The sequence below is a fragment of the Pseudophryne corroboree genome, chromosome 1, assembly GCF_028390025.1.
Source record: "Pseudophryne corroboree isolate aPseCor3 chromosome 1, aPseCor3.hap2, whole genome shotgun sequence".
Taxonomy (NCBI): Eukaryota; Metazoa; Chordata; class Amphibia; order Anura; family Myobatrachidae; genus Pseudophryne; species Pseudophryne corroboree.
Genome location: NC_086444.1, coordinates 1,171,496,265 through 1,171,640,443, shown reverse-complemented (window position 1 = coordinate 1,171,640,443; position 144,179 = coordinate 1,171,496,265). Strand labels below are relative to the sequence as shown.

The 144,179-nt window shown below is 46.4% G+C and overlaps 1 protein-coding gene and 1 long non-coding RNA gene across 6 annotated transcripts; one reads left to right on the top strand and one right to left on the bottom strand.

Moving 5' to 3' along the window:
* Nucleotides 1-27,746: 27,746 nt before the first annotated feature.
* LOC134929616 (uncharacterized) lies at nt 27,747-45,751 on the top strand. 4 transcript variants are annotated; one of them, XR_010178620.1, is made up of 4 exons: nt 27,747-27,874; nt 38,922-39,621; nt 42,474-43,012; nt 44,900-45,751. It is a non-coding gene; the product is annotated as an uncharacterized LOC134929616 (long non-coding RNA). The 4 variants fall into 4 exon arrangements; XR_010178619.1 differs by lacking the exon at nt 27,747-27,874 and adding an exon at nt 28,498-28,709; XR_010178622.1 differs by lacking the exon at nt 27,747-27,874 and adding an exon at nt 28,499-28,709 and having other exon boundaries at nt 42,474-42,850.
* Nucleotides 45,752-53,653: 7,902 nt separating this feature from the next.
* On the bottom strand, nt 53,654-84,249 carry LOC135008199 (uncharacterized). 2 transcript variants are annotated; one of them, XM_063952194.1, is made up of 11 exons: nt 83,851-84,249; nt 77,258-77,555; nt 76,957-77,166; nt 73,134-73,296; nt 72,741-73,036; nt 71,678-71,779; nt 68,214-68,518; nt 59,701-59,882; nt 59,361-59,533; nt 55,406-55,620; nt 53,654-55,292 (listed from the first exon to the last, which is right to left on the bottom strand). In XM_063952194.1, the coding sequence occupies exons 2-11, from the start codon at nt 77,545-77,547 to the stop codon at nt 55,054-55,056; spliced, it is 2,175 nt and encodes a 724-aa protein (XP_063808264.1). In that variant the 5' UTR covers nt 77,548-77,555; nt 83,851-84,249; the 3' UTR covers nt 53,654-55,053. The 2 variants fall into 2 exon arrangements, with proteins under 2 accessions (XP_063808264.1, XP_063808255.1); XM_063952185.1 differs by lacking the exon at nt 83,851-84,249 and having other exon boundaries at nt 77,258-77,754.
* Between the last annotated feature and the right edge of the window lie 59,930 nt (nt 84,250-144,179).

Genomic DNA, 144,179 nt, shown 5'->3' with positions numbered 1-144,179 from the left:
ACAGCAAAGAACTGTGCGTTCTTCTAAATCACAAATACCTAAGGAGAGTCCAATTGTGTCGGTTGCGATGCCTGACCTTCCCAACACTGAACGGGAAGAGCTTGCGCCTTCCACCATTTGCACGCCCCCTGCAAGTGCTGGAAGGAGCACCTGCAGTCCAGTTCCTGATAGTCAAATTGAAGATGTCACTGTTGAAGTACACCAGGATGAGGATATGGGTGTTGCTGGCGCTGGGGAGGAAATTGACAAGGAGGATTCTGATGGTGAGGTGGTTTGATTAAGTCAAGCACCAGGGGAGACACCTGTTGTCCGTGGGACGAATATGGCCATTGACATGCCTTGTCAAAATACAAAAATAAATCAGCTCTTTGGTGTGAAATTATTTCAACACAAATACGGACAACAGGTGTCAAGCCGTGTGTTGCCTTTGTCAAGCTGTAATAAGTAGGGGTAAGGACGTTAACCACCTTGGAACATCCTCCCTTATACGTCACCTGCAGCGCATTCATCATAAGTCATTGACAAGTTCAAAAACTTTGGGTGACAGCAGAAGCAGTCCACTGACCACTAAATCCCTTCCTCTTGTAACCAAGCTCCTGCAAACCACACCACCAACTCCCTCAGTGTCAATTTCCTCTTTATCCAGGAAAGCCAATAGTCCTGCAGGCCATGTCACTGGCAAGTCTGACGAGTCCTCTCCTGCCTGGGATTCCTCCGATGCATCCTTGAGTGTAATGCCTACTGCTGCTGGCACTGCTGTTGTTGCTGCTGGGAGTCGATCGTCATCCCAGAGGGGAAGTCGGAAGACCACTTGTACTACTTCCAGTAAGCAATTGACTGTCCAACAGTACTTTGCGAGGAAGATGAAATATCACAGCAGTCATCCTGTTGCAAAGCAGATAACTCAGGCCTTGGCAGCCTGGGCGGTGAGAAACGTGGCTCCGATATCCATCATTAATTCAGAGGCAACTATAGACTTGATTGAGGTAGTGTGCCCCCATTACCAAATATCATCTAGGTGCCATTTCTCTAGGCAGGCGATACCGAAAATGTACACAGACCTCAGAAAAAGAGTCACCAGTGTCCTAAAAAATGCAGTTGTACCCAATGTCCACTTAACCAACGGACATGTGGACAAGTGGAGCAGGGCAGACTCAGGACTATATGACTGTGACAGCCCACTGGGTATATGTATTGCCTCACGCAGCAAGAACAGCAGCGGCGGCACCAGTAGCAGCATCTCGCAAACGCCAACTCGTTCCTAGGCAGGCTACGCTTTGTATCACCGCTTTCCATAAGAGGCACACAGCTGACAACCTCTTACGGGAACTGAGCAAGATCATCGCAGAATGGCTTACCCCAATTGGACTCTCCTGGGGATTTGTGACATCGGACAACGCCAGCAATATTGTGCATGCATTACATCTGGGCAAATTCCAGCACGTCCCATGTTTTGCACATGCACATACATTGAATTTGGTGGTGCTGAATTATTTTAAAAATGACAGGGGCGTGCAAGAGATGCTGTCGGTGGCCCGAAGAATTGCGGGCCACTTTCGGCATTCAGGCACCGCGTACAGAAGACTGGAGCAAAACCAAACATTCCTGAACCTGCCCTGCCATTATCTGAAGCAAGAGGTGGTAACGAGGTGGAATTCAACCCTCTATATGCTTCAGAGGATGGAGGAGCAGCAAAAGGCCATTCAAGCCTATACATCTGCCCACGATATAGGCAAAGGAGGGGGAATGCACCTGACTCAAGCGCAGTGGAGAATGATTTCAACGTTGTGCAAGGTTCTGCAACCCTTTGAACTTGCCACACGTGAAGTAAGTTCAGACACTGCCAGCCTGAGTCAGGTCATTCCCCTCATCAGGCTTTTGCAGAAGAAGCTGGAGACATTGAAGGAGGAGCTAAAACAGAGCGATTCCGCTAGGCATGTGGGACTTGTGGATGGAGCCCTTAATTCGCTTAACCAGGATTCACGTGTGGTCAATCTGTTGAAATCAGAGCACTACATTTTGGCCACCGTGCTCGATCCTAGATTTAAAACCTACGTTGTATCTCTCTTTCCGGCAGACACAAGTCTGCAGAGGTTCAAAGACCTGCTGGTGAAAAAATTGTCAAGTCAAGCGGAACGTGACCCGTCAACATCTCCTCCTTCACATTCTCCCGCAACTGGGGGTGCGAGGAAAAGGCTAAGAATTCCGAGCCCACCCACTGGCGGTGATGCAGGGCAGTCTGGAGCGAGTGCTGACATCTGGTCCGGACTGAAGGACCTGCCAACAATTACTGACATGTCGTCTACTGTCACTGCATATGATTCTCTCACCATTGAAAGAATGGTGGAGGATTATATGAGTGACCGCATCCAAGTAGGCACGTCAGACAGTCCATACATATACTGGCAGGAAAAAGAGGCAATTTGGAGGCCCTTGCACAAACTGGCTTTATTTTACCTAAGCTGCCCTCCCTCCAGTGTGTACTCCGAAAGAGTGTTTAGTGCAGCCGCTCACCTTGTCAGCAATCGGTGTACGAGGTTTCTTCCAGAAAATGTGGAGAAGATGATGTTCATCAAAATGAATTATAATCAATTCTTCCGTGGAGACATTCTCCAGCAGCAATTGGCTCCACAAAGTACACGGGGACCTGAGATGGTGGATTCCAGTGGGGACGAATTAATAATCTGTGAGGAGAGGGATGTACACAGTGAAAGGGGTGAGGAATCGGAGGATGATGATGAGGTGGACATCTTGGCTCTGTAGAGCCAGTTTGTGCAAGGAGAGATTGAGTGCTTCTTTTTTTGGTGGGGGCCCAAACCAACCAGTCATTTGAGTCACAGTCGTGTGGCAGACCCTGTCGCTGAAATGATGGGTTCGTTAAAGTGTGCATGTCCTGTTTATACAACATAAGGGTGGGTGGGAGGGCCCAAGGACAATTCCATCTTGCACCTCTTTTTTCTTTCATTTTTCTTTGCATCATGTGCTGTTTGGGGTAGTGATGAGCGGGTTCGGTTTTACTCGGTTTTACTCGGTTCTCAAAACAGAACCTTATAGGCCATCCAAAACACGTGACATCCATGAGCCAATAAGATGCCGTTTTGAGAACCGAGTAAAACCGAGTAAAACCGAACCCGCTCATCACTAGTTTGGGGACAATTTTTTTGATGTGCCATCCTGCCTGATACTGCAGTGCCACTCCTAGATGGGCCAGGTGTTTGTGTCGGCCACTTGTGTCGCTTAGCTAAGCCATCCAGCGATGTAGGACTAAAAATAATATTGTGAGGTGTGAGGTGTTCAGAATAGACTGGAAAGGAGTGGAAATTATGGTAATTGAGTTTAATAATACTATGGGATCAAAATGACCCCCAAATTCTATGATTTAAGCTGTTTTTTAGGGGTTTTTTTAAAAAAACACCCGAATCCAAAACACACCCGAATCCGACAAAAAATTTTCAGTGAGGTTTTGCCAAAACGCGTCCGAATCCAAAACACGGCAGCGAACCCGAATCCAAAACCAAAACACAAAACCCGAAAAATGTCCGGTGCACATCACTAACAGTAACCTACTGTACACCATGGGACCTGTGATCGGTGCACCAATGATTGGATTGGAGCTTCCGGTCCTTGGATCTCTGCGTTTCTGCTGTGATCCCAGAGCAGTAAAGTGATGCTGCAAAGCGACAGCTCGCTTTATAGAACCGGGGGCCACAATAGGAACACAGGATCAGATGACTGGCAGCCGTGCTGGATCACCAATCACAAGTCCCTGGGTTCTGGTAAGTATAATTGGAGGTGGGGAGTCACTGTGGCAATGTCACGGTAGTACTTGGTGGAGGCACATGCACGGACATACACTCAGGGTATCTTTCATGAAAAACACCCTGGGCGGGATGTACTAAGCTGAAAATGCGGTAAACCCCCTGTTTACCGCATTTTTTTGATGTACCATCCCGCGGCCGGCAGGTCAGCGCCGCGGCGCGGTTCGCCAGCTTTAGGTGGCGGTAGTCCATAGAAGCCTATCGGCTTCTCTCCGCGGCGCTGTGTGAGGGACCCGATCGGATCCCTCCCAGCATGCCTTGCGGCCCCCCCCGTCACCCTGCGAATGCGCAGACTGACTCCTGTGGGCAGGGCCGGATTAACAATGGGACGGATGGAGTTGCAGCTCCAGGCCCACACTTCAAATAGGCCCACAGCATCTCTGGTGCTTTATACTGCTGTAGACAGGGAAAAAAAATTCCTTCTACTGCAGCATTCTATCACGCTGCCCGCCCCCTCCCGTCCTACCTACCATCCGTCGCCAAGTTTATTTAAATACCCGCAAACTGGAACATACATTTTCAATACAATGGCGGCACGCAGTGAAAGGCTTTCCTAGCCCTCACTGCGCCGCGTTCTTACAGAGCCCCGGCGCCTCCTCCACGCCGCCGATGTCACGACGCGTGACGTCACAAAGGTACTGCCCCGCACCCAGTCTCCTGTCCAGCTGCGTAGCGCACAGGCAGAGCGCTCGCACTGTAACTGGACGGACTGCCGGACTGCCTGACTGAAAGTCCCGGGCCGTGAAGGAAGCCCTGGCTGGCTGCAGTTCTGTCTGTGCCGCATTTGTGTCTGTCTGATACCGTCGATCCTCAGTAGAGAGGACACGGTGAGATGACAGACGTTTCATGTGCAGCCTGTAGTTTTACATTTTCTGAAGTGAATTATACTGCACAAATACAATGTGTATTATACTGTATATACCATATATGTATATACATGTATGTATATATATATATATATATATATATATATATTATGTGTATATATATATATATATACACACATATATGTACAGTGTGTGTATATATATATATATATATATATATATATATATATACTTAAACACACACACATACACACACACACACACATACACACACACACACACACACACACACGCGCACACACACACACACACTGGTCGAAGTGGGCCGGTATGTAGTGTGCAGGCCATAGGTGTGCACACAGGCATCCCCGCCAATTAATGTCCCTTCCTGCTGCCAATTAATGTCATCCCCCCTAAAGGCGCCCTGTCAGGCCTCGTTCTTGAGGAGACGGAGGAGCAGGACACGGCAGGAGCTCTAGTCACACTTGCTATCGCTATCTGTCTTATCGCCGCGGCTCCTGTGTGAGGCTGCTGCCACCGTCCGCGGAGGGAGCGACAGCGGCTGGGAATTATGGGGAGCAGTGTCCATGAATGGAATGACAGCGGCCGAGACCCGGGAGCTACGGGGAGCAGGTGACATTCTTGTTTAACTTAGCGAGCAAGAGCGAGTACCTTTCACTACCATCCTGCCCCCCCCCCCCTGTTCCGCACCACTGCTCCTATCCTGTTTCGCACCACTGCTCCTATCCTGTTTCTCACCACTGCCCCGCACCACTCCTCTCATCCTGCCCCCCTGCTCCGCACCACTCCTCCCATCCTGCCCCCCTGCTCCGCACCACTGCTCCCATCCTGACCCCCTGCCCCGCACCACTGTTCCTATCCTGCCCCCTCTGCTCCACACCACTCCGCACCTCCTTGCCCCCCAGCTGCCCTCTGCCTCATCCTCTGCTACACCGCCACCACCCTCAGCCGCCCCGACACCACCCTCTGTCCTCTGCACCTCCGCCCATGCCAACCGCAGCCTCCTCATCCACCGCACAGCAGACCACAGCATCCTCAGCACCGGCGCTGTTAAATAGGTAATCTTACCCTGCTGCCGTTCTTTCTCCCTAGTCCCTACTGTATATCCTTGCTGTCCCTCTCTCTGTCATTCTTCCTATCCCTATGTCCCTGCTGTCACTTTCCCTGTCTCTCTGTCACTCTCCCTGTCCCTGCTGTCACTTTCCCTGTCACTCTCCCTGTCCCTATGTCCCTGCTGTCACGCTCCCTGTCCCTATGTCCCTGCTGTCACTCTCCCTGAATTGTGTCTCATTCCATGCGGCATAATGTGAATTTTGGCTCATATCGTGTACTATAATGTCAATTTTTGCTCATACGGTGTACTATAATGTAAATTTTGGCTCGTACCATGTGCTATAATGTGAATGTCAGCTCATTCAGTGTGCTATAATGTGAATGTCAGCTCATACCGTGTGCTATAATGTGAATTTTGGCTCTTTCTATGTCTATAATGTAAATTTCTGCTCATTCCGTGGGCTGTAATATGAATTTCGGCTCTTTCTATGTCTATAATGTCAATTTCGGCTCATACCGTGTGCTATAATGTGAATTTCGGCTCATTCTGTGTGCTATAATGTGAGTATCGGCTTATACCGTGTGGTATAATGTGAATTTCGGCTCATACTGTGTGGTATAATTGTGAAAGGGGCATTAGTACTAGATAGTATAAGGGGTCCTACTATTGTGGTGCATAATGTGTATAGGGGATATATGGTGTGGTACATTACACTTAAGAACACGCCCTCTTGAGGATCAAGTGTCTGAGTGTTTTGTCAAATATGCAGTGCCGATGTTTAAAGTCACAGCATGGGGCATTGAAATGGCACGGCAACTTAGGACTTCCAAACATGTGATTTTAAGATCTCGATGTTTCGGTGTACTAGAGCCCTGTCTTCAGTACATACTCTACATGGGTGTGTATATATACAGTATGTGTGTGTGTATGTATGTGTATGTATGTTTGTATATATATATATATATACAGATATTATACACACACACACACACACACATACACACACACACACACACACACACACACACACTCCATTCAGTGTCCCACGGCCGCCGCTGCAGCATCCTGGGACTGCAGGGAAGGGACCCGGCAGATGAAACTCAGTGCAGCAGGTAATGGCATCCCCAATTTGCCGCAGCTCATGCTGGCTTATCGGGGCTAATAGGACACCCCCAGGCAATATCATTACCCATGATAATGTGCCGCAGGTGATTGAATTTCCCCCATAGTGAGGGGCTTCCAATTGTTTCTTGCATGCCCATAAGTAATGGCAGCCCAACAGAGCTATTCAATTGTAATGCAAATGGAAATGAGTTCTGCGGTTGCCTATTGCTTATCACGCCCAAAAGCACTGGGTTTAACGGCGTAAAGTATCTAAACCTGTCTAAACTATTGGGCATGCTGCCGAAACAACAGTTTGGACGCTCCAACAATTGTTTGCAGATTTCTGCTCGCCACCTCAAAATGCTGCAGTCACCTCAGAAATCATGCAGTCATGGCAAGAAAATGTAATAATTCCATTGGGCGCCTATTACTTTTACTTTTCTCTCTCTCTCTCTCTCTCTCTCTCTCTCTCTCTCTCTCTCTCTCTCTCTCTCGCTATATAGATAGATAGATTTTTCTATTTTTCCAACACGCATACACACAAACACACACACACACATATATGTATGTATGTAAATACAGCACTGGTCACGCACCCATATCAGCAACCATCACAACCCCATACCCCCTGCTGAAGCACACAATAGGCCCTTCAAAAATTTCAGCTCCAGGCCCATGAGGACCTTAATCTGGCACTGCCTGGGGGCGAATCCCGGAAGTCAGGCTGCCGCTGTGCATCACGGAGGACAGCTCTTATCGGAAGAGCTGTCCTCCGCAATGCTGATCGCATATGTAAGTACATATGCGATCAGCATCGTGGCGCAGGGCGGCGATGGGCGGCGATGTACATTAGTACATCCCGCCCCCTGAGTTTTGTGGTAACCTAATTTGCATGGACAGAGTTTTCTCGCAAGCTCTGTCCCTTCATGTGATAATTGATAAACCCCTGTGATGTATTCAATTATCGCAGTGCGGATTGGGGCAAATTTATCCCATTCCATCAGCATCTGAGATGCGAATTGTGATAAATTCTACATGTAAGAGATTAATATAGAGGTACATCTAAGGGGGAATAAGAGATGTAATGAATTATGCATCTTGATACAAACCTGAAACACTGAGCATGTACAAAGGTTTGATACTCTATATTAGGTCGAATGTTTTTGAGCGTCTATTTTTCCCATCTAAATGGGATATTTAGTCGCCAGGCCGAAACAGGTCAGTGTTTTATTGTTTTTGGGCAACTATGCATATATTCTGTGCGTAACTGAGGCTGTATCTGCATACAAAATGCTACGTTGCAGTGTATTCCTGGAAATCACTGGAATGTAGCATTTCGTATACAGATACAGCCACAGTCGCACACAGAATATAGGCATGCTGCATATCATTTTAATCAGCAAAAGCTGTTTGTGCATCCTAGCCATATAGTAATGAAAATAGGACGCAGTTTCATAAACAAAAGGCGTCCCAACATTAACACAGCTGCCAGCTGACTCGTGCCAGGCATGTCCTGCAGAACTAGCGGTGGTGCAAGGGGGCACCAGCCAAAATCTTGCCTAGGGCATCATATTGGTTAGGGATAGCTCTGCCAGACAGGGTTTAGCCACGGAAAATGGCTAAACCCATCTCAAGTCCTTCATTGGGCATCCAAACTCCCGTTTTGACACCAACAATGCAGACCTAAGGGCTAATTCAGACCTGATCGCTGGTAAGCGATTTTTGCACTGCTGTGATCGGATAGTCCCCATAGATCGCATGTGTAGCAGAGCTGTACAAACAGATTTTGTGCACTCTCTGCGCAGCCCAGGACTTACTCAGCCGCTGCGATAACCTCAGCCTGTCCGGGACCGCAATTGACGTCAGGAACCCTCCCTGCAAACACATAGACACGCCTGCATTTTTTCAGACACTCCCAGAAAACAGTCAGTTGCCACCCAGAAACGCCCTCTTCCTGTCAATCTCCTTGCGATCACCCGTGCGAACGGATCCATCGCACAAATCCATCGCTGAGCGGCGATCCGCTTTGTACCCGTGCGACGCGCCTGCGCATTGCGGTGCATACACACGCACAGTTTAGACCTGATTGCACACTGTGCAAAAACGCACAGCAGCGATCAGATCTGAATTAGCCCCTTAGTACACATTTCTTCTCGCTCCTCGGGGGGCTGCGAGAAGAAATGTCAACCTCTCTGCAAACAGGCATCTAAATGGAGCAACAATTGAATTGCTCCATTTTCCACCATCCCAGAGGCCACTGAAGGGGAAAACAATTGAATAGTCCCCATAATGTTGACATGAGAATGTTGACATGGTTGTTATGTAAGCATTGAAAATGTCAACATATTCATATTGTCAACAATTACCCTGTCGACATTCAGCATGTCATCTCATCACTGTTGAAAAGTTCACATGAACAAAATGCTGACAGTGTTTTCCAAGCATGCCTATCGCTATCTCTAACAGCAACCCTACTGGCAACTCTAACCCTAATACTGACCCTAAACCTAACGCTAACCCCAAGTATAATACAGCTATTGATACAGTATTTCGGCATGTAGTCTACAGTATGTCAACATTTTACAGGTGTCGTCATTTCAATGATTTTGACATCATAGCCGTTGACTTGCTGGTGGTGACATGAATTTTGGCAATATTAATTTAGACAAAGCGACAATGTACCCATATACACTGTGTACATCAGCATATAGATTGAATGTAGAGCTCAGGGATGTTAATGTGTATGCTTAGTACAGGAAGGCTGAGCTAAGCATGTCCCAATGAGATGCATCTTATCCTGCGTTACACGGACATAGGAACAGATTCACTATGAGACATATTTACTGGGTGGTATTCAGTATGCCGCCTGTTGGGATCCCGACACCCGGCATACCGACAACTATTCTCCCTCTTGGGGGTCCACGACCCCCTTTAGGGAGAATAAATAATGTAGGGCACGAGCGCACCACTGTGCCCGCAAGGGGGTCATTTGCACTTGCCCCGCTGCCAGCATGCCTTCGGTCGAGATCCCGGCGCCGGTATGCTGGCCACCGGGATCCCGCACGCCGGCCACTCATACTATACCCATATTTAGCAACTGCATGGACTGGGTACAAATTATGTGCAAATGTCAATAAAAACAATAACAACCAATATATACACATACAGCAAGTATAGAGACTCAAAGTCTGATGAAACTCATATCTATTGATTATAGTATACTGTGACCACACACTGGGGGGTTATTCAGGGTTGTTGGCAAACCAAAAAAGTTAGCAATTGGGCAAAACCATGTTACACTGCAGGTGGGGCAGATGTAACATTGAGATTCTGTCTCTAGCACACACCAGTCACTGTCACACTGACACCACAGAGGACATCACACTGACATCCTGTCTCTAGCCACACCAGTCACTGTCACACTGACACCATAGAGGACATCACAATGCCATTCTGTCTCTAGTACACACCAGTCACTGTCACACTGACACCACAGAGGACATCACACTGACATCCTGTCTCTAGTACACATCAGTCACTGTCACACTGACACCACAGAGGACATCACACTGACACCCTGTCTCTAGTACACACCAGTTACTGTCACACTGACACCACAGAGGACATCACACTGACATCCTGTCTCTAGTACACACCAGTCACTGTCACACTGACACCACAGAGGACATCACACTGACATCCTGTCTCTAGTACACACCAGTCACTGTCACACTGACACCACAGAGGACATCACACTGACATCCTGTCTCTAGTACACACCAGTCACTGTCACACTGACACCACAGAGGACATCACACTGACATCCTGTCTCTAGTACACACCAGTCACTGTCACACTGACACCACAGAGGACATCACACTGACATCCTGTCTCTAGTACACACCAGTAACTGTCACACTGACACCACAGAGGACATCACACTGACATCCTGTCTCTAGCACACACCAGTCACTGTCACACTGACACCACAGAGGACATCACACTGACATCCTGTCTCTAGTACACACCAGTCACTGTCACACTGGCACCACAGAGGACATCACACTGACATCCTGTCTCTAGCACACACCAGTCACTGTCACACTGACACCACAGAGGACATCACACTGACATCCTGTCTCTAGTACACATCAGTCACTTTCACACTGACACCACAGAGGACATCACACTGACATCCTGTCTCTAGTACACACCAGTCACTGTCACACTGACACCACAGAGGACATCACACTGACATCCTGTCTCTAGTACACACCAGTCACTGTCACACTGACACCACAGAGGACATCACACTGACATCCTGTCTCTAACACACACCAGTCACTGTCACACTGACACCACAGAGGACATCACACTGACATCCTGTCTCTAGCACACACCAGTCACTGTCACACTGACACCACAGAGGACATCACACTGACATCCTGTCTCTAGTACACACCAGTCACTGTCACACTGACACCACAGAGGACATCACACTGACATCCTGTCTCTAGCACACACCAGTCACTGTCACACTGACACCACAGAGGACATCACACTGACATCCTGTCTCTAGCACACACCAGTCACTGTCACACTGACACCACAGAGGACATCACACTGACATCCTGTCTCCAGCACACACCAGTCACTGTCACACTGACACCACAGACGACATCACACTGACATCCTGTCTCTAGCACACACCAGTCACAGTCCCACTGACACCACAGAGGACATCACACTGACATCCTGTCTCTAGCACACACCAGTCACTGTCACACTGACACCACAGAGGACATCACACTGACATCCTGTCTCTAGTACACACTAGTCACTGTCACACTGACACCACAGAGGACATCACACTGACATCCTGTCTCTAGTACACACCAGTCACTGTCACACTGACACCACAGAGGACATCACACTGACATCCTGTCTCTAGTACACACCAGTCACTGTCACACTGACACCACAGAGGACATCACACTGACATCCTGTCTCTAGTACACACCAGTCACTGTCACACTGACACCACAGAGGACATCACACTGACATCCTGTCTCTAGTACACACCAGTCACTGTCACACTGACACCACAGAGGACATCACACTGACATCCTGTCTCTAGCACACACCAGTCACTGTCACACTGACACCACAGAGGACATCACACTGACATCCTGTCTCTAGTACACACCAGTCACTGTCACACTGACACCACAGAGGACATCACACTGACATCCTGTCTCTAGCACACACCAGTCACTGTCACACTGACACCACAGAGGGAATCACACTGACATCCTGTCTCTAGCACACACCAGTCACTGTCACACTGACACCACAGAGGACATCAGACTGACATCCTGTCTCTAACACACACCAGTCACTGTCACACTGACACCACAGAGGACATCACACTGACATCCTGTCTCTAGCACACACCAGTCACTGTCACACTGACACCACAGAGGACATCACACTGACATCCTGTCTCTAGCACACAACAGTCACTGTCACACTGACACCACAGAGGACATCACACTGACATCCTGTCTCTAGCACACACCAGTCACTGTCACACTGATACCACAGAGAACATCACACTGACATCCTGTCTCTAGTACACACCAGTCACTGTCACACTGACACCACAGAGGACATCACACTGACATCCTGTCTCTAGTACACACTAGTCACTGTCACACTGACACCACAGAGGACATCACACTGACATCCTGTCTCTAGTACACACCAGTCACTGTCACACTGACACCACAGAGGACATCACACTGACATCCTGTCTCTAGTACACACCAGTCACTGTCACACTGACACCACAGAGGACATCACACTGACATCCTGTCTCTAGTACACACTAGTCACTGTCACACTGACACCACAGAGGACATCACACTGACATCCTGTCTCTAGCCACACCAGTCACTGTCACACTGACACCACAGAGGACATCACACTGACATCCTGTCTCTAGCACACACCAGTCACTGTCACACTGACACCACAGAGGGCATCACACTGACATCCTGTCTCTAGCACACACCAGTCACTGTCACACTGACACCACAGAGGACATCACACTGACATCCTGTCTCTAGCACACACCAGTCACTGTCACACTGACACCACAGAGGACATCACACTGATATCCTGTCTCTAGCACACACCAGTCACTGTCACACTGACACCACAGAGGACATCACACTGACATCCTGTCTCTAGTACACTCCAGTCACTGTCACACTGACACCATAGAGGACATCACAATGCCATTCTGTCTCTAGTACACACCAGTCACTGTCACACTGACACCACAGAGGACATCACACTGACATCCTGTCTCTAGTACACATCAGTCACTTTCACACTGACACCACAGAGGACATCACACTGACATCCTGTCTCTAGTACACACCAGTCACTGTCACACTGACACCACAGAGGACATCACACTGACATCCTGTCTCTAGTACACACCAGTCACTGTCACACTGACACCACAGAGAACATCACACTGACATCCTGTCTCTAACACACACCAGTCACTGTCACACTGACACCACAGAGGACATCACACTGACATCCTGTCTCTAGCACACACCAGTCACTGTCACACTGACACCACAGAGGACATCACACTGACATCCTGTCTCTAGTACACACCAGTCACTGTCACACTGACACCACAGAGGACATCACACTGACATCCTGTCTCTAGCACACACCAGTCACTGTCACACTGACACCACAGAGGACATCACACTGACATCCTGTCTCTAGCACACACCAGTCACTGTCACACTGACACCACAGAGGACATCACACTGACATCCTGTCTCCAGCACACACCAGTCACTGTCACACTGACACCACAGACGACATCACACTGACATCCTGTCTCTAGCACACACCAGTCACAGTCCCACTGACACCACAGAGGACATCACACTGACATCCTGTCTCTAGCACACACCAGTCACTGTCACACTGACACCACAGAGGACATCACACTGACATCCTGTCTCTAGTACACACCAGTCACTGTCACACTGACACCACAGAGGACATCACACTGACATCCTGTCTCTAGTACACACCAGTCACTGTCACACTGACACCACAGAGGACATCACACTGACATCCTGTCTCTAGTACACACCAGTCACTGTCACACTGACACCACAGAGGACATCACACTGACATCCTGTCTCTAGCACACACCAGTCACTGTCACACTGACACCACAGAGGACATCACACTGACATCCTGTCTCTAGTACACACCAGTCACTGTCACACTGACACCACAGAGGACATCACACTGACATCCTGTCTCTAGCACACACCAGTCACTGTCACACTGACACCACAGAGGGAATCACACTGACATCCTGTCTCTAGCACACACCAGTCACTGTCACACTGACACCACAGAGGACATCAGACTGACATCCTGTCTCTAGCACACACCAGTCACTGTCACACTGACACCACAGAGGACATCACACTGACATCCTGTCTCTAGCACACACCAGTCACTGTCACACTGACACCACAGAGGACATCACACTGACATCCTGTCTCTAGCACACAACAGTCACTGTCACACTGACACCACAGAGGACATCACACTGACATCCTGTCTCTAGCACACACCAGTCACTGTCACACTGATACCACAGAGGACATCACACTGACATCCTGTCTCTAGCACACACCAGTCACTGTCACACTGACACCACAGAGGACATCACACTGACATCCTGTCTCTAGTACACACTAGTCACTGTCACACTGACACCACAGAGGACATCACACTGACATCCTGTCTCTAGTACACACCAGTCACTGTCACACTGACACCACAGAGGACATCACACTGACATCCTGTCTCTAGTACACACCAGTCACTGTCACACTGACACCACAGAGGACATCACACTGACATCCTGTCTCTAGTACACACTAGTCACTGTCACACTGACACCACAGAGGACATCACACTGACATCCTGTCTCTAGCCACACCAGTCACTGTCACACTGACACCACAGAGGACATCACACTGACATCCTGTCTCTAGCACACACCAGTCACTGTCACACTGACACCACAGAGGGCATCACACTGACATCCTGTCTCTAGCACACACCAGTCACTGTCACACTGACACCACAGAGGACATCACACTGACATCCTGTCTCTAGCACACACCAGTCACTGTCACACTGACACCACAGAGGACATCACACTGATATCCTGTCTCTAGCACACACCAGTCACTGTCACACTGACACCATAGAGGACATCACAATGCCATTCTGTCTCTAGTACACACCAGTCACTGTCACACTGACACCACAGAGGACATCACACTGACATCATGTCTCTAGTACACACTAGTCACTGTCACACTGACACCACAAAGGACATCACACTGACATCCTGTCTCTAGCCACACCAGTCACTGTCACACTGACACCACAGAGGACATCACACTGACATCCTGTCTCTAGCACACACCAGTCACTGTCACACTGACACCACAGAGGGCATCACACTGACATCCTGTCTCTAGCACACACCAGTCACTGTCACACTGACACCACAGAGGACATCACACTGACATCCTGTCTCTAGCACACACCAGTCACTGTCACACTGACACCACAGAGGACATCACACTGATATCCTGTCTCTAGCACACACCAGTCACTGTCACACTGACACCACAGAGGACATCACACTGACATCCTGTCTCTAGTACACACCAGTCACTGTCACACTGACACCATAGAGGACATCACAATGCCATTCTGTCTCTAGTACACACCAGTCACTGTCACACTGACACCACAGAGGACATCACACTGACATCCTGTCTCTAGTACACACTAGTCACTGTCACACTGACACCACAGAGGACATCACACTGACATCCTGTCTCTAGTACACACCAGTCACTGTCACACTGACACCACAGAGGACATCACACTGACATCCTGTCTCTAGTACACACCAGTCACTGTCACACTGACACCATAGAGGACATCACAATGCCATTCTGTCTCTAGTACACACCAGTCACTGTCACACTGACACCACAGAGGACATCACACTGACATCCTGTCTCTAGCACACACCAGTCACTATCACACTGACACCACAGAGGACATCACACTGACATCCTGTCTCTAGTACACACCAGTCACTGTCACACTGACACCACAGAGGACATCACACTGACATCCTGTCTCTAGTACACACTAGTCACTGTCACACTGACACCACAGAGGACATCACACTGACATCCTGTCTCTAGTACACACCAGTCACTGTCACACTGACACCACAGAGGACATCACACTGACATCCTGTCTCTAGTACACACTAGTCACTGTCACACTGACACCACAGAGGACATCACACTGACATCCTGTCTCTAGCACACACCAGTCACTGTCACACTGACACCACAGAGGACATCACACTGACATCCTGTCTCTAGTACACACCAGTCACTGTCACACTGACACCACAGAGGACATCACACTGACATCCTGTCTCTAGCACACACCAGTCACTGTCACACTGACACCACAGAGGACATCACACTGACATCCTGTCTCTAGCACACACCAGTCACTGTCACACTGACACCACAGAGGACATCACACTGATATCCTGTCTCTAGTAAACACCAGTCACTGTCACACTGACACCACAGAGGACATCACACTGACACCCTGTCTCTAGCACACACCAGTCACTGTCACACTGACACTACAGAGGACATCACACTGACATCCTGTCTCTAGTACACACTAGTCACTGTCACACTGACACCACAGAGGACATCACACTGACATCCTGTCTCTAGTACACACCAGTCACTGTCACACTGACACCACAGAGGACATCACACTGACATCCTGTCTCTAGTACACACTAGTCACTGTCACACTGACACCACAGAGGATATCACACTGACATCCTGTCTCTAGTACACACCAGTCACTGTCACACTGACACCACAGAGGACATCACACTGACATCTGTCTCTAGTACACACCAGTCACTGTCACACTGACACCACAGAGGACATCACACTGACATCCTGTCTCTAGTACACACCAGTCACTGTCACACTGACACCACCGAGGACATCACACTGACATCCTGTCTCTAGCACACACCAGTCACTGTCACACTGACACCACAGAGGACATCACACTGACATCCAGTCTCTAGCACACACCAGCAGGGGCAGATTGGGAACAAAAGCGGCCCTGGAAAAAATTTGTACTAGTGGCCCCACATGGGCAGCACCAGAGGTGTAAGGTGTAGCCATGGGCCATGGCAGCAGCACCCTCCCCCCAAGACTTTCCATATAGTGGGCATGTCCAGCATCAATGGGGAAGTTAAAAAGAAAATTAAATATTATGAGCACATTATATGATACACCTTCAGAATTTAGGAAACTATATAATTCTTTAGAAAGATATATTTTCTTGCTTATTACGCCAACCGTATCCCAATCACTATTCACTCAATCTTATATGTCAGCCAAGCAGGCAGACAGAGCATACACTAGATCATCTACAATCACAGGCTAAGTGGCAGTAATTTTCATATATGCAAATTATTTTGCATCTTATTCATTATGTCTATGAAAAGGACCACATGCTCAAACAAAACAGGCCCCACGGGTTCGTCGGCCCACCGGGAATCTTCCCTGTAAACCATACTTACCAACTTTTTTGCTGCTCTCTCCGGGAGAGAGCAGCCAGGTCGGTTCGGCAGGGGGGCGGGCTGTGATGTGTGTGCAGAGGGGGCGGGCCGTAGGTGGACCGGGGGCGTGGCGGAGGCGGGCCAGGGGCGTGACTACGGGGATCATGTCATGTAAGCCCCGCCCCCCGCTGTGTAATGCCGCTATTATGGCATTATACAGCAGGGGGCGTGGCTATGATGACGCGATTCAACAAGAATCGCATCATCGCCTGCCCGGACCGCCCACTTTACTCGCTAAGTGGGCGGTCGGGCTTGGGGGGACCCCTGTAATCTGGAGACTTGCCTGCTCTTCCAGGGGTCCGGGAGGGTCACCCGATTTTCGGGGGAGCCTCCCGGCCATTCCGGGAGAGTAGTCAAGTCTGCTGTAAACCCTATGGCCAATCCGCCTCTGTACACCAGTCAATGTCACACTGAACCCAAAGAGGCATCACACAGAAATCCTGTCTCTAGTACACACCAAACTACAAGAGAGAAAGGCGCCTCCTTGAGCCTATGTTGAAATGCTGCCTGTCGCTCTCAAAGGAATAGGGTATTAGCGATCCCTAAACAAATGGAAACACAAAAACTGGACGAGAGAGCGCAGGCAGACTCCACTGAAGTTTCACAATTTTAATATATACAGTGATCACATAATACGGTATACATATTACATATACCTATTTAATACTAATAAAACCAATAAAATTCCGCACTACAACTCCATATATTCCACACAGTTTAGTGCACTGATAGACTGGTATAAAGATGATATATAAATTGATAGTCCTAAGAGTTGACAGCTGATGTTTAGATTAGAGATGAGCGCCAGAAATTTTTCGGGTTTTGTGTTTTGGTTTTGGGTTCGGTTCCGCGGCCGTGTTTTGGGTTCGACCGCGTTTTGGCAAAACCTAACCGAATTTTTTTTGTCGGATTCGGGTGTGTTTTGGATTCGGGTGTTTTTTTCCAAAAAACCTAAAAAACAGCTTAAATCATAGAATTTGGGGGTCATTTTGATCCCAAAGTATTATTAACCTCAAAAACCATCATTTCCACTCATTTTCAGTCTATTCTGAATACCTCACACCTCACAATATTATTTTTAGTCCTAAAATTTGCACCGAGGTCGCTGGATGACTAAGCTAAGCGACCCTAGTGGCCGACACAAACACCTGGCCCATCTAGGAGTTTCACTGCAGTGTCACGCAGGATGTCCCTTCCAAAAAACCCTCCCCAAACAGCACATGACGCAAAGAAAAAAAGAGGCGCAATGAGGTAGCTGTGTGAGTAAGATAAGCGACCCTAGTGGCCGACACAAACACCGGGCCCATCTAGGAGTGGCACTGCAGTGTCACGCAGGATGTCCCTTCCAAAAAACCCTCCCCAAACAGCACATGACGCAAAGAAAAAAAGAGGCGCAATGAGGTAGCTGTGTGAGTAAGATAAGCGACCCTAGTGGCCGACACAAACACCGGGCCCATCTAGGAGTGTCACTGCAGTGTCACGCAGGATGTCCCTTCCAAAAAACCCTCCCCAAACAGCACATGACGCAAAGAAAAATTAAAGAAAAAAGAGGTGCAAGATGGAATTGTCCTTGGGCCCTCCCACCCACCCTTATGTTGTATAAACAGGACATGCACACTTTAACCAACCCATCATTTCAGTGACAGGGTCTGCCACACGACTGTGACTGATATGACGGGTTGGTTTGGACCCCCACCAAAAAAGAAGCAATTAATCTCTCCTTGCACAGACTGGCTCTACAGAGGCAAGATGTCCACCTCATCATCATCCTCCGATATATCACCGTGTACATCCCCCTCCTCACAGATTATCAATTCGTCCCCACTGGAATCCACCATCTCAGCTCCCTGTGTACTTTGTGGAGGCAATTGCTGCTGGTCAATGTCTCCGCGGAGGAATTGATTATAATTCATTTTAATGAACATCATCTTCTCCACATTTTCTGGATGTAACCTCGTACGCCGATTGCTGACAAGGTGAGCGGCGGCACTAAACACTCTTTCGGAGTACACACTTGTGGGAGGGCAACTTAGGTAGAATAAAGCCAGTTTGTGCAAGGGCCTCCAAATTGCCTCTTTTTCCTGCCAGTATAAGTACGGACTGTGTGACGTGCCTACTTGGATGCGGTCACTCATATAATCCTCCACCATTCTTTCAATGTTGAGAGAATCATATGCAGTGACAGTAGACGACATGTCCGTAATCGTTGTCAGGTCCTTCAGTCCGGACCAGATGTCAGCATCAGCAGTCGCTCCAGACTGCCCTGCATCACCGCCAGTGGGTGGGCTCGGAATTCTGAGCCTTTTCCTCGCACCCCCAGTTGCGGGAGAATGTGAAGGAGGAGATGTTGACAGGTCGCGTTCCGCTTGACTTGACAATTTTCTCACCAGCAGGTCTTTCAACCCCAGCAGACTTGTGTCTGCCGGAAAGAGAGATCCAAGGTAGGCTTTAAATCTAGGATCGAGCACGGTGGCCAATATGTAGTGCTCTGATTTCAACAGATTGACCACCCGTGAATCCTTGTTAAGCGAATTAAGGGCTCCATCCACAAGTCCCACATGCCTAGCGGAATCGCTCCGTGTTAGCTCCTCCTTCAATGTCTCCAGCTTCTTCTGCAAAAGCCTGATGAGGGGAATGACCTGACTCAGGCTGGCAGTGTCTGAACTGACTTCACGTGTGGCAAGTTCAAAGGGCATCAGAACCTTGCACAACGTTGAAATCATTCTCCACTGCGCTTGAGACAGGTGCATTCCACCTCCTATATCGTGCTCAATTGTATAGGCTTGAATGGCCTTTTGCTGCTCCTCCAACCTCTGAAGCATATAGAGGGTTGAATTCCACCTCGTTACCACTTCTTGCTTCAGATGATGGCAGGGCAGGTTCAGTAGTTTTTGGTGGTGCTCCAGTCTTCTGTACGTGGTGCCTGTACGCCGAAAGTGTCCCGCAATTCTTCTGGCCACCGACAGCATCTCTTGCACGCCCCTGTCGTTTTTAAAAAAATTCTGCACCACCAAATTCAAGGTATGTGCAAAACATGGGACGTGCTGGAATTTGCCCATATTTAATGCACACACAATATTGCTGGCGTTGTCCGATGCCACAAATCCACAGGAGAGTCCAATTGAGGTAAGCCATTCCACGATGATCTTCCTCAGTTGCCGTAAGAGGTTTTCAGCTGTGTGCGCATTCTGGAAAGCGGTGATACAAAGCGTAGCCTGCCTAGGAAAGAGTTGGTGTTTGCGAGATGCTGCTACTGGTGCCGCCGCTGCTGTTCTTGTGGCGGGAGTCCATACATCTACCCAGTGGGCTGTCACAGTCATATAGTCCTGACCCTGCCCTGCTCCACTTGTCCACATGTCCGTGGTTAAGTGGACATTGGGTACAACTGCATTTTTTAGGACACTGGTGAGTCTTTTTCTGACGTCCGTGTACATTCTCGGTATCGCCTGCCTAGAGAAGTGGAACCTAGATGGTATTTGGTAACGGGGGCACACTGCCTCAATAAATTGTCTAGTTCCCTGTGAACTAACGGCGGATACCGGACGCACGTCTAACACCAACATAGTTGTCAAGGCCTCAGTTATCCGCTTTGCAGCAGGATGACTGCTGTGATATTTCATCTTCCTCGCAAAGGACTGCTGAACAGTCAATTGCTTACTGGAAGTAGTACAAGTGGGCTTACGACTTCCCCTCTGGGATGACCATCGACTCCCAGCAGCAACAACAGCAGCGCCAGCAGCAGTAGGCGTTACACGCAAGGATGCATCGGAGGAATCCCAGGCAGGAGAGGACTCGTCAGAATTGCCAGTGACATGGCCTGCAGGACTATTGGCATTCCTGGGGAAGGAGGAAATTGACACTGAGGGAGCTGGTGGGGTGGTTTGCGTGAGCTTGGTTACAAGAGGAAGGGATTTACTGGTCAGTGGACTGCTTCCGCTGTCGCCCAAAGTTCTTGAACTTGTCACTGACTTATTATGAATGCGCTGCAGGTGACGTATAAGGGAGGATGTTCCGAGGTGGTTGACGTCCTTACCCCTACTTATTACAGCTTGACAAAGGCAACACACGGCTTGACACCTGTTGTCCGCTTTTCTGTTGAAATACCTCCACACTGAAGAGCTGATTTTTTTGGTATTTTCACCAGGCATGTCAACGGCCATATTCCTCCCACGGACAACAGGTGTCTCCCCGGGTGCCTGACTTAAACAAACCACCTCACCATCAGAATCCTCCTGGTCAATTTCCTCCCCAGCGCCAGCAACACCCATATCCTCCTCATCCTGGTGTACTTCAACACTGACATCTTCAATCTGACTATCAGGAACTGGACTGCGGGTGCTCCTTCCAGCACTAGCAGGGGGCGTGCAAATGGTGGAAGGCGCATGCTCTTCACGTCCAGTGTTGGGAAGGTCAGGCATCGCAACCGACACAATTGGACTCTCCTTGTGGATTTGGGATTTCGAAGAACGCACAGTTCTTTGCGGTGCTTTTGCCAGCTTGAGTCTTTTCAGTTTTCTAGCGAGAGGCTGAGTGCTTCCATCCTCATGTGAAGCTGAACCACTAGCCATGAACATAGGCCAGGGCCTCAGCCGTTCCTTGCCACTCCGTGTGGTAAATGGCATATTGGCAAGTTTACGCTTCTCCTCCGACAATTTTATTTTAGGTTTTGGAGTCCTTTTTTTACTGATATTTGGTGTTTTGGATTTGACATGCTCTGTACTATGACATTGGGCATCGGCCTTGGCAGACGACGTTGCTGGCATTTCATCGTCTCGGCCATGACTAGTGGCAGCAGCTTCAGCACGAGGTGGAAGTGGATCTTGATCTTTCCCTAATTTTGGAACCTCAACATTTTTGTTCTCCATATTTTAATAGGCACAACTAAAAGGCACCTCAGGTAAACAATGGAGATGGATGGATACTAGTATACAATTATGGATGGACTGCCGAGTGCCGACACAGAGGTAGCTACAGCCGTGGACTACCGTACTGTACTGTGTCTGCTGCTAATATAGACTGGTTGATAATGAGATGTAGTATGTATAAAGAAGAAAGAAAAAAAAAACCACGGGTAGGTGGTATACAATTATGGATGGACTGCCGAGTGCCGACACAGAGGTAGCTACAGCCGTGGACTACCGTACTGTACTGTGTCTGCTGCTAATATAGACTGGATGATAATGAGATGTAGTATGTATAAAGAAGAAAGAAAAAAAAAACCACGGGTAGGTGGTATACAATTATGGATGGACTGCCGAGTGCCGACACAGAGGTAGCTACAGCCGTGGACTACCGTACTGTACTGTGTCTGCTGCTAATATAGACTGGTTGATAATGAGATGTAGTATGTATAAAGAAGAAAGAAAAAAAAACCACGGGTAGGTGGTAAACAATTATGGATGGACTGCCGAGTGCCGACACAGAGGTAGCTACAGCCGTGGACTACCGTACTGTACTGTGTCTGCTGCTAATATAGACTGGATGATAATGAGATGTAGTATGTATGTATAAAGAAGAAAGAAAAAAAAAACCACGGGTAGGTGGTATACAATTATGGATGGACTGCCGAGTGCCGACACAGAGGTAGCTACAGCCGTGAACTACCGTACTGTGTCTGCTGCTAATATAGACTGGTTGATAATGAGATGTAGTATGTATAAAGAAGAAAGAAAAAAAAAACCACGGGTAGGTGGTATACAATTATGGATGGACTGCCGAGTGCCGACACAGAGGTAGCTACAGCCGTGGACTACCGTACTGTACTGTGTCTGCTGCTAATATAGACTGGTTGATAATGAGATGTAGTATGTATAAAGAAGAAAGAAAAAAAAAAACCACGGGTAGGTGGTATACAATTATGGATGGACTGCCGAGTGCCGACACAGAGGTAGCTACAGCCGTGGACTACCGTACTGTACTGTGTCTGCTGCTAATATAGACTGGTTGATAATGAGATGTAGTATGTATAAAGAAGAAAGAAAAAAAAAACCACGGGTAGGTGGTATACAATTATGGATGGACTGCCGAGTGCCGACACAGAGATAGCTACAGCCGTGGACTACCGTACTGTACTGTGTCTGCTGCTAATATAGACTGGATGATAATGAGATGTAGTATGTATAAAGAAGAAAGAAAAAAAAAACCACGGGTAGGTGGTATACAATTATGGATGGACTGCCGAGTGCCGACACAGAGGTAGCTACAGCCGTGGACTACCGTACTGTACTGTGTCTGCTGCTAATATAGACTGGATGATAATGAGATGTAGTATGTATAAAGAAGAAAGAAAAAAAAAACCACGGGTAGGTGGTATACAATTATGGATGGACTGCCGAGTGCCGACACAGAGGTAGCTACAGCCGTGAACTACCGTACTGTGTCTGCTGCTAGTATAGACTGGATGATAAATAATGATATAAAAAATATATATATATCACTACTGCAGCCGGACAGGTATATATTATATAATGACGGACCTGCTGGACACTGTCTGTCAGCAGAATGAGTTTTTTAATTTTTATAGAATAAAAAAACACCACACAAGTCACATGACGAGTGTACTTTTTCAGGCAGACATTCAATCACAATATACTATACTGGTGGTCAGTGTGGTCAGGTCACTGGTCACAGTGGTCAGTGGTCAGTCACACTGGCAGTGGCACTCTGGCAGCAAAAGTGTGCACTGTTTAATATGTACTCCTGGCTCCTGCTATAACCTATAACTGCTCCCCAGTCTCCCCCACAATTAAGCTGTGTGAGCACAGTCAGATATTATACATAGATGATGCAGCACACTGGGCTGAGCACAGATATGGTATGTGAGTGTGACTGAGTCACTGTGTATCGTTTTTTTCAGGCAGAGAACAAGAACAGAACGGATTATTAAATAATAATAAATTATAAAACTGCACTGGTGGTCAGGTCACTGGTCAGTGGTCATCAGTCACTAGTATAACTCCTCCTAAGCTCCAGTAAGTAAATGAAGTGTCTCACTCTCACTCTCCTATCTATTTTAATTTCTAAACGGAGAGGACGCCAGCCACGTCCTCTCCCTATCAATCTCAATGCACGTGTGAAAATGGCCGCGACGCGCGGCTCCTTATATAGAATCCGAGTCTCGCGATAGAATCCGAGCCTCGCGAGAATCCGACAGCGTGACGATGACGTTCGGGCGCGCTCGGGTTAACCGAGCAAGGCGGGAAGATCCGAGTCGCTCGGACCCGTGTAAAAAAACATGAAGTTCGGGCGGGTTCGGATTCAGAGAAACCGAACCCGCTCATCTCTAGTTTAGATGGTGAAAGTCTGGATATTATCCATATAACAGTCTCATATTTGTATTGAATTTGTTCAGATAAAAGTCAGATGAATCAATAGAGGTCTGACTTATTACCAACAGTGCACTTACTTTGTATTCATCTGACTTTTATATGTATACCGTATTATGTGATCACTGTATATATTAAAATTGTGAAACTTCAGTGGAGTCTGCCTGCGCTCTCTCGTCCAGTTTTTGTTTTTCTAGTACACACCAGTCACTGTCACACTGACACCACAGAGGACATCACACTGACATCCTGTATCTAGCACACACCAGTCACTGTCACACTGACACCACAGAGGACATCACACTGACATCCTGTCTCTAGTACACACCAGTCACTGTCACACTGACACCACAGAGGACATCACACTGACATCATGTCTCTAGCACACACCAGTCACTGTCACACTGACACCACAGAGGACATCACACTGACATCCTGTCTCTAGCACACACCAGTCACTGTCACACTGACACCACAGAGGACATCACACTGACATCCTGTCTCTAGTACACACCAGTCACTGTCACACTGACACCACAGAGGACATCACACTGAGATCCTGTCTCTAGTAAACACCAGTCACTGTCACACTGACACCACAGAGGACATCACACTGACACCCTGTCTCTAGCACACACCAGTCACTGTCACAATGAACCCAAAGAGGCATCACACAGACATCCTGTTTCTAGTACACACCAGTCACTGTCACACTGACACCACAGACGACATCACACTGATATGAGGGGCCGTTCAAGTCAAAATTACAGCTTTCTGGATATAACATATAGCTAATTTTTGCTTTATGGATATGATGTATGATGAGATGGATATGCCGTATGCTGAGATGGATATGCCGTATGCTGAGATGGATATGATGTATGCTGAGATGGATATGACGTGTACTGAGATGGATATGACATATGCCGAGATGGATATGATGTGTGCTGAGATGGATATGACGTATTCTGAGATGGATATGACATATGCCGAGATGGATATGACATATGCCAAGATGGATATGACATATGCCGAGATGGATATGATATGTGCTGAGATGGATATGACATATGCCGAGATGGATATGACGTATGCCAAGATGGATATGACGTATGCTGAGATGGATATGACGTATGCTGAGATAGATATGGGATATGACATATGCTGAGATGGATATGACATATGACAAGATGGATATGGACTATGCTGAGATGGATATGACATATGGTGAGATGGATATGACATATGCCGAGATGGATATGACGTATGCCGAGATGGATATGACATATGGTGAGATGGATATGACATATGCTGAGATGGATATGACATATGCTGAGATGGATATGACATATGCTGAGATGGATATGACATCTGTTGAGATGAATATGATGTATGCTGAGATGGATATGACATATGCTGAGATGGATATGGATTATGCTGAAATGCATATGACATATGGTGAGATGGATATGACATATGGTGAGATGGATATGATGTATGGTGAGATGGATATGACATATGGTGAGATGGATATGACATATGGTGAGATGGATATAACATATGGTGAGATGGATATGACATATGGTGAGATGGATATAACATATGGTGAGATGGATATGACATATGGTGAGATGGATATGACATATGGTGAGATGGCTATGGATTATGCTGAGATGGATATAACATATGGTGAGATGGATATGACATATGGTGAGATGGATATAACATATGGTGAGATGGATATGACATATGGTGAGATGGATATGACATATAGTGAGATGGATATGACATATGGTGAGATGGATATGACATATGGTGAAATGGATATGACATATGGTGAGATGGCTATGGATTGTGCTGAGATGGATATGACATATGGTGAGATGGATATAACATATGGTGAGATGGATATGACATATGGTGAGATGGATATGACATATGGTGAGATGGATATGACATATGGTGAGATGGCTATGACATATGGTGAGATGGCTATGGATTATGCTGAGATGGATATAACATATGGTGAGATGGATATGACATATGGTGAGATGGATATAACATATGGTGAGATGGATATGACATATGGTGAGATGGCTATGGATTGTGCTGAGATGGATATGACATATGGTGAGATGGATATAACATATGGTGAGATGGATATGACATATGGTGAGATGGATATGACATATGGTGAGATGGATATGACATATGGTGAGATGGCTATGACATATGGTGAGATGGCTATGGATTATGCTGAGATGGATATAACATATGGTGAGATGGATATGACATATGGTGAGATGGATATAACATATGGTGAGATGGATATGACATATGGTGAGATGGATATGACATATGGTGAGATGGATATGACATATGGTGAGATGGATATGACATATGGTGAGATGGATATAACATATGGTGAGATGGATATGACATATGGTGAGATGGATATGACATATGGTGAGATGGATATGACATATGGTGAGATGGATATAACATATGGTGAGATGGATATGACATATGGTGAGATGGATATGACATATGGTGAGATGGATATGACATATGGTGAGATGGATATGACATATGGTGAGATGGATATAACATATGGTGAGATGGATATGACATATGGTGAGATGGGGATATGACATACACTGAGATGGCTATGGACTATGGTGAGATGTGGGGATATGACATACACTGAGAAAAGCACATGATGCAGCCAGCCAATCACAGCTCTCCTATATAAGCAGTGGTGCTGGCTGGGAGGAGGATCAGTATAGTGTGGAAGAGCTGTGAAGTGGATCTCTCTCTAGGTGGCATTGTCAGCAGCAGAGAAGTGTTACTGAGGCACATTGCAGAGCAGCTCATCTCCTGCCTCAGGCTGCCTGACCCCTTTCTAGGTACTGTACCATTGGGGTGTGTGCAGGGGGAATGTCTGGTGACAAACACTACCCGAAGAGGGGCTGAGGGGGAGACCAGGGGTGCAGACACATGACACACAATGAGCAGCTAAGCATTTGCAGATCAGCTCAGCTAATAGTTGTGGTTTGCAGGGCAGAGTGTGGGAAAATGTAATGTGCAGCACTCACAGGAGGACAGACACTGAGTATAGGGGAGGGGGAAGCTGTATGCATGAGTGACAAGCTTCCAGTGCCAGCACTCATGGGTTGGGGAGACATCCGCAGGGCAGACTGGCCATCAGCCGAGGTACAGAAGCTGCCTTAGTTTCAGCAGTGGGATAGCATAGCAGTCTGCAGTAATAGCGGCCGTTGGAAGCTCCGCCCCTTGCCACGCCCCCTCATTGTAGATCAGGCTATGGTCTGGTAGAGGAAGTGGTTAACCTGCCCCAGTGTCTTGGCGCGATAACGATTTCTGCGCGCCATGTGATGTTGCAACAGCATACACAAAGCGCAGCAGCTGCAAGTGAGGTGAGTGGTGACTAGTGATCCTCCTGAGAGTGTCTGGCAGCGTTTAGACCTTGCTCATGTGGAAGGCAGGATAAGTTGTGGTGCAGCTGTCTGTGTCCCGCCCCTGAACTAAGGCAGAACACTCGTGCTGGCTCTGCTTAACATTCAGTGTCTGGCCCCAGACTGAGCCAGCCGATCATAGAGTGAGCTGCTGTGAGGTAAAAGCCCTGTCCTCCTCTGCCTGCTCAAGTGCCCATCGCCTGAGTCACTGGCTGGCTCCACGTGGTGTGTGCTGGCTCCCTCTGTAAGAAACAAACAGGAAAGCCAGGTACAATAGGGAGGAAGTGTACTGAGGATTGGAATAACGAGGGAGGGAGGGGGGGGGGGGGGGGGCTGTGTGTGTACAGAGGAATAGGGGGGGGGGGGGGGGGCTGTGTGTGTACAGAGGAATAGGGGGGGGGCTGTGTGTGTACAGAGGAATGGGGGGGGCTGTGTGTACAGAGGAATGGGGGGGGGGCTGTGTGTGTACAGAGGAATAGGGGGGGGGGCTGTGTGTGTACAGAGGAATAGGGGGGGGGCTGTGTGTGTACAGAGGAATAGGGGGGGGGCTGTGTGTGTACAGAGGAATAGGGGGGGGGGCTGTGTGTGTACAGAGGAATGGGGGGGGGCTGTGTGTGTACAGAGGATTAGGTATGGTGGGCTGTGTGTGTGTATAGAGGAATAGGGAGGGGTGCTGTGTGTGTGTACAGAGAAATGGGGGGGGGGGTGGGCTGTGTGTGTATAGAGGAATAGGGAGGGGTGCTGTGTGTGTGTACAGAGAAATGGGGGGGGGGGGCTGTATGTGTATAGAGGAATAGGGAGGGGGGCTGTGTGTGTACAGAGGAATGGTAGGGGGGCTGTGTGTGTACAGAGGAATAGGGAGGGGTGGCTGTGTGTGTACAGAGGAATAGGGAGGGAGGGCTGTGTGTGTGTGTACAGAGGAATAGGGAGGGAGGGCTGTGTGTGTGTGTGCAGAGGAATAGGGAGGGAGGGCTGTGTGTGTGTGTGCAGAGGAATAGGGAGGGGGGCTGTGTGTGTGTACAGAGAAATGGGGGGGGGGTGGGCTGTGTGTGTATAGAGGAATAGGGAGGGGTGCTGTGTGTGTGTACAGAGAAATGGGGGGGGGGGGCTGTATGTGTATAGAGGAATAGGGAGGGGGGCTGTGTGTGTACAGAGGAATGGGAGGGGGGCTGTGTGTGTACAGAGGAATAGGGAGGGTGGCTGTGTGTGTACAGAGGAATAGGGAGGGAGGGCTGTGTGTGTGTGTACAGAGGAATAGGGAGGGAGGGCTGTGTGTGTGTGTGTGCAGAGGAATAGGGAGGGAGGGCTGTGTGTGTGTGTGCAGAGGAATAGGGAGGGGGGCTGTGTGTGTGTGTGCAGAGTAATAGGGAGGGGGGCTGTGTGTGCAGAGGAATAGTGGGGGTGCTGTGTGTGTGTGTGCAGAGGAATAGTGGGGGGGCTGTGTGTGTGCAGAGGAATAGGGAGGGGGGCTGTGTGTGTGTGTACAGAGGAATAGGGAGGGGGGCTGTGTGTGTGTGTACAGAGGAATAGGGAGGGAGGGCTGTGTGTGTGTACAGAGGAATAGGGAGGGAGGGCTGTGTGTGTGTGTACAGAGGAATAGGGAGGGAGGGCTGTGTGTGTGTGTACAGAGGAATAGGGAGGGAGGGCTGTGTGTGTGTGTACAGAGGAATAGGGAGGGAGGGCTGTGTGTGTGTGTACAGAGGAATAGGGAGGGAGGGCTGTGTGTGTGTGTACAGAGGAATAGGGAGGGGAGGGCTGTGTGTGTGTGTACAGAGGAATAGGGAGGGAGGGCTGTGTGTGTGTGTACAGAGGAATAGGGAGGGAGGGCTGTGTGTGTGTGTACAGAGGAATAGGGAGGGAGGGCTGTGTGTGTGTGTACAGAGGAATAGGGAGGGAGGGAGGGCTGTGTGTGTGTGTACAGAGGAATAGGGAGGGAGGGCTGTGTGTGTGTGTGTGTACAGAGGAATAGGGAGGGAGGGCTGTGTGTGTGTGTGTGTACAGAGGAATAGGGAGGGAGGGCTGTGTGTGTGTGTGTGTACAGAGGAATAGGGAGGGAGGGCTGTGTGTGTGTGTGTACAGAGGAATAGGGAGGGAGGGCTGTGTGTGTGTGTGTACAGAGGAATAGGGAGGGAGGGCTGTGTGTGTACAGAGGAATAGGGAGGGAGGGCTGTGTGTGTACAGAGGAATAGGGAGGGAGGGCTGTGTGTGTACAGAGGAATAGGGAGGGAGGGCTGTGTGTGTACAGAGGAATAGGGAGGGAGGGCTGTGTGTGTACAGAGGGATAGGGAGGGAGGGCTGTGTGTGTACAGAGGGATAGGGAGGGAGGGCTGTGTGTGTACAGAGGGATAGGGAGGGAGGGCTGTGTGTGTACAGAGGGATAGGGAGGGAGGGCTGTGTGTGTACAGAGGGATAGGGAGGGAGGGCTGTGTGTGTACAGAGGGATAGGGAGGGAGGGCTGTGTGTGTACAGAGGGATAGGGAGGGAGGGCTGTGTGTGTACAGAGGAATAGGGAGGGGGGCTGTGTGTGTACAGAGGAATAGGGAGGCGGGCTGTGTGTGTGTACAGAGGAATGGGGGGGGCTGTGTGTGTACAGAGGAATGGGGGGGGGCTGTGTGTGTACAGAGGAATAGGGAGGGGGGGCTGTGTGTGTACAGAGGAATAGGGAGGGGCGAGGCTGTGTGTGTGCAGAGGAGACGTGGGGCTTTGTGTGTGCAGAGGAATAGGGAGGGGGTGGGCTGTGTGTGTATACTGAGGAATGATGTGGGAGAGGGGGGATGTGTGTACTGAGGAGTAGTGTGGTAGAGGGGAGGCTGTGTGTACCATACTGTAACTTAATATGGGGATCTGCATATACTGAGGGATAGTATGGGAGAGGAGGATATTTGATTTGGAATGTAACATGCAGTGGTGCACGCAGGGGGGTTATCGGAGTACCTACCTGTGTGAGGAGAGGAAACTGATACCGGAAGCCAGGAGGGAGGGAGGGCGGGTGCTCAAACGCGTCTACTGCAGCGGTTGAGGGCAGGCCCCTAGAAACGTCCCTGGTGCCACCAGACGCTATGCAGTGCCACTGACTTACTGTATGTATGCTGTTGCTGCTTGAAATGCTGTCAATGTCAACAGCACAGGAGCGGGGATGGGTGGGGGGGGGGGGGGGGGGGGGTGTGACAAATTAGCAGATTCAGTCTCATACCCAGCAGAGATTAGTGTGTGCCCATGTCATGCACAGGAGTGCATGTACTCTGTCCCGGCCTGTCGGAAGATGGCACTGCACATTGAAAGCGCACATGCCCAATCTTCCTAAATATCACTGGAAAGAGGATTGCCGGCCAAAGAGGAACCCACTTCCCGACGCAAAAAGGTGGGAATCAGTTGCCCCCCCCCATGCCCCCCTGGATTTGATAGGCACCCCCCTGTGTAGGTCTTAACTGTTTCACAGCGCTGCAGTTTTTTTTTTTTTTTTTTAAAGCAAATGTGGATCCATGCACTTATTCCATTACCGCTGCCTGGTGTGGCTCTCTACAGCCCTTATTGCGGTTCACAGCAAGAGCCCTAACCTTGGGATTATCTAGGACAGCTGGAGCTGTGGAAACATTAGGGAGACACCAGTGGTTGGTGTATTCTGTTTAAAGGGAATCTTGCAGCTGGAGCCACCATCACCGATCATGTTCACTGTGAGCCATGGGCTAGTGAGAGCTCAGGCATTTGCAAGACTAAACTGGCAGCAACTGACATGGGCAGTGGGAGAGGGTGATCCAGCCAGCGCAGTCCTGGACAGTACAAGCTATAAAGTGTCCAGTCCTGGACAGTACAAGCTATAAAGTGTCCGTCAAATGTTTGTCCCAACATTTGGTTCCCAGGCCAGCAGGATTTGTGTTCTGCATGTGTCATGAGACTAAAGGGAGACCTGACTTGAGAAATCCACCAGTTGGAGCCTAGGCCTGATGTATGAAATGTTTTTATATTTTCTCTTACGTCCTACAGGATGCTTGGGTCCATATTAGTACCATGGGGTATAAACTGGTCCACCAGGAGCCATTGGCACTTTAAGAGTTTAATAGTGTGTGCTGGCTCCTCCCTCTATGCCCCTCCTACCAGACTCAGTTTTGAAAATGTGCCCGGAGGAGCCGGTCACAGCTAGGGAAGCTATACAGAGCTTTTCTAGTAAAGTGATTTTATAGAGGTTTTTTTTTTTCTACAGAAGGCTGTTGGCAACAGCCTGCCTGCAGGAGGGGACTAAGGGGGGGGAGCAGTGTCTGCCCTGCGGGGGTCTGAGCCACTGTCTCCGCTGACTGGACATTGAGCTCCAGAGGGGATAGATTGCTCCCCGTCGCAGGGGAACGCTCACCCCAGCAGCAGGCCGCCACCCCCTTGCAGAGCTGAAGTGTGACGAGTGAGTCACCGTCCCCCCTAAATAGCAGGGAGTCGGTGTGAAGATGGCGGCTTCAGGGTAGGAGCGCAGTATTAACTGCGCTCCCGGACGGCTCAGCAGTACTTCAGTGCGGCGCTGTGAGGGGCGCCCTGAGCCAGCGCCTGACACTACACTGACCAATTCTGCCTGTCGGGGTCTGCGGATTTCAGCCAGCACCTAAAATCCTCAGGCCAGTATAATCTTGAAGAGCGGGAAGATGGCGCCATCCTCAGAGCGGACCCAGCAGCGTTTCAGCGCCATTTTCCTGCCTGCAATTGGATGCAAGTGGAAGATCATTCCCTCAAGTGCAACTCCAGCTATCTGTACGGTACCAGGGTATTGTAGAAGGGAGGGGAGGCTGTGAAAGACTGTGTTGCCTATTAAGGGACAGTCAGCTCAGGTTTAGGGTCTCCTTATACCTGTAATAGCGCTGTGTATGGGTTGTCTCCAATCTCTGTGTCTCTCTGCCATTCTTGTGGGGAAACTCTGTCTGCCCAGTACTCTGTGTGTATGTGGTGTGATTGGTGTGTATTAGCAAACATGTCTAGAGACTCTGTTTCATTTGCTGCAGAGGATTTATCTTCTCAGGAAGATCCCATCCCATGTAACCAGGATTGCACTGTTGTAGCGCAGATCCCAGCTAGAGAACCAGAGTGGTTAGCCTCTCTTAGGGGGACTATATCTCAGATTTCTGAAAGGGTTGCTAGATCTGAGCAGGCCACTCGGGTACAGCAATACTCTATGGTTGTATGGTCAGATACTGCTTCCTCAGGGTCCCTGCAAGTACATTCTCACAAACGTGCACTTGCCAAGATTATGTAGGATGACACGGACACCGATTCTGACACTGCGGACGGTGACGGGGATGTTTTTCGAGGGGGGCGGCATCACTTGCAAAGGGGGTGCAGTTGATGATTGAAGCCGTACAGGATGTGTTGCACATTTCTGACACAAATCCTGAGCACGTTGAGGAGCCCTTTTTCCCGGACAGTAAAAAGGCCCCTCTCCCCTTCCCAGCATCTAAGAAATGAAATGCTATCTTTGAAAAAGCCTTGGAAAATCCTGAAAAAAAATTCCATATCCCTAAGAGGGTCTTGGTTGCTTTTCCCTTCCCAGAGGAAGATAGAAAGAAATGTGAGTCTTCGCCGATAGCTGACGCCTAGGGAAGCCAATCCCGGGCCATTTTTTCAATCCCGGGTATCTGTGCTGAGTGACGCGGTAGCGGAGCGAAGGTACCATGCCCGAAGCATGGCGAGTGAAGTGATCCATGCGAGGAGACGCGGTACACTAATTGGTGTTCCCGGTCATTCTACGAAGAAGACGACACCAAAAAAACATAAAATACTCATGTAGACCCTTTGTCCATGTCGACCTTTTGTCCATGTCGACCTAAGGTGTGTCGACTAATTGGTGCCGACCTAAGGTATGTCGACCTTTTTGCTGTCGAACCTGAGTCCCTGACCCCAATTATCCCGTACTTGGACGATCTCCTCATAAAAGCGAGATCAAGAGAGCAGTTACTGAACAGCGTATCACTTTCACTGAAGGTGCTGAATCAACACTGCTGGATTCTCAATATCCCGAAGTCGCAGTTGGTTCCTACGACTCATCTGACTTTCTTGGGCATGATTCTGTATACAGACCAGAAAAAGGTTTATCTTCCAATAGAAAAGGCCCAGGAACTCATGACTCTGGTCAAGAACCTATTGAAACCAAAACAGGTATCAGTGCATCAATGCACTCGAGTCCTGGGAAAGATGGTGGCATCATACGAGGCCATCCCCTTTGGCAGGTTCCATGCGAGGACCTTCCAATGGGACCTACTGGACAAATGGTCCTGGTCACATCTACAAATTCATCAGTTGATCACCCTGTCCCCCAGAGCCAAAGTATCTCTTATGTGGTGGCTGCAGAGTGTTCACCTTCTAGAGGGCCGCAGATTCGGCATTCAGGACTGGATCCTGGTGACCACGGATGCGAGCCTCCGAGGTTGGGGAGCAGTCGCACAGGGAAGAAATTTCCAAGGTCTTTGGTCAAGTCAAGAGACTTGTCTTCACATCAACATTCTGGAACTAAGGGCCATATACAACGCCCTACGTCAAGCGGAGACCTTACTTTGCGACAAGCCAGTTCTGATCCAGTCAGACAACGTGACCGCAGTAGCTCATGTAAACCGCCAAGGCAGGCGGCACAAGGAGCAGAGTGGCAATGGCGGAAGCCACCAGAATTCTTCGCTGGGTGGAGAATCATGTAAGCGTACTTTCAGCAGTGTTTATTCCGGGAGTGGACAACTTGGAAGCAGACTTCCTCAGCAGACACGACCTACATCCAGGAGAGTGGGGACTTCATCGGGAAGTTTTCGCACAGATTGCGAGTCGGTGGGTACTACCCCAGATAGACATGATGGCGTCTCGCCTCAACAAAAAGCTACAGAGGTATTGCGCCAGGTCAAGAGACCATCAGGCAGTAGTTTTTCCAGTCGGACTATGTATTTCCTCCTCTTCCCCCTCATACCCAAGGTGTTGAGAATGGTAAGAAAGAGGAGTGAGAACAATCTTCATTGGCCACGAAGGACCTGGTATCCGGATCTGCAGGAAATGCTCACAGAAGATCCGTGGCCGCTTCCTCTAAGACAAGACCTGTTGCAACAGGGACCCTGTCTGTTCCAAGACTTACCGTGGCTGCGTTTGACGGCATGGCGGTTGAACGCCGGATCCTAGCGGAAAAGGGTAGTCCGTATGAGGATGCAATGTAGTCAATATGCCGGCTGTTGGGATCCTGGCGGTCAGTATGCCGATGCTGGAATACTGTCAAGCAAGGACTATTCCCTCTCCTGGGGGTCACGAACCCCATAGTGGCTGAATATAACCTTGTGCCGGGATCCTGACAGCCGGTATCCCGGCCACCAGCAACTCAACCCACTAAAATGGGTGCTGTGCATGTATGATCAATTGTGAATGTGTGTTCAGCAAGACCACACATGCGTACAATACCCAGCAGCTCTCAAAGCACATACAGGCTTCTTTCTGTGTCCCTGACCCTGCATGTAATCCTTAATACGGGATGTAGTTGGCTTCCTGGCTTTTGGGATGCCGGCGCCTGGAATCGCGTGTCAGTCGGAAAAATATCATGCTACACGTTGCCATATATTCACCCCATGCGCTTGCCCGCTGCACATGCACATTCTCTCCCGTGCGTGCGCATATTCGCAGTTGCGTGATGGCACCTCCACGGCCATGCACTCGAGCGTGTGGTATGTGCATTTACGGTAGAGTTTGTGCGTCTAGCGGGCGACTCAATCGTTACATAATAAATCTAAATAGTATGTTTTATAGGTAATGTTCCCCTTAATAATAACTGTAAGTTTGTTTAATATGACTGGTTCATGGACTTGGGAATCCTTCTTTTCATGATACAAAGGTTGAACAGTGGTGTCTGGTACCTAACCGAAGAGTATTTTATTAGTAACAATCCGGTGTTGGTTAGGTAAAGATTAATCGCTCCTGCGTATAGTTATGTCTATTAGTAGTTTCTGGACATTTACTATATTTGCGGTTCATGCATGCGGCGGGAATCCTGAGATTCCCTCCCACCTGAGCTGTTTGTAATAGTCACAGCCCACCTGTTCAAATCCACCTATGACCTTTTGTTACAGTGCAGAGAGACATTCTTGTGTCCAATGAACAATGCGATTGTAGGGCCCTTTGTAGTGTACTGTATGTTGTGTATATAAAGGCCACTGTCCCCAGACCGGCCAGTACTCTCTCTCATCAACATTTATCTCTGATAATTGGAGGACTGGATCCGGTTGCGCTGGCGAGTGTTCCCCGTATGGTATGTTTCTCTGTGGCCACTTTGTTACCCATGTAATGTTAGCCATTCATTCTTATAGGCCCTACACACTGGCCGATATAATGAAAGATATGAACGATCTCGTTCATAAATGAACGAGAACTCGTTCATATCTTTCAGTGTGGAGACTACAGCGATGAACGATGCGCGTCCCCGCGCTCGTTCATCGCTGATCTCCCGTCGGCTGTGCATGCAGGCCAATATGGACGATCTCGTCCATATTAGCCTGCACTTCAATGCAGCCGGGTGACGGGGGGAGTGAAGAAACTTCACTCCCCCCGTCACTGCCCCCCCGCCGCCGGGTTGCTCGTCAGCCGTATCGGCCGTCGGGCACCTCGGCGGCGAATCGCCAAATGAGTAGGGCCCTTTAGTCTATGTATTTGTGTTTGCGATTGTGCCGCTATTGTATATTCATGTGTAGTTATTCTGTTAGATATTAATGTTAGCCTGTAGTGTATGAAATGTTAACTGTGTTTCCCCTTTTGATATAACTAAATCTCGTTAGTAAAGGTTTAGGAGCCTTAGCAAGGAATTGTGTGTTTATTACATTGCTGAGGGTATTCGGAGCGTCTCAATCGCTCAAGCAGCTTTTATATTAACAAGGTTAAGCAGCATTATATCGCTACAGTATTTCAGTAGTAAGGTTTACAGTATAAACTCAATCTTTCAGTGTGTTGCATACAAGGTTTACTGAGTGTCATCCCGTGAGCGTCTGCGCCGCTCGTGTTCCCCTCGCGGTCACAGCGTCCGCTACGCTAGTAGCATAGCATTACGGTAGTCGGCCGCCTATAGCGTGTTCGATACCAAGCGTAAAGCTGTGAGTGAGCGTGCCGCTCGTGCGTCTCGACCACGGCTAAGCGTCTGCTACGCTAAGTGCGTACCCTTACGGTACCCCATACGCCAATTGCGTACTGAGTCTCTTACCCACATATAGTGAATGTTATAAGGTAAATAATCAGCTTTATCACCCGATACTGGTGAGAAGACCCATGCCGGAATCCTGACTCCTCTCACAATGCCTGAAACCTGTCTGTTGGCATACCAAACGTAATTATGCTGGGGAGGCTTGGGAATAGGCTATCGGAGGGGAAGGAGGGGTAAAGTTTAGTCAGTAGGGGATGTCTTAGGGTTAGGTTGTGGGGGAAAGGCTTATGTTTAGGTAAGTAGTGGGAGAGGGTTAGTAGATTTTTCTGCATAAAATTATGCTTTGGTGTAGAGTTCTCCCAATTCCAGGATTAGTCTTTACCATCCGAGACAGTTGGCATAAGTTGTAGTTTATCAAGGGGCGTCTGTTTCATTCAAAAATTTGTAATGACTCCCCTCCTGGGAGCAACAATATAGCAATATTGGTCTTCCCACAATACATGAATGGTGAGCAGTGGAAATGTGTTCTGTGGAGTGATGGTGAATCACGCTTCTCTGTTTGGCAGTCAGGAGTGCGAGTCTGGGTTTGGCAGATGCCGGGAGAATGGTACCTGCCTGACTACGTTGTGTAAACTGTGAAGGTGGAGGAGGGATAATGCTATGGGGCTGTTTTTCAGGGTTTGGACTAGGCTCCTTTTCTCCAGTGAAGGTCAATCTTAATGCTTTAGCATACCAAGACAGTTTGGACAGGGCTATGCTTCCAACTTAGTGGCAACAGTTTGGGGAAGGCCCTTTACTATTCCAAGATGACTATAGTCCTTGCGTTATGCACTGGGATACAAAGACACGGTTTGATGAGTTCTGTGTGGAAGAACATGACTGGCCGCACAGAGCCCTGACCGCAACCCCATCGAGCACCTTTGGGATGAACTGGACCGGAGCTTGTGAGCCAGGCCTTCTCGTCCAACATCAGTGCCTGACCTCATAAATGCTCTACAGAATGAATAGGCCCAAATTCCCATCGAAACGCTCCAAAATCTTGTGGAAAGCCTTCCAAGAAGAGTGGGAGCTGTTCTATTTGGAAATTAAGTACCTGCTCCATATGTATTGGGATACAGTGTCCATATAGTGTATATGCAGAGGTGCCCAGCTTCATATTTGACGCAATGTGTGCTCATGCATCTGTATGTGCATGTGTGTGGATATTATTTGACATCAATTAAATCAAAATCTGTGTGTGAGTGCTTGGATTGGTAATCATGAATGCTAAATATATAAATATTTGTACTTGCCCTTATTTTTAAAAGTTATTTGAAACTAAATTTTGATTTATTTTTGTTTTTGACTTTAAAGGGTGTTCTGTGAAATCTGGCAGTACAGATTTATACTGAAAGCAGTTCTAAGTTAAACACGGACTAGTCTGTGAAGGAGCGTGTCGTGGATTACGGCTGAAAACAATCTCGTTTCTGTCCTCTTGACTGACTTGACTGATTCCTTTGGGAATGCAGAAGGAGCTGTAGATTATGGTGGCCCAGCGAGGGAATTTGAGAGACTTCTGATACAGTTTTGCAAATCTCCAAATAATTTGAAGGACAAGATAATTCCAATATTATTATTTTTTTTTTTAACTATATATCAACTAAATATATATTCAATTGCAACCATTAACCATGAGTTACTCTTTTTGTATTTTCCTCTGTTTATGTGTTAATTTCATATTAATCGAGGCAGTGGAAGATATTCAAGAATATTTTCTTTCACTAAAGTCAAGCTGTACTATTGCAGAAAGGGCTATTTTTTCAGTGGATATAAATTTTTTGGAACATCTACATAGAAAACTTGAAAGCCATTTAGAAGTTTTAATTGCAATGCTCATTGCATGTCACCATTTTATTAGCGGAAACAGTACTTTACTTCCAATGCTAGAAGACATATCTCAGCATACAGTTTTGTTAATTGAGGATATCCAAACCAGGATCAATCATTTATTTGACTGTAATCAAACACCTGGATATTCTGCTCCCCTTCTAAGTGTCGGTGTAGGTAGGCCAAGGTAAGTTTCATTTTCATCAACGTATTCTTCTTGATTGTAAAAATGCTCTATAATAAGAAATATCAAGCTGAAAATATCACTTTAAGTTTGTGCTACCAGCCCACTGCCAGTGTGTACCCAGCATTAGGCTGCAGAAGGGGATGGTTATAGTTAGGTAGCTGAAATGGACAGTTAGGGTTAGGCTGTGGGAGCGGTGAGATAGTGCTAGGGTAATAATAGTGACTGTGATCCATTGGAATTTTTACTGTCAGGATTATACTGAACAGGTGCCAATGGGTGGGACCCTTCCATACTCTGTGTTCCTGGCGAGTTATTTTACTGTATTTTATGAAGTTCTGTCAGTATGTTTTCACATTCTGCTCCAGGTCATAAATTTGCCAAATATCAACTTTTAGCTTTGTTTTAACAGAATAATATGATTAATTATTATCTATTTTGTGATGACACCTCGACTATTTTCTATTCATAAGTGATTGGCAATGCAACCATGGATTGTATGCTTTTCAGGCAAGGTCTATTGTTATTTGAATAAGTGTTAAGTTTAGTCCATTTTTCTGTTTTTTCTGTGTCATTTTCACAATAACACAATTACATTTGCAGTAGTCTCTTGCACCTGCATAAAAGTGTGTGATTGTAGCTACATATATTGTAAACATTCCCATATGTTATGATGTGTTACAAGTTATGGTTATTTTTCTAAAAAGTTAGGTTTTTGGCATTTAGAATCTTGTATTACAGGTTGAGTCTCCCTTATCCAAAATGCTTGGGACCAGAGGTATTTTGGATATCGGATTTTTCCGTATTTTGTAATAATTACATACCACAATGAGAGATCATGGTGGTGGGACCCAAGTCTAAGTACAGAATGCATTTATGTTACATATACACCTTATACACACAGCCTGAAGGTAATTTTAGCCAATATTTTTTATAGCTTTGTGCATTAAACAAAGTGTGTGTACATTCACACAATTAATTTAGGTTTCATATACACCTTATACACACAGCCTGAAGGTCATTTAATACAATATTTTTAATGACTGTGTATTAAACAAAGTTTGTGCACATTGAGCCATCATAAAACAAAGGTTTCACTATCTTACTCTCACTCAAAAAAGTCCGTATTTCGGAATATTCCGTATTTCGGAATATTTGGATATGGGATACTCAACCTGTATAAAAATGCACATTTGTTGACCGTTAATTTCAGGACTAAAATGAAAACAAAGATGTACTGATTAAATCTTGACTAAAACGAAACAAAAACCAATACTAAAATGTGATTTTACTTTAAATTTATTCATTTTTTAAGTAAATGACTAAGACAAAAACTAAATTGAAAATACTTGTCAAAATTAACTATGATGTAAAGGATGTGACATCTCTGGCACTAGCTAGTGCGCCCACTGTGTAAGGGCCACTACTCTGGCATAATGTGTGTAAGGGGAACTATTGTGAAGCATAATGTTAATAAGGGTCTCTAGTGTGTGGTGTATTGTGACTAAAGGACACAACTATGTATTGTAATGTGAGTAAAGGGCGCTACAGACTGGTCGACCCGCCGCCAATACGGCAGACGGGCGACCTGGAGGTGGGTGGGGGAGAGGTGACGGGTGGAGTGAATTTTCTTCACTCCCCCCGTCACCCGGCTCTATAGCAGTGCATGCAAATATAGACGAGCGTCCATATTGGCCTGCATGCACAAGCGACAGAGCACTAACGATGAACGAGCGCGGGGCCGCACATCGTTCATTGTTGGTGCCTCCACACTGAAAAATATGAGTGGTATTTCGTTAATTAATGAACTAGATCGTTCATATCTTTCACTGGTATCGACCAGTGTGTAGGGCCCTTAAGGGGCAATTCTACTGTCTGGCATAATTTGAATTGGTTGTGCTCTTGTGGGGCCATGCCCTTTTCACACAAGACCACACCCCATTTTTAACACGTGCCTTTCCTTTTTCAAATATGACAGGGGGGCAGTCATCTACTGTGCCAGGTGCACTCCAACCTTTACATAATTTTATTTTGTTTCTGAAGATAAAAAGCTTTTTAAAGTGTTAACAGAAGCGGTCTTAAGATGGGAGGCATTTGATATAAATAGCACGGCGAGCGCAGTGAGCCTGCAAGGGACTCTTTTGTGCTCACCCTGTTGCCAGGATCCTGGCGCCGGTATCCAGAGTGTTCGCTTACCGTAGTAGACCCTTTAAGATATTTATCTAGTCTTTAAAAAGGCATAGGTAAATGAATGCATATTTCGATACATATACTAAAGATAGGTTATGTGCACATCTCTTGTGCAATTATAACAAAATTGTGTCTATTACAAAACTTTTTTTTGGAATATGTGACAAAGGAAATAACTGCTGGTTAATGTGGGCATTCACCGGTACAAGTGATCATTATCTGAAACTTGAACCTGACACATACCATCTGTAAATTATGCCGATTTTTGGCCATATATGCCTTATATTCAAGATTCGGAAACACTAGTACAAGAATAAGCCCTTACTGCTCGTGTCCAAGTACCCTTTTTAACACCGTAATTGCCTCTCCAGATGTAAATGTCAAAATGTTACAAATGTGAATATTGTTTTATGAGCAAGTTCTGTGCAAAATCGCACAAGAGATGTTTATGCAAATGTACAGAGTCTGAGTCATTCACTCAAGGGTGTTATGAAACAGACAAGTGTTTATTAAAGCTGATAGGTAGATAATGATATGATACATTTTCAAAAAGTGAATGACTACTTTAAAAAAAAAAAAGGGAGGGTTTCGGCCTGTGAAACACATTCACAAATTCTTCAAGATCTCACAACAGTATTTATTAATGTTTTTTTTTTTTTTTTAAGGTTCATTGTTTCTAGAGAACAGATACAATATTTGTGGGAACTAGGCTTTTCGTGGATTCGAATAGCAACTTGCTTAAACATCAGTGTTTCAACTTTGTACAGAAGACGACAAGAACTAAACTTGCCTACATCTTCTGACAACAGATTCAGTGATATATGTGATGATGAACTTGATCAGCATATCTTGAGTTTTCTAAATTCCACACCAAATGCTGGAGAAAGTTATATTCAGGTAGTCTCAGAAGCCGAGCACTGAGAGTACAGAGGTGGAAAATTAGAAGGAGGCTGCAACTTCTGGATCCTGTTGGCCGAGCTGTTCGTAAAAGACGGGCTATTCAGCGTAGAGTTTATAGTGTACCAGGTCCAAATCATTTGTGGTAAGAACATGTTGTTGCAATCGCGCTCCCAGGGCTCGATCCTTCCCGTCAGGATCACAGAATATTATACCCGCTAGGGACACCAACACCTAAATCCTGAACAGGATCAGGACACCAGCGCCGGAATCCCGTCAGGATCCAAATCTCTGGATGCCAGAGGAGGTGAGTATGTAGCCGAGGGTAAGGGGGAGTGTTTAGGCACTTACTGGGGGAGGTTAGTGTTAGGTTGCGGGTTGAGGTGGTAAGGGTTAGGCACTAAGGGGTAGGGTTAGGTTTAGGCTGTGTGGAGGTAAGGTTAGGAACTAGGGGGTGAGGTTAGGGTTAGTCTGTGGGAGAGGAGTGTTAGGCTGCGGAAGGTGGGAGGTTAGGGTTAGGAATTAAGGGAGGAGGGTTAGGTTTAAGCTGCTGGGGTTTAGGGTAAGGCACTATGGGGGAGGATAGTGTTAGGCTGCAGGAGGTATAGGGGGGTAGCATACTTGCTGAGCCCGTCGGGATGCCAGTGTCAGGATATTTACTGCCGGCATCCTGATGGCCAGGATATTGTATATAATCCATTGTAATCAGCTGTGTGCACTTTCATTTAGGCTTAATAATCCAATAAACCAGAACCTATTTTTTTTTTTATCATTTTATTTTTTTGGTCTACTGTACACAATGTAATGGTGTGAATAGTAATTCTACTACTAGTATTATTTTATTGATATAAAAAGGGATTACTAAACTAAAAATATATTATATATCCCACCCATGTAATGTAAACTTTTCTTTTGTACTCGACAAATAAAGCATTAGTTGGTTTGTATATTAACTGTAGTCTGTCAGGGTTTGCTATTGATAATAACTTCAGATGGTAGAAAAAAAAACCTCTCCAAATCTGGTATAGTTGACACATTGTACCTCATTCAGATGTGATTGCTGTTTCTATCCTTTAGCTTTTTCCAATATATGCATATACAGGTTGAGTATCCCTTATCCAAAATGCTTGGGACCAGAGGTATTTTGGATATTGGATTTTTCCGTATGTTGGAATAATTGCATACCATAATGAGATATCATGGTGATGGGACCTAAATCTAAGCACAGAATGCATTTATGTTACATATACACCTTATACACACAGCCTGAAGGTCATTTTTGCCAATATTTTTTATAACTTTGTGCATTAAACAAAGTGTGTCTACATACACACAATTCACATATGTTTCATATACACCTTGTATACACAGCCTGAAGGTCATTTAATACAATATTATTAATAACTTTGTGTATTAAAGTTTGTGTACATTGAGTCATCAAAAAACAAAGATTTCACTATCTCACTCTCACTCAAAAAAAGTCCGTATTTCGGAATATTCCGTATTTCGGAATATATGGATATGGGATACTCAACCTGTACTTGCAAATGTGAACAGCAATCTGAGCATAGATCTGCCCACTGCTGCCTCCTAGCTGGCATACAAATACTGATAAATCAGTACCATAGTTTCATATGGGTGCGTCACAAAGATATAGTGCCTCTGTAGACATGCAGGCTATGCTTCTCTCCCCGAATGCAGCGATCTCTCCAGTAGCAAGGTAATTAATAGCTGATCATTTATGCATGACCAGAAAATGCATTCTGAACATCCATGACTCATGTGTTCACCCAATCACTCCAATTTACCACCACGAACACTGTCTAAATGGTGTTTGCGACTGTTATCATAATTCATGCACTGTGCATGCGCATTGCAGCTCTGAGGTATGCACATTTTGAAAAAAGAGACTGATGTGCCTGCTGCAGCTGTTTTGCAACTAGATAAGAATGAGAGCATTGTTCTTAACGGTATATACTTAAGGATGTATCCTTTGGTTAATTGTTCCACAATATTTAACCTAGTTACAGTATCACCTTTGTGTTAGTAGGTGCTCACAATTATTAAAAGCCCCTCATTTCTTAAGAAACGCATAAACTTAAATTAGACAGTTGTATAATTTTGAGTAGCAATATGTGATTTTGTTGAAAACAAGGTCATCATAATAACCATTATTTTTTTTCCTTTCTTTCAGGCATATTGACAGTAACCACAAGCTAATCTCTTGGAGATTTGTGTTCCATGGTTGCATAGATGGGTTCAGCAGAAATATAATTTATCTTAAAACTGCTACAAACAATAATGCATCAACAACACTGCAATTATTTCAAAAAGGTGTATCAAGGTTTGGATTACCATTACGAGTAAGAGGAGACATGGGTGTTGAAAATATTAACATAGCACGTTACATGATTAACTCAAGAGGACCTAATAGGGGTAGCTTCATAACTGGCCAGAGTGTTCACAATCAACGGATAGAACGCTTATGGGCAGAATTAAACAGAGTTGTCATCTACTACTTTAAAGATTTATTTTTATGGATGGAGCATAGAGGAATACTAAATACTAACAATGAGTGCCATCTCTTTGCTTTGCATTATGTATATCTGAGAAGAATTAATCATGCAGTAACAGAATTTGTTGCACAATGGAATAATCACCTTATGAGCACTGAAAGATACCATTCCCCAATGCAGTTATGGACAGCTGGAATGCTTCATAATCCAATGTTTGACACAGAAGTAAACATCGATGAGTATGGCATAGATAACTATGGCTCTACAGCCACAATAGAAACAAATAATAATGTTGTTGTACCAGACAATACCATTATATTGGATGTAGATGAGATGACAAACCTTTGTCTACAATTTGATCCCACAACAAATGATTTTAACCACGGAGTTGAACATTTTAAGAACACCTGTGATTTTCTTGAACGTCTAAATATAATTGTATAAAGATAATGATTTTTAAAAAAAAATTAAGAACTTTATTTGTTAAACATGATACTGTTACAACATTAAAATAAATTCAATCTCTGGAAGCACTTTATTTGCACTTTTATTCATTTACTAAAAACCTGCTTTATCAAAGGCACGCAATATTTTTTCACCTTGATCCTCTAGAGGACACTGGAGTACATACAGTACACTGGGGTATAGACAGGTGGATAAATATATCCTGACACTTAAAATTTCTTTAAATAAGTTTAGCTCGCTCCTCTCCCTCTATACTCCTCCAAGACCATTTTAGATTAGTGGTTTGAGTGAGCTGGATGTTTCCTGTGCTCCAGCCCCTTTTTATACTTTAATTTTTAATTGCTTCTATCAAGGCTGCAACAGGCAGATTGCAAGCTGCTGCTGTCTGTCTGCACAGTAGGAGCTACAGGCAGGCCCCGCCATGGCTTCCTGAGGACAGCATCCAGGGCCCTGACCACAGGATCACCGGACCCTGGTGACCCACCACAGCTTACAAACCCCTTGGGGGGCACAGACGCGTTCATTTGCCCAGTTAGTAGACACAGATACCGAGTTAGACACAGATACCGACACGGATACTGATTCCTGTGTCGACTATAATGATGCCAGATTGAATCCTAAACTGGCTAAGAATATTCAGTACATGATTGTGGCAATAAAGGAGGACCCTGAAGTTCCTGATACGAGGGTCTGCATGTATAAGTGTAGGAAACCTGAGGTAACGTTCCCTCCCTCTAATGAACTGAATACTCTTTTTTTTAAAAGGCTTAGGAAAATCCTGACAGTTTTTGCTTTACAAGAGAATTCTGCTGACTTATCTATTTCCCTCAGGGGACAGGAAAATGTGGGAGTCAACCCCCCTCTGTGGACAAGTCTTTATCCCGTCTGTCCAAAAAGGTAGCTCTTCCGAGTCCGGACACGACAGCCCTGAAGGATCCTGCGGATCGTCGACAGGAAAGCACATTGAAATCGATATGTCTATACGGGGACGCTGCTCAGACCTACCGTGGCGTCGGCATTGGTGAGTAGCGCTATTGAAAAGTGGGCGGATAATTTATCCACTGAAATTGATACCCTGGACAGGGATAGCATTCTCGTAACTTTAAGTTACATAAGGGACGCTGCAGCATATCTGAAAGACGCTGCAAGGGATATTGGCATTTTGGTATCACAGGCCAATGCCATGGCAGTCTCGGCTAGGAGGGCATTGTGGATTCATCAATGTAATGTTGATGCGGACTCAAAGAAAGCTATGGAGACTCTGCCGTATAAAGGTGGTGTCTTGTTTGGTGACGGCCTTGCATACCTGGTATCTACGGCTACTGCGGGTAAATCATCATTTCTACCTTATGTCCCTTCACAGCAGAAGAAAACGCCTCACTATCAGATGCAGACCTTTAGGACCAATAAGTACAAAAGAGGTCGAGGGGGCTCCTTTCTTGCTACTAGAGGTAGGGGAAGGGGTAAAAGATCACTTGCGGTGTCAGGTTCCCAGGAGCAAAAGCCCTCCGCGGCTGCTGCAAAATCCTCCACATGACGCTGGGGCTCCTCTGCATGAGTCCACTCAAGTGGGGGCACGTCTTAGGCTTTTCAGTCAGGTCTGGATTCGATCGGGCCTGGATCCTTGGGTATTAGACATGATAACCCAATGTTACAAACTGGAGTTTCAAAACGTGCCCCCTCAACATTTTTTAAAATCAACCTTGCCAGCGTCTCTCCCGGAAAGGGAGGTAGTATGCGCAGCCATACAAAAGCTGTGTCAACATCAGGTCATTGTCACAGTACCACCGTCACAACAAGGAAAAGGTTTTTTTTCGAGCCTGTTCATGGTATCGAAGCCGGATGGCTCAGTCAGACCGATTCTGAACTTAAGGTCTCTCAATTTCTATCTGAAGAGATTCAAATTCAATGGAATCTTTTTGGGCAGTAATCCCCAGTCTGGAGGGTGGAGATTTTATAGTGTCAGTAGACATAAAGGACGCGTACTTACACGTCCCCATTTGCCCTCCGCATCATGCGTACCTGAGGATTGCGGTTCAGGATTGTCATTACCAATTTCAGATGTTGCCGTTTGAGCTTTCCACGGCTCCAAGGATCTTCACAAAGGTGATGGCGGAAATTATGGTCCTCTTGCGCAAGCAAGGAGTCACAATTATCCCGTACTTGGACGAACTGCTGATAAAGGCAAGATCAAGGTAGAAATTACTAGAACACGTCACACTCTCCCTGAAGATTCGACAGCAACATGGTTGGCTCCTGAATTTGTCAAAATCACAGTTGGTTCCAACAAAGCGGCTGTCGTTCCTGGGCATGATTCTGGACACAGAGTTACAGAGAGTTTTTCTCCCGGTGGAGAAAACTCTGGAAATCCAGAACATGGTAAAAGGGATTCTGAAACCGGCAAGGGTGTCGATTCATCAGTGCACTCAATTGCTAGGAAAGATGGTGTCGGCCTACGAAGCCATTTCCTTTGGCAGGTTTCATGCCGGGGTTTTTCAGTGGGACCTGCTGGACAAGTGGTCTGGGTCTCACCTGCACATGCACCGAAAAATAGGTCTGTCTTCCAGGACCAGAATCTCTCTCCTGTGGTGGCTGCACAGTCCTCATCTTCTAGAGGGATGTAGGTTCGGGATCCAGGATTGGATCCTGGTGACCACGGATGCAAGTCTCCGAGGATGGGGAGCAGTCACACAAGGGGAAAATTTCAAGCGAAAATGGTCAAGTCACGAGGCTTGTCTGCACATTAACATTCTGGAATTGAGGGCCATTTACAACGGTCTTCGGCAAGCGGAGAATCTTCTTCAAGATCTGCACATCTTGATTCAGTCGGACAACAGCAGAGGTGTACATAAACCGCAAAGGCGGAACAAAAAGCAGAGAGACAATGGCAGAGGCCACAAAAGTTCGCAGCTGTGCGGAAAGGCATGTAAGCGCTCTGTCGGCGTTCCTCATTCCAGGAGTGGACAACTGGGAAGCAGAACTTCCTCAGCAGACACGATCTCCATCCAGGGGAGTGGGGTCTTCATCAAGAGGTCTTTGCAGACGTGACATGTCATTGGGGAATTCCTCATGTAGACATGATGGCGTCTCGCCTCAACAAGAAACTTCGGATGTATTGTTCCAGGTCGTGGGACCCTCAAGCAATAGTGTTGGACGCCCTGGTGACTCCGTGGGTGTTTCCGTCGGTCTACGTGTTCCCTCTGCTTCCACTCATCCCGAAGGTGATAAGGATCGTAAGAAGAACAAGAGTTCCGGCGAAACTAATTGTCCCAGACTGGCCAAAGAGGGCCTGGTATCCGGATCTTCACGAGTTGCTCATAGGAGATCCGTAACCTCTTCCTCTACGAGAGGACCTGTTGCAGCAAGGTCTCTGTGCATGTTCCAGGACTTACCGTGGCTGCGTTTGACGGCATGGCGGTTGAACGCCATATTCTAGCCCGGAAGGGGATTCCCAGTGAAGTTATCCCCACTGTACTACAGGCTAGAAAAGAAGTAACAGCGAAGCATTACCACCGTATTTGGTGAAAATATGTGTCTTGGTGTGAATCCAAAAAGGCCCCTACGGAGGAATTGCAACTTGGGCGTTTTCTCCATTTTCTACAAGCTTGTGTGGATGCGGGCCTTAAACTAGGCTCCATTAAGGTACAAATTTCGGCCTTATCAATATTCTTTCAGAAGGAATTGGCCTCCCTCCCTGAGGTTCAGACTTTCATGAATGGGGTGCTGCATATCTAGCCTCCTTTTGTGCCTCCGGTGGCACTGTGGGATCTCAACGTGGTGTTACAGTTCCTGCAATCTCCTTGGTTTGAACCTTTACGGAAGGTTCAGTTAAAATTCCTTACTTGGAAAGTGGTCATGTTATTGGCCTTGGCATCCGCAAGGCGGGTGTCTGAGTTAGTGGCCTTGTCTCACAAGAGCCCCTATTTGATCTTCCATGAAGACAGAGCGGAGTTGAGAACTCGGCAGCAGTTTCTGCCAAAGGTGGTTTCAGCTTTTCACATGACCCAACCTATTGTGGTGCTAGTGGCAACTGGCGCCCTCGTGGACTCAAAGTCTCGGGATGTGGTCAGGGCTTTTAGAATCTATGTAGCCAGAACAGCTCAGATTTGGAAAACAGAGGCTCCGGTTGTCTTATATGCTCCCAACAAGATTGGGACGTCTGCTTCCAAGCAGACTATTGCGCATTGGATCTGTAATATGATTTAACAGGCTCATACTACGGCTGGATTGCCGTTACCGAAATTGGTTAAGGCCCATTCTACCAGGAAAGTGGGCTCATCTTGGGCGGCTGCCCGTGGGGTCTCGGCGTTACAGCTTTGCCGAGCGGCTACTTGGTCGGGTTCAAACACTTTTGCAAAGTTCTACAAGTTTGATACCCTGGCTGATGAGGAACTGTTGTTTGGTCAATCGGTGCTGCAGAGTCATCCGCACTCTCCCGCCCGATCTGAAGCTTTGGTATAAACCCCATGGTCTGTGAAGTGTCCCCAGCATCCTCTAGGACGTAGAAGAAAATAGGATTTTAATACCTACCGGTAAATCCTTTTCTCTTAGTCCGTAGAGGATGCTGGGCACCCGTCCCAGTGCGGACTCTATCTGCAGTAAGTGGTTGTAGTTTTTGCTTGTGTTACACATTGGTTGTGTTTGGTTATAATCAGCCTGTTGCTGGGTTTTTGTTCATGCTGTTGACTGGGTTTGGTTACAAATGCCATGTTGTACGGCGTGTTAGTGGTGTGAGCTGGTATATATCTATGGCGTTAAGTGCACATCTAAGCATGAAATTAGACTTCCTAAACTTAAACGTTTCGGTGGAACCCCTGTAGCTAGGTTTCCTGAAACTGATGTCGAATGTGATCATATAGTGATCACTGTTACCCAAAGTCTCCCCAACTTTAGTATTTGATATAATGTCCACATTATTAGTAATTACTAGATCCAGGGTAGTTTTACCCCTAGCTGGGTCCTGGACTAATTGAGACAAGTAGTGATGCCTAAACGTATTTAAAAACCTGCTGCCCCTCGCTTTAGCACATGAATCGTTACTCTAGTTTATATCCAGGTATTTAAAATCCTCAATCACAAGGATGTCCCCCAATCCCGCAGCCGTTTTGATTTGCTGCAATAGTTGTTCTTCCTCATGTATGCTAATATCCGGCTGGTTGTAGCACGTGCCTATGACTAGTTTTGCATAAATTCCCCCACTTGAGATTTCTTCCCATAGTGACTCTACATTATCGCCAGTTTCCTCATAGATAACCTCCTTTAGGTATGGTTTAACATAAAGACATACACCACCTCCTCTTTTGTTAGCCCTGTCCCTCCTAAAAAGAGAATACCCCTCTAAGTTAGCAACCCAGTCGTGGAGTCGTCCCACCATGTTTCCGTAATACCTGTCATACTCAGCCTTTGATGCTAACAATTCCAATTCCCCCATTTTACCTGCTAGACCAGGCATTTCCAACCACGGTCCTCAAGGCACACCAACCGTGCAGGTTTTAGTGATTTCCAGGCTTCAGCACAGGTGACTTTATTAGTAGCTCAGTTATTTTGATTTAACCATCTGTGCTGCAGCCTGGATATCACTAAAACCTGCACTGTTGGTGTGCCTTGAGGACCGTGGTTGGGAATGCCTGTGCTAGACTATTAGCATCTGCATACAGGTTGCTGAGTATACCACTGCATTGCTGTGCATTACTCTGCTGCATTGTCCCTCTCTAATGTACTGAGGATTTAAAGTTCATAGAAAATTCATCTGTATTACACTAGCATAGAAATGTTGCTGCTTAATATTAGCAAGTTACCGGTGTATCTGCTATATTCTACCCACAATGCACTCCTCTCCAGGTTAGCACAACTTGAAAAAAATTAATCGTTTATTTGTGTTATAACAGTGGGATCCATTCTGATGGTAATCTGGTTCCAAAGCGCAAGGTCACACAGTGTGTGAAACAGGACTTCTGCACTTTGGACACATTCTGTAGCTCCACATTTACTTCTTATACGATGTATTAGAGTTATGACCTGCACCCAGGACCTGACAATTGTATTTCTTGAAAATTTGCTGTACTTACGATGAAACTCCACATTCAGTAAATTACATGCACTGCACAGCTTCCACGGCGACCTTACAATGTATGTTCAGTAATATGTTTACTAGATTATAACACCACGGATAAGTATTTTGGTGAAACCATGGCTACCTTCTGTGGGGTAAATTGACTAAGATGGGGTTTGTTTTTTAGAAACATTGATGTTGCCCATACCAAACAGATTGTAGCTATTATCTTCATGTTACGTAGAATCTGGTTGCTATGGGCAACATCACCAGTTATATAAAATAAATATTAAAAAATCTCCCATCTTCATAAATTTAGTCCTTTGCACCTAAATAGTGTAAGGGTTATCATTTAATGCCTCTTGACTCTGAAGTGATAGGGCCATGTGAGAGTAACCTCAACACCTGGGTGTATCAGCATTATTATTAGAATTGTTCTGTATTCCCTATGGAGTAATAAGCTGAGCTCTATCTGTTATAGGACTAAATTACCTTATATTGCGTTTGTGCCTTGACCTGTGGATACAACGTGCACATTCTTCTGTTACAGCGGTGGGTATACCCACCCCCTTGACTAGAAATGGAGGGGTGTTTCTTGCTAAACTTGCGAGTCCTCCATCCCAGTGCAATACTGTTAGGCAGAGGTATCCCACAGACAGCACTGTTATCCAGGTTTTGGATGTTATACTAGTGCAGCGCTGGATTCCCTATGTTGGCTGTAAAATTTCTAGAAAGTCAAATTTAAACTTGGTCCAGGGATAGAGGGTCAAGCTAAGACAGGGCGCAGCCAATCCATCCTGCTCGGATGGCTGTCCTGGGAGGGTTCCTTTGTATATCTGACCTCCCCATTGATACTGCCACCTTCGCTTTTGAAGGACAGCCCTTCACCTCGGGTGTAGTATGGTATGCCGACGATTGGACTCCCGGCGACCAGCATACCGGCGCCAGGAGCCCGACACCGTGCCGAGCGCAAAGGAGCCCCTTGTGGGCTCGCCGTGGGGACGGTGACACGCTATGCGCACAACGCTATTTTATTCTCCCTCCATGGTGGTCGTGGACCCCCACGAGGGAGAATATGTGCCGGTATGTCGGGATTCCATCGCCGGTATACTGTGCGCCGGGATCCCGACATTCGGCAAACTGAAGATCACCCCTTCACCTTATACACTAAGTCACTCCCACATGTGGGTAGCCTCATTTTATACTAGTTCCAGCAGTAGTGCACTGCTCAGCAATAAACTTCAATCTGCTTACCACTGCAGTTCTCAGATACTGTGAGGCAGCAACATATCAACAGTGAGACCTTCCTTGAAGCTCCATATGAAGGGGTCATGAGATGCACTGTGGAGGTCTGGTGGCTGAAGGAGTGTGGGGTATAGCTACTGCATGCGTAGGGCTGGATACACACTGAAAGATCATCTGCAGATGATTTGGCCATACACACTGCCCAACCTTTAATGACTGACTTCACAACTGGGTGTGCATTTACATGCAACCACCCAGTTGCATTGTCAAGCCCTGCCGGACCATATATATATATATATACATATACATATACATATATATACATATATATACATATATACACACACACACACACGGATATAGCTGCAGATATGAGGCATCTGATGTGCTGCCTGGCTATTGCGATATGTACACCATCATTCTGACATATCAGGGGTACACCAAGTCCGTTGAACCAGCAATATTAATTCAATTGACTGTCCAATAGATTGGCCACTGTGTACCCACCTTGGGACTTACACTGTGTATAAACACTCCCTCTCCCCTCCCCTCCCCCCGTAGCTACTGTATTCTGCCTCCTGTGTGAAATTTTTTTACTATATCGTGTGCCAAAAGCATTTCCATGACACACTAGCTATTTGTTGCTGCAAGCATTCTGCAGTCAGTCCCATTTTGACTTTAAATGTAAATACTTTATTTTTTTTATTTTTTAAGGAAGCACAAACATTACAATATAACAGCAGATGCAATTTGTAGGATGTGATAGAAAGGACACTGAAAAAAAAGCTACATTACAGACCGTACAAGAACTAAAGGAGATAAATGAGAAACATTGTAATGGACACAAATAGAACACCCACAGGAATAAATGTGTGATATACTGTGACAATTTAAATATCAGGCTTGGGTCACAATTTCTAAATTTTTATTACAAAAATATAGGCAAGACCAGCTGCAGTATTGCAGTCAACTCCCTCCGTAAATTTTACTCTGCTCTAAATAGTATAAAAACAGAACAAACATTTAACTAAATATGTTGAAAAAACAGCAAGTTTTTAAAGCATCCCCATAATAAAAAAGGGTGGGTTGAAAAGGCTGCACATAGACTCTATGAATCAAATGTTTAAACATAATGAAAACTCCTAGTCACCTCCTCTAAAATGGACACCTGCACACTGAGATATTTTAACTATGAGGAATGGTGGGCTGCACTACTTATACTGTAGGTGAGGCCACCTTTGATATATATAATGCTGGGTACACATTAGTACAGGCATGTCCAAACTGCGGCCCTCCAGCTGTTGTGAAACTACATATCCCAGCATGCCCTGACACAGTTTTGCTGTCAGAGAATGCTAAAGCTGTGTCAGGGCGTGCTGAGATGTGTAGTTTCTCAATAGCTGAAGTGCCGCACTAGTAGATATATCTGCATATATATGTATGGACGGCCGGGCATTGTGTTGAGCAAACACACTGCCTGATCCATCGGGACTGACATCATCAACTGTTTGGGTGTTAACATGTGCCTGCCCATTTATTGACCGCCCATAGACACAGCGATGCACCAATAAAATCGACAGATATATTGGTAGTCGGCTGTACTGCAGGGCCAACGGACAGCATTCACAGATATATCGTTCGTACACACTGGCTGACTGACCCACAATATATGGGCCATTCAACAGAACGGCTGATATATCAGCCAGTGTGTACCCAGCATAAGTAGACATAAGTTAACTGAGCTCAAACCACTGGAGTTTGTGTTTTAGTGTATGTATATTTGGATACAAATACTATACATAGGTTGTGTGTCTCAATGTTAGTGTCAGTAGTAGCATAGTGTTATGCGGTGTGTTAGATGATTTGGGCAGAGAGATGTGACACTGAACATATATATATATATATATATATACTTTTTTCCATCAGCATCTAGCCCAGTTTTGGACAATACAAAACTATCCAGAAACTACATTATACAGAGGGATGGTCCTTTAAGTGTCATAGTCAACATCTATGTTCCAACTTCAAGAAACGTTACAAACGGTAAAGATGTAAAAAAAACAAAACATACTATGGTCGGCCAAAACCAGGTGAATTCAGAATACCAAATTCTAAGTTTTCTTTGAATTCTTTGTAACCTTTGGAAAATGGAAGTCTAAGCACATTGCCACAAGTGTTAGCCTCTGGATAGTTTGACGATCCATCAATAAATTCAATGGATGGCTGTGGGTCAAGTCCTATTGGTGGAATATGGTTTACGCCAGTCACAAACAACAGTATATCTTGTAGCTTGGTTCTGCATTCTCTCTCTGAAATAGTGAAACCAAATAAAAGCAAATGTTATCATCAACTTAAAAATCATTAGTACCGGCATTTGCACTTTTGCATATATGTAAGCATGTGAAAATAAAAGTATACTAACCTTCACAATCCAGAATAAAGTCTCGCCAGTAGCAAATAATTCTCTCTTCACGAATCCTTGCATTACTACCCACTGGACTATAGGATATTTTGAAGAGATAATACACGACATCGGATGTCATAACATCCTTTTTCCATATAAATGCTTTTTTAAATAAATCCGGATGCGCATTCATTGCGTCAAGCACACCCAATGTCTTCAGTCCCTCTTTAAATCTAAAATTAAAACATTTAAATCAATAGAATATTGGGACATTAACAAATCGCTACAGATAAACTATAGGTAGTCCTTCTGGACTCCGGAAGGATGAAATGAAAGATCTAGGGGCAGTTGTGGAGGCTGCTGCAGGTGCCAAAATGCTGCTGAGCCCGCTCTAATGTAGCTCCGACCCCCACCATGGCAACGGAGCTACTGCTGTATGTTTATACTGGCCATGTTTCCCTGCATCTAAAAACCTCACATAAATGCTTGGTTTACCTTTTATTTAGCCAGTCTCACGCGGGGGCCATAGCGGGACCCCACAGGAGGGTTCTGCCCTCCACACTATGCTGTCAGCTGCACAGTAAACCAGGGGGTCACTCCTAGCTGGGCCCCCGGTTGGTACTCACCACTGACGATCACCCTCTGATGCTAAACTAACGCTGCCTGTTTACTTAGGTAAAATCTACACAAAATTGTGTGTGAAGTCTAAAACAAATCGCTGGACAAGCAGTGTGTTTTATGGTATCTTCAGTTTCTGGTGTCCAGTTTTAGTCAATTACATTGAGATTCCCTTATTTATGGGAGACATCAGTCAAATAGAGACAGATTATAAGGACGGCATAGCTCAATATCTGTGCATGCTTTGGTATATTATAGAATAAAGAGTTAAATTTAAACAAAATAAAAAATTGCGTGATTAACCCATCCTACAAAGTTTCTGAGCCCATTCTGGTTAATCAAAATTAGGAGAAAAATGGTGTGGGTACCAGTCTTATTTCTTTACAGTGATACTAGAGATTACAGCAATCCTACACCAGCAGCTTTGAACTTTTAGAACCACAAGGGCCAGCATGTAATGGGCCTATGGTACCTGTACCCAGACTCTAAAGTACTAGTCTAAAATTAAAATAAAAAAAAGATTTGAAATTGATTGAGGATTTAGTAAATATGTGATTTGTAAAATAACACTCAAATTTTTGAAACACTCCAAAAACAAATTGATATTTAGTAAATTTCTCTTACATCCTAGAGGATGCTGGGGTCCATATTAGTACCTTTAAGACTTTAATAGTGTGGGCTGGCTCCTCCCTCTATGTCCCTCCTACCAGACTCCGTTTAGAAAATTTGCCCGGAGGAGCCGTTCACACCTAGGGGAGCTCTATAGTTTTTCTAGTAAAGTTACTTTTTAGAGTTTGTTTTTGTACAGGAGGCTGTTGGCAACAGCCTGCCAGCAGGGGGGGAATAACGGGGGAGGAGTGTCCGCCCTGCGGGGTCTGAGCCACTGTCTCCACTGACTGGACATTGAGCTCCAGAGGGTATAGATCGCTCCCCGCCGCAGGGGAATGCTCACCCCAGCAGCAGGCCACCACCCCCTTGCAGAGCTGAAGTGTGGCGAGGGAGTCACCGCCACCACCTAACAAGCAGGGGGACGGTGTGAAGATGGCGGCTTCAGGGTAGGAGCGCAGTATTAAGTGCGCTCCCGGACGGCTCAGCGGTACTTTACTGCAGCGCTGTGAGGAGCATCCTGAACGCTCTTACTCTTCGGGAGGACCTTCTGGAACAGGGTCCATTCACTTATCAAGACTTACCACGACTACGTTTAACGACATGGAGGTTGAACACCAGATATGAGCTCGTAAAAGGCATTCCGAACAAGTTTATTCCTACCCTGATACAGGCTAGGAAAGGAGAAACGTCTAAACATTACCATTGCATTTGGAAAAAGTATGTATCTTGGTGTGAATGCAAGAAGTTTCCTACAGTGGAATTTCAACTGGAACGGTTTCTCCTCTTCCTGCAAGCAGGTGTGGATATGGTCCTGAGTTTGGGATCCATAAAGGTCCAGATTTTGGCCTTATCCATTTTCTTCCAGAAACTGGCTTCCCTCCCTGAGGAACAGACTTTCTTGAAAGGAGTTCTGCACATCCAGACTCCCTTTGTGCCACCTATGTCACCATGGGATCTTAATGTGGTGTTACAGTTCCTCCAATCGGATTGGTTCGAGCCTCTACAGGAGTTTGAAGTCAAGTTTCTCACGTGGAAGGCTGTCACTTTGTTGGCCTTAGCTTTTGCTAGACGTGTGTCGGAGTTGGGGGCTTTGTCTTGTTAAAGCCCCTTACTTAATCTTCCGTGAAGATAGAGCTGAGCTCCGGACACATCAGCAGTTCCTTCTAAAGGTTGTGTAGGCTTTTTGTATCAACCAACCTATTGTGGTACCAGTCGCTACTACTGACTCCTCTATTTCGTCATAGTCCTTAGATGTTTCAAGGTCTCTGAAAATCTATGTGAAGAGGACTGCTCGTCACAGAAAATCGGACTCTGTTCTGTATGATCCCAAGAAAATTGGGTGTACTGCTTCTAAGCAGACGATCTCTCACTGGATCAGAGTCACTATCCAGCATGCATATTCTACTGCAGGATTGCAGTGTCCCAAATCTGTTAAAGCCCACTCTACTCTAAGGTGGGTTCTTTCTGGGTGGCTGCTCGGGGTGTCTAGGCTTTACAACTTTGCCAAGCAGCTACTTAGTCTGGGTCTAACATGTTTGCTACGTTTACAAGTTCGATACTTTGGACAGTGAGGGCCTAAAGTTTGGTCAATCAGTTCTGCAGGTCCTCCGCGCTCTCCCTCCCGTTCGGTGAGCTTTGGTACATCACCATGGTACAAATATGGACCCCAGCATCCTGTAGGACGTAAGAGAAAAATAGGATTTTAATACCTACCGGTAAATCATTTTCTATTAGTCCGTAGAGGATGCTGGGGACTCCAAAAGAACCATGGGGTAAAGACGGGATACGCAGGAGGCATGGGCACACTATAAGAGACTTTGAATGGGTGTGAACTGGCTCCTCCCTCTATGCCCCTCCTCCAGACTCCAGTTATAGAACTGTGCCCAGGGAGACGGACATTTTGAGGAAAGAATTTACTGTTTAAACACGGTGAGCGTCATACCAGCTCACACCTCAAACATGCCGCAGAACGTGGCATTCAATAGAACACCAGCTGACGGCATGAAAAATATACAGCAATATGCTGACCGAAAATGTAACAACCTGTGTAAACACAAACAAAAATAGCATACCGCATGCCATGGCATGAATAACATCAGCAACGGACTGACTGAAAAGAAAAACAACATGAGTGTAACCATAACCGATAACTGCAGATACAGTACGCACTGGGACGGGCGCCCAGCATCCTGTACGGACTAAGAGAAAAGGATTTACCGGTAGGTAATTAAAATCCTGTTTTACCCTCTAGAGCCGTGGTACCCAACCGCGGTCTCAAGTACCCCCAACAGTTAATATTTTCCAGGTCCCCTCACAGGATTGCAAGTGAAATAATTTGGTCCACCTGTGGGTCTTTTAAAATGTGTCAGTGAGTAATGAATACACCTGTTCAACTGCTTGGTGACCTGGAAAACACGAACTGTTGAGGTTACTTGGGGACAGAGCTTGGGAACCACTGCTCTAGAGGGACTTTTGTTCATTGCAATTTACCAACACTAAATTTTAATATACATTTTTTCTACATTTTGCACACATTTAAATAGTTACGCTGTTTATCTCCAAAAAAGAAAAAAGAAAAAAAAAAAAAAAGGTATTTTCTTTTATGCAGCTAATCTTTATAGCATACAGAAGCAACTGGTTATGCATTCTACTCAACACTAAAGTATTCTATAAAGTCAGTATAATCCGACTGGAAAATCCAACAATTAAATAAACGTGGCATTATTTAAACTTTAAATGTAATAACCTCTCTTCAGAATGCATTGTTCTATCCCGTAGATACCAATGCAAGTAGTCTTGGACAATTTGGTGTTTGTCGTCAACTGTTTTAATTACACGGAGACAGCCAGCAAGATTAAGGAGCAGGTTATTTTCATACAACACGTCTTGAAGATTCTCAACTGAAGTAGCATTCATAATCTGAAATTTAAAAAAATATAAATGGGTAAATCTATAGGTCAACATGACATTACTAAATGTGAGATAATGAAATCACGACTCAAAATGAATATACAAAAAAAAAAAAAAAAATCATTGACACATAATTAAAAATAAATGCAGTAATTAAATTAACATTATGTATATACCTTCTGCATAATTTCTTTTGCTTCCACATCTACAAGATCTTGTAATACAAGTGGAGTATTTTTCCAGCCATATGTTAGAGCATTGTATAAGACAGGAGAAAAAAAATTTGGAGCGGGTCCACCGTGCACCAGTGATAGTGAAATGGATAAACCAGCCAGATAATACTCATCATTCCGCAAAGCTGAAAAACATTAAAAAAGTGCATAAAAAAAAAAAAAATAAAAAAAAAAAAAAACCACACATACACACCAAAAAAATACACGTGATTTTGGTACTTACCGGTAAATCCTTTTCTTGAAGTCCGTAGGGGATACTGGGATGGCGAATTACAGCGGGGTATAGATGGTTCTATTTGAGGTGGTGCACTTTAAATTTTTTCAACCTAGTGTGTGCTGGCTCCTCCCCTCTATGCCCCCTTTCATCAGACCAGTCTCCATAACTGTGCCCGAAGGAGACGGAACATGCCTCAAGGAGGAGGAAAAAACAGAATAGAAGAACAGGAGAAACTGAGCAACATAACTTAAAAAGTAAAACAAAAAAATAGCGAAAGCAACGCGCATACGCTGATGCACAACAACACAAACAATATGCAGAAAAGAAAGCACAGAGGTGGGCGGCCTGTATCCCCTATGGTCTTGGAGAAAAGCATTTACCAGTAAGTACCAAAATCCAGTTTTAACTAGCATCCATAGAGTATACTGGGATGGTGAATTACAGTGGGGACATGCCAGAGCTCTCATTACGGGTGGGTGTGTGCCGAGATCCATGCAAAACCAAACTGAGCGCCCGACGCCAAGGTATCAAAACAATAGAATTTAACAAAAGTGTGGGCACTGGACCAGGTAGCAGCCCTACGCAACTGCAAGGCAGAGACTCCACGAGCAGCCGCCCAGGAATATCTCACCGACCTAGTGGAATGGGCGGTGACAGACTGTGGCAAAGGTAAGGACACAAATGAATAAGCCTGTTGGATAGTGAGTTTTATCCAATGGTTTGCTTCGAAGCAGGACAACCAATCTTGGTGGCCTCATACAAAACAAAGGAGTATCTGACTTCCGGGTACGAGCCATTCCGTTGACATAAATGCACAACGCTTGCACCATATCCAAACTACGAGGCGTGGAGGAATCGGTTACTACCTGAACTACAATAGGTGGATTTATGTGAAATGCCGAGACAACCTACAAGTCCTGAGTTCTGCACGATCTTCGTGAAACCCAAGATTTTCAGGACAAGGCCCCCCAATTCAGAGAGTCGCCGCGCAGAAGCAAGAGCCAACAAGGTGAGAGTCTTCCAAGCAAATACTTGGACTCCGCCTGCTGCAATGGTTGTAGAAAATCCAACACCAACTGTGAGATCCCAAGGGGTCGTAGGATATACAAAAGGTGGTTGCAAGTGGAGCACACCCTTAAGAAAGGTCTGAACCTCCGAGATCTAGGCCAACCATTTTTGTTAAAAGACTGACAAGGCAAAACGACCCAATTTGAAAACCGCTGGCAGATAACGATGACTGACACCAGGAGACATACATCTTCCATAGCCGATGGTAGTGCCGTGATGTGACATCTTTCCTAGCATGGAGCAGTCGGGATAACGGCCTCTGGAATGCCCTTCCTGGCTAAAATCTCCCTCTCAACTTCCACCCCGTCAAACATAGCCGCTGTAAGTTTGGATAGACGAATGGGCCTTGCTGAAGATCTTATCTCAGCGTCAATGGCCAGGGGTTGGCTACCAACAGGGAGAAGAGATCTGCGTACCAGGCCCGCCAAGGAGATTAAAATTGCCTGAACCTTTTCCCTCTAAGATTCGTGGTACTAGAGTGAATGGAGGGAACAGATAGATCGTCTAAAAGGTCCAGGGCGTAAAAAATGCATCTACAGCTGTCGCCTGTGGGTCCCTTGTCCTTGAGCAGTAACACTGAAGATGCGTGTTGTGTCGGGATGCCATCAGATCTGAGGCCAACCCCATAGGGATACTATCTGACAGAAGAATTGAGGGTGGCGACCCCACTCTCTCCGGGTGGAGATCTTGCCGACTGAGGAAATCTGGCTCCCAGTTGTCCACTCCCAGAATGAATATGGCAGACAGTGCCGTGGCATGTCACTCTGCCCAAAGGAGGATATTGGTGACTTCTCATAGCCACCTTGCCTTTGGTTCCGCCTTGTCGATTGATGTAGCCCACCGTGGTGGCATTGTCTGCTTGTACTTGAGTGGCGTGATTTTGTAACAGGTGGAAGGCCTGAAAAAGGACATTGTTAATCGTCCTTAGTTCAAAGATGTTTATGGGGAGGATGGTTTCGTATGGTAACCACTTTCCCTGAAACTGAGCCACCTGAGTCACTGCTCAACAGCCCAGTCATGCAGCAGGCTTGGCCAATTTGGAAGCAGGCTGACGGGCAGGCCAAGAAAGTTTTGGTTTTGACTTTGAGGATTTGGAAGCGCGAGCTTGTCTCGGGTACGCCTGACCATTTTCTTTACCTGGAGGTCGAAAGGATCGCAAAGTTTTACTCTTAGCCTTCGGAGCCGAAGGATTAGTACTTTGGAGACTTGCAGTCTTGGCAGACACCAAGTCAGTCACAATCTTGTTCCAATCTTACACAAATATTATAACCTCCCTTAATAAGGGAGCACCTCAAAGGTCTTCTTAGAGTACAGGTGCACCCACAAGGACCGTAAACACCGAATCCGGTGAGCCAGTATGGACGTGGTAGACGCTTTGGCCGCCATAACACCTGCATCAGAGGCTGCCTCATGAATGTAATGGGAGGCTCTGATAATACATGATAGACATTGTCTGGCATTATCTGGAAAATTCTGAGGTAGCTCTGCCTCAACTGCTTGAACCCAGGCTTCAATACCTTTTGCAGCCCGAGAGGCTGACAAAGTGGGACTATGTACAGCACCAGCAAGAGAGTGTAAATAGACTTAAAGCAGCCCTCCACACACTTATCCGTCAGTTCCTTCAGAGAGGTGACAGTAGTGACAGGCAGAGTAGATGACACAAGACGGGCCACATGCGAGTCCACTGGTGGAGGTGTTTCCCACTTGGTACTTAACTCTGCGGAGATAGGATAATGAGCTAGCATCTTTTTAGACAGGGAAAATTTCTTTCCTGGAGACTCCCAGGACTCCTGACGTATGTCAATTAAATGGTCAGAATGTGGCAAGACTAATTTAGTAACCTTCCGACGTTTGAACTTATCAGGTTGCTTAGACGTATCTGGAGGGTCAGTCTCATCATCAATCTGAAGAATCAGTTTGATAGCCTCCACTATATCAGGAACATCAACCTGCGTCACAGATTCCACATCAGAATCAGCTGTATTAGTGTCTAAGGGATCAGTATATTCCCCAACCCCATCGGATGAAGTATCCGAAACATGAGTAGATTGTGAGGAAGAAATGGCCCACTTAGATGACCCTTTGGTACCAGTAGGGCAAGGGTTAAGCTTTTAACAAAGGACTGATTTAATTGCTGTAAATGAGTAGACAGTATCTGCCCATGGCGAACTAACTACAGGGACAATATGTGGCTGTAATGGCACAGGAGGTCCCACAGGGGGTGTAAGTCGTGTTACAAGCGTAGTCAGCAAATTTGAAAAATCAGCCCAAGGTGATTCTTGGTGTGCCACCGGTGCTGCAGGCTGACTGGGGGATGCAGAACACCCAATACCTGAACCCTCAGCTGATATATTTTCCTCAGGTAAAACCATGGCGTCAGCACTGCCTGATGCATGAGCGTACGCGGAGTTCCCGCACTGTGCAGCAGACATTGAGAATGTAGCCATAGGGCGTGACAGAACAATATAGAAAGACAAGCACAATACCCGACAAAAACCACCTATGGTATGTGACTGCAAATGCTGAGCACAAACAGAGGATTTAAGAGGTATGAGGTGACTGAAATACACAGATAAAAATACAAAAAACAGTATATCCTGTGGAATACTATATGGTATACGAGACCCTGATGCACTTAGCCCCCCCAGGGTACAGAATATAGTGATAGCAATATGTGCGACATACACAGAATGGAAACCACACAGCAGCTATAGGCACACACAGTCACATGTACAATGTAGAAATTATTACATAACAATAAAACTGCACTGGATTAGTAATAGTACATATACATGTATGAATACAGATATAACAATGCACAGTAAACAATGGATGTATATCACAGGATACTTGTACTAAATATTCATACTAAACGACATGTAGAATACTTAAGTGTCCCGTAAATGCACAGCGCTCATGAGACAGGCGGCTTTACAGAGGAGACAGTGCCAAGCAGTCCCAGAATCAGCGCAGCTCTGTGAAATGGCGCCCAAACGCTGACAGGGAGTGAAGGAGAGATGCAGCTTCAGGGCGAGAACACCTGCTGTAGATGGCGCCTGGAGCTGGGGGATGGGCTACAGGTCAGTGCCTTATGCACTCTGCAGGACTTTACCACCGGGTACTATGGATCCTATAATAAACTGATTTTAGTAAATCCAACATGTGCTCCTTGCCCTGGTGGATATAGTGGGGTCCCTGCACGGCCAGAGTGACCACGCCGGAAGCATGGTCCATCTGCTGGGACCGCATCTGGATCACGATTTCAGTGGGTCCCACCTGGGGAACCCTCTTCCCTCCTTCATGAAGTGCGGCCACGTGATCCAAGAGAGCAGCAGCGGTGATGTGTACCTTATGGGAACCAGAGCGCTTCCGCTGCAAGTACCCGGCAACCAGGGCACAGGAGTATGCAGCGCCGCTGGGGGAGGTGATTGAGCCGTAGCTCGGAATGTCAGTGATATCCATGGCATCTAGTGCCTGTGCTGCGGCCCTTGAAGTCTTCTTTCTTCTTAGAAAAGCTCTTATTAGGGCTGCCTAATGCAGCCCATCCTGTTAGCAGCATGCACTGCAGGCACCAACTTACAAACTGAGCTCCAGTGCCTGGAAGCGGGGATATACAGGCGGCGGTGCAGTGCATCCTGGGAACAGTCAAAGCGGTGCCTCGTATCAAGATCCAACTCTACACCCCCTATGTTATTCCCTGTGGAATACCAGTGTACCCCCCTGCAGAAACAGTTTCTAGTGTTGCTTCAATCTTATGGTGTGAGGAGTCTTTTAAAGAAGTAGCCCCCGGGAGTGGAAGTGCAATCTTTAGAGAGACGAGAAACTGAAGAGTCAACCGTGGGTGGATTTTCCCAAAGCTTCCTGTCTTCAGGAGGAAAGAGAAAAGACAAAAACCTTTTAAGAATCTGGAATTTTTTTAACAGAATGCAATCAAGCTTCCTTAAATTAGGCATTTCGTTCAGAAGACAGAAGACGTTAACACTAGACTTTTGTGGTTTACTGAAATATACAGGTTCTACCAGAGTGTCTTTTTCACGTATTTCCATAACCTCAGTATTGCACAAATGAGTGACTCAACCCCTTGAGAAGGGTCCCCAATTTCCTCCTCCATTCTTAATCCATATCCTCTATATCTGGCATGTCTTCCCCCGTGTCATTCAACTGCAGGACCTGTGGGAACATGCATTTTTGGTGCATTTAGTCTGGGCGGATGAGTAGAGGATTTAATCCACCACTTTTTAGAGACCAATTCCTCCACAGACTGTCTAAGAGCTTGTCTGTTGTGGCCAGGAGCATCCAGTTCTGAGGAAATATCTGTCATGACACCTGTTAAAGTGTACAGCCACACTGGTGTAGACTCTTGTGACCTGCCGTCAGATTATTACCCAGACTCCGTACACTGGTCAAAAATATGTGATCCTTCAGATGTCTGTGTAAACTTATTAGAGCAGTCTTTACAGAATACTTTTCCCTGTCATTCTTACACAGTATAGATGACACACACACACACAGGAAAAAGTACAGTGTGTCACCCCTGCAAGCAGTAGTAAATAAAACAGCCAACAGGAGAAAGCACATAGTGGGAGAAACCAGCACACTATGAGCTGTGTATAATATAGCCAGGCAGTACTGATTCCGGAGTCACTTAATAGCAACCCCAAGTGTAACCTGCTCCTCCCAACAATTAGCCCCCACTGCATACCACAGTCCCGGGAGACTTGTGAGGTCCGCGCTGGCTCTGGCGTCGCTGTAGCTGAACTCTGTACACGCGGTATGTATAATGGCGCTTGCTGTCCTGCTCTGTAAGCTCTGCCCCTCTGCTATGGTGCGCCTACAGCGGAATCTACACACAGTCTAATAAGGCATAGTAGCTCTATTAGAGAAGTGTGCCTGATCAATGATTTGACGCCTTGTGAACCGGGTATCCCGCTATTCGTGAACCAGTGCATGCTCAACAGTCTTGCATAACTTCAGCTGTTCGGGGGTGTCGGCAGGTTCTGAGGATCCAGCACCAGCCCTCCATACGGCTGCGGTGAGAGATCACCCCATGGCCGATGTCATGGTTACTAGGTATCCGGGGCCATACCTCTCTATAAGGTCTGGACGGGTCCACCCCTCCCCCTAAGTCCCTCGATGCAGACAGGCGCTTGTCTGAAAAATTAGAGAAATATAAAATATTTAAAGGAAAAACAACCCAAAAAACAAACACTGGAGCCCTACAGCATGTGACAAGTTCTGAGGGCATAGTTTTCTAAACTGGTCTGATGGGAGGAGGCATAGAGGGGAGGAGCCAGCACACACTAGGTTGAAGAAATTTAAAGTGCACCTGCTCCAATGGACCCATCTATACCCCACTGTAATTTACCATCCCAGTATACCCTATGCATGCTAGAGAAATTATAATTAATATGAGTAAACCAATTTGAATTTAACGAAAACACCATGTAAAAGTCTAACAATAAAAACCAAAGTAAAGCAATTAGGAGCCTCAAGCAGATATAACAATATACCTGTACCATGAATAGCATATTGGCACATTGTGCTTGACCCAGCGGATGCACATGCCTAGCATTAAAATTGTGTACATACTATCTACAGTTCCTTGAGTAGTATCTTAGGATACGGTGATACCCCTTTTCCACTAGAAGTCTCGGGTCTGACCCCGGGATTTGGAACACGGTTCCAAGCCAGGTCAGACACGAGAAGGACCCCTTTTCCACTATGGGAGCGAACCCGGGAATATCCCGTGTAGGCGCCGTTTACACTGCACCCGGATACAGTTTCTTCTGCCTGGCGATTGGAGATGAAGTTATCTCCAAGCGCCGGGAAAACCGGTAGATCAGGACCCCCGGGACATGGCCTCGTACCCGTTAGGCCACACCACCAATTCCATGCTGCCCACTGTCTTGCTGGGGGCAAGCCCGGCACTCTGGAAGCTGCTGAGCTGCCCCCAGCCTCCGGCACACAATTTCTCTGCCAGCGCTGCTGTCTGCATAGCAGGAGAGACAGCATGCGCTGCCCCCCCCCCCAACCTCGAGACTGCCCGCGAAAACCTGCGGTCAGGGAGGTATGGGATCTTCACATGCTGTAAACGGGTCCCGTGTCGACTGACATGGGTAACTTGTTTACACTACACCTTACACGGGTCATTCCCGCGTCCTACCCTGGTAGGATTCCCAGATCACTTGACCCGGGTTTTTTCAGAGGGAGACGTTTCCACTAGCCAAAAAACACGTGTAAATGCACACACCCGTGCAAAAACCCATGTTTTTGGACGAGGTGGAAAAGGGGTATAAGTAGCACAGTACAGGGAACACGTACAGAATTTAAACACGTAAATGGATTAGTAGAGGCAAACTTTCTTGAAACCTATACATAGTTTTTCTTAAAATTTTGTATTCCTGTATATTAGGGAGAAACATAATTAAAAACATACACTATAGGACTGCACAGTATGTGATATGGATATATAACTAGTGATATTGTTTATTAGTCTTCTACATTACTCCTCAATCATACCTAGATGCATTTAAAGCCTGGAATATGGTTTTCAATTAGCATTCTTTATATATATTGTATATATGATACAACTGATTTTTTTCTTCTTCCAAACATAAAGCAAGGAAATAACTAACCAATTAAGTTTGACGATCTAAACCAGGGCTCGACAAATCCCAGGGGCCAGGTAGCCATGGCCCCTAGCTTTTGCTGCCTGGCTACCAAATTATGCAAGGAGGGAGAGAGCGAGCAGATTCGTGGGCATGGCTTTATTGCGGCTGCCATTTCATGCACAGGAGTGCATGTGCTGAGTGATCGTCCCAGCCTATGCTGTGTGCAGTTTTCAAACTCCAGCTGCATATAGCTATCCAATAGGGGGGTCTATGTGTGGCCAGGGATTGTGCTTCGAAGGGGGCAGTGATATGGCCAAAAAGCGGAGGATTGTTTACTCGGGGGATTGATTCAGAGGGCTGGTTTGCCTGGGGGGCCCCCTTAGTTGTGTGGGAGGGGAGGTGGTGGCAACAGTAGTGGTATGGCTCCTACACTTTCATCTTTGCTCCTAGTATCTAGAAAAAAAATTGTCAAGTCCAGATGTAAACTTACCAAAAAAAAAAGAACATAATGATAATAACAGAGAAAACAAATGGAGAAACCAAAACAAATATAAAAATACCTTGAGCATCACAAGACAATGTCTTTGAATTTTCTGGTCCTTCAAATAATTTGCTGATTTGCAAAAACTGTAGAAGAAGTCTAAAAAATTCCCTCGTTGGGCCACCAAAATCTACAGCTCCTTCTGTATTCCCAAAGGAATCAGTGAAAATTACAGAAAGGCGATTTTCAGGCCTAAATGTTTGCCGCTTTAGTCCACGACATGCTCCGTCCCAGACTTCTCTGCGGTTTATGTTAAACTTTGAAATGCTTTCAGTATCAATCTGTACTGCCAGATTTGACAGAATATCCTTTAGATTGATATCACTACAACACAAAATGTAGATTTAAAATAATTTAGAAGGTCAATTACTAATATCAATATATTTGGCATTCATGAATTACCTTGTACACATACATTAATGTAAAATTACTATCTATCCACACACATGCACGTGATCAGCTTCATTGTAGGCATTGCAGTAACGTGATTGCAAACAGTGTGACCTCATTTGGATGTGCTGGTGCTATCACACATAATTCATGGTGCCTATGAATCCATTACTTTGTGAGCACAGACAAAAATACAGTAGTCAGTCAAATGCCGTGATGCAGCAAAGAGGAGGCTGAGCACACTGGAAACGTGTACCCGATAGGATATTCTAATGCTGAAAGACTTGAGAAAGGTCAACTGAATGGCATAAATTTCTACTTTTAAAAAGGATATATTTGGGTAAGTCTGGTGTGTGTCATCTTCTTACTACTTTTCACATGGACATATATTAAAAATAAAATATAAAACTTACAAAAATATATAATATACATGATATAGCAAGCAGGTTTTAAATGTACAAGAATAAAAACATAAAAGCTTATCTGTCCATCAGAATAATATAATATAATATAATATAATATATATATATATATATATATATATATATATATATATAAATTGACCAGCACCTATTAGTCAACAGGTATTCAAAAATTCAAAGAAAAATAAATATTGGGTACACATCAAAGACTTAATAAGATCTTCGTGCATACGACCCGCAGTACTTCATGGTAACAAGAAATGGAAAATAAAAAAATGGTGAAAAAAAAGTGTGAATTCTTTTTTCAACACAAACCTATCAATACTGTGCTATTAGGAGTTTTTTTAGGTGCTGCAGTGAGTTCCAAATATAACACTCCTGAGTTTTATAAAAAAAAAATAAAAAAAAATAATACTACGAGCCCAGCAGGGTCCTAGTACATGGAAGCGTGTGGTGGCACTCTACATGACTGGATACAAAACAAAAAAAGGCCCGTTGTGATCAACATTTCAAAGCTGTATTTGTGCATTCTTTTGTCTTGTATCCAGTCGTCTAGAGTGTCGCTGCGAGATAGAGATAGAGATAGAGATATAACTGCAGGGGGTACCTTCAATTATTGTCCATAAAGAAGGAAACCAGGCGGCACTCCAAGGATTTGTTGCAGGCAAAATACTTTATATTAAAGTGACAGTGCAAAATAAATTAGTACAGCATAGTGCAAGGTGGCTTGCACTATGCTGTACTAATTTATTTTGCACTGTCACTTTAATATAAAGTATTTTGCCTGCAACAAATCCTTGGAGTGCCGCCTGGTTTCCTTCTTTATGGACAATAATTGAAGGTACCCCCTGCAGTTCTATATCGTTTGGAGGAGGGCACCCAGGTGGATGACAGTATGATTGGGAGTGCCATAAAAATCTAAGGATAGATATATATATAGATAAAAAGGGGGAGATTATTGCGCCACTTGTGTACAATTTGTAGTCAAAATAAATAACACTCCCTATGGGTTAATACAGGGCGTCAGCTGTCCCCCAAAACACAGGGATGGTAGTTCCCTGTAGCAAAGGATTAATAACACACGGGGGGTGGGGGATAAAGCGACCGATGGTGTCTTAAAATATTTCAATAAAAGTGGATCTAGGAGATATATAAAAATATGTACTATATTTATAAAGTAATGAGTAACCAGATCGAGTGGATCTATAAAAAGTTAATTAATACATTAAAACAGACAGTTATTAAACAGCTAGACTAAAATATGAGCAGCAAATTTCTTAAAAAAATTGGGATAAAAACAACAGACACTATGCAAAATTAATACCAGTTAAAAATTAGGTCACTGCCAGGTAGCCCAAAGCGTTTCGTCATTCAGACTTCATCAAGGGGTGATGAAGTCTGAATGACGAAACGCGTTGGGCTACCTGGCAGTGACCTCATACCAAGTTAAGTTAAAATTGTTTTACATATTTTAACATACATTTTAATTTGGTATTAATTTGCATTGTGTCTGTTTTACTTTTTATCCCAATTTTTTTAAGAAATTTGCTGCTCAAATTTTAGTCTAGCTGTTTAATAACTGTCTGTTTTAATGTATTAATAAATTAACTTTTTATAGATCCACTCGATCTGGTTACTCATTACTTTATAAATATAGTACATATTTTTATATATCTCCTAGATCCACTTTTATTGAAATATTTTAAGACACCATCAGTCGCTTTATCCCCCACCGTGTGCATATATATATATATATATTTATTAATTATATATTTATTAATTATATATATATTAATTATATATATATATATATATATTAATTATATATATATATATATATTAATTATATATATATTAATTATATATATATATATATATATATATATATATATATATATACATATACACACACACACACAAACTGGAACACGGCACTCACAGGTCTTCATACACATGCATTCAGCAGACTTGACAACAGCAGATTACACAGCCATGTAGTGATGTCACTACATGGCTGTGTAATCGGCTGTTGTCAAGTCTGCTGAATGCATGTGTATGAAGACCTGTGAGTGCAGTGTTCCAGTTTCCGCATGCAATTTTCTCTACACGGGCACCTGGGCCTTATTTCCATTGTGGATTCGTTTGGAGTGCCAGTTCTTCACTGCAATATACACACACACATATATATATATATATATATATATATATATATATATATATACACACACATACACAATTTATTACCAGTTATTTATAAAGCGCACACATATTCCACAGCGCTTTACAGAGAATATTCACATCAGTCCCTGCCCCAGTGGAGCTTACAATCTTTATTCCCTACCACATGTACACGCACACACATTCATGCTAGGGTTACTTTTGTTGGAAGCCAATTAACCTACAGTAAATTTTTGGATTGTGTTAGGAAACCGGAGAAACAGAGGGAAACCCAAGCAAGCAAGGGGCGAATACACAAACTCCACACAGTTAGGGCCATGGTGGGAATATAAACCATGACCTCAGTGCTGTGGGAGGCAGTAATGCTAACCACTACACCATCCATGCTGATCTATATTATACATACATACACAACTGTACATACATATATAAAAAGACACATAATAAAAAACGTTTTGCTTGTTTCGGAAAGAACGCTAAAGAAAAATGTTACCTGTTCCACTCTGTATTTTGATTGTGATCTAGACTTTCTTCAGTGCATGCGATGTCTTCATCAGAATGCGGAAGGACATCGTTAAAAAGTTCTGTGTAATGTCTGCAAGAGGTAAATTTTATCACACTGCAAATGTAACAAATATAATAGAAAAATAAAACAAAATACAAAGCATGGTGAGCCTACAATAAGTACTCTATTTTATCAGCAAACATCAATAGTCTACATTGCCTCACAAAATAAAGGCATAACGCAGACTAAAAAACTACATGCAAAGATTTAAATACGATACAGATTGATTTAGATTTTTTTTTTTTTACATTTATTAGCTATTAGATAGCTGATTTTTGAATTGAGATTTGGGTTCAGACATCAAACAGTTCTGAATATGTGAATTGACTATAATACAGACTGTAACTAGCTGTTTTATGTAGGATTTCTCTGTAACCCCCACTGTCCCATGTGTCTCGCTAACCTTCCTCCATTTATCTTTTCCTGTGTCTTCCACTCCCTGTGGCTTCACAGTACCGGCCTAGCAGTAGGACGGTCTGTTTATCTGTCTTCTGCAGTCTTTAGATGTGCTCTGTCACCCCTGCAGTAAAGGCAACTGACAAGCCTCTGAGGTAAGGGCTCAACAAAGTATATGAATAGGTTTAAAAATAACAAAAAAAACTGCCAGCTTCACATACTATCATGTTGAACACTTACCTCTGAGGATTATCAGTTGATGTTACTGCAGGGAAGACTGAGTGCATTGGAAAATGGCAGGCAGTAGATGAACAGACTGTGCCAAGCCAGCACTGTGGTATCTTTAAAAGGAAAATTAAAGCACTTCACCTCACACCACCCCCATCCTTGCACCATGGGTTGGGGCCACCAGACACTGCCCTCCCTGGGAAGAATGACTAATTGTACATAAACAAGTGAAAAGGTTTAATTAAAAAAAATAATTATATATATATATATATATATATATATATATTTATAATAATAATAGAGTTTGTCATGTTTTTAAAACAACATTGCCTTCAGTACTACTACTATCCAATAAATGGATGCTTACCTGTAATTCTCTTCAAATGTTGATGGCACTAAATGGCTGACTGTGTTTTCATTGTCTTGGTAAACAATATTTTGAGTACCCTGGGTGGTCACACTGTTTGCCAAATTAGATGGCTCATAAGGAGTGTTGTGGGAGAGGACACTCTTCTCCAATTCTTCCACGGAGGATAAAACTTGGTTCTCAGGGGAAACGGTTTGGTTAATAAATTGCAGTATGGAGTCTTCATTTACAAATGTTTCACAGTTCTTTGCAGTATCTTCAGGCAATTTTTCACTTTGCTCAATTGAGCTTCTATCCTAAAATATAATTAATAAAGTAATGCAACATATCACATATCCCACACTTAGACAATAGGCATGCTTTAAATAAAAACTTACAAGTCAAATAACTTACATTGTCTTGATCTGAATTTTCAGTGTATATAAGTTCTTTGGAAGGCTGGATATAAACAGATTTCTGCTTGAAAATTTTGGAAATCATTAGACCTGTCAAACGCTGATTTTCCATTAGTAGTGGCTTAACAAGTTTGTTGTGGCAAGGCATCAGCATGTGTATTCTAAAAGACAATATTTACAATTAAAGTAAAACTACACATACAGAATGTTAATATTTTTATAATCTTCTCAAATTTAAAAGGATTATAATTTTCAAGCTCAAAAGGGTAAATTAAATGCATAATCATAAATATAATTAAACTAAAATCAAATATAACAAAATAAAAAAAATATATAATATATATATATATATATATATATATATATATATATAAAATCTCATATATAGAGATCTGAATATCTCTTAAAGCCTGACGATAAGTTTGAAAAATATCAAAAATTATGTGTAATAAATGAAGTTTTTATATATTGAACTATCAGAAAGCAAAGGTGTTATTAGCTCAGTGTAGCTTAAAGAATTCTGTATTTCAGATTATTTGGAGTTATTTTTTTATATAAAAGACTCAACCTTTATTTGTATTTAATGCATGAGTTATTTGATTACCATTTAATATGGGATCAAAAAATATCTCCTATATAATAGCCCAGATCTGAGATCTTGTGATTCATTTGCTAACGCTTGGCGGAGTCACAACAGTGGGCGGAGTTAGTCAAATGAGTCACAGATCTGGCCAAATCTATAGGACACTAGGAGCAGCTGCAGAAGCAGATAGTATGGACATGGCACAGGCAGGGTGCATACCTCCCAGCTTTCACACACACACACAGCGAAAAGGGGGCGTGGCTTTGCGGGAGGGCCCCGTTTTCGTCAGTGAGGGGGCATGCCCAGCGCTCTGTGAGCTGCTGGCATGCCCCCAGGGGCTGATTATGAGTCCGGGGGGCACAGGGTACTTGAGACAGGGGAGCCCTATCTCATTGCTGTGCATGCTGTGGGTTGGGGCGTGGCCTAATCGTGGGACGCGAGGCCACGCCCCATTATGCAAATTCCGTTTTGTTTTTTAAATGGGATTTTGGCCCCTCAGCTAGGGGTAAATCCAGAGGAGGTGGTCGCTCCCCCTACACACCCGCACAGGCAGAAGAAAGCAGGGAGACTGCTGCCTCCCTGTAACACCACAGACCTGCCAATACGCAGCAGCGTGTGCTGACTGTAGCACAATGCTGCCGCTGTTGCTGGCAGGACGGGGGAGCTTCTGAGCTGGGACAGAGCTACTCGAGCCGGGGGGGGGCCCCTACAACTGTGGGGCCAACGGTACGTACCGCCTGCCCCCCCCCCCTTAATCCGGCTCTGCTGCTGGAACCCCCCCTTAATCCGTACCCCCTGATGCCCCCTCTCCCTCTGTTTCCACTATTCACCGCTGCTCTGCTAAGCAGAACAGCGAGTACAGGAGCTTTCCAACTGCCCCCCCCCCCCCACCGCAGGACACTGCGACCCGCGGGTGGGACAGACCCCAAAAAATGGGACTGTCCCGCAAAAATTGGGACATTTGGGAGGTATGGGGGTATGCCATACTTGACCCCCACATCAGCATACTCAGCAGGGTCTCTCTGGCGGGGAGGAGCGTCACATTCTGGCACACTCCACGCTTCTTAGCTGTAGTTTTGTGGTTCACCAGCCGCTGTGCACTTTCCGTACTGCCTGTTATCTCCAGCCCCTGCGACCCCACCGCTAGCTGCAGCACTGCCACCCGCAGTGAGTTGCGCCCAGCTCCTTCACACACTTTAGCCGGCGGGTAGCGCTGCAGAAGTCCGCGCTGCTTGCAGGCTCTGACTCCCTCCTCCCTCCAGATCAGCGTCTCCTGGGAGCTAACCAGTCACTCCCAGTCTCCCCTTACCATAGTGCCCAGCAGCCGTGAGGTCCACGCCACGTGCATGCTATGACCCCCTCCTCCCTCCAGCCGCAGCATCTCCTGGGGGCTAAACAGTCACTCCCAGTCTCACCTTACCACAGTGCCCGGCAGCTGCGCGAGGTCTGCGGTGTGTGACTGAGGAGGGGGGGGGGGGGGGGGGAAGTGATGCGGACGGGCAGCAGCAGTGACTCCGGTAAGACACATCTGTCTGTCACCACTGTTCTGTCCCTAATACCAATCGCTCCCGTGCCCTGTGTTCTGTCATGTCCCTGTCACCCCTGGCCTTGACCTGCCACCCTTATCCTGGCCCTTTCACCCTTATCCTGGCCCTTTCACCCTTATCCTGGCCCTGCTACCCCTATCCTGGCCCTGTCACCCCTGTGCTTGCCCTGTCAACCCTATACTGGCCCTGTCACCCCTGTCCTGGTCCTGCCGCCTCTACACTGACCCTGTCACCCCTATCCTGTCCCTGTCATTTCTGTCCTGGCCCCGTCACCCCTGTCCTGGCCCCGTCACCCCTGTCCTGGCCCTGTCACCCCTGTCCTGGCCCCGTCACCCCTGTCCTGACCCCGTCACCCCTGTCCTGACCCCGTCACCCCTGTCCTGGCCCTGTTACTGCATACCCTCCAACTACCTTTTTGGCAGGTACAGTACCCGCAGCACCTCCAGACTTCTCCCCAATGCACCACACCTCCGCACCTTCCCCTCCACCACATGCGGCACTCCACCCCTCCCCCACATGCTGTGCCTCCAGACACCCTACACCACCCGCGGCTCCCACTCCTCCGCCCCTTCACCACCCCCAGCAATCTCCAAGCCCCCTCCACCATTCACACCCCTTATATGTCTCCCCCACACCTGCCCTCCTCCACCCGCAGCATCTGCAGACACCCTCCTCCATCCGTGGTCCCCCCCTCACCCACCCCTCCCTCACCAATGGCACCCCCGCACCTGCCCCACCACCACCTGCAGCACTTCCGGACCTCCTTCCCCATCTGCCGCAACACCCGTACCTGCCCCTCCCCTACCCATGGCGCCTACGGACCCCTACCCCACCAGCAGCACTCCCGCCCCTTCCCATCCCACAGCACCTCCGGAACCCTTCACCCATCTGCAACATCCCCACACCTGCCCCTCCCCCACCCATGGCACCCCTGCCCCTCCCCCACCTGCAGTGCCTCCGGACCCCTCCCCCATCTGCATCCCCCACCCGCAGCACCTCCCAACCCTTCCCCATCCGGGCCCCACCCCCACTTCCGCCCCCCCTCCATCTGCAGCATCTACAGACACCATCCGCAGTACCCCCCGCACCCGCTACATTCTGTACATTGTGGCCTGCAGGTGCTGTTCACGCCATCGCAAGGGGCTGCGCCTCCTTCACCATCGCACACCCTTTCATTGTGCAATATTTAACCACTAACAAAGGAATGCAGGTAATAGTCCATATAACACAAATATTAAACCCCAGAAAGGCATGCAAGGGTTAAGGGGGCGTAGCCCCTTGCGACGGTGTGTGTGATGAAGCACCTAGTGTGTGTGTGTGTGTGTGTGTGTGTGTGTGTGTGTGTGTGTGTGTGTGTGTGTGTGTATATATATATATATATATATATATATATTTATTTTTTAGTATGTACACAAACTTTAAATCATGCCCAAAATATAAAAAAAAAAACATGTTAAATTAACTTCTGGCTTGCATAACTATGTATAAGAAACACATGCATTATGTGTTTAGACTTGCGTCCCACCAACAGATCTATGGTCAAAAATTTGGAAAAAAATAAATGCTACATCCAAAATACTTCTGGTCTCAAACTTTTGGGATATGGGAGACTCAACCTGTAATGTACTGTCATATATAAATTAAAACTTTTTACCTGGGAAATTAAAAAAAAACAAAACAAAAACACATACTCTATGTCGTCTTCAAGTTTCATGGAGAACGCCTTCCTCACGTTCTCATATACTTCTTCTTCACTCCAATACTTGTTGAATTCAAAAGCGTTTACTATGTGCCCCACTTCATGCAGTTCTTGTTTTTTTCCTTGCTTTAAAACATTATCGATATTGGGTCCAGAAAGCAGAATAAGCTCTTTGATGAATGTTAGTGGACCCCTGACATTGCTATTAAAAAAAAAAACAAAAAAAAACACAAATGTTGATTTTCCAATTAACAATTTTTTAAACTTTAAAAACACAAACACTTAAAACTAACCTTTGCGTTGCTTTTGCAGGATAAGCATTTCTTTTCCTCACAGAACTTCTTGTATAATGAAATTGTGGACTTTTCCTTGAAAATAGACTTCTCACTTCATTTTCTACTCCATGTGACCTAGTTGAACTAGTGGGAAATAAATCTGCCCTAGGGACAGGCATTTCTGGTCTCTGGTTTCCTGTTTCAGACTGCCTTCCAGAATCCAGCATTTGCCCCAGCTCATTAACCTGATCAGGTTTTGACAGCAAAGCATGTATGATGTCACACACTGCCTTTGAATGATTATTCATTTTTGTACCTGTAAATATATGAAACATGCAGTAGTTGTCACAGAGTTGGCAACAGAGACCTTGGGGCACAGTACATGGCTATGTCTGGGCCCACCACACCTCAATCCATGCAGCCACAAATACCTCCCCTGGCAGTGAGAGAGAAATGGTATCTGGGTAAGAGAAAACGTGAGAAAGAGGGAAAGGAGTGGGTCAGGGAGAAATAGAGAGGGTGTCAGAGCAATAGGGAGAGGGGTTAATGGAAAAAGGAAGAGTGAGAGAGGGTGTCGGGGGGGGGGGGGGGGGGGAGAGAGGGAAACAGTGTCAGGGAGAGAAATTCATTGAGGGAGAGAGAGGGAGATATTACCTAACTATTATAGCACACATCTCTCACAGGGATGTGCTTTTTGGCATGAAGCCCCTCTCAATAAACACATGCTCTGCCACAGTAATAAAACACCATGGTAATCAGTAAGGGTTGTGGGGGCATTGATAACTTTTTTTTTACCTCTGAACCTTTGAAACACACAGGTAATTGTGCCTGAGTTATCAGCTAATTCACAAGTTTTTCAACTATCAATAAAGTTGGAAGCACAATATACAATGATCAGCCTGGTATACTGTGCATGCACAGATGGGTGCTGATTATTGGTCACATGGTATAATCACGTTGGCTGTGCTTCATAAAGATATAATAATGTATTTGATCTAGTGTGTATGCTGTTTTGAACATGTGACCCAGGTTTTAGCCTGATATTTGCTTGCTATGTAGCAAAAGAAAGTCCACAGAACAAGTGGTGCAGGGTCTACACAATGTTCCCACTAACAGAAATATACGTTATGGTAAGAACTTACCGCTGATAACGGTATTTCTCCTAAATCCACAGGATAACATTGGATATGATGGAGTGACAGCGGATTGGCACCAAACGATCACTAGCTTTCAGGCCTGCCAGAATGCACCGGGCTCGTCCATATAATCCTGACCACCGACTCAGTCAAATCAGTTGTTTACAAAGCGTATACAGAAGCATTATGTAGAACCCTATTCAAGCAAAAAAACCCACATGCACACTCTTCCATGCAATTGGGAAGAGTTTAGTGAGTATACAGATTCTCAAATCAGGTGCGTCAGGGTGGGATCACTGTGGAAACCTGTGGACTTAGGAGAAATAACGTCATCAACGGTAAATTCTTACCAGAACGTACATTTCTCCGGCAGGGTTCACAGGTAATCCACAGGATAACATTGGGACTTACCAAAGTAATTTTTAGTGGTGGGGACACTCCAGGTTTAATAGGAGAACCATACGCCCGAATTGAGCATCATGAGAGGCAGAGATATCCCAGGCATAATGTCTGATTGATTGTGTTTATTGGAAGCCGTGTAGCTACCTTACATATCTGTTCTGCTCAAGCACAATATTGTGCTACCCATGAAAGACCTTCCTTACATGTAAAGTAAGCAGAGACATTAGCCGGGACAGGGAGATCAGCTTAAGAATATGCTTCTGAAATAGTCATTCGAAGCCATCTTGATAGCGTCTGTTTAGTAACAGGCCATCTCCTCTTGTGAAAACCGTAGAGGATGAAAAGAATTTGTCTTTCTAATGGCACTGGTACAATCCATGTAGGTACTTAATGTCCAGCGACTCATCTCCCGCAGAAAATCCAGATTCCTGAAAAACAGGGACCATATTATCTTTAAGGTGGAATATAGATCACTCCTTAGGAAGATACCCAGACCCAGTTCTGAGAACTACTTTATCTGGATATTATCAGAATAGATTAGCATGAAAAGTGCTCCTAAATCTGAATCTCTTCTAGCTGATGCCATAGTCACCTGAACGAGAACTTTAGCGGTCAACCATTTAAAATCAACTTCTCTTAGTGGTTTAAACAGAGCAACTTGACAGGCTTTTGAGGACTAGATTTAGATTCCCTGACCCTGTAGTAGGAAAAGGGGAAGGTTGAATGCGCAGCATTCCCTGGGAAAAAGTGCAAACATTCTGCAATTTTGAATTTTTCTTTTCGGAACCATAGAGTCAAATGCTGACACTTGTATTCCCAAGGAAGCCACCGCTAAACATTTATCTATTCCTGTTTGAAGGAATGGAAAAAACCCTTGAAAATCTGCAAGATTTCGGGTCCATACCTCTTATTGCACCAATGCATATAAGCTTGTCACATTTGGTGATAAATAAGAGTTAATTAAGTTTTTCCTTGCTCTGAGCATTTGTGAGAATCCTCTGGACCTCAGTATTTAGATTTCAAAAGCCACGCCATCAAAATGGTTGATCCAGATATTTGTGATAATCAAGGACCCTGTCTTAGTCTGGCCGTAGAAGAAACAGTAAAAGGTATTCAACATTTTCTGCGGATATGTGTACGAAGACCTTCTGGGCCAAGCCGGGGCTTATTAGGATCCCGGCATCTTTATTGCGTTTTCCTCACTATTCTGAGTAACAGGATGATTTGAGAAACACATAAGAGAAATAAATTTCCATTAAAAAAATATCCACAAAGATCACTGTTTTGTTACTGAAAAGATTATGGCTTTTGTTCAGATGGGACACCATGAGAATTATCTCTGGACAAGCCCATTTGTCTACCCCAGTCTAAAATGACTTTAGGGTGCAAAGCCCATTCATTTACCTGAATGGTGTGTTGACTGAGAAATCAGCTCTGTAGTTTAGGACTCTCTGAACAAACCCTGAGGACAAGGCTGGAAGATGGAGTTCTGCACATTATAGTATGTGATTTAACTCCTTCCTCGATATTTATCTCCGTGTTCCTGTCTAAAAGTTAAGGTACACTACTGCCATTTCCTAATACTTGCAGATCTGGACCAATCTTCCTTTAGGAATATCTCGTACCTAAGACAGGACACAGTATATGGCCTGAAGTGCTAATAAAATTATTAGCAGGCACCTTTTTTATGGTCCATAATCCAGAGAATCATAATTTTACAGAGAAATTACCTCCTTAGTCGAGAAGACTTGTATTTGTTGTCAGGATTTCTCCACCTGATACCAAAAAGAAAAAGGTATCCTCTCATCTAGATGGAATGTCTGTAGCCCCCAGGCTACTACTTACCTTTTTTTGCCAGTAACAGTACTTGTTTGTATACTGTCCATCTAGCCCGTCTACACCACCTGGTATTCAGACGGTCTTGCACACGGTGAATTTAACCAGGTACAACACTGCTTAATTTACAACACCATTGAGATTGGACATATTCAGTGTGATGCGGCCTTAGATGGAGGAGATACTGGAAAAGTCTTGAGTGGAATTATGACCACGGCCTCATGTGTATTGTTAACACCATCAAACCCATAATTCGCATTGCTGCGCAAATCAATATTGTTTGACATTGTAACCACTCTCCTAGTTTTTCCTTGGATATCTTGTTCCGAGGTAACTATTTTCTGCAAACTCAAATTCAGTATAGCCCCACCGTGAGTTATGTTATGGAACCAGAGATGATCCCAATTACAAATCACACATGTCTCAGCAGACAAGTTATTTGTATGTTGTAGATGACACAGAACCTTTCCTGTATTTGTGTCAGGATAGGAAGGTGGTCAAGGTATGGAAATTTTTCTTAACCTCTACTAACGGAGATAAATTGCCATAATCATTTTGGTACTCTTGGACTGTGGCTAACCCAAAAGGTTTTTGCTGAAGGATGGTAAACCTTGAGATAACACTAATGGACAGCGTTATAGGAGCCTGAAGGTAAAATTCATGACTTATCCAGGAATACCATGTATTATATTGGCTCCTCACCAAACTATGGAGTTGCCTCCACGTGAACCGTGTTACCCAAATTTCTCTGTTTTTGAAATTGATAATGGGGCGAGGGATTGTTTTGGACCCAGGTGGGAATAAACCCTCCATTGTGCATGGGTTACTGGAATGACAATTCCCGACAAAACGTTTTCTGAATTGCTTAATGCAAAACCCTCGCCTAAGCCTCTACCCGAGATGGGCTGAAACCGATTACCTTTTAGGAGAATGGTTCCAGAAGTGAAAATATAACCTTAGAGATACTGCTTCTTTTACCCAGGCATCTACTTGTAGACTGCTATCAATCTGTGCAAACGGAAGAAGTCGGCCCCTTATACTTCTGGAATCAGCCAGAAGGAGACCTGCGCCAACATACTGATGGCCTCTGGTTTGGAAACTGGCCTCTGGTTGCCTTTGCTTCTCTGCCTTACCAAACTTATAGTATTAAGGCTGTTACGTTCCTTTATTACAGACAAGGCCGGACCAGACCCGATTTTGGGGTTATATGTGGAAGGCAGAGAGTTGCTGGAGCGGCTCTTTCCAATATGCGTGTAAGACGCTGTTAGGAAAGATCACTCAAAAAAGCAGACTATTGCTCGCTGGATTTGTAGCACAATTCAGCTAGCGCATTCTGCGGCTGGTCTGCCGCAGCCTAAATCTGTAAAAGCCCATTCCACAAGGAAGGTGGGCTCTTCTTGGGCGGCTGCCCGAGGGGTCTCGGCTTTACAACTTTGCCGAGCTGCTACTTGGTCAGGGGCAAACACGTTTGCAAAATTCTACAAATTTGATACCCTGGCTGAGGAGGACCTGGAGTTCTCTCATTCGGTGCTGCAGAGTCATCCGCACCGTTTGGGAGCTTTGGTATAATCCCCATGGTCCTTACGGAGTTCTCAGCATCCACTAGGACGTCACAGAAAATAAGATTTTACTCACCGGTAAATCTATTTCTCGTAGTCCGTAGTGGATGCTGGGCGCCCGTCCCAAGTGCGGATTGTCTGCAATACTTGTACATAGTTATTGTAAACTAAAGGGTTATTGTTGAGCCATCTGTTGAGAGGCTCAGTTATATTTCATACTGTTAACTGGGTATATTATCACGAGTTATACGGTGTGATTGGTGTGGCTGGTATGAGTCTTACCCGGGATTCAAAATCCTTCCTTATTGTGTCAGCTCTTCCGGGCACAGTATCCTAACTGAGGTCTGGAGGAGGGTCATAGTGGGAGGAGCCAGTGCACACCAGGTAGTACTAAAGCTTTGTTAATTGTGCCCAGTCTCCTGCGGAGCCGCTATTCCCCATGGTCCTTACGGAGTTCCCAGCATCCACTAGGACGTCAGAGAAAATACAGTTCCCCAATATCCAATGGGACTTAAGAGAAAAGTGAAACCACATGGGTGAAAAGGATTTTGGAAACGCACGCAATTGAATACAGATGGTCGAATAGTGCAGCTTTTTTGGCTAGCTGAAAAACTCTGCACTAATTGAATACCCCTTACAGGCCACACCTCCCCCATATTACCCCCAGAAAAGCCCAAATTACAGTCTCCCCTCCCTATTCCTCTGCACACACACAGCCCCCCATTCATCTGCACACACAGCCCCCCTCCTCCCCATTCATCTGCACACACAGCCCCCCTCCTCCCTATTCCTCTGCACACACACACAGCCCCCCTCCCTATTCCTCTGCACACACACACAGCCCCCCTCCCTATTCCTCTGCACACACACACAGCCCCCCTCCCTATTCCTCTGCACAACCACAGCCTGCCCCCTCCCTATTCCTCTGCGCACACACACACAGCCCCCCCCTCCCTATTCCTCTGTGCACACACACAGCCCCCCTCCCTATTCCTCTGTGCACACACACAGCCCCCCTCCCTATTCCTCTGTGCACACACACAGCCCCCCCTCCCTATTCCTCTGTGCACACACACAGCCCCCCCTCCCTATTCCTCTGTGCACACACACAGCCCCCCCTCCCTATTCCTCTGTGCACACACACAGCCCCCCCTCCCTATTCCTCTGTGCACACACACAGCCCCCCCTCCCTATTCCTCTGTGCACACACACAGCCCCCCCTCCCTATTCCTCTGTACACACACACAGCCCCCCCTCCCTATTCCTCTGTACACACACACACAGCCCCCCCCACTATTCCTCTGCGCGCACACACACACACACACACACACAGCCCCCCTCCATTACTCTGCACACACACAGCCCCCCTCCCTATTACTCTGCACACACACAGCCCCCCCCCCCCATTTCTCTGTACACACACACAGCACCCCTCCCTATTCCTCTATACACACACACAGCCCACCATACCTAATCCTCTGTACACACACAGCCCCCCCCCCATTCCTCTGTACACACAGCCCCCCCCATTCCTCTGTACACACACAGCCCCCCCCCCCCTATTCCTCTGTACACACACAGCCCCCCCCCCCTATTCCTCTGTACACACACAGCCCCCCCCCCCCCCCCCTCCCTCCCTCGTTATTCCAATCCTCAGTACACTTCCTCCCTATTGTACCTGGCTTTCCTGTTTGTTTCTTACAGAGGGAGCCAGCACACACCACGTGGAGCCAGCCAGTGACTCAGGCGATGGGCACTTGAGCAGGCAGAGGAGGACAGGGCTTTTACCTCACAGCAGCTCACTCTATGATCGGCTGGCTCAGTCTGGGGCCAGACACTGAATGTTAAGCAGAGCCAGCACGAGTGTTCTGCCTTAGTTCAGGGGCGGGACACAGACAGCTGCACCACAACTTATCCTGCCTTCCACATGAGCAAGGTCTAAACGCTGCCAGACACTCTCAGGAGGATCACTAGTCACCACTCACCTCACTTGCAGCTGCTGCGCTTTGTGTATGCTGTTGCAACATCACATGGCGCGCAGAAATCGTTATCGCGCCAAGACACTGGGGCAGGTTAACCACTTCCTCTACCAGACCATAGCCTGATCTACAATGAGGGGGCGTGGCAAGGGGCGGAGCTTCCAACGGCCGCTATTACTGCAGACTGCTATGCTATCCCACTGCTGAAACTAAGGCAGCTTCTGTACCTCGGCTGATGGCCAGTCTGCCCTGCGGATGTCTCCCCAACCCATGAGTGCTGGCACTGGAAGCTTGTCACTCATGCATACAGCTTCCCCCTCCCCTATACTCAGTGTCTGTCCTCCTGTGAGTGCTGCACATTACATTTTCCCACACTCTGCCCTGCAAACCACAACTATTAGCTGAGCTGATCTGCAAATGCTTAGCTGCTCATTGTGTGTCATGTGTCTGCACCCCTGGTCTCCCCCTCAGCCCCTCTTCGGGTAGTGTTTGTCACCAGACATTCCCCCCTGCACACACCCCAATGGTACAGTACCTAGAAAGGGGTCAGGCAGCCTGAGGCAGGAGATGAGCTGCTCTGCAATGTGCCTCAGTAACACTTCTCTGCTGCTGACAATGCCACCTAGAGAGAGATCCACTTCACAGCTCTTCCACACTATACTGATCCTCCTCCCAGCCAGCACCACTGCTTATATAGGAGAGCTGTGATTGGCTGGCTGCATCATGTGCTTTTCTCAGTGTATGTCATATCCCCACATCTCACCATAGTCCATAGCCATCTCAGTGTATGTCATATCCCCATCTCACCATATGTCATATCCATCTCACCATATGTTATATCCATCTCACCATATGTCATATCCATCTCACCATATGTCATATCCATCTCACCATATGTCATATCCATCTCACCATATGTCATATCCATCTCACCATATGTTATATCCATCTCACCATATGTCATATCCATCTCACCATATGTCATATCCATCTCACCATATGTCATATCCATCTCACCATATGTTATATCCATCTCACCATATGTCATATCCATCTCACCATATGTCATATCCATCTCACCATATGTCATATCCATCTCACCATATGTCATATCCATCTCACCATATGTTATATCCATCTCACCATATGTCATATCCATCTCACCATATGTTATATCCATCTCAGCATAATCCATAGCCATCTCACCATATGTCATAGCCATCTCACCATATGTCATATCCATCTCACCATATGTCATATCCATCTCACCATATGTCATATCCATCTCACCATATGTTATATCCATCTCACCATATGTCATATCCATCTCAGCACAATCCATAGCCATCTCACCATATGTCATATCCATCTCACCATATGTTATATCCATCTCACCATATGTCATATCCATCTCACCATATGTTATATCCATCTCAGCATAATCCATAGCCATCTCACCATATGTCATAGCCATCTCACCATATGTCATATCCATCTCACCATATGTCATATCCATCTCACCATATGTCATATCCATCTCACCATATGTTATATCCATCTCACCATATGTCATATCCATCTCAGCACAATCCATAGCCATCTCACCATATGTCATATCCATTTCACCATATGTCATATCCATCTCACCATATGTCATATCCATCTCACTATATGTCATATCCATCTCACCATATGTCATATCCATCTCACCATATGTTATATCCATCTCACCATATGTCATATCCATCTCACCATATGTTATATCCATCTCAGCATAATCCATAGCCATCTCACCATATGTCATATCCATCTCACCATATGTCATATCCATCTCACCATATGTTATATCCATCTCACCATATGTCATATCCATCTCACCATATGTTATATCCATCTCACCATATGTCATATCCATCTCACCATATGTCATATCCATCTCACCATACATCATATCCATCTCACCATATGTCATATCCATCTCACCATATGTCATATGCATTTCAGCATAATCCATATCCATCTCAGCATATGTCATATCCATCTCAGCATACATCATATTCATCTCAACAGATGTCATATCCATCTCAGCATATGTCATATCCATCTCAGCATATGTCATATCCATCTCAGCATATGTCATATCCATCTCACCATATGTCATATCCATCTCGGCATACGTCATATCCATCTCGGCATATGTCATATCCATCTCACCATATGTCATATCCATCTCAGCATAGTCCATATCCATCTTGTCATATGTCATATCCATCTCAGCATATGTCATATCCCATATCTATCTCAGCATACGTCATATCCATCTCAGCATACGTCATATCCATCTTGGCATACGTCATATCCATCTCGGCATATGTCATATCCATCTCAGCACATATCATATCCATCTCGGCATATGTCATATCCATCTTGGCATATGTCATATCCATCTCGGCATATGTCATATCCATCTCAGAATACGTCATATCCATCTCAGCACACATCATATCCATCTCGGCATATGTCATATCCATCTCAGTACACGTCATATCCATCTCAGCATACATCATATCCATCTCAGCATACGGCATATCCATCTCAGCATACGGCATATCCATCTCATCATACATCATATCCATAAAGCAAAAATTAGCTATATGTTATATCCAGAAAGCTGTAATTTTGACTTGAACGGCCCCTCATACACTGACATCCTGTCTCTAGCACACACCAGTCACTGTCACACAGACACCACAGAGGACATTACACTGATATCCTGTCTCTAGCACACACCAGTCACTGTGACACTGACACCACAGAGGACATCACACTGAGATCTTGTCTCTAGTACACACCAGTCACTGTCACACTGACACCACAGAGGACATTACACTGACATCCTGTATCTAGTACACAGCAGCCACAGAAGACATCACACTGGCATCCTGTATCTAGTACATAACAGCATAGGCGAAACTGGGGGGTGGTCCGAGGGTGCACCGATCCACCCATTAGCTTGAAACACCGATTTATTAATTTAATTAGTGTCCTGCTGGTCAGGAATGAATTTACTGATCAGGAGGACGATAGCCGAGTTGTAGCACCCCAGCTCCGCCCCCTTTCTTAGCACCCAATTGATTTATATTGTATGTGTGCAGCGTGATGTGATGATGTCATGCTGCACTCGTATCTGCCTGGCCGCGCTTTCTGAGGTGAAGCTACTGGCCCACTGCCCTCCCACCCACCTGCACTGCCTGACTGGCAGTCAGTGACTGCCTCTGTCCTGCAGGCTGCAGTCATACTACACCGGCCATGCTGTCTGTCAGAGGAGAAGCTGCTGTCCTGCCGAGTCCTGCTTCCTCCCCCCCACCCGCCCATGCTGTCGGACTGCCTCTGTCCTCCGGGTTCCGGCCATACTATATGACCCGCACAAGCCCGCCCAGCTGCGCTGTATGGCTGTATTGATGATGAGGGGAAGCTGCGGCCTCCCACCTGCCTGCGCTGTCTGACTCCCGGCTCCTGCACTGTGATGCAAGAGGACTGTGTGTGTGCAGCCTGGAATCTGCTTCTATTGTAAGCAAGCAGGTAGTTATGGAATAGTATTACCTTTGAGAAGTGTTCTATTTCCATGATGAGAACACAGCTTCAGATTAATTTCTTTGGTACATACGAAAGTTACGTAAAATTGGTTTTCATTAATTAATTATTCATTAAAGAGACACACAGGGGGACATTTACTAAGCAGTGATAAGAGCGGAGCAGTGAGCCAGTGGAGAAGTTGCCCATGGCAACCAATCAGTACTGAAGTAACATCTATAATTTGCGTACTATAAAATGATACAGAGCTGCTGATTGGTTGATGGGACAATTTCTCCACTGGCTCACTTCTCTGCTCTTATCACTGCTTAGTAAATGTCCCCCTAAGGCTCTTACAGTATATGAATATGCAGGGATAAATCTTTGTATGACATTGGCAGTAAGTCTCACCATTCACTCCAGTTCCATTGTTTGCTTTCTATTCCCCAGAGATGCAAATGGTATTAATGTGCTGTGCCTGTTACCCAATGAACCAAAAATGACTCTCATTATGTAATAAGCACTAAGACCAGTGTTGAGCAGAAGGTCCCTGGGGCCTTTATCTGCACCCCAACTCACATCTTTATTAAGTAACAGCTGAGGGGCCACAGGATATGAAATAAACAGGGACATACCAGGAGCAGCCACGTGAGGTCATGTAGACATGTAATCAGAGGAGGGAGCGCAGTCTACACTATGTCTTCTTACTCTTTCTTCTGCCAAGCAAAATGAATGAACTTAATTTACAAGGTTGTAAACAGGTGGCAGGTTGGCATTTCCAGTGTCTAGGCATTTTCTAATCTAATGATCAATAATGGACAATTGAATTACTCATCACTAAATCAGTGACAGATGCATGTAGTGAGTGAATGAGTAGATATAGATCGTGAGTGGGGTGATTAAGTTGACATACAGATGTAGCCTCCGTTATCTTGACTGTTTCTCCTTCCTAGACGGGCGTTTAGTCACGCTAAGGCGATAGCTTAGCTTGCTGTGTTTAATCACGGGCAGGCGCGTTGAGGCGATGCTAGATACTCAGCATGCATTACACATCTCCACCACTGGGTGGCTAATGCTCCACTAATCCAGTACTTTCGATCGTATAGCGGCGGACTTATCTACAGCTCTGGCAATTGGTCAGTGATGACTGTAATGTTAATACTGTAGATGGTGACCAATGGTCAGACGGTGAGAGTTCTCAATATACAGTACTGTAAATACTGTCGTTTATACAGACACAAACGAACATGTTAAAACACTTGTGTATGCAGACGCAAGTTTGTGTATGGAGTATGTGTATGGAGTATGTGTATGGAGACGCAACTAATTGTGGAAAAGGAAGAATGTACAATGCATAAACACAGTGCTTTTGAAATACATGTACATGAGCGTCTGAGTTCCCTAAGGCATAATGGGGATGGTGGAAAATATTGTGTTTTTGAAATGCGAGCATCCGAGTCCCCTAAGGCATAAACCAACACCAATGGAGAGGGGTCGCTCTTTGCAGTACTTTTACACATGAAATTGTGAATCGCCCATGAGGCATCATTGTCACGATCCAGGTAATTCCTTATCAGTATTTACCTTCCAAATGCCTCCTGAGACTGTCCCAGTGTTCCAAGCCTGGATTCCATCTGCACTGTCTGTGTGCAGCACGCTGCATCTCTGTCTCTAATCTCTTTACTGTGATTCTGGCAGCATCAGGGTTAAGTTTCACATGCAAGTTACAAACAATCTTTCCCTCCAAAAGCTAACATGGGTGCAGCCATGTTTTCCTAGTCACATGTTACCTTTCAGCCTATCAGCTGCACTCTGGTCTCAGCCTGATTACCCAGCAGCTGCACTCTGGTCTCTGGTTAATCAGCCAGCCAATCCCTGTTTCCGAGCTGGTATAAATATCTTGTTCCTGGGGTGGAAAGATGTCAGTGCTTCAATTGTCTTCAGTGATTCTAGTGTGCAGTCCTCCCATGGACTTTCTCTGCAGTACAGCCTGACTCTGCAGTGTCTCATCATTGCACCTTGTGACTGGCAGTTACCTGACACTGGCTTCCAGCTTCCAGCGGTGCTCTGCCCTGCCAGTAACCATCGGTGTTCCGCCATCGATCCCAAGTCACCATCGGTGTTCCACCATCGATCCCAAGTCAACATCGGTGTTCCGCCATCGATCCCAAGTCACCATCGGTGTTCCGCCATCGATCCCAAGTCACCATCGGTGTTCTGCCATCGATCCCAAGTCACCATCGGTGTTCCACCATCAATCCCAAGTCACCATCGGTGTTCCGCCATCGATCCCAAGTCGCCATCTGTGTTCCGCCATCGATCCCAAGTCACCATCGGTGTTCCGCCATCGATCCCAAGTAACCATCGGTGTTCCGCCATCGATCTCAAGTAACCATCGGTGTTCCGTCATTGATCCCAAATCATCCATCGGTTTTCTATCATCAGTATTCCTCTGAACTGTGTTTCCTATTACCAGTACCAAGTCATCAGTATTCCTCTGAACTGTGTTTAATAAAGCCTTTGAACTTTCCTTTGTTGTCTTGGTCACGCCTTCGGGCATTTGTTCTAAAGGTTCCCTGCATTTCCAAGAACCCTGTACTGCCTCCCAGGTACACATATACCTCAGCCCTTACAACTGAGGCTTCCCCCCAGGTCAGCACCAGCCCTCAGTTGTGACAGTAAGCACTGACCTCATGGATCCGGCCGGAGACTAGGTCCAAGCGACCAGGCCGATGCAAGAACTTGCAGCCCGCCTTGAACGTCAGGAGGCTGCACGGGGCCATGTGATTCTCTGTCTCCAGGACCTCTCCTCTTGGCAGGATGGACTACAAGTAACCCTACGTGGTTCAGGGGTGTCTAGTGTGCCGACTGCAGTACCTTTGGTGGTATCCCCACCCACCATTCCCGTTTCTGCTCCTTGTCTCCATTTACCAACACCTGCCAAGTTTGATGGTTCCCCAAAAGCCTGTCGGGGTTTCCTAAATCAGTGTGAGATATATTTTGAGTTACAGCCTGGCAGTTTCCCAACTGACCGCACCAAGGTTGCTTACATCATCTCCCTCCTCAGTGGCTCCGCCCTCGATTGGGTATCACCTCTATGGGAGAAGTCTGATGCCCTGCTCTCTTCATATGCAGACTTCGTGGCAACCTTCAGGCGCATCTTTGATGAACCAGGTCGTGTGACCTCTGCCTCCTCTGATATCCTCAGGCTACGTCAGGGGACATGAACAGTCGGTAAATATCTGGTACAGTTCCAGATCCTAGCGTCTGAACTTTCCTGGAATGATGACGCTCTTTACTCAGCCCAAGATGGGGCGTCTGTGTCTACAGCCCAAGATGGGGCGTCTGTGTCTACAGCCCAAGAAGGGGCGTCTGTTTCTGCAACCCCAGGAGGGGTATCCAATGTTCAAGCTCTAGTAGGGGCATATGAGTCTTCTCAAAAAGGAGTTTCTGATCTGTCAACCCCAGTAGGGGTGCTGGAGAAAACAACCCTGAGAGAGGTGTCTGATTCGTCAACCCCAGGAGGGGTCACCAAAGTTTCAGCCCCAAGGGAAGTATCCAGAGCCAAGTTCCCAGATGGAAATTTTTGTGCTACAGATGCAGTTATGAACTCCTGTTTGCCGTCTTCAGAGAGCACCACGCTGTTGGCATCCAGCATGGACCAGGTCCAGGATGGTCTAACTGAACACTCAGATACCACTCATTCCGGTTCTAACCGGATTCTGACTCTTTCAGTTCCAGCTGATTCAACGGTCTCCAAACTCAATCCTGTCCTATCAGTCGGCCCAAAGTCTCCGCCGGTCTCAGCCGGTTCAAGTTTGTCTGGACTTAATTTGGTCTCATCCATAGGTCCGGTACAGTCTCCTCTGGTCCCAGCCAGTTCAAGTTCATCAGGATTCAATCTAGATCCTTCCATTTGTTCAGGTAAAGAACTTATAAGAAGTGTCCTGGGGCCACTCCTAAAGGAGGGGGTGCTGTCACGATCCAGGTAATTCCTTATCAGTATTTACCTTCCAAATGCCTCCTGAGACTGTCCCAGTGTTCCAAGCCTGGATTCCATCTGCACTGTCTGTGTGCAGCACGCTGCATCTCTGTCTCTAATCTCTTTACTGTGATTCTGGCAGCATCAGGGTTAAGTTTCACATGCAAGTTACAAACAATCTTTCCCTCCAAAAGCTAACATGGGTGCAGCCATGTTTTCCTAGTCACATGTTACCTTTCAGCCTATCAGCTGCACTCTGGTCTCAGCCTGATTACCCAGCAGCTGCACTCTGGTCTCTGGTTAATCAGCCAGCCAATCCCTGTTTCCTAGCTGGTATAAATATCTTGTTCCTGGGGTGGAAAGATGTCAGTGCTTCAATTGCCTTCAGTGATTCTAGTGTGCAGTCCTCCCATGTACTTTCTCTGCAGTACAGCCTGACTTTGCAGTGTCTCATCATTGCACCTTGTGACTGGCAGTTACCTGACACTGGCTTCCAGCTTCCAGCGGTGCTCTGCCCTGCCAGTAACCATCGGTGTTCCGCCATCAATCCCAAGTCACCATGGGTGTTCCGCCATCGATCCCAAGTCACCATCGGTGTTCCGCCATCGATCCCAAGTCACCATCGGTGTTCTGCCATCAATCCCAAGTCACCATCGGTGTTCCGCCATCGATCCCAAGTCACCATCGGTGTTCCGCCATCGATCCCAAGTCACCACCGGTGTTCCGCCATCGATCCCAAGTAACCATCGGTGTTCCGCCATCGATCTCAAGTAACCATCGGTGTTCTGTCATCGATCCCAAATCATCCATCGGTTTTCTATCATCAGTATTCCTCTGAACTGTGTTTCCTATTACCAGTACCAAGTCATCAGTATTCCTCTGAACTGTGTTTAATAAAGCCTTTGAACTTTCCTTTGTTGTCTTGGTCACGCCTTCGGGCATTTGTTCTAAAGGTTCCCTGCATGTCCAAGAACCCTGTACTGCCTCCCAGGTACACATATACCTCAGCCCTTACAACTGAGGCTTCCCCCCTGGATAGCACCAGCCCTCAGTTGTGACAATCATGGGCTAGCGATGAAGGCTCCCACCTCCCACGCTGGGGGTCCAGGGTTCGAGTCCTGATGTGCCATTTTTTTTTTCATGTGTTCCCGTGACATTCACTTACAGTACATATTATTATTTTTTCTTTGTAAGACAGTCAATGGAAGGGTGCACACAAGTTTCACATAAATCAGAGTAAATCTGCAGGAACGATTCTTTACGCTAAATGCAAATACACAGCGGTAATGAGTATAAATGAGTGTATTCTGCCTCCCTTTCTACTGCATGACCTGTGCAGGCTCCCAGGGGGGAAGGGCGATGGGGGTAGGGGGAGGCGGTGGAAAATACCATGCCTTTGAAATACAAGTTTGAGCGTCCGAGTCCCCTAAGGCATAAACCAACACCAATGGGAAGGAAGTGCCAACCTTTTTTTTAATGTGTTCCCGTGACATTCACTTTAATATTATTATTTTTCTCTCTAATAGATTCAATTGAAGGGTGCACACAGGTTTCACATAAATCAAAGTAAATCTGCAGGAGCGATTCTTTATGCTAAATGCAAATACACAGCGGTAATGAGTATAAATGAGTGTATTCTGATGCAACTAACTGAGCAAAACAGTACTGTAGATCTTCGGCATTTGTGTATTTCACATAGTGATGAGCGGGTTCGGTTCCTCGGAATCCGAACCCGCCCGAACTTCACCCTTTTTTGCACGGGTCCGAGCAGACTCGGATCCTCCCGCCTTGCTCGGTTAACCCGAGCGCGCCCGAACGTCATCATCCCGCTGTCGGATTCTCGCGAGACTCGGATTCTATATAAGGAGCCGCGCGTCGCCGCCATTTTCACACGTGCATTGAGATTGATAGGGAGAGGACGTGGCTGACGTCCTCTCCGTTATAGTAGAACTTAGTTAGTTATAAATTGTGGGGAGGATTGGGGACGGGGAGCAGCTGTTAGGGAGTACAGTGCAGGGTTTTGAGTTTAATCCGTTGTTTCTCTGCCTGAAAAAAAACGCTACACCAATCCATATCTGTGCTCACTCAGTGTGCTGCACTGCTGCATGATATATCTGTGCTGAGTGCACTGCTCACACTGCCTAATTGTGGGAACTGGGGAGCAGTTATAGCAGGAGTACAGTCAGTGCACACTGCACAGTTTTGCTGACAGTGACCACCAGTCCAGTATACGTTTGTCTGCCTGAAAAACACTGTGGTGTTTTTTTTTTCTTTCTTCATACTAGTTTACCAGTCTGCTGACACTGTCCACCAGGTCCGTTATACAGTATATTATATTTATATATAAGCACTAAGCAGCAGTACGGTAGGCCACGGCTGTACCTACCTCTGTGTCGACTCGTCACTCGTCGTCCATAAGTATAAGTAAAGTAATACTATCCATCCATCTACATTGTACCTGTGGTGTTTTTTTTTTCTTTCTTCATACTAGTTTAGCAGTCTGCTGCTGACACTGTCCACCAGGTCCGTTATACAGTATATTATATTTATATATAAGCACTTAAGCAGCAGTACGGTAGGCCACGGCTGTACCTACCTCTGTGTCGACTCGTCACTCGTCGTCCATAAGTATAAGTAATACTATCCATCCATCTACATTGTATACCTGTGGTGTTTTTTTTTTCTTTCTTCATACTAGTTTAGCAGTCTGCTGCTGACACTGTCCACCAGGTCCGTTATACAGTATATTATATTTATATATAAGCACTAAGCAGCAGTACGGTAGGCCACGGCTGTACCTACCTCTGTGTCGACTCGTCACTCGTCGTCCATAAGTATAAGTAATACTATCCATCCATCTACATTGTATACCTGTGGTGTTTTTTTTTTTTCTTTCTTCATACTAGTTTAGCAGTCTGCTGCTGACACTGTCCACCAGGTCCGTTATACAGTATATTATATTTATATATAAGCACTTAAGCAGCAGTACGGTAGGCCACGGCTGTACCTACCTCTGTGTCGACTCGTCACTCGTCGTCCATAAGTATAAGTAATACTATCCATCCATCTACATTGTATACCTGTGGTGTTTTTTTTTTCTTTCTTCATACTAGTTTAGCAGTCTGCTGCTGACACTGTCCACCAGGTCCGTTATACAGTATATTATATTTATATATAAGCACTAAGCAGCAGTACGGTAGGCCACGGCTGTACCTACCTCTGTGTCGACTCGTCACTCGTCGTCCATAAGTATAAGTAATACTATCCATCCATCTACATTGTATACCTGTGGTGTTTTTTTTTTCTTTCTTCATACTAGTTTAGCAGTCTGCTGCTGACACTGTCCACCAGGTCCGTTATACAGTATATTATATTTATATATAAGCACTTAAGCAGCAGTACGGTAGGCCACGGCTGTACCTACCTCCGTGTCGACTCGTCACTCGTCCTCCATAAGTATAAGTAATACTATCCATCCATCTACATTGTATACCTGTGGTGTTTTTTTTTTCTTTCTTCATACTCGTTTAGCAGTCTGCTGCTGACACTGTCCACCAGGTCCGTTATACAGTATATTATATTTATATATAAGCACTAAGCAGCAGTACGGTAGGCCACGGCTGTACCTACCTCTGTGTCGACTCGTCACTCGTCGTCCATAAGTATAAGTAATACTATCCATCCATCTACATTGTATACCTGTGGTGTTTTTTTTTTTTCTTTCTTCATACTAGTTTAGCAGTCTGCTGCTGACACTGTCCACCAGGTCCGTTATACAGTATATTATATTTATATATAAGCACTTAAGCAGCAGTACGATAGGCCACGGCTGTACCTACCTCTGTGTCGACTCGTCACTCGTCGTCCATAAGTATAAGTAATACTATCCATCCATCTACATTGTATACCTGTGGTGTTTTTTTTTTCTTTCTTCATACTAGTTTAGCAGTCTGCTGCTGACACTGTCCACCAGGTCCGTTATACAGTATATTATATTTATATATAAGCACTTAAGCAGCAGTACGGTAGGCCACGGCTGTACCTACCTCTGTGTCGACTCGTCACTCGTCGTCCATAAGTATAAGTAATACTATCCATCCATCTACATTGTATACCTGTGGTGTTTTTTTTTCTTTCTTCATACTAGTTTAGCAGTCTGCTGCTGACACTGTCCACCAGGTCCGTTATACAGTATATTATATTTATATATAAGCACTAAGCAGCAGTACGGTAGGCCACGGCTGTACCTACCTCTGTATCGACTCGTCACTTGTCGTCCATACGTATAAGTAATACTATCCATCTATCTACATTGTATACCTGCGGTGTTTTTTTTTTTTCTTTCTTCATACTAGTTTAGCAGTCTGCTGCTGACACTGTCCACCAGGTCCGTTATACAGTATATTATATTTATATATAAGCACTAAGCAGCAGTACGGTAGGCCACGGCTGTACCTACCTCTGTGTCGACTCGTCACTCGTCGTCCATAAGTATAAATAATACTATCCATCCATCTACATTGTATACCTGTGGTGTTTTTTTTTTCTTTCTTCATACTAGTTTAGCAGTCTGCTGCTGACACTGTCCACCTGGTCCGTTATACAGTATATTATATTTATATATAAGCACTTAAGCAGCAGTACGGTAGGCCACGGCTGTACCTACCTCTGTGTCGACTCGTCACTCGTCGTCCATAAGTATAAGTAATACTATCCATCCATCTACATTGTATAACTGTGGTGTTTTTTTTTTCTTTCTTCATACTAGTTTAGCAGTCTGCTGCTGACACTGTCCACCAGGTCCATTATACAGTATATTATATTTATATATAAGCACTTAAGCAGCAGTACGGTAGGACACGGCTGTACCTACCTCTGTGTCGACTCGTCACTCGTCGTCCATAAGTATAAGTAATACTATCCATCCATCTACATTGTATACCTGTGGTGTTTTTTTTTTCTTTCTTCATACTAGTTTAGCAGTCTGCTGCTGACACTGTCCACCAGGTCCGTTATACAGTATATTATATTTATATATAAGCACTAAGCAGCAGTACGGTAGGCCACGGCTGTACCAACCTCTGTGTCGTCACTCGTCGTCCATAAGTATAAGTAATATTATACTATCCATCCATCTACATTGTATACCTGTGGTGGCTTTTAGTTGTGCGCAAAATATGGAGAACAAAAATGTGGAGGTTAAAAAAATAGGGAAATATCAAGATCCACTTCCACCTCGTGCTAAAGCTGCTGCCACTAGTCATGGCCGAGACGATGAAATGCCATCAACGTCGTCTGCCAAGGCCGATGCCCAATGTCATAGTACAGAGCATGTAAAATCCAAAACACAAAAGATCAGTAAAAAAATTACCCAAAAATCAAAATTAAAAGCGTCTGAGGAGAAGCGTAAACTTGCCAATATGCCATTTACGACACGGAGTGGCAAGGAACGGCTGAGGCCCTGGCCTATGTTCATGGCTAGTGGTTCAGCTTCACATGAGGATGGAAGCACACATCCTCTCGCTAGAAAAAAGAAAAGACTTGCGGCAAAAGCACAGCAAAGAACTGTGCGTTCTTCGAAATCACAAATCCCAAAGGAGAGTCCAATTGTGTCGGTTGCGATGCCTGACCTTCCCAACACTGGACGGGAAGAGCTTGCGCCTTCCACCATTTGCACGCCCCCTGCAAGTGTTGAAAGGAGCACCCGCAGTCCAGTTCCTAATAGTGAAATTGAAGATGTCAGTGTTGAAGTACACCAGGATGAGGATATGGGTGTTGCTTGGGCTGGGGAGGAAATTGACAAGGAGGATTCTGATGGTGAGGTGGTTTGTTTAAGTCAGGCACCCGGGGAGACACCTGTTGTCCGTGGGAGGAATATTGCCATTGACATGCCTGGTGAAAATACCAAAAAAATCAGCTCTTCAGTGTGGAAGTATTTCAACAGAAATGCGGACAACAGGTGTCAAGCCGTGTGTTGCCTTTGTCAAGCTGTAATAAGTAGGGGTAAGGACGTTAACCACCTCGGAACATCCTCCCTTATACGTCACCTGCAGCGCATTCATAATAAGTCAGTGACAAGTTCAAAAACTTTGGGCGACAGCGGAAGCAGTCCACTGACCAGTAAATCCCCTCCTCTTGTAACCAAGCTCGCGCAAACCACACCACCAACTCCCTCAGTGTCAATCTCCTCCTTACCCAGGAAAGCCAATAGTCCTGCAGGCCATGTCACTGGCAAGTCTGACGAGTCCTCTCCTGCCTGGGATTCCTCCGATGCATCCTTGAGTTTAACGCCTACTGCTGCTGGCGCTGCTGTTGTTGCTGCTGGGAGTCGATCGTCATCCCAGAGGGGAAGTCGGAAGACCACTTGTACTACTTCCAGTAAGCAATTGACTGTCCAACAGTCCTTTGCGAGGAAGATGAAATATCACAGCAGTCATCCTGCTGCAAAGCGGATAACTGAGGCCTTGACAACTATGTTGGTGTTAGACGTGCGTCCGGTATCCGCCGTTAGTTCACAGGGAACTAGACAATTTATTGAGGCAGTGTGCCCCCGTTACCAAATACCATCTAGGTTTTACTTCTCTAGGCAGGCGATACCGAGAATGTACACGGACGTCAGAAAAAGACTCACCAGTGTCCTAAAAAATGCAGTTGTACCCAATGTCCACTTAACCACGGACATGTGGACAAGTGGAGCAGGGCAGACTCAGGACTACATGACTGTGACAGCCCACTGGGTAGATGTATTGCCTCCCGCTGCAAGAACAGCAGCGGCGGCACCAGTAGCAGGATCTCGCAAACGCCAACTCGTTCCTAGGCAGGCTACGCTTTGTATCACCGCTTTCCAGAATACGCACACAGCTGAAAACCTCTTACGGCAATTGAGGAAGATCATCGCAGAATGGCTTACCCCAATTGGACTCTCCTGGGGATTTGTGGCATCGGACAACGCCAGCAATATTGTGCGCGCATTAAATCTGGGCAAATTCCAGCACGTCCCATGTTTTGCACATACCTTGAATTTGGTGGTGCAGAATTATTTAAAAAACGAAAGGGGCGTGCAAGAGATGCTGTCGGTGGCCAGAAGAATTGCGGGCCACTTTTGGCGTGCAGGCACCGCGTACAGAAGACTGGAGCACCACCAAAAAAACCTGAACCTGCCCTGCCATCATCTGAAGCAAGAGGTGGTAACGAGGTGGAATTCAACCCTCTATATGCTTCAGAGGATGGAGGAGCAGCAAAAGGCCATTCAAGCCTATACATCTGCCCACGATATAGGCAAAGGAGGGGGAATGCACCTGACTCAAGCGCAGTGGAGAATGATTTCAACGTTGTGCAAGGTTCTGCTGCCCTTTGAACTTGCCACACGTGAAGTCAGTTCAGACACTGCCAGCCTGAGTCAGGTCATTCCCCTCATCAGGCTTTTGCAGAAGAAGTTGGAGGCATTGAAGGAGGAGCTAAAACAGAGCGATTCCGCTAGGCATGTGGGACTTGTGGATGGAGTCCTTCATTCGCTTAACCAGGATTCACGTGTGGTCAATCTGTTGAAATCAGAGCACTACATTTTGGCCACCGTGCTCGATCCTAGATTTAAAACCTACGTTGGATCTCTCTTTCCGGCAGAAACAAGTCTGAAGGGGTTCAAAGAACTGCTGGTGAGAAAATTGTCAAGTCAAGCGGAACGCGACCTGTCAACATCTCCTCCTTCACATTCTCCCGCAACTGGGGGTGCGAGGAAAAGGCTACGAATTCCGAGCCCACCCGCTGGCGGTGATGCAGGGCAGTCTGGACTGACTGCTGATGCTGACATCTTGTCCGGACTGAAGGACCTGCCAATGATTACTGACATGTCGTCTACTGTCACTGCATATGATTCTCTCACCATTGAAAGAATGGTGGAGGATTATATGAGTGACCGCATCCAAGTAGGCACGTCAGACAGTCCGTACGTATACTGGCAGGGAAAAGAGGCAATTTGGAGGCCCTAGTGTGAGAGGTGCGGCTGCGGTGTGGTGGTGCCTGCTGCCGTGCAGGTGTAAAGTCGGTACTCACCAGGCGCCGCTCTCTCTCACCTTCAGGTACCGGAACCTTCAACGGACCTGGCAATCTTCGGATCCGGACACGGCGATTCCCTCTCGGAGCTGACCGACGACCGAGCTGAGGAGAGAATAGTTTACCTTAAAGGGGGTATCGACCCTTCTTCCACTGGAACAGGGGATACCCCAGGGGTGACCGCGACCTTCACCGGTTGGGTGAAAGGTCATCACCGGCACAAAGCCTCAGCCACCCAGATTTCACACACTCGCGCTCTCGCACGTAGTGTGATGAAAAGGATTCTCACGTCCGTGAGCAATCCCGATTCCGGCGCTCGGGGACAGACAAGGGACAAACGCACACAGATGTTACTCACCGTCAGTTTCGCACTACGAACGTCTTCTTCTCTTACAGGTCCCTGTAAGGAGGTAAACAAACAAGCAAACAGCCGTGCAGGGCCTAACTCTAACCTAGTGTCACACCCTATACTAACTACAACGGCAGAGCCCTCGAACTAGCTCTGTGGGTGTGGTGCAACAAAACTAAACACACTTAACGAGCTCACACTTTGCCCCGCACGGTAACATACATGACGATACACAATGCAAGCGACGGTACGGTCCCTTTAGTTACCAGACTCAGAACACCCAGTAGTGGGGGCCGCACAGCTCACCCACCTACCGTACTCTCTTCTTGGGGGCTCAGGCTGAGCGGGCCTGCCTACCTAACACCTCAGGGTGGCCTGGGCCTAGTGCCCAGTGCCACCTTTATTCACCTCGGGGGTCTTATTCACTGGGCCTAGCACCCAATAGCTGCACACAGGCCGGAGGCCTGACTTGACCCACGGGCCTAGCGCCCGCCTAACTTGTTGCCCGTTGGGTGACCTGGGCCTTGTGCCCAGGGTCACCTTAATATTCCCTAATTGGCCAAAATACACTAGGGCCTAACGCCCTCTAATGCCCCGCAGGCCTATTGCCTGATATGCCCCCGGGCCTAACGCCCGCCTAACTGTGCCGCTTTGTGGTGGCTTGGGCCTAATGCCCAAACCACCTACTCCAATGTTGACCCCCAAACTCCTATCTGCGCAACAGGCCTAGTGCCTGAATTGTGCCCCGGGCCTAGTGCCCGTCCCTGGTGGTCGAGGGAGGAAAAGGGGAGGGGGTGAATGTTGCCTCACCGAGGCCTCACCTGCTCCAGGGAACTCCAGCGTCCTCTTCTGCCGCTGCCCCGTCCTGGCCAGCGGCGTCACCTCCGCTGCTCCGCGTCCAGCCGCCGCTGGACATCTTCCTTCAGGAGCCCGACCGCTTTCCTCTTCTTCGCGCTCTTCCGCGCGTGCGCTGTCTTCGGCTCCCGCCCGGCGTATCTTCTCCTCGCGCTCCTGCGCGCCATCCTGTCTTAAGGCTCCTGCCCGGCGTCTGACGTCAGACGCCGGGGGCGGGGCCTATGATGCGGCGAGCGCCGATTGGCTCGCAGCGTCCCTCTCTGATTGGCTGCCGCTCCGGGAGCCGCGATTGGCTCCCGGAGGGCGCCAACATTTAAGCTACCCCGCAGCCTCCGGTCCGGAGCAGGGAAGAGGGTAATCCCTGCACCGGACACCCGCCGCTCCTGCCCACGAACAAACGCTGGGGGCAGACCAACTGCCCCAGCGCTGCCCCGCACACACTTCCGCAGGGGACACAGATCCCCTGCGTGCTGCTGATGGGATGTGTCTCGGGGGACCGGACACATCTCCACATTTTGCCCCCCTTTTTCCTTTGTAGTCCCTACAAAGATCTCCACGCCGTCCATTGTACGCGGGTAAGGGAATTCCGAGGTCCCTCCGGCGAGGTTGTGTTCAAGGGTCCAGCCCGGACAGGCTGTGACCCCACATCCTTCCACCTCCAGCTCCGGGTTCCTCTTCTTCGTTCCTCCTGACCTCCATCGGTGGATCCTCTGGGGAAGTGGCATCTCCCCACGGTCGCTCAACGTGGGCCACCAAGGGGAATCTTCCTCCACGGGGACAGCAGTCCCCCACTCTTGGCCTTCCAGATCGTCTGGGACATCGTTCCTGTCTTCAGGGCGTGGTACCGACCACCACCCAACAGCGGAATCCTCCGGGGCATCCATTTCCTCCCGGGCAACAGCCATCATATGTCGAATTTCCTCGTGGGGCATCTCCAAAGGTCCTGTGTCTTCCTCTGGAACGGGTCCTCCCACGGCATCACGATCCTGTCCTCGTACGTCCGTCCATTTCGGCACTCCCGGCAGGTACTCTTGCTCCAGGACTATCTCCTCCTCTTCATAGAGGGCATTCAACTGGGAGCATGACTCCACCCGATCCTGCCAGTCACTCTCGTCTGCGCTTCCGATGCCAGAGTCGTCCTCCATCTGTTCTGGGAGGGATTCGTCGGCGGACAGCTCACCGTAGTCCGAGTCCTCCTCCACCGATACCTGGACTAGGGGACTATTTTCCTCCTCAGCGTACTTCTTAGTTTCCGCTGGCATCTCTTGGTACCCAGGACACTCCTGTTCCACACGTCCTGGTCGTGGACGGTTCCATCGCGGGGAGATTCCGGACATCTCCGTCACTGGGTCTTCACGCTTTTCTTCGCAGCGTGGTCTCTTCACCTCCCAGTCGTCCACCTCCGCCTGATGCGGGAAAGGATCCTTCGTTACTGGGGCACTTTCTTGGGACAGAGTAGGTCCGCGGCATCTTCCCAGGGGCACTCACTGGCCGCATGTCCTGGTCGCCGACACTTCCAACAAGGGAGGGCCACTGCCACCTTCTCCAAGATGGGTTCCTGGTCCACCTCCTTCACTGGGGAATCTTCACCCGTTGGTTCCGGATCAGAGGAAAAGGGCACCTGCGAACTAATTTCAAGCAGGGTCTTCATTTCCCTGGTTTCCTCCTCCCATCTCTGGGCATGACCATCCGCAGTCATCCGGTCTTCATTCCACGGACAATCGGGAAGCGCATGTCCTCTCGCCTCGCAGAGCGCACACACAGGCTCTGCAGCCACCCGGTCCCAAAGCTGTTGACGAGACTCCGTCATCTGCTTCACCGTGGCCTCGTAGTCCGTCCTGTCTTCCGTCCATGGACATTCCAGGAGCCGATGTCGGGGATCTCCACAGCTTTCACACCAGGAATCAACCTCGTCTTCGCTCAACTCTTCGTCCCAGGGACAACTGTTGTGCTCATGCCCGTAGTTTCCGCAGAGCAAACACCGGGACTCCTTCTTCGCTTGGCCCTTCCGACGTCTTCGGTCCGCTTCCTGGACCACCTTCTTTGGGGACGTCTCTCGCCAAGTACACTTGTCGGCAAAGTGCCCGGTTTGCCGACATTTCTTGCAGGGCGTCACAGCGGCCTTCTTGCGCCCCTTCTCCCGGCGCTCTTCTTTTCCACGCTGGACCGACCGCTGCACTATCTTCAGGAGGTCTGCCCCAGACACCGTCACCCAGTCGCTCTGGTCCGCACGCGTCCGTGGGTGAGTCTGTTCCGGAGCCATCCGCAGGGAGGTCTTCTTGGTGGCGTTCCACATCGTGTCCGTGATCCGGTCTCTCTGATCCTGCCGACTACGCCAAGTGTGAGAGGTGCGGCTGCGGTGTGGTGGTGCCTGCTGCCGTGCAGGTGTAAAGTCGGTACTCACCAGGCGCCGCTCTCTCTCACCTTCAGGTACCGGAAGCTTCAACGGACCTGGCAATCTTCAATCGGATCCATACACGGCGATTCCCTCTCGGAGCAGACCGACGACCGAGCTGAGGAGAGAATAGTTTACCTTAAAGGGGGTATCGACCCTTCTTCCACTGGAACAGGGGATACCCCAGGGGTGACCGCGACCTTCACCGGTTGGGTGAAAGGTCATCACCGGCACAAAGCCTCAGCCACCCAGATTTCACACACTTGCGCTCTCGCACGTAGTGTGATGAAAAGGATTCTCACGTCCGTGAGCAATCCCGATTCCGGCGCTCGGGGACAGACAAGGGACAAACGCACACAGATGTTACTCACCGTCAGTTTCGCACTGCGAACGTCTTCTTCTCTTACAGGTCCCTGTAAGGAGGTAAACAAACAAGCAAACAGCCGTGCAGGGCCTAACTCTAACCTAGTGTCACACCCTATACTAACTACAACGGCAGAGCCCTCGAACTAGCTCTGTGGGTGTGGTGCAACAAAACTAAACACACTTAACGAGCTCACACTTTGCCCCGCACGGTAACATACATATCACGATACACAATGCAAGCGACGGTACGGTCCCTTTAGTTACCAGACTCAGAACACCCAGTAGTGGGGGCTGCACAGCTCACCCACCTACCGTACTCTCTTCTTGGGGGCTCAGGCTGAGCGGGCCTGCCTACCTAACACCTCAGGGTGGCCTGGGCCTAGTGCCCAGTGCCACCTTTATTCACCTCGGGGGTCTTATTCACTGGGCCTAGCGCCCCCTAGCTGCACACAGGCCGGAGGCCTGACTTCACCCACGGGCCTAGCGCCCACCTAACTTGTTGCTCGTTGGGTGACCTGGGCCTTGTGCCCAGGGTCACCTTAATATTCCCTAATTGGCCAAAATACACTAGGGCCTAACGCCCTCTAATGCCCCGCAGGCCTATTGCCTGATATGCCCCCGGGCCTAACGCCCGCCTAACTGTGCCGCTTTGTGGTGGCTTGGGCCTAATGCCCAAACCACCTACTCCAATGTTGACTCCCAAACTCCTATCTGCGCAACAGGCCTAGTGCCTGAATTGTGCCCCGGGCCTAGTGCCCGTCCCTGGTGGTCGAGGGAGGAAAAGGGGAGGGGGTGAATGTTGCCTCACCGAGGCCTCACCTGCTCCAGGGAACTCCAGCGTCCTCTTCTGCCGCTGCCCCGTCCTGGCCAGCGGCGTCGCCTCCGCTGCTCCGCGTCCAGCCGCCGCTGGACATCTTCCTTCAGGAGCCCGACCGCTTTCCTCTTCTTCGCGCTCTTCCGCGCGCGCGCTGTCTTCGGCTCCCGCCCGGCATATCTTCTCCTCGCGCTCCTGCGCACCGTCCTGTCTTCAGGCTCCCGTCTGGCGTCTGACGTCAGACACCGGGGGTGGGGCCTATGACGCGGCGAGCGCCGATTGGCTCGCCGCGTCCCTCTCTGATTGGCTGCCGCTCCGGGAGCCGCGATTGGCTCCCGGAGGGCGCCAACATTTAAGCTACCCCGCAGCCTCCGGTCCGGTGCAGGGGAGAGGGTAATCCCTGCACCGGACACCCGCCGCTCCTGCCCACGGACAAACGCTGGGGGCAGACCAACTGCCCCAGCGCTGCCCCGCACACACTTCCGCAGGGGACACAGATCCCCTGCGTGCTGCTGATGGGATGTGTCTCGGGGGACCGGACATATCTCCAGACTTGCACAAACTGGATTTATTCTACCTAAGTTGCCCTCCCTCCAGTGTGAAAGAGTGTTTACTGCCGCCGCTCACCTTGTCAGCAATCGGCGTACGAGGTTACTTCCAGAAAATGTGGAGAAGATGATATTCATTAAAATGAATTATAATCAATTACTCCATGGAGACATTCACCAGCAGCAATTGCCTCCAGAAAGTACACGGGGATCTGAGATGGTGGATTCCAGTGGGGACGAATTAATAATCTGTGAGGAGGGGGATGTACACAGTGAAAGGGGTGATGAATCGGACGATGATGATGAGGTTGACATCTTGCCTCTGTAGAGCCAGTTTGTGCAAGGAGAGATTGCTTCTTTTTTGGTGGGGGCCCAAACCAACCAGTCATTTCAGTCACAGTTGTGTGGCAGACCCTGTCGCTGAAATGATGGGTTGGTTAAAGTGTGCATGTCCTGTTTATACAACATAAGGGTGGGTGGGAGGGCCCAAGGACAATTCCATCTTGCACCTCTTTTTTCTTTTTTTCTTCTTTGCGTCATGTGCTGTTTGGGGAGTATTTTTTGGAAGGGCCATCCTGCCTGACTGCAGTGCCACTCCTAGATGGGCCAGGTGTTTGTGTCGGCCTCTAGGGTCGCTTAGCTTACTCACACAGCTACCTCATTGCGCCTCTTTTTTTCTTTGCGTCATGTGCTGTTTGGGGAGTATTTTTTGGAAGGGCCATCCTGCCTGACACTGCAGTGCCACTCCTAGATGGAACAGGTGTTTGTGTCGGCCACTAGGGTCGCTTAGCTTACTCACACAGCTACCTCATTGCGCCTCTTTTTTTCTCTGCGTCATGTGCTGTTTGGGGAGTATTTTTTGGAAGTGCCATCCTGCCTGACACTGCAGTGCCACTCCTAGATGGGCCAGGTGTTTGTGTCGGCCACTAGGGTCGCTTAGCTTACTCACACAGCTACCTCATGGCGCCTCTTTTTTTCTTTGCGTCATGTGCTGTTTGGGGAGTATTTTTTGGAAGGGCCATCCTGCCTGACACTGCAGTGCCACTCCTAGATGGGCCAGGTGTTTGTGTCGGCCACTAGGGTCGCTTAGCTTACTCACACAGCTACCTCATTGCGCCTCTTTTTTTCTTTGCGTCATGTGCTGTTTGGGGAGTATTTTTTGGAAGGGCCATCCTGCCTGACACTGCAGTGCCACTCCTAGATGGGCCAGGTGTTTGTGTCGGCCACTAGGGTCACTTAGCTTACTCACACAGCTACCTCATTGCGCCTCTTTTTTTCTTTGCGTCATGTGCTGTTTGGGGAGTATTTTTTGGAAGGGACATCCTGCCTGACACTGCAGTGCCACTCCTAGATGGTCCAGGTGTTTGTGTCGGCCACTAGGGTCGCTTAGCTTACTCACACAGCTACCTCATAGCGCCTCTTTTTTTCTTTGCGTCATGTGCTGTTTGGGGAGTATTTTTTTAAAGGGACTTCCTGCCTGACACTGCAGTGCCACTCCTAGATGGGCCAGGTGTTTGTGTCGGCCACTAGGGTCGCTTAGCTTACTCACACAGCTAACTCATTGCGCCTCTTTTTTTCTTTACGTCATGTGCTGTTTGGGGAGTGTTTTTTGGAAGGGCCATCCTGCCTGACACTGCAGTGCCACTCCTAGATGGGCCAGGTGTTTGTGTCGGCCACTTAGGTTGCTTAGCTTAGCCATACAGCGACCTCGGTGCAAATTTTAGGACTAAAAATAATATTGTGAGGTGTGAGGTGTTCAGAATAGACTGAAAATTAGTGGAAATTATGGTTATTGAGGTTAATAATACTATGGGATCAAAATGACCCCCAAATTCTATGATTTAAGCTGTTTTTTAGGGTTTTTTGAAAAAAACACCCAAATCTAAAACACACCCGAATCCGACAAAAAAAATTCCGTGAGGTTTTGCCAAAACGCGTTCGAACCCAAAACACGGCCACGGAACCGAACCCAAAACCAAAACACAAAACCCCGAAAAATTTCAAGTGCACATCCCTAATTTCACATGACCTGAACTCCCTCCCTGTCTACTGCATGACCTGTGCAGGCTCCCAGGGGGGAAGGGCGATGGGCTAGCGGGAGGCGGTGGAAAATACAGTGCTTTTGAAATGCAAGTATGTATGAGCGTCCGAGTCCCCTAAGGCAACACTCCGCCTCAGCCAAATTTATGGAAGAGAAAGGTATGAATTGGGAACGCACACCACCAGAGTGAGTATTCTTTCAACACTGTACAAGTAAAATTTTGGATAGCACTCTAGTACTGTAAATGTATTTTTTGGTTTAATAAACAGTACAATACCGTATGTTTAATTTTCTCTATTTAACGTCATTAATTGACTAACATTTTTTTCTGTACTCTTTTTTTTTTTTTTTTAGATCACCAGACATGAATCCAATTGAATTAGTGTGGGGTCAATTGAAGAGATACATTAGGAGTGTTGCGAAGCCAACAACAAAACAGCAGCTGTTGGATGGGATACAGAAATTTTGGCTAGAAGTACTCACACCTGAACATTGTAATAATTATATAAATCACCTGTATAAAGTATTACCTGTTATAGTCGAAAGAAATGGTCAAGCCACAAATATGTAGTTCTGTACTGTATTTTCTGTTTAAAATTTAAATTGATGCATTATTAAAAATGTTTATAAAATTGCCTTTGTCTGATTATTGCATAAGCTAATGTACAATATTATACATTATACTATACAGTAGTAATGTTATTGATGTGTATGAATAGTTTTCAGTTTTATAAGTACTGAATAAGAGTACTGTACATTTTTGATCAGTACAGTACATGGAATCGGATGTTGTAATAAATACTTTTTTTTACATTAATATTGATGCTTTTCCAATAAATATTCCATTATACAGTATGGTATGGTACAGTACATGGGGGTAAATGAACAGTATGATGTGCCGTTATGGGGGAGAAATACTGTATACACTAAATGTACAGTAAAATTTTATTGTTTTTTTGTTATTACAAACACACAAATGCATCCCAGACGGAAATCTGCTATACACAGCAGACAGCTTATGGTGACAGAACTTACCTACTGTATCCCCACCCATAGTCGTGGTATATTTTAGATAGCCTAATGAGACACTCCTGCAGCATTGCCAATGATTCATGTAAAACCTGTGTGCAAACAGTATCTCTATTGAATGCAAAGTACAGTAAGAGTACAGTATACAGTATTACCAGGGCCGTACCTGACCAACATGATGCCCTAGGCTAGATTTTGGCTGATGCCCCCTTGCACAGATGCTAGTTCCGCCTCTAACCATGCACCCCTTTCCCATCACCATCACCCATTTTGGTGCTCCTACCCCCTATATTTTAAATAGGAACAGTGTGCACATTTAGTGCCAGCCCAAAACGGTGCATGTTCTTGCTGGGAAGGGGCGTGGCAACACAATAATTCCCCCAGTTGAAATGACACAACACAGTACAGCAACTTTATTCACATTATATCATGCAATAGTGTCTCTTATTCTCGTTACATCATATGATAGTACCACATTACTCCTCACAGTATTGCCCCTTATTCACATTACACCCCACCACACCCCACCACATTGATCTTTATTCACATTAGGCCATGCAGTAGTGCCCTTTCTTTATGTTACGCCAGAAAATATTGTAGTACACCTTATACACATAATGCCGCACATTAGTAATGCATTTCATATTTCAATTTTCATATTTCATTTCATAGAGCCGCAGTCACACACAGAATATAGGCATGTAGCATCTCATTTTATTCAGCAGAAGCTGATTGTGCCCCGTTTGGCTAGTTTGCCAGCTCTGTATATTACAATAGAAAAAATAATAGTGTCAGTGAAAAAAAGACCTCATGACAGATACTGTACACAAGCTCATGTCTAAATGTACAGTAAGCAGTGAATTATGCCATCTCTCACTCCATATCCGAGCGCTGCCTGCCACGTGGTGGCGGTTCAGGGGCGGCGGACATTTTGCCAGTGTGCTATGCGATCGAGTGCGATGTACCGTAATGTGCATAGACCTCGCTTATCCCTATCGCCCCAGTGTATTTTAGCTAGGGGATTGTGACGCTCATTCAGCATTGCCCCATGGCCTGCAAAACTTATGCCATCTCTCACTCCATATCAGAGCGCTGCCTGCCATGTGGTGGGGGTTCTGGCGTGGCGGACATTTTGCCAGTGTGCTATGCGATTGAGTCCGATGTACCGTAATGTGCATAGACCTCGCTTATCCCTATCGCCCCTGTGTATTTTAGCTAGGGGATTGTGACGCTCATTCAGCATTGCCCCATGGCCTGCAAAACTTATGCCATCTCTCACTCCATATCCGAGCGCTGCCTGCCATGTGGTGGGGGTTCAGGGTCGGCGGACATTTTGCCAGTGTGCTATGTGATTGAGTCCGATGTACCGTAATGTGCATAGACCTCGCTTATCCCTATCGCCCCTGTGTATTTTAGCTAGGGGATTGTGACGCTCCTTCAGCATTGCCCCGTAGCCTGCAAAATCTGGGCTGTTACTTGCTCCGTAGCCTAGGGCCTCCATGGGGCAAGGAGTCACAGGTTGTAGCCATTTCTATTGAGTCTGCCCTGCTACAGAATTGTATGTGTACTGTACGGTGCATAGAACCTTAACAGTAGAACTGCTCCTGCAGCTTTGCCCTGGTTAAAAAATAATAAAATGTCTGGAAAAAACTAACATGCATTCGTACTTTAGGAATCGAACCCCGGACTCTGAGTATAGGAAGCGGAACACTTTACCGCAGACAGATGAATAAATCCATTGGTTTTGATTATGCTGTAATGGCTACGGGATTAGGACGCTAACATACTGTACAATATTCCTAATCTCAAGAGGCAATAGTGAACTTCTAACACGTCCATTTGCGACAGTGTACACTACTGGTTTTATGTTGTTTTGTCTGTGGGACATGGACGCTCAAATATTCATAAAGTACTGTAAATGGATCATATACTGTATGCTGTACTATTTGCGTCTGTACCGTATATACTGCATTAAATAATGCAGCGTAATGAGTATTTACTGTATGCAGCGTAATGAGACGCCTTAGTACAGTAGTCCTTACTATATATTTCAGTATTGTATTTTACGGGAAACCACACGCATGCGCAGTAGTGATTATAAAAAGCGACATCTGGTGGATGATCGCAGGTATTACACATAAAGGTAATGCCAAACGCTCTGTCTGCCTCCGTGCATTTGGGCACGCCTCTCTGTGACTAGGCGCGCCTCCCTGCGCCCCAGTACGCTGCGTATGCCTGATCGGGACCACCGCCTCAGCCAGTCAAGATAACGGTGGCTACATCTGTATGAAAGACAATCCTAAAATACATACAGGAGAATCTGTAGACATGTGGTGCATTATGGAGTTCTGTGGCAAGTGGAAGATTTGTGGCACAAGTGAGGAGGCTATGAAATGTTCGAGGGGGCATTATGTGGTGGCAAGAAGATCAATCTAGGTCAGTTTTTTATTACAGTGACAAAAGATAATGGCCTGCTTCAGATGCGATTAGAGTTGCTATCACTTCTTTGGAAGCAGCAGTGACAGCGCTGTATGGTAATGCTGCAGGAGGCATCTACTACATGCAGACACCTACTGCTGCAGTAGTGATCTGATCCTCATCCTAGGACGCAACATTGGATCACTGACTCACCATTGGGTGGCTTGCGGCAAGCCTCCTGTCGCAGAGGCCAGGAAAACTCAGTTCAATGATGGAAGTCCCTGACCTTTTCCCACCATCTAAACGGCGGCAACACATCACCATTTACACAAATGGAGGCCCTCACCACTTCCCCCCCTCCCCCCAAAAATGGTATAAGACTGTCAGTCACTGATAGTCTGATGCTGGTCTGGTACCTACATCGCAGGAACCATTCGCGCACATGCAGAACGGGTGCTGCGCATGAGCGAAGGACCAAACACCGGATGCTTTGTGTATCAGGAAGCATCTGAATTAGGGCCAATGTGCAGTAAGTTTGAAGGTCAGACGGCACATGTGGTGGATGCCCATCGCAAACCGCCAGGTATACTTACTGTCTGTATGCTGGCTGTTGGAATTCCGGCATCGGTCTTCTGGCCCATTCGGAGTTCTGGCATTGGGATTCTGAGTGGTGGCAGTGTCCCGACTGCCGGTATCCTGACAGCCGGCATTGTGACTGCATCCCCTTGTGCCAGTGTGCTCTTATCTGTAGGAACGACACAGAGGGTAGGTGATGATGTGACTGAGAGACAGCGGTGCAAGTGGGCGGGTATGGGTATGGCGTACCCTTAAGAATTTAGCCGTCGCCGCCGCCGGGCCACCGCTGTTTGCACTCACCAACTAGACCAGAGGTGGCAAACCCGTGGCTCTCGAGCCGCATGCGGCTCTTTCAACCTCTGCATGCGGCTCGATTGCCTCCCAGCCACCGATCCCTCCCTCCACTGCTGCTCACTGCGCTGCTGCTGTGAGGGGAGGAGAGCGCAGTGTGCACCTGTCCTTCCCCTCAGTGTCTACCTTCAATTCGGTGCCTGCCCGTGAGCCAACCAGAGCTCGCGGACTGGTAGCCAAGGCTCCTGATTGGCAGTCGGACTGCAAGCTTTGATTGGCTCACGGATCGGCACCTAATTGAAGGTAGACACCCGCACCGCCACTGGAGCCTTAGGGGCAGGAGAGGCACACGCTGCACTCTCCCCTCACACACAGGACTGCAGCAGCACAGTAAGCAGCAGGGGAAGGGGGAGGCACTGTGAGTACATGTGTACCTGGCACTGGGGGCATATCTGGCACTGCGGGGACATGTGTATCTGGCACTTGGGGCATTTCTGTATCTGGCACTGGGAGCATATCTCACATTGGGGGCATATCTGGCACAGGGGGCATCTCTGTATCTGGCACTGGGGGCATATCTGGCACTGCGGGGACATGTGTATCTGGCACTGGGGGCATATCTGGTATTGTGGGGACATGTGTATCTGGCAATGGGGGCATATCTGGCACTGGGGGCATATATGTATCTGGCACTGGGGACATATTGGGCACTGTGGGGGCATTTCTGCATCTTGCACTGGGGGGCAATATATATCTGACACAGTGGGGGTATTTGTGTATCTGGCACTGTGAGGCAATGTATATCTGGCACTCTGGTGGCATTTGTGTATCTGGTACTGTGGGGCAATGTGCATCTGGCACTAAGGCAATGTATATCTGGAATTCTGGGGGCATTTGTGTATCTGGCACTGTGGGGCAATGTATATCTGGCACTGTGAGGCAATGTATATCTGGCACTCTGGGGGCATTTATGTATCTGGCACTTTGGGGTAATTTGTGTATCTGGCACTGTGGGGCAATGTGTATCTGGCACTGTGTGGAAATGTGTATCTGGCACTGTGAGGCAATGTATATCTGGCACTGTGAGGCAATGTATATCTGGCACTCTGGGGGCATTTGTGTATCTGGCACTGTGGGGCAATGTGAATCTGGCACTGTGGGGCAATGTATATCTGGCACTTTGGGGTAATTTGTGTATCTGGCACTGTGGGGCAATGTGTATCTGTCACTGTGTGGAAATGTGTATCTGGCACTGTGAGGCAATGTATATCTGGCACTCTGGGGGCATTTGTGTATCTGGCACTGTGGGGCAATGTGTATCTGGCACTGTGGGGCTATGTGTATCTGGCACTGTGGGGCAATGTGTATCTGGCACTGTGGGGCAATGTGTATCTGGCACTGTGAGGCAATGTATATATGGCACTCTGGGGGAATTTGTGTATCTGTCACTGTGGGACGATGTGTATCTGGCACTGTGGGGCAATGTGTATCTGGCACTGTGGGGCAATGTATATATGGCACTCTGGGGGAATTTGTGTATCTGTCACTGTGGGGCAATGTGTATCTGTCACTGTGGGGCAATGTGTATCTGGCACTGTGGGGCAATGTATATCTGGCACTCTGGTTGCATTTGTGTATCTGGCACTGTGGGGCAATGTATATCTGTCACTGTGTGGAAATATATATCTGGCACTGTGGGGCAATGTATATCTGCACCGTTTGGCAACATGTATCTGGCACTATTGGGGTCATATGTGTATCTGCCCCCCCATATGTGTATCATGACCCCATTTTCATTGGCCACACCCCAGATGGCATTTGGACACACCCATTATTTTTGTGTGCGCGGCTTTGGCGCGCACACATGGTACCTGTAAGAATTTTTTTCTCCTTGCACCACTGCTGAGAGACAACACGAGGGGTAGATGGTGGTGTGGCTGAAAGACGCAGGGGGAGATGGTGTGGCTGAGAGATGTAGGGGGCAAGATGTGAGTCTGGTTGAACCGCTGTTGTATGATGCTGACCTTGTTAATATTCCTACACAAACAGGCATCTTCTGGATGATGTGACCTCCTACATAAATAGTGAATACCTACTGAAGATGCCATCTGCCTTAGAGGATACAGTTCTGCAGAGGTTCCACTTTGTTAGAAACCAAGGTGCATGTGGAATTGAAAAGAATGTTCCCAGTGTGACGAGAAACAGGTGGCGTGTCATGTTGGCATGCCCCATTTTCAGTGGCCACACCCCTTCTGGTATGTAACATAATAACATAGTTAATGAGTAGTTAATGAGGTTGAAAAGATGCAAACTGCCCATTGGGTTCAACCTGTATTCTGTATTAAGCTGAGCTCATTATTATGTCCCTGCTGAAGTACATTTTTTAGGATTAATTAACAACTATAATTCATGTACCTCCCATTTTATCAATGTAATTTTTTTTTTTAAATGCTATAACCTTTTTTAATGTATTTACCGAGTCCGCCATTATCACCTTGGGGTATATTTACTAAGATTCATGTTCCTGACGAATTGGTGGGAGTTTAAACTCGATTTTATCAGACGTATTTTTCTGCAACTTTTTGAAATCATTTTCGGGAATTTACTAAGCTGCCGAGTTTTCGTTTTTCGTATTTTCCGATGTCGATGTTATTCATATTGTTGTGCAGTGTTTTACGGGAGTGATTAGTAAATCACTGCCGAACATAACACAATGAAGTCTGGCCGGATCAGTGAGATCCGTGCAGAGATTAATTGTGTACAGTATGAAAAGAGTTTAAACAGTAAAATTGTAAAAAAAAAATGCGTGGGGACCCCCCTCCTAAGCATAACCTGGCTGTTTACATACCGGGGAAAAATTGACTGGGTTCCCCCTGTATTTAGACAACCAGCATCAGGCTCTTGGGCCGGGCCAAGTTACAAAAATACAGGGGACAAAAGATTTAGGGGTCACCCATATTTTTAAAACCAGCAGCGGGCTCCACTAGCCGAGAAGATAATGCCACATAATGGCCGGGGGACACTTTTATACTGGTCCCTGCGGCCGTGGCATTACCCCCCACCTAGTCACCCCTGGCTGGGGTACTCTGGAGGAGTGGGTACCCCTTAAATCAAGGGTCCCCCCCTCCAGGCACTTGGAGAACCACACGTACCAGCATGCATGGAAAAAACAGGCCCGCTGGTACCTGTAGTTTTACAACAAAAGAAATACCCAAATAAAAACAATACACACACCGTTATAGTACAAATTTATTAAAACACACTTACACACTCATACACACTTACCTACATCCCACCCTGACCAATCATGTCACCTTCTCCATGTAGAATCCAAACGTTTACCTGTAAATCAAAAATTCCAATACTCACCTATTATCCAGTGATGATCGGTCCTCTTCGATCCAGAAGTAATCCACGGCCTTGTCAAAAAAACAAAACGAAAGCCCGATCCACGCCACTAAAGGGGTTCCATGTTTACACATGGAACCCCTTTCCCCGAATGCCGGAACCCCCTGTGACTCCTGTCACTGGAGATCCCAGCAGCCAATCAGGGAGCGCCATGTCATGGCGCTCTCCTGATTGGCTGTGCGCTACAAGCCTGTCAATCAGGAGTAGCGTACCGGCTAGAATGGGGGATTGCGCTCCTCCATTCTAGCCTATGATGGGAACTTTGCGGTCTGCGGTTAACCGCTGGGTTAATTGGGGTCACTCTTGTGGGTGACCCCCAATTAACTTCTTCAATTTTTCTTTTTAACTATTTCAGACCCCTTTCTACAGATGAGCATGCACGGATCTCACTGATCCGTGCATGACTATCTGAACACGCCAGCAAAAAGCAGGTCTATTTGAAAGCTCCTTGTTTTTACGAATTCTATGCTTTCCCGGCAGTGTTTGGCTATTGTCGGCAGTGATTGAGAATACGAATTCTTAGTAAATTACTGAGTTGTATAAAATAACAGCTGTGTTTGACCGATGGTCTATTCATTCGTATTTGTGAACTCAGCTGGGAAAAACAATACGAATAGCCCCAACACTGCCGAGATTTGTGTTTAGTAAATTCCTATGATCACACTTAGAAGAAAAATACAAACTCAAATTAAATCGGGACCTTAGTAAATATACCCCCTTCTCTGACAGGCAGTTCCAAATCTTTATTGCCCTTACCGTGAAGAACCCTTTCCTAAATTGTGTACAGAATTTTCTCTCCTCTAGCCTTAGCGAGTGCCCACGTGTCCTATACAGAGTTTTTTTAATGAACAAATCCCCTGCTAACTCCTTGTAATGACCCTTTACATATTTGAAGATATTAATAATGTCTCCTCTTAGAAGCCTCTTTTCTAGAGTATACATATTCAACCTAGTAAGTCTTTCTTCGTAATCCAGTGTCTCTAGCCCTTTAATCAAGTTATTGGCTCGCCTTTGAACTCTTTTGATTTCTCAGATTTTTTTTTATATTGTGGTGCCCAAAACTGAACACAATATTCCAGGTGCGGATGTACCAATGATTTGTACAGTGGCAGGATTACACTTTCGTCCCTTGCCTCAATTCCCCATTTTATGCACACTAGCACCTTACTTGCCTTCTTTGTTGCACTTTGACATTGTGTACTGTTATTAAGCTTATTATCTATGAGTAACCCCAAATCTTTTTCCACTAATGTTACCCCTATATTTTCCACATTTAATGTGTAGGATGCTAGATTATTATTTGTCCCAAAATGCATAACTTTGCATTTTTCTATATTAAACTTCATTCTCCATTTGGTTGCCCAAATTTCAAGTTTAAATATGTCATTCTGTAGAGACTCCACATCGATTTTCAAATTAATTACCCTACACAGTTTAGTATCATCAGCAAAGATTGACACTGTGCTTTCCAGGCCTGTTCCTAGGTCATTAATAAATATATTGAACAATAGTGGCCCTAGTACGGACCTTTGTGGTATTCCGCTGACTACTGTTGCCCAGTTGGAGAACATCCCATTGACCACTACTCGCTGTTCCCTGTTATCCAGCCAATTACTTATCCATGTACAAATAATTTTTCCTAGGCCAAGCTCTATTAATTTGACAATCAGTCTCCTGTGCGGCACTGTATCCAAGGCTTTTGCAAAATCTAAATAGACCACATCCACAGCTTTCCCCTGGTCAAGATTGTCGCTCACTTCCTCATAGAAGCTAATTAATTAGTTTGGCATGATCTGTACCTCATAAACCCATGCTGGTTTATGCTAATAATCTTAGCAGACTACAGATAATCCTCTATGCTATCTTTTAAAATTCCTTCCAATATTTTCCCCACTATAGATGTCAAATTAACTGGTCTGTAGTTACCAGGATGATTTTTAGTTCCCTTTTTAAATAATGGCACTACCTCAGCTATACGCCAATGTTTTGGTACCATGCCTGATCGAATTGAACTATAGAAGAACAAGTACAGGGGTCTTGCTAGTTGTGACTTAAGCTCCATAAGAACCCTCAGATGAAGTCCATCTGTACCCGGTGATTTATTAATCTTAATTTTGCTTAGTCTCTCCCGGACTACATCCTCACTTAAGCAAGTATCTAGCCACGTGTCATTATCATTACTGTCATTATGAACTACTCCCTCCGTCTGTTCTTCTCTGGTGAGCACTGATGAAAAAAAATTTGTTCAGTATTTCTGCTTTTATTTTGTCATCATTAATCAAGACTCCCCATTCATTTTTATTGGACCTACATTCTCATTTTTTAACCTTTTACTATTTATGTATTCAAAAAAACTTTCTAGGATTGGTTTTACTCTCTATAGCGATTTGCTTTTCGTTATCTATTTTAGCTGTTGTTTTTACTTTTTTGCATCTCTTATTACATTCCTTGTAGTACTGGAATGACTCCACTGTTCCATTAGATTTAAATGCTTTGAAAGCACGCCTCTTTTTAACCATTTCTTCCTTGACCTTCTTATTAAGCCACATCGGTTTGATTTTAGTACTCCTGCGTTTACTGCCCATGGGAATGAATTCACGAATGTTGCTATCGATAAAACCCTTTTAAAGCCTCCCACATTTCTGTAGTATTCTTACCTTGAAACAAAACTTCCCAGTCAATGTTGTTTAGTGCACGTCTCAGCATACTGAAGTTAGCTTTTCTAAAGTTAAATGTTTTAGTTGATCCCGTATAGCTATGTTTCTTGAAACTGATGTAAAATGTGATCATATAGTGATCACTGATTCCCAAGGTCCGCCAAACTTTAGTATTTGAGATAATGTCCACAATATTGGTGATTACTAGGTTCAGAATAGTTTTACCTCTAGTTGGGTCCTCGACTAATTGAGACAGATAGTGATCCTTTAACATATTTAAGAACCTGTTACCTCTATCTTTTACACATGAATCGTTACTCCAATTTATATCAGGATAATTAAAATCACCAATCCCTAGGATTTCCCCTAATCCAGCAGTTTTTTCAATTGCTGCAAGAGTTGTTCTTCCTCTTGTATGCTAACATCCGGCTGTTTGTAACATGTGCCTATGACAATCTTTTTAGCATCAGTACCCCCACTTGAGATTTTAACCCATAGTGACTCCATGTTATCTCCTGTCCCTTCATAAATAACCTCCTTTAAGTACGGTTGTAAAGATGGTTTAACATAAAGACATACACCTCCTTCCCTTTTGTTAGCTCTGTCCCTCCGGAAAAGAGTACTGTATATCCCTCCAAGTTTGCAACCCAGTCATGAGATTCATCCAAACATGTTTCCGTTATACCTAGAATATCATACTGATACTTTAATGCAAGTAATTCCAATTCCCCCATTTTACCTGATAGGCTTCTAACATTCACAAGCATACATTTTAGTGTACTATTTCCCTTGTCCATTTTTTTAATGGTATCCTATCATAATTTATTAATGACTTCCTGTATTTACTCTTACCGACAGTTATTCTCCTCCCTCCCTCTCCACCCCCATCATACTTAATACAGCCCTCCCTACTAATTTCCCTGATCCCTGATGTAGCCATAGATACTTCTGTCTTGTGTGTGCCGAATTTACTTTGGGGGTCTTTTAGCGAGGATGGGCCTATTCTTAATCTTGCCCTTGGCTTGGGGCGCATCATGCATCAGCAAAAGGATGATGAGGTACAGAAGAGATGTGGGAACGAAGATTCTCGAAGCAATGAAAGGTCAAACGGTCTTAGGATGTTTGGGAATAAATGGATAAAGAAGGATGTACAGTACTGTATATTCTTGTGAGGACACAATTAGGTGGTGCTTGCCATTTGCACAAATTATGGTGAGGGGTTGGAACTGGGACCACCCATTACCAAATGTCTAGTTTTGCCTATTCGCACCAGTCAATGTCACACTGACACAAACAAATTTCCATCTTATTTCCATACACAGTCTCTGGGGGATTTCCTGTCACATCTCACCTGTCACTCTCTATATATATCTCATTGTACAGGAGACATTTTATAGTGTCTGTCTGACAGCCCAGATACAGCAAGATGGTGTCTCACAGTTACCTGCTGGCTGTGATACTCATTTATATTCAGGGTGAGAGATTGGGGACATTACATGGTGCTGTGTAGGGGAATCTATACATGTAACATAAATAATCAGAGCAGGATGTATATGACTATATACAGACATGTATCAGTAATGACTGTGTCTCCTCTAATCCTCAGGGTCCTGTGGGCAACATGTGATGACTCAGACCCCAGGTTATATCTCTGTGTCACCAGGAGGAGAAATAGCCATCTTATGTACAGCCAGTAGTTCTGTAAGTACCAACTACTTAGCCTGGTACCAAAAGAAAGCAGGACAACCTCCAACGCTTCTTTTCCATTATGCAAGCACCCGATATACAGGAGTCCCAGACAGGTTCACTGGATCTGGATCTGGAACTGCATACACACTAACAATAACTGGAGTGACAAGGGAAGATGAGGCAGAATATTACTGTCAGCAGGGTCATAGTTACCCTCTCACACAGTGATACAGAGCCGTACAAAAACCTCCTTCCTCTTTCTGTAAGAGATGTGTCTCAGGTAACACCTGTTTCTCAACTTTCATCATTTTGCTGTGTTAAAAAGTCTGTTATTTAGGGTCATATTAAGAGAGGAAGTGGTGTGTGCAGCCTCCACCTGGGACCCCTCCTTTCTAGCCGGCAGCTTCGTGAGACTCTGAGCCCTAGGGACAATAGGAGCCCCTTGCACTGGATCAGAGCACATTCGCAGGTTTATGGGGAAATGGCATGGCGGACATTTTTTTTAAGCAATGTTTCAGCAGCGCACGGGCAAATATTTTGGGCAGATGGGGTTGCGTTATTTTCCCAGTGATTTGTGTAATGCTGTCACCAATGTCTGACTCCGGAGGGGAATGTATTCCCCCTCAGGGCCCCTTGTGACACATTCTTTGCACCCATTATAGATATGCCACTGCTGTTATTGCTGCTATTTGTGGCTATTTATCAAGAATCTCTTGACATGACAGAGAATCCAGTAAGACAGTGCCATAGTAACAGGGTAGATTAGTGAGGGGGAAGAGATGGAGGGGTGGGCACTCTTCTGGCTGTAGGGGCATGGCGGGGGCCTGGGTCAGTAGCACATTGGGCAGGAAGGGAAAGGAGACTGCTGCTTCTCAGTGGCAGCAGTCTCTGCCAAGCCCAGCACACGCTGCTGTATGCTGGACTATGGAGGGTCCAGGGAAACAGCAGTCTCCTGCAATTATAACAGGTGGGGTGATCGCACTGACACCCAACTCCCCACGTAAATCGGGAGTGAATCATTAGGTTGATCTTATGTTTGCCATTTATTGTCATTTCATCCAGTTGAACCTGTTGAACTTTAACCAGTTAACCGTAATCACTGTAAAGCTTTTGCATGCTGACCTGTTGACCATGTTGACATTTTTAACTGTTAACATAATGCATGTCGACCATATGGGGTCAACCTGTGACTGTCAAACTAACATCCAGATATCAGGTGATAAATCCACCCCCTTCCCATTGCACTTACTTTAAAAAATATTTGTTGAGGGGCTGACCATGCCTCCCCAATTTGGGGCCACGGCTTTTCTCATGACAATTTCTGTTTTGCTTCATCTGCAACTTTTTTTATGTGTTTAACCACTTAACTGACGATTTATTTGCCCAAAAACTGCTCCGAAATTGTAGGGGGTGTTTTATGAGTGAATTAGGTGAAGAATATGAATTTTACCCTATCCAAAATGATTTTAGTAAAAAAAAAAAGAAAAATATATTTGTTTTTTAAATAAAAAAAAAAAAAATCCCACAAACATCGAAACATTGATCGGGAACATCGCGACCATTGGAACATCGGGAATATTGCGACCATCGAGACTTTCATTTTTAGTTCCCGGACAGCTGCCAGGTACACAGGGGGGGGGTCTGGGGGTGGCTTGGGGGGGTTGTTTTACCCTTACCAGCGGCTGCTATTGTCTGCAGCTGCTGGGGGTGGGGAATCCTGCCTTGCTGACCAATCAGCAATGATCGGCAGAACAGCAGACACAGGGGAAGGGTGCAGGGAGGCAGAGAGACCTTTCCGGTCCTTCTGCCAGGAGCAGAGGAAGGAAGTTTCTCTTCCCTGCCGCTGCTAACACAGTTTATCTGACTGGTCGCATCCTGTGCGACCAGGTCAGATAAAGCACTTACAGGCATGGTCACATTTGATGCGACAATGCCAGGCAAGTGGTTAAAGTTAGTTCCCGTTTGTTTAAAGACACCATCTCCAAATCGGAGAACCCAAGCTTGGCGCTGCATACTCAGTGAAGTCTTGGCCTCTCTTGAGTGAATCCTGCTACAATTAGTTTGGCACATGATCAAGTAACAGTACAAAATTCTGAAGCATGTCTGTACCTCTAGACTACAAATTATCAACCCAATCTGAGCAAAATAGATTAAAGAAATAAGGGCAAGGAAGCCACTAACATTTATCTTACCTATCTATTATATTTGTAAATGTTTGTACATCTTATAATAGTGCTCCCATTCTGGATTTTTTCTTTGGTTCAATATCTAGCACCCAAGACAAACATGTTGCAGACCCTGATTAAAATATGTGATACCCTGGTTACCTCTAAGTATTTAGTATACAATTTCTCATCATTCTCATATTACCTGGTGATAATGAGACGTAGGAGAGTCCCATTCCTCTTTTCAATCTTTGTTATTCAGTTACTTCTTTGTCTTTCCCACACCACAACAGAGAGACAAGAGTTTCCATCCCCTGACACAGTAAATAACACAAATTAAGTTTATTTTTATTTTGTTACTCCTCAATATCAACCCAGAAAGCTTCTCTAGGTAGTAAGAAGGGTATCCAATTAGCCGTGATAATGTGATCCACGATCGTGACTAAAGTTAGCCACGATGTAGAAAAAAAAAACTGTTTATCGACGACTGCGCGCTCCCATTTCTCACACCAATCCTATGTCAAAATGGCAAAAACGGGATGTGTGCAATAATTCTAACCGGCAAATCCAGAGATAACTATAAGAAGAAAATGGTAAATCTGCCTGTACCCCCAAAAAAGCCAAACTAATATAGGAAAACAGGGATCAGTATGATTTACCGTCAGCTGGGATCCTGGCCACCAGTATTCCAACAACGGCATCCTGGCCGCTAGTATGCCAGCAGAGGGGCGAGCACAAAGAGTCCCCTAGTGGGCTCAATGGCTCGATGGGCTCTCCACAGGTTCTATTCCCACTCTATGGGTGTCGTGGACACCCACGAGTGGGAATAGCCCGTGGTCACCGGGATTCCGGCTGTCGGGATTCCAGCGTCGGTACCCTGACCGCCAGGATCCCAACAGCCGGCAACTTAACTGCATCCCGAAAAACATTATAGAAGTCTGTTAGTGGCCATAATAAAACTATTTGATGTCATTAAATTGGTTCAAATGGCTGTTATATGCTTTTCTTTTAAAATGTGAAAAAATTACGTAAAGCTATTTTTTTTCAGCAAAATAAGTGCTCTCATTAAATTTGGGCTGCAAAATAAATGGGTATAAGTATAGATTTGGGTCATTTTAGGGGACTTTAAAAAAAGTAGAAACAGACTGATTATTCCCACCTGCAAGTCTAAAAACACTTGTCTCACTCATAAAGCACCTCAATATACCTGTCCCATACCTTGTACCCAATTTCCATCACTTTGCATATTTTTACCCCAAAAATTATGTCTTGGCCAATTAAAAATAATTAAAAACATCTTAGCGCCTCCTTAGTCATTCAGTCATTCAGGGGGTGTCCCAGGGGTTCTGAACCAAATCCCCATATTTTAACCTTAAAATAGGGATTTTGCACTACTTACAGTATCACCTGCTCAGAGATGGTGAAGAAAAATCCGCCATAAACCCTATGGAGACTTTTTCGCTGAGAACTTTTCACAGCTAATTGGAAAACAAGTTACCGCAAATGCAATAAAAAAAACTGTTTTTATTGTGTAACTGTATTATTGCGGCTAATTGGAATCCCCCCTAAGTCGATACATCTTTAATTAAGTTTGTTTTTGTTTAGTTTAGAATATCTCACAATTTACAGACATACAGCGCATACTGTATAGTCCTTAACGGGTAGAATTACCATCGCATAAAAACCTTTCTTTCAGGCGGCAATGGACATGCATTACATTTCATGGGGTATGGGTCATTTGGTGGACCACTCTTAGGTCGACAGTCATTAGGTCGAACACTAATGTCGACCTTTTGTTATCTTGACCTAGAACATGTCGACCAAGGACCATGTCGACCTAGAAACCCTGTCGACCAACTGCATGTTGACCAATAGTGGTCGACCTAATGACTGTCGACCTAAGTGTGGTCGACCTCATGACTGTCGACCTAAGTGTGGTCGACCAAATGACCGTATCCCCATCTCATGAACTAAATACAGCCATTCCTTTACAAAAGATACTATACAGGTTGAGTATCCCTTATCCAAAATGCTTGGGACCAGAGGTATTTTGGATATGGGATTTTTCCGTATTTTGGAATAATTGCATACCATAATGAGATATCAGGGTGATGGGACCTAAATCTAAGCACAGAATGCATTTATGTTTCATATACACCTTATACACACAGCCTGAAGGTCATTTAATACAATATTTTTAATACATTTGTGTATTAAACAAAGTGTGTGTACATTGAGCCATCAGAAAACAAAGGTTTCACTATCTCACTCTCACTCAAAAAATTCTGTATTTCGGAATATTCCGTATTTTGGAATATTTGGATATGGGATACTCAACCTGTACTACAGTACTTATAAGCTAATTCTTAAATGTAACTTTATCATTAATAGAAAAGTACTATTTGTATCACAAAATTTCCTTTAACCCATAACTGTACTAAGGTTAGAATTCTGAACCCCCCCCCAAAAAACTCCTTATTATGTTTATAGTATATATTTAGTATAAGTGATTCTTTGTCCAGACTAGGAAACTTAATAACTGTCTAACGTTGCAGCTGTAGGTGCACTTACTTGAATTGGATTACATTCATTACATATCCCAGGGTTATTCATTTAGGATATAAACTCCCCCAGCAGAAATAGTTTTGTACAATTGTATCATGCATGATTTATTAAGGAGGGGAGAGAAAAGTCACTAACTACTGTACTTCAATGTCTTTGATGAAGTGTTATATTCTTCTCTATTAAGTATCAATGTTTATAACCCAGCATAACTATCTCCCCTCTCTGACAGTCTCTCCCGAGTTATGAAGGTATTCACAGTAGCAATGTCTTTAATTAAGTCCCTCCTCACATAATGGGTAGAAATTACTATATAAACTCTATAGTGAGAGATCATAAAACAAGTTCTGCTCCTTTGCTCATATTGCTATTTACAGGTCATTTTCTCCTTTCCTCTGGCTGGTGTTATCTGTGCTGAGCTCAATCTGAAAAAAGGTGTGGGGGTGTTCCTTCATTTCTTTGTTTCCTTTGACTCAATATGTTAGAATAAGCTGTGGGTAGTTTACTTATAGACCTTCCTTTGGCTGATCTCCATGTATCTCCTAAAGTAGTTCAGCAGAAATGCTTTCAGGTTTCTCTCATGCACTGTGTGACTTGCAGTTCCAAACTATGGAAGCCCATTTCCACCACTGTGTATCTCAAAATATTGACTTAGTATCTCAAAATATACGGGTCCTGCTCATGGGCAAAGTACTGAACATCAGATGCTTTGCATATCAGGCATTAGGGCCAATGTGCAGTAAGTTTGAAGGTCAGAAGGTACATGTGGTGGTTGCCCATTGCAAACCACCGGGTATAGTTACTGTTGGTATGCCGGCTGTCAGGCTTCTGGCCCTTTCGGTGTTCCAGCTTCGGGATTCTGAGGGGTGCCAGTATCCCGACTGCCGGTATCCCGACAGCAGTGTGACTGTTTCCCCTTATTGTAGTGTGTTCTTATCTGTTGGGACGACGCAAGGGGTAGGTGATGATGTGACTGAGAGATGACACAAGGGGTAAATGATGGTGTGGCTGAGATACACAGGAGGAGATGGTGTGGCTGAGAGATGCAGGCGGCAGGATGTGAGTCTGGTTGAACAGCTGTTGTATGATGCTGACCTTGTTAATATTCCTACACAAACAGGCATCTTCTGGATGATGTGACCTCCACAGGAATAGTGAATACCTACTGAAGATGCCATCTGCCTTAGAGGATACAGTTCTGCAGAGGTTCCACTTTGTTAGAAACCAAGGTGCATGTGGAATTGAAAAGAATGTTCCCAGTGTGACGAGAAACAGGTGGCGTGTCATGTTTGCACGCCCCATTTTCAGTGGCCACACCCCTTTTGGTATGTAGCCACAGCTAATTATTTTTTGCACACGCCAAATTTACTTTGTGGGTCTTTTAGCTCGGGCGGGCCTATTCTTAATTTTGCCCTTGGCTTGGGGTGCATCACGTGTCAGCAAAAAGGATGATGAGGTGCAGAAAAGATTTTGGTGACAAAGGTTCTGGAAACATTGAAAGGTCATCGGACATAGTAGGTTTGGGAATAAGTGGTAAAAGATGGTTGTACAGTATATTCTTGGGAGGACACAATTAAGTGGTGCCTGCCATTTGTACAAGTTATGGCGAGGGGTTGTAACTGGGACCACCCATTACCAAATGTCTAGTTATGCCTATGCACACCAGTCACTGTCACACTGACACCACAGAGGACATCACACTGACATCCTGTCTCTAGTACACACCAGTCACTGTCACACTGACACCACAGAGGACATCACACTGACATCCTGTCTCTAGTACACACCAGTCACTGTCACACTGACACCACAGAGGACATCACACTGACATCCTGTCTCTAGTACACACCAGTCACTGTCACACTGACACCACAGAGGACATCACACTGACATCCTGTCTCTAGCACACACCAGTCACTGTCACACTGACACCACAGAGGACATCACACTGACATCCTGTCTCTAGCACACACCAGTCACTGACACACTGACACCACAGAGGACATCACACTGACATCCTGTCTCTAGCACACACCAGTCACTGTCATACTGACACTACAGAGGACATCACACTGACACCCTGTCTCTAGCACACACCAGTCACTGACACACTGACACCACAGAGGACATCACACTGACATCCTGTCTCTAGCACACACCAGTCACTGTCATACTGACACTACAGAGGACATCACACTGACACCCTGTCTCTAGCACACACCAGTCACTGTCACACTGACACCACAGACGACATCACACTGACATCTTGTCTCTAGCACACACCAGTCACAGTCCCACTGACACCACAGAGGACATCACACTGACATCCTGTCTCTAGCACACACCAATCACAGTCCCACTGACACCACAGAGGACATCACACTGACATCCTGTCTCTAGCACACACCAGTCACTGTCACACTGACACCACAGACGACATCACACTGACATCTTGTCTCTAGCACACACCAGTCACAGTCCCACTGACACCACAGAGGACATCACACTGACATCCTGTCTCTAGCACACACCAGTCACTGTCACACTGACACCACAGAGGACATCACACTGACATCCTGTCTCTAGCACACACCAGTCACTGTCACACTGACACCACAGAGGACATTACACTGACATCCTGTCTCTAGCACACACCAGTCACTGACACACTGACACCACAGAGGACATCACACTGACATCCTGTCTCTAGCACACACCAGTCACTGTCACACTGACACCACAGAGGACATCACACTGACATCCTGTCTCTAGTTCCCACCAGCCACTGTCACACTGACACCACAGAGGACATCACACTGACATTCTGTCTCTAGCACACACCAGTCACTGTCACACTGACACCACAGAGGACATCACACTGACATCCTGTCTCTAGCACACACCAGTCACTGACACACTGACACCACAGAGGACATCACACTGACATCCTGTCTCTAGCACACACCAGTCACTGTCATACTGACACTACAGAGGACATCACACTGACACCCTGTCTCTAGCACACACCAGTCACTGACACACTGACACCACAGAGGACATCACACTGACATCCTGTCTCTAGCACACACCAGTCACTGTCATACTGACACTACAGAGGACATCATACTGACACCCTGTCTCTAGCACACACCAGTCACTGTCACACTGACACCACAGACGACATCACACTGACATCTTGTCTCTAGCACACACCAGTCACAGTCCCACTGACACCACAGAGGACATCACACTGACATTCTGTCTCTAGCACACACCAATCACAGTCCCACTGACACCACAGAGGACATCACACTGACATCCTGTCTCTAGCACACACCAGTCACTGTCACACTGACACCACAGAGGACATCACACTGACATCCTGTCTCTAGCACACACCAGTCACTGTCACACTGACACTACAGAGGACATTACACTGACATCCTGTCTCTAGCACACACCAGTCACTGACACACTGACACCACAGAGGACATCACACTGACATCCTGTCTCTAGCACACACCAGTCACTGTCACACTGACACCACAGAGGACATCACACTGACATCCTGTCTCTAGCACACACCAGTTACTGTCACACTGACACCACAGAGGACATCACACTGACATCCTGTCTCTAGCACACACCAGTCACTGTCACACTGACACCACAGAGGACATCACACTGACATCCTGTCTCTAGCACACACCAGTCACTGTCACACTGACACTACAGAGGACATTACACTGACATCCTGTCTCTAGCACACACCAGTCACTGACACACTGACACCACAGAGGACATCACACTGACATCTTGTCTCTAGCACACACCAGTCACTGACACACTGACACCACAGAGGACATCACACTGACATCCTGTCTCTAGCACACACCAGTCACTGTCATACTGACACTACAGAGGACATCACACTGACACCCTGTCTCTAGCACACACCAGTCACTGACACACTGACACCACAGAGGACATCACACTGACATCCTGTCTCTAGCACACACCAGTCACTGTCATACTGACACTACAGAGGACATCATACTGACACCCTGTCTCTAGCACACACCAGTCACTGTCACACTGACACCACAGACGACATCACACTGACATCTTGTCTCTAGCACACACCAGTCACAGTCCCACTGACACCACAGAGGACATCACACTGACATTCTGTCTCTAGCACACACCAATCACAGTCCCACTGACACCACAGAGGACATCACACTGACATCCTGTCTCTAGCACACACCAGTCACTGTCACACTGACACCACAGAGGACATCACACTGACATCCTGTCTCTAGCACACACCAGTCACTGTCACACTGACACTACAGAGGACATTACACTGACATCCTGTCTCTAGCACACACCAGTCACTGACACACTGACACCACAGAGGACATCACACTGACATCCTGTCTCTAGCACACACCAGTCACTGTCACACTGACACCACAGAGGACATCACACTGACATCCTGTCTCTAGCACACACCAGTCACTGTCACACTGACACCACAGAGGACATCACACTGACATCCTGTCTCTAGCACACACCAGTCACTGTCACACTGACACCACAGAGGACATCACACTGACATCCTGTCTCTAGCACACACCAGTCACTGTCACACTGACACTACAGAGGACATTACACTGACATCCTGTCTCTAGCACACACCAGTCACTGACACACTGACACCACAGAGGACATCACACTGACATCTTGTCTCTAGCACACACCAGTCACTGACACACTGACACCACAGAGGACATCACACTGACATCCTGTCTCTAGCACACACCAGTCACTGTCACACTGACACCACAGGGGACATCACACTGACATCCTGTCTCTAGCACACACCAGTCACTGTCACACTCACACCATAGAGGACATCACACTGAGATCCTGTCTCTAGCACACACCAGTCACTGTCACACTGACACCACAGAGAACATCACACTGACATCCTGTCTCTAGCACACACCAGTCACTGTCACACTGACACCACAGAGGACATCACACTGACATCCTGTCTCTAGCACACACCAGTCACTGTCACACTGACACCACAGAGGACATCACACTGACACCCTGTCTCTAGCACACACCAGTCACTGTCACACTGACACCACAGAGGACATCACACTGACATCCTGTTTCTAGCACACACCAGTCACTGTCACACTCACACCATAGAGGACATCACACTGAGATCCTGTCTCTAGCACACACCAGTCACTGTCACACTGACACCACAGAGAACATCACACTGACATCCTGTCTCTAGCACACACCAGTCACTGTCACACTGACACCACAGAGGACATCACACTGACATCCTGTCTCTAGCACACACCAGTCACTGTCACACTGACACCACAGAGGACATCACACTGACACCCTGTCTCTAGCACACACCAGTCACTGTCACACTGACACCACAGAGGACATCCCACTGACATCCTGTTTCTAGCACACACCAGTCACTGTCACACTGACACCACAGAGGACATCACACTGACACCCTGTCTCTAGCACACACCAGTCACTGTCACACTGACACCACAGAGGACATCACACTGACATCCTGTCTCTAGTACACACCAGTCACTGTCACACTGATACCACAGAGGACATCACACTGATATCCTGTCTCTAGTACACACCAGTCACTGTCACACTGACACCACAGAATTTCCATATTATTTCCATACAGAGTCTCTGGGGGATTTCCTGTCACACCTCACCTGTCACTCTCTATATATATCTCATTGTACAGGAGACGTCTTATAGTGTCTGTCTGACAGCCCAGATACAGCAAGATGGTGTCTCATAGTTACCTGCTGGCTGTGATACTCATTTATATTCAGGGTGAGAGATTGGGGGCATTACATGATGCTGTGTAGGGGAATCTATACATGTAACATAAATAATCAGAGCAGGATGTATATGACTATATACAGACATGTATCAGTAATGACTGTGTCTCCTCTAATCCTCATGGTCCTGTGGGGAGATTGTGATGACTCAGACCCCAGGTTATATCTCTGTGTCACCAGGAGGATCAGTCACCATCTCATGTACAGCCAGTACTGGTATAAGCAACTACTTACACTGGTACCAACAGAAATCAGGACAATCTCCAAAGCTTCTTATCTATGCTGCAAGCTACCGATATACAGGAGTCCCAGACAGGTTCAGTGGATCAGGATCTGGAACTGCATTCACACTAACAATCAGTGGAGTGACAGCAGAAGATGAGGCAGAGTATATATGTCAGCAGTATCAGAGTTACCCTCTCACCAGTGGCGTCACAATGTGGGTGCGGCCCGCACCTGGGTGTGATGCCTAGAAGGGGTGACACCACACTGTCGGCTCCTCTGCAGTGACAGGAGCCAGGTGCTGCAGTGTGAAAGTCTGCTACAGAACCTGGCTCCTGTCATAACAGAGGAGCCGACAGCACTGCGGACAGTATCCGGGGGCAGCCCAGTACAGCCCAGCATCTCAGGAGATGCTGGGCATGCCCCTGGAGTGATGATCTCTGAGGCGACGCCCCCTTTCTTTGCAGCCACTCCCCTTTTTGCAGCGAGCTTGCCTCTGGCACGCTGGCATATGAAGGGTGCGCAACAGTTGTCACCACACCCGGTGACGCCTCTGCCTCTCACACAGTGATACAGAGCTGTACAAAAACCTCCTTCCTCTTTCTGTAAGAGATGTGTCTCAGGGGTGTGATATGTTACATAGACTAGACTTAGATCGACAGTGTCTAGGTTGAACACTAGTCAACAGTATGTAGTTTGACATAGTTTCTAGGTCGACAGGGACTCTAGGTTGACATGTACTAGGTCGACATGAAAAAAGGTTGACATGAGTTTGTCATGTCGACCTAGTACATGTCAACCTAGAGTCCCTGTCGACCTAGAAACCATGTAGACCTACTTACTGTCAACCAATAGTGGTCAACCTAGACATTGTTGACCTAAGTCTTGTCGACCTAGAGACTGGATCCCGTGTCTCAGACATGGAGTCTCATGTAACTGTGTAAGAAAGTGTTGTATAAGTACAGTGAGAAGTGGGCTCTTTCCCCAGCATGGTAAGTGTAAGGATCAAATAAAGCCTCAAAAGGGCGCTGTACAAATGTAGATATCTATGGAAATGGTGGATTGAGAGACCAGGGCCCTATTCATAATGTACGGATGTAGCCCCGCTCATAGTTGCCGCGATGCGTACTCACAGGCATGTGCATCATGGCAAGCTGCAGTGTACGCCATGCTACGACTAGTCACAGCTGGTGTTCTCCCCATAGAAGTCTATGGAATGCGCACGCATCAGAGCTACAGGGACACTAGTCATGCCTTCCATGTGCATCGCAGGATGGATGAGCGTGGCTGCATCTGTAGTACTTTCCAGGGTAATAAATATGGGTATATGAGCAGTGCGGTTGCACAGAACACAGGGTCCTGTAGGTGGCACATTGCTGCTGCACGGTCCCTGCATATGGCTAGCAGGGTGCTGGGAACAACACCTTACAGCCAGTAACGCTGCTGCAGTGCCACCTGGTGCATCCTTTGGACACTACAGACCTGAACACTGCAGCTTGTACAGCCCTCAGAGCATCTGGTTCATTCATCAGACATCAGTGAGCTGGAAAATACTTTTTATATATTCTGGAATTTATTAACCACTTGCCTGGCACTAACATATGGGATGTGACCGCACCCAGGAGTGTATTACCCGGCCAGTTCACATCTCATACGTTAGTGCTTCCGCTGTTAATATGGAGGAAATCAGTTCTGCCCATATGCAGATCAAATCTCCCCCTCCTGCTCTGGACCCCTAGGAGTGATGTTACGATTAGTGATGGTTGACATCACTCCAAAAATTGTACCCCAGAATGCCGACACTCAGGGGTACATGCGCCTAAACTAAAAGTGCTAGGAGGGGAACATAGCTCATCCTGCCCAAATATGCAGATCTCTGAATGTTTGGAGATCAGCTGCAGCAAGGGGGTCTAATGTACAGTTGCCGCACTGTGCACTGCAATAAGGTAAGGAGGCTGGTCTATGACATGGGGGTGGAGTGAAAGGGGGAGTCTTTGGACTGGCGGTGGGTAGGGGGTGTCTATGCTGCCTCACAACAAGGTTTGTTTGGCTGGGGGATATATTTAAAATGAAGAATTACATATACAGTGATAAATGGGGTTGGGGGGACTAAATAGGGTCTATTGACACTGGGGGTGAGGGTGTGGTCTCTGCCACTGGGATCTATTACTTCTAGGGGATGGAAATCGATAATGCTGGAAATCTTTTACCACTGGGGGTATATTTCTGATGGGGGTGTAAGGTGATTTTTCACTGGGGACCTATGGACATGGGGGGTGAAAAAAGAACCTAGGTATTATAAAGGTTAGGACAGATAATGTGACCTTTGTAGAGAGACAAGTCATACATAGAGTGTCACAACTGAGGGCCTGAGCTGACGGAAGGAAGCCTCAGTTGTAGGGGCTGAGGTGAAACTAAACTTTGGAGGTTTAATCAGACCCCAAGACATGTAAGTATGGTGTAGGAAGATTGCCCGAAGGCATGACCATGACAACCAGGATTTAAAAGTCAATAAAAGTTTATTAACAGAACTCCATGTATTCACAGCAGTGGTAAATGAATAAAGATATGCAGTAGTTAAAATGAAACAGTTCCTGGATCACTATAAGCTTGGCAAGAGCCACAGGGTACTGGTAGGATAAGGTACAGTTCTTAATGTCCCAGTGATGGAATGTCCTTACCAGACCCGTCCGTAGTAGTGAGAGTAGCCGAGGAACACACCAGCAGATGTAGCACTTGAAGCTGGTAACACTGTAGCTGAGAGGACTGCTGTGGATGCTGGATGGAACCAGCCAGGTGTTGAAAACATGGAGTGGATGCTGGATGGAACCAGCCAGGTAGTAGAATGAAGCTAGGGAGCGATGATATAGGAAATGATGATATGCAAGTACCGATGGTTTGCGGATACCGCTGGTATGTAGGTATCCGCTGGAGAAGCACCGGCACTTTAAGAAAGCTGAACGCTGCTGGAAGCTGACCGCTGGAAGCAGATGGATCTGTAGCTGGAAGCTGAAGTAGTCATAGAAGACTGCAGAGTCAGGCTGCACCGCAAGGTGATAAGCTGGTGCGGGTCTCTTAGTGGTAACTGGAGACAGGAGCTGGAAACCTGGAACAAAATAACCACAGGAGAGAGAGAGAGAGACTGGAAACAAGGTTTGACAACCAAAGCACTGCCGATTTCCTGGTGCAGGCTCAGTCCCTTTATACCCTTAGGTGTAAAGGGATTGGATGACTCAATTATGCAGACTTCAGCAGAGCTATGTATTCGAGGTCAGGATCATGTGACTGGAACCAAGATGGCTGCGCCCATACCGGCCTGTGGAGGGAAAGCTGTTTGTATTCACCACATGGAGATTCCTCTGTAATGGCGGCGGTGAACATAGAGAACGCCGACTTGCGTCTCAACCTTCAGCATGGACGGCCGCGGCTGCAGTAGGTAAGGAGTGCCACATACCCTGTATGCATTAGGAATATGGAGATGATGCCCGAGGCCCCGCCGGCAGGTGACGCCATGCCAGTCGCCCGGGCATTGAGGAACAATATCCACGGATCAGCAGAGATGAGATATGATGTATGAATGCTTGCATCACAGCTGGGAACTGGGCCTTGGACGCTGGGACAGCCTCAGGAGACACCTGAAAGGTAAATAATGGCGTCCAGATACCCGGATCGTGACAGCACCCCCCCCTTTAGGAGTGGCCCCAGGACACTTCTTAGGCTTCTGAGGAAATTTAGAGTGGAAATTCCGGACCAAGGCAGGAGCATGGACATCTGAAGCATTGGTCCAAGAGCGCTCTTCAGGACCATAGCCCTTCCAGTCAATGAGATATTGTAACTGACCATAGCGGAAACGTGAATCCAGAATCTTGGCAACTTCATACTCAACTCCCCGTTGAGTCTGGACTTTAGGAGCCGAAGGTAGTGCAGAATGGAATCGATTCAGAATCAGCAGTTTCAGAAGGGAAACATGGAATGTCCTAGGAATTTTCAAGAATGGGGGTAACTGGAGTTTGCAAGCAACAGGATTGATGACTTGTTCAGTTTGAAAAGGACCGATGTAACGAGGCGCAAACTTCATGCTGGGAACTCTCAACCTCAAATTCTTCATAGACAACCACACACGATCACCCACTTTGAGAGCAGGAACTGCCCTACGCTTCTTATCTGCAAACTTCTTGTATCTTGACGATGCTTTGAGCAGGGCCGCTCGCACATTTTTCAAGTTATTTGAAAACTGGCGTAAGGTGATATCCACTGCTGGTACAGAAGTTGCTGGAAGCGGCAGGAATTCTGGAACTTTAGGGTGGAATCCATAGTTGATGAAGAATGGTGTTGAAGAAGATGAGGAATGATATTGATTGTTATGGCTGAACTCGGCCCAGGGAAGGAGTTGAACCCAGTCATCTTGCGAGGAAGACACATAGATGCGGAGGAAGGCCTCCAAGTCCTGATTCACCCTCTCAGTGTGACCGTTGGTCTGAGGATGGTAAGCTGTAGCGAACTTTAATTTGACTTGGAGAACTTGACACAAACTTCGCCAGAATTTGGCTACAAATTGTACTCCTCTATCAGAGATGATCTCCTCGGGAAGACCGTGTAGTCGGAAGATCTCTTGAATGAATACTTGAGCCAACTTGGAAGCTGACGGAAGACCGGGGAGAGGAATGAAATGTGCCATCTTGGTAAACCGGTCAACCACTACCAAGATGGTGTTAAACTTGTTGCACATAGGCAGGTCTGTTACAAAGTCCATCGACAAATGGGTCCACGGTCGACGGGGAACAGATAAAGGAACCAGTTGCCCCGCAGGCGACTGGCGGGATACTTTGTGTTGAGCACACTTTGGGCAAGATGCAATAAACTCCATGACATCCTTCTTCAGAGTTGGCCACCAATAAGACCTAGAGATAAACTCAAGGGTTTTCTGAATGCCTGTATGTCCGGCAAAACGGGAAGCATGTGCCCAATGCATGAGCTTCTTCCTTAACACCGGCTTCACAAAACTTTTCCCTGGTGGGGGTGTAGAGTCCATCCTTACCGTGGAGAATGCCAACGGATTAATAATAGGATGCTTGTCAGAGGACTACGACTCATTTTCTTGCTCCCTAGAGCGGGAAAGGGCATCGGCCTTGCGATTCTGAGAGCCCGGACAGAACTGGAGTTTAAAGTCGAACCTGGAAAAGAAAAGTGCCCATCTGGCCTGACGAGGATTAAGACATTGTGCGCCTTTCAAAAATAAAAGATTCTTATGATCGGTAAGTATAGTGACCGAATGAGAAGCTCCCTCCAGCAGGTATCTCCACTCCTCCAGAGCGAGTTTGATTGCCAGCAACTCCTGATCGCCAATGGCATAGTTGCGCTCAGCTGGGGAGAACTTCCGGGAGAAGAAGCTGCAAGGATGTAGATGACCATCTTTAGCTCTCTCGGATAACACCGCCCCTACTCCAATGGAAGAGGCATCCACCTCAAGGATGAAAGGAGAGTTGATGTCGGGCTGTTTCAAAACCGGAGCAGAGATGAATCGTTGCTTTAATAGATGAAAAGCTTGCATAGCTTCTACAGACCACTTGGACGGATTAGCACCCTTCTTGGTCAATGCAGTGATAGGCGCCACAATGGTGGAAAAGTCTCGTATAAACTTTCTGTAGTAATTGTCGAATCCTAAAAACCTCTGGACCCCTTTGAGGGTTACAGGTATCGGCCAATTCTGGATTGCTTGTAGTTTCTCAGGATCCATTTCTAGTCTGGAACCAGACACAATGTAGCCTAGAAATGGAATGGACTTGACTTCAAAAACACACTTCTCTAATTTGCAATAGAGATGGTTGACACGGAGACGGGACAGAACTTCCTTTACCCAGAAATGATGTTCCTCTAGATTATTGCCAAAGATAAGTATATCATCTAGATAAACCACGACATGGCGATATAAGATGTCTCTGAAGATCTCGTTCACGAAATGCTGGAAGACAGCTGGAGCATTACTTAATTCGAGAGGCATGACGAGGTACTCATAATGTCCATCACGGGTGTTTAAGGCGGTCTTCCACTCGTCACCCTCTTGGATCCGGATGAGGTTGTAGGCACCCCTCAAATCCAATTTCGTGAAGATGGTTGCTCCACTAACTCTATCGAAGAGTTCTGTAATCAAGGGCAAAGGATTTTGGTTCTTGACGGTAATGTCGTTCAAGCCTCTGTAGTCGATGCATGGCTGCAGGCCACCGTCTTTCTTCTTAACGAAGAAGAAACCTGCGCCAGTTGGGGAGGAAGAAGGTCGGATGAAACCCTTTGCCAGATTCTCCTTAATATATTCTTCCATGGAATGCGTCTCTGGTAAAGACAACGGATAAGTTCGGCCTCAAGGTGGAACCTTCCCTGGGATGAGATCGATTGTACAATCCCATTCTCTATGAGGAGGAAGGATATCAGCAGAAGCTTTACTGAACACGTCCATGTAGTCTTGATACGGAGGAGGTGGAACATCAGACGACCTGGAGGAGGAAGAACAAACAGGAAGCACTTTGGACAGACAGGTCTCAGTACAGGAAGGACCCAATGCCAGTATTTGTGTAGTCATCCAGTCAATCGATGAGTTATGGAGACGAAGCCATGGAAGGCCCAAAACCACTGGATGTGTGGCTCTTGGAATCACTAAAAAGGAAATAAATTCTGAATGAAGAACTCCTACTCTCAGACAAACTGGTAGAGTTCTTAAAGAAATAACTGCGTCAAAAATCTTACTGCCATCCACGGCAGTTAAAGAAATGGACGAGGAACGTCTCTCAGTGGGTAGGGACCACCGCTTAACATATGCTTCAGTTATGAAATTCCCAGCTGCTCCGGAATCTAGGAGGGCAATGACGTTCCTATAACGTTGAGCAATTTGAAGCGAGACTGGGAGATTACAATCATGAGGAGATGGAGAGGAGAGCATTACTCCTAGCCGGCCCTCTCCTTGGCGAGCTAGGACTTGAAGTTTCCCGGATGTTTGGGACAGGCATTGATTGCATGAGATGGAGCTGCACAGTAAAGAGAGAGGGACTCAGAAAGACGTCTTCGACGCTCAGCTGGAGATAGACGGGAACGACCAATTTGCATGGGCTCATCTTTGGATGGAGACGGTTGACGAGGAGGAGAAGCAGAAGATTTTGGAGTAGAAGACCTTCCCCGCTCAGTTGCTCTCTCTAAACCGTAGATCAACTTTTGTACATAGAGATATTAGCTCATCCAACTTAGAGGGCAAGTCTCTGGTAGCTAATTCGTCCTTGATGCGTTCTGATAAGACATGCCAGAAGGCAGCATACAGGGCTTCGTCGTTCCATGCCAGTTCGGATGCCAGGATCTTGAGTACGTCCCACAGTACGCGTTCCTTGGCGTAAACGGAGAATCTCAGAAGAAGCTGAAGTTACCCGGCCTGGCTCGTCGAAGATGCGCCTGAATGTCGTTACAAAGTCAGTATATGAGGACAACAGGGTATCGGATTTCTCCCATAGAGGTGATGCCCAATCGAGGGCTGAGCCACTGAGGAGGGAAATAATCTAGGCAATTTTAGTACGATCACTGGGGAAACTGCCAGGTTGCAGCTCGAAATGAATTTCACATTGATTGAGAAATCCCCTGCAAGATCTTGGAGATCCATCAAATTTTTCTGGCGTTGGAAGATGAAGACGTGGAGCAGAAATGGGTAAGGTGGGTGGGGTTACAGCTGGTGTCACTGTGGTGGACGCACCGGACGCGCCTGATCCACGGAGGGTCGTTTGGATCCCACCCAGCCGAGTAGAGAGATCCTGGAGACAGCGGATGATGTGGCCTTGTGCAGCCTCCTGATGTTCAAGTCTGGCTGCCAGTTCTTGCATCGGCCTGGCCGCTTGATCCTGGTCTCCGGCTGGATTCATATGGTCAGTGCTTACTGTCACAACTGAGGGCCTGAGCTGATGGGAGGAAGCCTCAGTTGTAGGGGCTGAGGTGAAACTAAACTTGGGAGGTTTAATCAGACCCCTAGACATGTAAGTATGGTGTAGGAAGATTGCCCGAAGGCATGACCATGACAACCAGGATTTAAAAGTCAATAAAAGTTTATTAACATAACTCCATGTATTCACAGCAGTGGTAAATGAATAAAGATATGCAGTAGTTAAAATGAAACAGTTCCTGGATCACTATAAGCTTGGCAAGAGCCACAGGGTACTGGTAGGATAAGGTACAGTTCTTAATGTCCCAGTGATGGAATGTCCTTACCAGACCCGTCCGTAGTAGTGAGAGTAGCCGAGGAACACACCAGCAGATGTAGCACTTGAAGCTGGTAACACTGTAGCTGAGAGGACTGCTGTGGATGCTGGATGGAACCAGCCAGTTGTTGAAAACATGGAGTGGATGCTGGATGGAACCAGCCAGGTAGTAGAATGAAGCTAGGGAGCGAGGATATAGGAAATGATGATATGCAGGTACCGCTGGTATGTAGGTATCCGCTGGAGAAGCACCGGCACTTTAAGAAAGCTGAACGCTGCTGGAAGCTGACTGCTGGAAGCAGATGGATCTGTAGCTGGAAGCTGGAGTAGTCATAGAAGACTGCAGAGTCAGGCTGCACCGCAAGGTGATAAGCTGGTGCGGGTCTCTTAGTGGTAACTGGAGACAGGAGCTGGAAACCTGGAACAAAATAACCACAGGAGAGAGAGACTGGAAACAAGGTTTGACAACCAAAGCACTGACGATTTCCTGGTGCAGGCTCAGTCCCTTTATACCCTTAGGTGTAAAGGGATTGGATGACTCAATTATGCAGACTTCAGCAGAGCTATGGATTGGAGGTCAGGATCATGTGACTGGAACCAAGATGGCTGCGCCCATACCGGCCTGTGGAGGGAAAGCTGTTTGTATTCACCACATGGAGATTCCTCTGTAATGGCGGCGGTGAACATAGAGAACGCCGACTTGCGTCTCAACCTTCAGCATGGACGTCCACGGCTGCAGTAGGTGAGGAGTGCCACATACCCTGTATGCATTAGGAATATGGAGATGATGCCAGAGGCCCCGCCGGCAGGTGACGCCATGCCAGTCGCCCGGGCATTGAGGAACAATATCCACAGATCAGCAGAGATGAGATATGACGTATGAATGCTTGCATCACAGCTGGCCTAGGACGCTGGGACAGCCTCAGGAGACATCTGAAAGGTAAATAATGGCGTCCAGATACCCGAATTGTGACAGAGATACATGAACAACATCTTGCATGCGCTGCAACAAGTAAAATATGTTGAGACAACAAATCAAACATCAACGGTAAGAAAAAGGGGAAAGGGGGGGGGGAATAAATATATAAATAGAGAGAAATAAATCACAGGTCAATCTTGGCAGAAGTTGACATCTAGTGGTATGGAAGGGTAGGGGTGAAGGGTGAGTAATTGCTTACAGATAGAAGAGTTGTTCTCTAAAACATGTGTACGTATAGGAGCAATGGCAATGCCAAATACAACAAAAAATAATTCTAACTACATCAAGTTAGAGGAGATCGCATCGGGTAAGGACACTGAATGTGAAAGGGGGAAGGGAGCAGCTGACTAAGAGATAGTAGGGTGACACAGGTACCAATTAGTGCCTTCAAAAATCTTTATGACTGAATCTTTATCTTGAGTCAATGAAGGGACTCCATCTCTCGAGAAATTAAATGAAGACTTTTTCTGGGTTCGGAAAGAGAGATTTCCTGTTGAAATATAGTAACTGAAGTAGTTTTTGTAATACTTCAGACAAAGTGGGGGCTGTTTTGGTAGTCCAGTGTATTAAGATCACCTTTTTTGCTACCGTTACAATTATTGTCAAGAAGGGGAGCTTCTTAAGGCTACCAGGGCCCAAATTCCAATTGGTGAAGTTTGCAAACATACAAGCAAGGATATCAGGAGCTACTCGGATATGAAAAATGTTGTTAATAAATCCAATGATTTTGTACGAGAATGTATTAATTTTCCTACAGGACCCGAAGCAATGGAAGAATTTAGTGGGGAGAAATGTGCATTTTGGGCATGAGCCCGTTTCGCCATGGACAACATGGCTTCTGTGAGCTGGGGATATATAAGCTCTATGAATGGTCCTAACGTGGACTTCCTGAAGATATGCAGACTGTAGCCATTTCAAGGACTTGTTGAAATGTTTCAATAGGTCTGGGGCAAGGAGGGAATATCCATTCGCCAGGAATCTAATATTTTGAGATGGGTAGAGGTAGTAGGGTCTGGTAGGAACTTAAAGTATAAATGTGGAATCTTATGGAGGGACACAGTGTAAAAATTGGAGGAGAGATACCAGAAAATCCAATTTAGTTGACACACGGGTAGCAGGATCTAAAGAAAATGCAAAATGGCGAACTTGTAAGTACATGAAGAATTGATTATTCGGTAGCTTGTAAATAGTCTGAAGACAATCTACGTCCTCCTGGGTCAAACACCTTGGGGGAAAGTCAAAGACCTTTATCCCTCCAGCAAACAAAAAGTGTGTTAGAGACGGAGGGAATGCAGGGTTTTCCCATATTGAATAAAAAAAACATGAAGGTAAGCGCTGTCCATGAAAGTATCAAGTATTCAAAATTTATTACAATTACAATGCATACATTCCTCCAGTCACAAAAAAAACACAATAAAAAAATATAAAAATAAAGAACATTTAAAACAAATATATGAAATCACGCTCTCTTTGAGCCAATAAATCAGGGGTGGGGAACCTTTTTTCTACCGAGGGCCATTTGGATATTTATAAAATCCTTCGGGGGCCATACAAAAAATTTCAACTTAAAAAATGACCCTGCCCCCCAGTAGGTCTGCCCCTTAGAGTTACTGTGTGTGCGCGCCGGAGGCGCGCACACGCCAAAAAAATGGGTGTGGCCAGTTAAAATGGGACGTGATACACATATGCCCCCAATAGTGCGGTGCCAGATCCACAATTGCCCCCACAGTGCCAGGTATACAAATGCCCCTCACAGTGCCAGGTATACAGATGCCCCCACAGTGCCAGGTATACAGATGCCCCCACAGTGCCAGGTATACAGATGCCCCCACAGTACCAGGTATACAAATGCCCCTCACAGTGCCAGGTATACAAATACCCCCCACAGTGCCAGGTATACAAATGCCCCTCACAGTGCCAGGTATACAAATACCCCCACAGTGCCAGGTATACAGCCCCCACAGTGCCAGGTATACAGATGCCCCCCACAGTGCCAGGTATACAAATACCCCCCACAGTGCCAGGTATACAAATGCCCCTCACAGTGCCAGGTATACAAATGCCCCTCACAGTGCCAGGTATACAAATACCCCCCATAGTGCCAGGTATACAGCCCCCACAGTGCCAGGTATACAGATGCCCCCCACAGTGCCAGGTATACAAATACCCCCCACAGTGCCAGGTATACAAATGCCCCTCACAGTGCCAGGTATACAAATGCCACTCAAAGTGCCAGGTATACAAATGCCCCCCACAGTGCAAGGTATACAGATTCCCCCACAGTGCCAGGTATACAAATGCCCCCCACAGTGCCAGGTATACAAATACCCCCCACAGTGCCAGGTATACAGCCCCCACAGTGCCAGGTATACAAATACCCCCCACAGTGCCAGGTATACAGCCCCCACAGTGCCAGGTATACAAATGCCCTCCCCTCTCCCCTCCGCGCTGCTTACCGTGGACGCGACGGAGGAGAGCGAGGCTGTCGGGTGAAAGCGGCGGCGTGTAGTACTTCAAATCAGCCGCCGGTTCGAGAGCCAATCAGAGCTCGCGGACCGGCAGCCGCGGCTCCTGATTGGCTCCCGGTCCGCGAGCTCTGATTGGCTCACGGACCGGCGGCTGGTTTGAAGTACTACACGCCGCTGGTCCCATTCTACAGCCGCGCTCTCCTCCGTCTCCCTGCTCTGACAGCTGAGACACGCTGCCGCCCGACTGAGCGGCAGCGTGTCTCACTGACACAACCTGGTGGGCCGGACCAAACGGATTCGCGGGCCGTATACGGCCCGCGGGCCGGAGGTTCCCCACCCCTGCAATAAATAATCTGCAGACCAAGTGATGAAAGTAAGTCAGTTTGTATCCATTTAGAAACTATACAAGAACAGGTTTGTATCCAAATGCTGAGTACTCCTTGTTAGTTTGTAACAACAGTTTATATGAAGTTCTTTCAGAACACTGTAATTCCACACAGCGGTAGATGATTAATGCAGAGTAGATGCAAAGTTATTAGCTGGTAATCTCTTATGCATTACTTATTAGCAAAAGCATCCCATTTTGTAATGGTATAACAGTCAGTATAAAACATAATAAGCTCCGCAATAAAATTAATGGTTAATTACAGACCATCGATTTGGGGCAGTGATGAGGCAGCTTGGTGCAAGGCAAGGGTCATGTATGTGTAGCCTCGGCCCTGCTGTAGTCCACTGACAATCATTGGTCTATTGACTGGACATGCTTACCCAGCCTCTATTCAGAGTGGTTCATGAGGTCTGTCCTCCTGTTACTGGAGCCGGCTAGCCAAGCACGTTTGGAGCGGTGACCGGAGCTGACGAGAGCTGAGCTGACGGGGAGCTTGTTGGGACAAAGGGAGTGGAGCAGTGATCTCTATGTTGTGTTTTGTTTATTGAGAGCAACGTTGTGTAGGCATCTTTAAAAATTATGTGATTGAGATTGTCAGATTGTTTGGAGTGGAGAAGGGGTTTAACAGAACATAGTCTAGCTGTAGGTCTGTCATGGACTGGGGACTCACCTCTGGTGATGGTCTCTGGGGGCTCTCTGTCAGATGGCTAGCACTGTGGCGGAAGAGATCTGTGAGGGCCTCTGGTGTGCTGCAGCTGAGAGGGAGTTGGTGACTGTGCGGCCTTCTACCACTGGAGCACTGTGCAGGGAGGCTGCCTGTATAAGATCCCATGCTCTGGAGTTAGATCTTCGTGGAGCCTACAACCTGATTTGCATTCGCCCAGGGGATGAGTGGAAGACAGCCTTCAATACTCGGGATGTGCATTACAAGTATTTAGTAATGCCTTTCGGGTTGTGTATGCCCCGGCTGTTTTCCAAAATTACAGCAATTAATTATTTGGAGACTTGCTTTACAAGTGTTTGGTCGTTTATCTAGATGACATTTAAATATTATCTAAAGATCTGAAGACTCATCGAGCTCAAGTGAAGGAGATGCTAACCCGACTGAGGAAGAACAAGTTATATTGTAAACTGGAGAAATGTACCTTCGAAGTTCCTTCCATTACTTTCCTTGGCTACATTATCTCAGGTAGCAATTTACAGATGGATCCAGCTAAAGCTCAGGCAATTCACGACGGGTCCATACCCTCTACTTTGAAGGGAATTCAGCGGTTCCTGGGGTTCGCAAATTTCTAAAGGAAATTCATCAAAGGTTATTCATCCATTGTGGCTCCTATTAATGCCCTCACCAGAAAAGGAGCAAGTCCATTCTGCTGGCCGCCAGAAGCAATAGCAGCTTTTGAAATCCTGAAACAAGCTTTTACGTCAGCTCCGATCCTTCAACCTGATCGGAATCGACCGTTCATACTGGAGGTGGACGCTTCCACGGAAGGGGTAGGAGCAGTACTGTCTCAATTCTTTGAAGATGGGAAGATTCATCCATGTGATTATTTTTCATGAAGGTTCTCATCTGCTCAGTGAAACTACGCCATTGGTGAGCAGGAATTATTAGCTATTAAGTTGGCTTTTGAAGAGTGGAGATAATAGTTAGAAGGAGCTTTACATCTTATTGCTGTTTATACCGATCATAAGAATCTGTTATATTTGCGGATGGCTCAGTGTCTTAATCCATGGCAGGCAAGGTGGGCCCTTTTCTTCACACGATTCAACTTCAAGCTTTTCTATTGACCTGGTCCTTTAAACAAGAAGGCAGACGCTCTCTCTCATTCTTTAAGCTCCAACGAACCCTCAGAATTCTCAGGAAAACAACTCATCTTATATCCAGCCTCTTTCTTTGCAACTCAGCTCACTCCAACTCCTCCACCAGGGAAAACTTTCGTAGCTCCCGAACTCCGGAAGAAACTGCTCATGTGGGTGCATAATTCTTCCTTTATGGGTCATGCAGGGAGACTTAAGACCCAAGAATTCATTCAGCTTTCTTATTGGTGCCCCAGCTGAGAGCAGGTG

Bases quoted from the DNA above. Each gene is read 5' to 3' on its own strand.
- LOC135008199 (XM_063952185.1), bottom strand. From the start codon at position 77,574: ATGTTTCATATATTTACAGGTACAAAAATGAATAATCATTCAAAGGCA. The intron at 71,780-72,740 runs GTAAGCATCCAT...TACCTCTTGCAG, and splicing joins ACATTTGAAGAGAATTACAG to ACATTACACAGAACTTTTTA. The intron at 59,534-59,700 runs GTATATACATAA...TTTAAATTTCAG, and splicing joins CAAAAGAAATTATGCAGAAG to ATTATGAATGCTACTTCAGT.